Below are 121,896 nucleotides of genomic sequence, written 5' to 3'. Positions count from 1 at the left end.
CACCCTTTGTTATGCATTTGTTTATCACTAATTAGAGAAGGGAAATGAACATCCACTCATCTTAAAGCTCCTCACCTCTTCAAAAACATACCTGGAGTTGTGCTTTGTTTCATTTCACACGAGTAATCCTCGTTTATTAGTCTGTCCACATTTCCACACCTTAAAATGCCCTGTTCCACTTTGTGATGTGCAGTGGCAGTATTCACGTTAATAGCTACCTTTTACCTGTCGTTCAATTAAGATTGGCAATTCCAGGGCTGAAATGATCCAAATCATTCTAGTGAAGGTGTATGGAGTTTAAAAACACAGCTGAGGACTTCCTGTATTACCACATGACATCACAAGGTGGAACAGAGTGTTTTCTGTGAATGAAACAAAACACAACTCTGGGTATGTTTATGATAAGGAAACAGCATTCAGGAAAAAAAAAATCTGAAAATAGCGTAATCTTAGCCCTTTAAGAGCTGTTTTCGATTCTGAATACCACCAAAGTATAACTGCACCAGAATATAGTTACTGAAAATAATTAGTTACTTCCCAACACTGGGTGTACACATACTAAATAGTGTTGTATGTACACTCCTTAGACGAGGAAAACAGTCGGTTGTGCAGTAAACATTTCTCTAACAACTTTTGGCTGGTAGCTGCTCTGGTAAATCATCTGCTAACAGAGGCATGTGGCTCTCAGATCTTGTTTACTTCATAATTTTAGCATGTAAACAACCAACATGCAGTCTTTTGGGTGCGTCCAGATTGTTCAGTGTGCTGAGACCCAAATATTGAGAGTGGAGAGATCTTGCAGCAGACAGCATGTACCAGCGCCATTCATTCTCCCGCTGTTATCTAGAGCATCTTAAGTGCATCCATTTGTATTGACGCTCCCAGTGGGAAATTAGGCCCTAACGCTGCAATGCTGCTCTCCTCCATTACTGCTTTACAGGGCAACAAAATGTTTTCCACCTATTGAAATGAGAGACGATGGATGGAAAACCTGAACCGCCCACTTCAAAAACGCTTGTGTTATAAAGGTAATAACACTTTAGAATATATTTATTATCATTTTGAATATCATTTCAGTTGGTAAGACATTTTGGATGTTTTTGTCGTTTTAAGTGGCTGGGGGTGGTTTATGTAAAAAAAAAAGTGTGTTATGAAACAAGCTCAATCACCTAAAACTATGCATAATCACATCTGAATTTGAATGGAAATCAGGGACATTGTTCTAAACAGAGGCAGCATATGCTCATTGTACGCATTATTATTTTTCAGAAGAATTAAATAATCATTTGGTTTAATACACTGTGTTTCAAGCTAAATGGGTAATCAGGAGATCAACCAGAGAACTTTATAAGATAACAAAGACCTAGAAAGATGAAGGCAACTGGAACATGCAAAGCAAAAAAAAGGTGAAAACATATAGCAAGTTATAGTTGCATTATATGATCAGAATATCCATCTATTTTCTTCCGCTTATCCGGGGTCGGGTCGCGGGGGCAGCAGTCTAAGCATGACTCCCAGACTTCACTCTCCCCGGACACGTTCTCCAGCTCCTCTGGTGGGACCCCAAGGCGTTCCCAGGCCAGCCGAGAGACATAGTCCCTCCAGCGTGTCCTGGGTCTTCCCCAGCGCCTCCTCCCGGTGGGACATGCCCGGAACACTTCCCTAGGGAGGCGTCCAGGAGGCATGCTGAACAGATGCCCGAGCCACCTCATCTGGTTCCTCTCAACGTGTAGGAGCAGCATCTCTACTCTGAGCTCCTCTCATGGGTTTGATCAGAATACTGTGACATTAATTGGTGTACTATGTAATTTACAAAGGGCTTTACATCAAGGAACCACACACCCATTCATACACACATGCGAGGTGTGTTAAGTGTCTTGCCCAGGACACAATGACAGTATTCATTATTTATGTTTTTATTTGTGTGATTTTAATGTCCTTCTTATTCTGTAAAGCACTTTGAATTACTTTGTGTACGAATTGTGCTATACAAATAAACTTGCCTTCCCTTGCCTTCATTTGCAGGAGCTGGAATTACATTGCCAACCTGTGGGTCAGTGATTCTCTCTATTAATGAAGTTTATGATGTTTGAACTGCCAACCTTCAGATCAGTGGGCAGACACCCTTACAACTGAGCTGCTGTCGCCCCTGCAAAGTTTCACAGAATGCCATTAAACTTTGAATCTTGTATTTATTCAATTATTACTCAAAAATACCTTAAAACATGCATTTTTGTTGTGAGCGTGATCACCTCTCAACAGATCTTACCAGTAACTTGGCCTGGTGGCATTACCTGTTTATCTCCATGGAGATGGATAAATGTAGTGCCATACAGTGGAACATTCAACATAGTAACCCATGGCCCATGCACTTTAAACTTCTTCATAAAACAATTTGAGTGACCACATTTTTTTCCTTTCAGCAAACTTTTTTTGTACAAGTCTTTGTTGCCAGACTGATGCTTTTGTTCCCAGTTTCTCTCCTAACTGGAAGCCCCCCTTGCATCCTTCTCATCCAAGTTTGAGCCAACTGCCGGAGGGCACAATCACCCCAGCTGAAAGCCAATCAAGCAGCTTATTAAACATGACACTGTGAGCGCACTCGATACAGGCGAAGGACGCGGGCTCCGGGGCCATGTGCCAATTAGGAAAATCCGATCCATCATCTCTGCGGACGTGATCAAGCTCTCATTTATGTCTTTTGCACAAATCTTCTCTTCAGCGCCGGAAATTGTAAGGGCCCAAACAAATGGACCAAAGACCCAATTGACTTTTCTAAAGGTTATATTGGTTACACATGATTGGGTAGAATGACATTACATGATTATGGTCTGCTAAAAACCTGCAAATATCTCCTCTTTTCAGTCAGTGCAGGTTGTTTTCTTGCTCCTCAGAAATGTTTTCATGTTATACCTCTAGTTTAGTTTTGCATTGAATATATTAATATAGCATTAATATTATCCAGCTTTTGTGGCTTTTCTTCCCTTATGTGAAGTCACTTAGTTGGCATTAAGTAGTCTCTCAGCGATATTGCATACAGTCAGTATGTCCTTGGGCACTTGTATATAGTAATTTCCCTGTTTGATGAGTGGTGATCAGAAGGCCATAAACAGAATCACCGTTGAGGAGTGAATGAATAATGCACCAAATTGTAAAAAGCATCAAGAAGAGTGCTAGAGTGCTTTAAGTGGACATATGAGCTTTTATGAGCTTTGAACCATGTTATACTGGTGTCTCTCGTCAGCAGCTTACTCCAAGTTATATTTCAATTGATTCATGCGCATTTGCGTAACCTGCATTGTTCTGCATTTGAGGTTTGAGTGCTCAGACAATTTCTGTTTTCACCTAGTCTCTATCTCCGCCCACCAATCTGTACTTAGTTACAATTGTTCAAAAGATTCAGACGATAATGTAATGTGATAATGATCTATTTATGTTGTACATTGCCGATTTATGGCATTAAACTAATGTCTCCAATCTCCATGGAAACAAGCAGGTGATGCCACTAAGCCAGCTTACAGGTTAGATCTTTGAAGAAGCAACCCTGCTTATAGTAAGAATGAATGTTTGTAAAGAGCCAGGCAAAGCTATAACATTTCAGTGTAAGTGGAGTACTGTCTGAAAAGTTACATGGTGCATCTTCAATACTGAATATCTGGAGGGGAAACACCAAGACTGATTAGGTTAAAAGCCACTCATTATATTCCAATGTATTTATTCAGTCACTGACCATTTATCCAAATTTTCCCATTCACTAACAGCTCACAGTGACACTATGCAGCAGATCATAGGATATATAGGGGATACATTGTCACTGGTTCAAAGCTGTGCAGTTCATTTCTGTATATCAGCTTTGCACATTATAGGTCTCTCTGCCTCTTCAACAATAATCTTTGGCATCTCGTCCCGCCGGCCACAGTTGGTCACACGGAGCTGTTTCAAAAATAAACAGAAGCCAGACAGTTTACACACTGAGAGCCCACTCCAGTCAGCTATTCATCACAATTTAGCCCCAGCATTAGGCGCTAAGGGACAATCACAGCCTCTCCAAAACAGACACTGCAGACGCTTCTCCTCCCATGGCACTCATCTCATCCTCCATTTGTCAACACACTCTCCAGCTACTTTTAATTTGAGCCTATATCTTCACAGCATCAAATTTGGTCCTTCAAATTAAGCTATAACTTCTACTTAAAAATACTCTGACACTGAAGTGTTTCTAAAGATTCAGAATTATGGAATAATGTTTTTATGAAAAAGTTTTTTTATATATTTTGACGTGATCCAGTTACTCATTTCAATTTATATTAATATCTAGAGGTGCTATTAAATAATATGTTAAAGCTGCCATTTCTAAAAACTCCCACCTGAAGCAATGTCAACAATTTAATGTGGAGTAAAGATGTGGACAGTGTCACAGACCTGTAGCACCACCTACTGACAGCATCTATACTTTATTTTTGTAAACCTATTTCACAATATTTAGTTGCCATAGTAACAGATAAACTATAGTAATAATCAACCTGCTAATATTAAATATGAAAGGCTTGTGAATGAAAACTTATTGAAATAAACTGATATTTTAAATGTTACACTGTTTGTTTCCTCTGCTGCAGTGACTGTCAATAGAACATACACAAGGTGAAATGAACCCCACAATTTTGGTCTATAACCGTATCATTATAATTTACAGAACACTATTAAACTCCAAAATATTATAGGATACCCATGGATCATTTTGATACTCTTCTGAAAGACCTAGAAAAGCAAACACTGACCTGCCCACTCTTTTTGTCAGTTTTAAATGTTTTATCACAGCACTGAAGGAGTTGAATCATACTATATGTAACCAGGCATGTCAACCAGCAGAGGGCGCCAGCACGATACCTTTATAAATAGGCCTACTGAAATAAACTAAAATGTGCTGTTCACAGTTTAAGATGGCTTTGTAACACTGTTATAGCTGATCAGATCTTAGATTCACAATCCACTCAAATTATTAGGAAGTATTGATGCACAAAAATATATGCTTAGTCTACCAAATGTAAAAAATAATTTATTGACCACAGAGCTACAAAATACAAATTAGGTCTACTGGACAATTAGACACATTTGAGGGCTCCAAATGTAGTGATTTTTGTGAATGTAAAGTTAAAGTCCATATAGAGAGTCACAGCCTTCACGATCTGGAAATGTGCTGATTTCTTCCAGTGTATCAAGCAGAACCAGTCCAGTCCACCAGCAGCCAATGGAAAATCTGAAAGAACATAACAATGATGAAATAGAGCAGGGAAATGACACACATCTTGTCTACAATGTAGGTAGGTAGCCTGTACAGGCAAGTATAAGTAAACCACATACCACATAGTCTTACTCTTGGCCTCGACATGTAGCCATGTGTTACATAAACACACAGTACAGGCCATTACCCTTCAGGACAGGTCGATTTTCTTCTGCGTCTCGGACAGTTTGTCTTGTAGTCGCTTTTTCCTCCAGTCTAGAAACCTCCTCCTCATCCTGTTGGCCTGCCAGCCCGCCACGAAGCCCACAGCAAAGGAGACAACCACCGCCACTTGGAGTGTCCTCTCCGAGACTTCTGCCATGTTCACCTCTGTCTGACAGATGCACGCATTTCTGTATAAACTTCACGCACTGATCAGACGGTCCTCAAACAGGAAGTGTTTGTTCACGCGAGAAGGAACGCGATTCTCGTGAGACTTTCTTTGCCAAACCAAGGGTGTTTTAAAATCTACAAACCCTACATAATCTAGCAGCAGGAAATAGATCTACACATCATGAATATGATACATGTTGCCTCCTGGGCGTGTTTACCTAATAAAACAAAAGGATATTCATCTTAATTTCCGAATTCATGAAAAAAGAACAAAACAATATCAAAACTACTACCAAAGCAAATATTCCTACTTGATGCATTCCTAATGAGTACAATAACGTTTTAAGTAGGATACATTGTAAGTAAATAAGCTAATATAATACACTAAAAAATTATAATGTTTGATACATCACATATTTTAATGGCTCAAATCATACAAAAACATGTATCATGTATCTGTAGCACGTGGCGCCAGAATGCACAGGCCTATGTAATAACAATATTTTGTATATATTTGATTGACATTGTGCTGGTTTGAATGATTTTTTTAAATGTATTTATTTTTTTGCACTCGTTTTGACAAAAAACTAATTCAGAAAAAATCTAAATGCTTATTCTGTTGCAATAGTCTTGAGCTGTCTTCCTGCCAGAATGCACAGCTGTGAGAAGGTCTAAGCAGTGGTTTGTGGTGATTCATTTTGACAATGACAAAGCAATCACAAAAACAGGCTAGATTATTCAGTACATTTTAATGCTATTGTGTGTCCTTAATGTAGTTTTATATATTGAGTGGTGACAAAATCACTTCAGCTGCAAATCCAAAAGATGTAAAAGAGTTCAAAAACATTATAACATTATAATAGAAAAGTATTAAAACAACTGAAAAAAGTATTTACAACACCTAAAATTGACAAATATGACAATAACTTAAAGCACCATTTTGTTTTTCTTGATATTGTTGCTCTGAGGTATTGATATGTTGTCTGTTGGTAGCACAGATTTGTTCAACGTAGCTCAAATATCGGACCTCTCCATTCATAGCTGTATGATATGTTGAAGACAATGCTATAGACACACTTTGACACATTTTTTTTTACTGTACGCATAAGTTCCATTTGTTGCCAGATAAAAGAGCTTTGCACCCTGTAAAGTCTATATCTGGCACCAGCTACAGTTGCAGGTCTGACCTCTCCCATAAATCAGGAACGATTCTGTTTGAGTTTATCGATGTGGTAGCAGAGCTTAAGAGCCGGCCCCAGCTTCAGCCCAAGGTACTTCATCATCATTTCACTTTTGAGTAGGAGTAGAGCATCTCCATCGATTTCCTAAAACAAAAACCTTTTATTAGAAATCAATTCAAATACAGGCTTTACACTGTATTTCACGCTGTGGTGATTTGTTGTGAGTTATATGTAGGCATAAGGTGACCAAGAAGAGGGACATATTGTGGTGAGACATAATTTTAAGCTCAGAGATAATAACGCTATATGTTTATTTTATTTGAAAAGATTTAGTTTGGAGATACTGGAATAGCAATAATAAGTACACTGACATATTACAACCCTGAATGCTAGTATGTCTCAAAAGTCTTAGAGTCTAACTTAGAGTCTATGGTTCTTTGTGAAACAAAAATATCATGCATATGAATCTCACTTTTTATCATCTAAAATGAAATGAAAAAGCGAGGACATTCTATAAAAAGTGGGAAGAAGGACAGAGGAACCTAAACAGCTGTGCAGGACAACAAAAAGAGGGACAGGTGGTCACCCAAACAGCATGTTATAGGGACTTATCCTTACATGTTTCCTGAAGGTCTCTGCATGAGGGCCCAGTGCTTGTGGATCTGCGTCTTGGATGAACCACACCACCTCCTCTACCCCCCAGCTCGAAGGATCCTTATCAGATGGCCTCTTACTCTCTCCAGCTTCTTGCACTGAGCTGTACCCTGAGAGGGATCATAAAACAGAATATGGTCAGTAATGTAGATGTTAAGAATATATCAGAATATTCAAACTAAAACACTGACTAATTCACAGAGAAGGAAAAAATGTGGGTGAACAGAACAAGTACTACATAAAAAAAAAGCGTATTCTGCCCCACCCACTACTCACTACTTCCTGTATTGACCTGTATTTCTGTCGTGGTTGTCAGCTCTACAATCCCATTCATTCAACATGTCAACAAAACTCTGGGTGACTTGAATACAGCTTTATAATCTCTATATTTAAAAATTGGAAGCCCTATACAGCTGTAATGATAGGAGGTTGACAATAGGAGATGCATTGTAGAGAAGGCCATTTAAGAGCTTTTATGATATTGTCTCGTATAGGTGTATGGACTTTGAGCTGTCAAAAGGAAGATTTAGCCTAAACCAGTGGTTCTTAAATACCACTTAAAACATATTCAGCTCTCTTAGGATCACCATAATAGGATTACAGCATGATGTTTTAAACTAGGGCCCATCAAAGAAAGAAAAAAAAATTGAAACAAAACCCTCACCATTCCTGTTGTTTTCCTGAAAACATCTTGGACTTGAGGCCTGTCTGCACACGGGGACAGGAGTGGGACAGCTGCTGCTACGGAAACCAAAGGTGCGTTTGAGGTGGTACTGAGGCGACATGCGGGTAAAGGCGGAGTCACTGGGGTCATGGGCGTAGCGCTTAGGCTCGACTGGGTCACACAGATACTCATCTGGAGTAGTTGTCTCTGCTACAAAAAATTTGAAAAGCAGGCCTCAGTTCATAGTTAAATAATGCAATGTGTGAATCTATTCATAAGTCATCATTTTAACTAGATGAACAAATGTAGTCAAATCTATCAGTCATCCTTCTCACTACGGTCCATGGTCGTCTTATTTAAAGGTGCACTATGTAACTTTTCTAGCAGCCACCTTTGTTTGTCCCCCATGGTTGTAATCGATTTGACTGGAATGTTCCACAGAATAACTTTATTAATCTCCATCTGTGGAGGAGTGACCCAGCCAATAATAAGAACGCATCTTTTTCAAAGTACTTCTAGCTATAATTGAATGAATACACAATGGATTAGTTTAATTCTATATTGTGGAACAAGCCAGGCAAAGCAATAACATCTCTCAACTTAGACAAGTAGGTGGCAGACCCTGCACTAAGAACTTTACATAGAAGAGTTTTTCCAATGCCTCCTGGTCATGCAGTTATAGATTTGCATGAAGACAGATTTATTGGATGCAAAAATTAAAAAAATTATGAATCTATAATTCTTAGCATAAAATCCTGCAGATATATATTGCACATGATATGAAGCTGTTTATTGACTTAAATATCTATGGTACAATTTGGCACAATTTGACATAAACATCAGGGGAGAAGCTTATATGCCAACATTTTAACATCAAACGCCCATTTTTGCCCATAATAAAAGCACACGCTGTGGTCCTTGACATGTCAAATTGCCTATTCCATCTCAAATATTCTTAAGGCTATCTTAAATATTTGCTTATTCATATCAGGGCAGACTGCAGTGAGAGGAGACATGAAGAATGACTGAATATATTTTAGATAAGAATAGAAAGCTGGATTTTCCTTGGAGTTTCAATGGGTAATACATCATAAAGGAAAATTCTGATATAATTTATTGAAAGCATGCATTCTATTCAAAGCCCCCATTGGCAGTTATTGTTTTGATCCAACAAAGAGCAGGCGATATCTAAGAGAGCATTCCCAACATGTCACTAGTGTATACAATGAACAAAGAAAGAACAACAGTGACATATGTACAAACAGAGTACGTCGAGTAGAATATAGGCCACAGTGCAGATCAGCAAGGGAGCTGTCAACAAAACACTAAAGAGCATTTGTAGACACTGGGAGTGTGTATAGGTGTAAGCAATATCCCCTGGTTCTATATGCCCAAAGCAGCGAACCATGGATAGAAACTTCAATATTCATTTTAGTTTGCTTTCTGAAATGGGTAATATTTTTGTAAATTTCAAGCAAATATTCAAGTGAGTAGTTGGCCATACACCACTGTATCCATCCATCTCCATATAAGGACTCCACAATGGGGGTCAGAGCTCTGTCTGGACCTACCTCTACATAAACAACACAACTGAGTCTTACTGCAGATTGATTAATGTATTGAGACTATCGATACTATATTAATTTACCTTTGCAACAGTCAATCTAGCCCACCATAGCAATTGTGGGAGCTGAACTCACAGGGGGAGGAATGCTGGCAATATATTGTGTACAAGTTAATATATAAATAGTTGTTTTGAAAGGTTGTAAAAAAAAAAAAAAAAAAGAAAAAGAAAAAAAAACAAAACCAAAATTTGAAAAAAAAAGTCTGCTGTTTAATGATTGAATAGTTATGGTTCATTGTTCAATATCAACCTACAAATTTACAGACACTTTTTAGCATACTACTACTGCAATAGCATCCTCTACGGTACACCATCCAAAACCCTCAACAGACTACAGTACATTCAGAACTCCACTGCCCGGCTCCTCCTCACCCACACCCGCTCACGTGAACACATCACCCCTGTCCTCCACAAGCTCCATTGGCTTCCCATCCCTCAGCGCATCCACTTCAAAATCCTTCTCATCACATTCAAAGCACTCCATAACCTGGCCCCTCCTTACCTCACAGACCTGCTGCACCTCCACACTCCATCTCGCTCCCTCCGCTCCTCCAGCTCCAACCTCCTGTCCCTGCCCTGTAGGACCAAGCTCCGAACCTGGGGGGACAGAGCCTTTTCCATCGCTGCCCCCACCCTCTGGAACTCACTGCCCAAACCCCTCCGTGACTGCTCAGACCTCCCCACCTTCAAAAAAGAACTCAAAACTCATCTGTTCAAAATTGCTTTTAATGTTTGATTTTATGTTGAAACTTTTGTGATATTTTATTCTTTTATGTATTGTGAAGCGACTTTGAGTGTCTTGAAAAGCGCTATATAAATAAAATGTATTATTATTATTATTATTATTATTATTATTATTATTATTATTATTATTATTACTTCTGATGGTCTGCCAAAATATGAAAGGATTATTGTAACTGAAAGAATAAAAAGTAGACATGATCCATTTTTGTCATTATGGCCCACCCTTCTGTATCACCAGCAAACACAATATTCTTTTCTAGCACCATTAAACACTGTATGGCAATAATACTACTGCGCTTTCTGAAAACGCGTGCTGTTTTATACACTAATGGCTGTGTTGTTCACCTGTGAGGACCTGTGGAGTGGCTGAGTGTGGCACCAGCGCAGCATCTTGTGGGAGGGAGCCTATCTCCGGCTCGGGGGTGCTGTTCGGAGGAGAGTTAGCCAGTGGGGACAGCAACATCCTGGGCTTCAGCTGCACACACACACACACACACACACACAGGAGACACACATGAATGCATCTATGACATCAGATAAGAAGGCATCACTGTCATACCACTGCTTATTGAGCTTCTCACACACAAAGCAACAGGAATGCATAAATATTTTAGTATTAAAAAGAGGAACTCAACCATGGTTTTGTAAAAGAAAAACACCCAGTATATAACTCATTAAATATGTATCTAAGCTTTGAGGCTATTTTCAAAGAGTCTTTTGTGCAAAACAGACAAAACAGTAATTGACAGATTCCTAGACGTATTATGAAAAATATATGTGTCTCTTTGCTACTAGTAAAACAGAATCAGAAAATGTTTTATTGCCATTTTCAGTGAAGAAAATCATAAACTAGGAACTTGCTTTGGCTGTGTTACAACATAAAACAATAAATAATAATAGAATATATACACATCGTAAACGCATGCACAACAAGGTACAGCTCATAAAGATTTCAAGTAAATATACCTATAAATAGTTTAAATACATTTGTACAATATGTTTTGATGAAGCAATAAGATTCACAAGAGCATGCATGTCCAGAAAAATTGTAAGATGTTGCATCAGTCAGAGGGCATCTGAGGTAAAAGCTATTCCAAATCAATATGCAAATCACTGCACACAGGGAGGCAGCCATGAGCTTTGGTGGGAAACAGAAAGGTCAAAAGGAGGAAAGATGTGAGCTAAAATCATTCATATATAAAGCTAGTATCTTGTGTCTGGAAATATTTTAAGATTATACTTACACATTTGGTACTTTGTCATGATATAAATGTATACAATAATTACAGTTTCTTTTCGCGGAATGATCACACACACAGTTTTTGATTTCATTATATTTTGAATTATTAAAAGCGGATATAAATTGGTTTCTAATTTAATTTTCCAGAACAAGATAGACTTTTAATCATTGTCGTTTAACATTAAAAAAAAGTCAAATATTTACATCCAAAGTGTGAATTCTGCTCCAAACCACATGCTTGTACTAACTGTGGATTTCCTTTAGACCTCTCTAGATTTCAATTTCATTAATTGCACAGCTATAAAGTTTATATAAGAAAATACCGACCTTAAAGCCTGGTTTCCTGCCTCTCTTCTTGGGAATCTTGATGGGGGTCAATGTCTCCACATAGCAGCTCTCAAAGTCCAGTTTGCGGATGGGCGGTCGTCCTCTCTTCCTGCCCGGGACCTTACCCTGAGTGCTAGAGATGAACTGTGGGCTTAAAGCAGGGGTCTGCATATCCGTGCCGACTGCAACCAAATTCATCTGACCTTCAGCAGTGACAAGACACAGAGATGCAATTTCAATGAGCAGGAAGTGGAGAGCTGACACAATCTTTATCTGGAACGGAAAAGAGTCAAGTGAAACTTAGAGGGAAATAGTGCGAGACAAAGCCACATAAAGCCCTGAAAACCCCTCCCCCATCCGCAGCTGCAAAGATTGTAATAAATATCATTACTGCAGAGAGACAAAGCAGGGAGACCCACTACTCCTACACAATCTAACAATCAATCAACCCTCTCTCCTCTCTCCTCTCTCTCTCACATGCCCGCCTGGTTACGCTGCAGAGGAGTTTGACGTGACAGATTTCAGATCAATCATGGAATACTTAAACTGTCCACAGAATGACTGCACCACACACGTCCATGCTTACAAAGCTCTTTAGTTACAGTTACAATTTGCTCTGAGCACAGTTTTTGTAAGTAAAACATCGATATTTCAGCATATTTACAAGCTTGAGTCCACTATATGCTGTTAGTAAATACAAGTTTTTTTGGTCCTCTGGTATATATATATATATATATATATATATATATATATATATATATATATATATATATATATATATATATATATATATATATATATATATATATATATATATATATATATATATATATATAAACAGAAGACCAATAGAACCTCATAGGACTATTAGAATAAACACTTACAAAGCCTCTTTTTTTTTTTTTTTATGAAATTTTGTATTGCAATTTCTACTTAAATTTTAATAAAATGTTACAAACCCAAGAACAACAGTGATTTTCATACAACTATATGTAACAAATTAGGCTTTCTTTTCCATGCATCATATCTACAAGTTGCAAATGTTACTGTCTTTTGCTCCAAAAAGCTATAGAGGCTGGAGTCCCTAGTTTAAACTGCTAACATTTTTCAAGCTTCGCGGTTAAGCTTTCCACTAATTTCCACTGCCAATGTAACTTCAACTATAAATGAATAGCTACAAACACACATCTTGGTTATACGTTGCCCATATTAATGAATCAATGTTGTGCTTACCACCTTGCTCTCTCAGTCTGCTATCCTCAGTTATCCCCCTGACGTTTGGAGTCTCCCTGTGTGTCGCTACTATTCCTCTGCCTCTGCACACCTCTCTCTCTTCCTCTTGTCAAGACGCCGGTAACTCTGCCACCTCCCTCCTCACCAAAACCAGCCCAAACCCCCCTGTCCCCTCTGTGTCGCCATGGCAACACGCCTCTAACATCCCGCAGCAGCCAGCCAACGTGCTGTGCTCAAAGCAATATTTGTTTGTGTGTGCACGTGTGTGTGTGTGCGGAGGGCTTTAATGTAATTACAGTTGCCGCAGCTCAAGATTTCAGTTTTTGGTCTAGAAAAAATGAAAAGCCGAAGCGGGTGACAAGGGATTCATGCTGGGCTGTGTTTTGTGTTACAAGCTTTGAAATTATACTCTGTAATCTTCATTGTAAACATTGACAACGGGGATTAAAATTGGGATGCAAAATATGCAGCACATGGTATGATACGTGTAATAATCCCACAAAGCTGTACAGCATCAATGTTATTTTGACCTTGGTGTGCAGTCTTCATTTTATAGTCACTTTAACATTCATCATTCACACACTGAAGGTAAATGCAAATAGGCCTACAATGCCCAGAATGCACCAGTTTAAATGTAGCCTATATATTTAACAGTATTTTGAACATATTTTGACACTATTTGTTCTAAAAACTAAAACCTCTTGTTTGCACTACGTCACTTTTCCGTCATCAGGTTGTCTCCATGAAGATTTATTTATACACAGTGCAGCATAAAACTTCTATCTGCTGCCATCTCCTAGACAAAAGTTACAGGCCAGATCTGTGAAGAGGCAGGCCCACTCATAGTAAAACTGCATGTTCTTAAATTCTACCAAAAAGTTTAAAATTGCACCTTTAAAGTGAAATTCTTGGTAAAAGAAAGAAGTGGATCAAACACTGAAGTATAGATAAAGAATAGGGATTAACTCAAACCAATAAACAATTCAAGCGAGACTGTGATTTTTAAAGTTTGAGAAACCCTGCCTTTTGAACATGTGGATCTCAAATGGTGGAGTAATTTTAGATTTTCTCAAAAAGGTCAAAGAATTGATTTCCCTGAAACATCAAAGGTCTGGTATTGCCCTGCAGGACTGCTCTTCTATTTTCTAGTTTGTGATAAAAGATCAAAAATAATGTCAGTGCTTCTTTTTATTTTGGATGTTTTTATGCCTTGTGTCAGCTGAAGTGTGCAGGTGAGCCAAGCTCACTCAAAAGGGCCACAGGAGAGGTAGCTATTCTAGATGATGATGTTGCCAATATTAAAAAAACATATCCAGCCAACAGATGTAAACTTCATGCATTCCTTCACTGCTACTCATTGATTTGTTTTGCTCAGGTTTATGGTGTAAAAGGGAAGCCTGTGCTGGTTTGGCTTGCTAAGGTTTCCATACTCAATGAAAATGAGTTTAAACTTTGAGGGGAATCAAGCAGGTGCTTGAGGTCTTGTCGAGGGAGGCCTAATGACACCAGCAAGGACCGGCCGTCATCTACCTGCTAACAAACTATTGCTTGCTGTGGCATTGCTTTGTATTTTGTGTCAAAATATCTCCGTACTGCTAGCTTATGTTCGCAAGGCACTTATTGATCTAAAGCGATCTCATGAGTGGTTTCTTAATCACAATTTTGAATATCAAGCATCCAGATTCCCTCGTCACTTGGGATCAGTCCCTGCTTTCTCACCTGTCTTCTCACAGAGGAAGCGGTCCAGAGAGCACAGAAAATGCGGAGGCGTTTTAGTAAGAGTAAAGGCTGTTTGGAGAGCCAGTTCTGGATTTATTCCTGTCTTTACCACTTCTGAAGACACAGCACTTCTGGCATAAAACTTTTTAAACTTAACTGAGTCGTTTAACTTAACCCAGTCGGTGTCAGGCTCAACTCATGAGAAGGGACACACCCTGGATTCGAGTTGTCCTTTGGTCTTGATGTAAATCTGATGGAGATTTTTGTTTTCCTCCTCTATAGCACATAGACACTCTGAGAGGAAGTGGAAAAAGATCGTCTACAGGTTTCCCTGCAAATATCAAGAGACAGTCTTGTCGAATATCAGAGCATAGTTAAAGCTGCCAAGTGTAGTTTTATATCAGCCCTGGTGTCAACAAACTTCTTTTTTAGTACTTTGAAGTCTCTTCATTCATGTAACACAAATGCCGTTGCTGTTGTCATGCTGTGAAAATGTCTTATCATTCTTTAGGGTTAAAGTCTCTGCTCTGTGACTGTCACTGCCCTCTGTTGTGGACCTTGTAACTCCAACAGTCTATAATTCAGCCTTTGAGTGTTTTAAGCAGGTGTCTCTCTCAACAGCTAAAGCCTTCCTTGTGTCCACTAGATATTATTATTATTCAGTCTCATCTTGACCCTAATATTCTTTCTAACTTTAGACCAATCTCAAAGTTGCCCATTTTGTCTAAGGGTTTAGAGAATATATGACCAACTGCAGTCTTACCTCAATCTGAACAAAATTGGTGAAAAATCCCAACACAGTACTGAAACAGATCTTTTAAAAGTTTCTCATGATCTGATTTAAGTGTTGATTCTTTTCATGGCTGATAAGGTACAGAATTTAAAAAATCCAGAGCAGTCAATTGTCGATATCTGACTATTTTGAAGCCGTAATGTAGAGACACTTTTTGATAATTTTTCACAAAATTATAAGAATCACATAAAATGAATTTAAAACTATGTTATTGTCTACAGTGCATATACTGTAGACTTGTTATAAAATATAACACCATTCTATAGCAATAATTTTACTACCACACTAAATTACTTTTACTGCTCAAATAAAGCTTCATGTATTTCCCCTTAGCCACCTCTGTTGGAGCTTTATGGTCAATAGCTGATGTGTATGATCTGAAATATAGTGTATACTTAGATAGTAGTTTGTAGAGATCTACACGTAAGCAACAGACCCCCACAACCACCCCCACCTGTAAGACCTTGTAAGTGTTTATTTGGCCTGGATGTGGGAGTAGGAACTGTTATGGTCAATAGGTGTGTGTTGAAATTATCTTAAAAATTATATATCTTATATAGCTATGTTTTGTCATAACACAACCCATCAAGTAAAAAATATGTCCAATCTTCTAGCTATTGTGATACTTCATTATACTTAACACTTTAACACATTTTATTTTAAATAAAAAAGTAAAATAGACTAAAGAAACAGTCACTAAATGATGTGTGACAAATCGTTACTAAAGAGCCCTGGTTTAATTTGAGCCGACTGTGAACACAACTGTGTGTCTTTAAAAGAGCCATAAATCACAAAAAGTAATTATGAATCCAGATTAATTCAGATCTTCCGCCTAAATCAGTGCCGCCACATCACGCAGCAGCACAGATAATCATCTTTAACTTAAAAAGGGAGAGGATATGAGAAGCAAAGTCCATTAACAACTGCCTAACAACGCTATTTTTCAGTACGCAAATCAAAACTAGAATGTACCCCACTGTGCCGCTGCACCCAAACACAATCCATGTGGGACTGCAGTCTAATTTGTTTATGGTTAATTAACCAATTAGGCACTCACTGAACCCCTGTGCTCAATTTCACGCCACACAATGCTAACAGATATCAGCCTGACTTTGTAAATGATTTGAAGTCAGTAGGAGGCTGCAGTAATGGCCACAGTAATACAACAATGATCAGTAGCGATTAGCATAAGTTTATTAATGTCTTTCAGGAGTGGAGATTTGTATCCATTTTTACTTTTGAGCAGGGGGAGTGTATAGGAATGAGTTACGCTAATAGGATGCAGAACGCAAGAAAAACAAAGCGACTGTTTTGCAGATGGAGAAATAATTGCATTTTAAACCAGAAACTTCAAAGTATAGGCCTACCCCCCACTCGGAAGCAGAGCACACTGAAGTCGATGGAAAAGCATATTTGTTGTTTTCTCTCTAATCAATGTTGCCGTGTAACAAACCGCCTGAATTTATTTACAGCTAAGGCAGGGGTCGCCATGGTAACAGACGGTGAAATCGGATCCTGCGCCAAAGTCGTGCAGTAAGGTGGGAATAAATAAACACATAAGCAGCAGCGGAGTGAGTATTAAATGGGCCTCTTCAGATTCACACACATGCACATACACATGCACACGCACACAGACTGCCCCTCCTCACATCTCCTCTGAGGCCCCTCTTAACACAGCTCTGCATAAGAAAGCCAAGGTGAAGTGCTCTGCTCTCTTTAACAGCGGAGGGTCAGAGAAACAATGAGAATATTTCATAAATCACATCAATATGCAAGACACACCACGGAAAGGCTTTTAATATATAAAGAGTTATGGGATCCTCAGCTGTCTTAGGGACCTTCTAGACTACAGGGCGCTACAGGCCCACTATACAACACAGATATAAGATGGCTTTTTAGGGACATTCATAAAGGACATACATATGTTTGTTGTTGTTGGCATATAGAAGACCTATTCTACTCTTAAATTTTCTCTTGAACATTTTTTCTCTTAAATTTTTTGCTGGAGTATCTGCCTTTTTTTTTGTATCCCAAAGTATATTATAAAAAGCTTTATACTTTGTGTCAAAACCTGACTGTTGCATACTGTCTTCATCTAATTAAAAAAGTCTATAATTGATCGCAAACCCAGAAGAATGAGTCAGATATGTTGCTAAAATGTATGACATTTTGGAATGAGAGAGGATAGGTTCAACTGAGGTCAACTCTTCTTTGCTTTTCTGTTTGAAAACACAGTTCTAAAGCTGTGGAAATGCAAGACAAAAATCATGCACATGAATACAGAAACAAAGGCTTTGTTATAGGAAGAAATTAGTGGCAAACCAGCAAAAAATCAGATACCCCATCTTTAAAATGCAAAAATATACACTAGCCTACAACTTGTTAAGTTATTATGAAAAGGCCAAATCCATTAAAAGTCTGTCGTATTCACTCACATTTTGACCACTGCCAGTAAACTCACCTGGAGAACATGTGACAGGACCCTGGCTTCTTAGTCTCCGTCCAGTCGGCCTCATCTCTGCATCTAGATCCACCAGGTGCCAACAGTCCCGCCCTTTGTTTCCATGACGACCGAGCCGCAGCCGCAGCCGTACCCCTTTAGTAAGGACGCCTGGCAGCCAGGACACTGGAGGAGGGTCATGGGCTAATGAGGGCGATGAAACACGGTGTAAGTCCCGCCCTCCACGCAGTCTCATGCCCACTTCATTGGTTGGTCAAATATATCTCTCTGCATGTGGAAAAAGAATGAAAGAAGTTACTCTTTGAGGTTTAAATAAAGTGAAAGAGTAATCAACATTATTCAGTTTATAATCACATTGTACACATCAGCTACACATTCAAACAAGTTGAATAGTGGGAAAGAAAATGAGAAAGCTAGCAAAGACCTGGCGGTGGAGCTTGTTTAACAATATCAGTGCATTTGAAGGTCAAAGGACAAAACTGGAGAGGGATAGGGCTATGTTAATGATAAAAGTATCATTGTGTTGTACACTGAATGCAGTTAGCCTCGCGGGGCTGGATTTAATGGTTAATGGAGCTAAAGAAGCTTTTAGCCTCATCTGCAGCAGTGAACAAAGCCAAAGAGAGGTGAGATGATGGAAATGATCTTTTTGTCTCTTTGTCTTTGTCATTATAGCTATAGAAGTGAGTTTTGTCACCTTGATGATATATATATATATATATATATATATATATATATATATATATATATATATATATATATATATATATATATATATATATATATATATATATATATATATATATATATTGGGGTTTTTTTCTGGGTCAGCTGTCAATAGAATCAGGGATCACGCCCTACTTAATAGCTGTGCAACATTATGAAATATCTATATCATGTCTGCAGCACTACTCTCACTAAACTCAATCCAGTTTGATGAAATCATGTGCAACCTGCAGCCTCCCTCAGTCGCAGGTTGGGACTCTCTTCATCTGAAAGCTCTAGGTCCCAGGGGAGATTAAAAAGCTCTATCTGGCACTTTACAAAAACACTAGTGTCCGGAGCACTGTCAGCAGAGCTGCTGCTTGATGGGTTACATTGACATTGAACAATTATCAATTCAATAATCTCGTGTTTGTACATAGGCCTGTTTGATGTAGGATAAGCACAGTGTTGAGATGGAAAGTAAGACATTTAGTAGACTAGATCTACTCAAAAAACAAGTTTCTTCTTTCTTGTAACAAATTTGGTTAAGGTGGGTCAACTCTGGTTAGGTATAGTCTATAAGACTTAAAATACCTTGATGAATAAGTAGGTCTAGGCCTACTTATGGGCCTGTGATCCTGTCTCTACTCACTCGCTCACTATCTGCTGGGATGTCTTTAAAACATTAGAGCCTACAAGAGTTGACACAACTGAAAAATGTATTTCACAATATTTATTTGAGGATGATTATAGGCTAACCATGTCCTGCTGTTATCATGGATTAGCCTAAATGGATGCCAAGACACTGTGTAGGCCTAACAGAGTCCCTGAGTCAACTTCAAGTCATGCGATTAAAGTCCACAAAAATGCTAACATATAGGCTAGTCTAGTAAAGAGAAGAGTCTGTACGGTAGTGTAACCTAATGCTATGACTATGTGGCCACTGAGTTAGCCTTCAGCGCAGTGTGATCCTGTTTGCAGATGGAGCAGCCTTTACCTGTGCGCACGGGAGAAAGCCTCAGCCGCGGGAGCCCATGTTTCCACTGCGGTCGATGGAGGCGCGCTGTACCGGGATGGACCGGGATGTACCGGGATGTAGAGCTGACTGAAGCCACGCCACAGGACGCGACTGCCTTCTTCACAAAGCTGCGGATGAGGCAAGGACGAGAGCGCATTCACCGAATAAACCGTCCATAAAGTCCGCAGACTGACAAACACCGGGCCGTCCCGAACCGCACAACGCACAGGATTTTTGTCATCAGATTTGGAGCAGTAAGTCAATATTGTAAGTTTGAGCTGACAGACTATTTTCATATCAGTGATAGCTTTTCATAGGCTAAAAAAAGTAAAAATAAAACTGTAATTTTGGATCTTTATCAGCAGATTCTACCGCAGTTTAACCAGCTCCACCTTAAAGAGCTTTTTTTTTTTTATCACATCACATTAAGATAAATTATGACAATATTGTATTTGAAACACAACTCAATATTTTAAAAGTTTGGTTTTTTTTTATTTATTTGAAATGCTTTTAAATACAAATAATATATTTTTCATTTACAATGACTGTTCCTTTGTAAACAAAAGTGGGAAATATTTGTTGGGGTTTTTGTCCAGTCTGGACATAGAGGCGTGTTGGGTTCTGGTGGCATCATACTGTAATAATCTCACTGCAGTTTTTCCACACAGCGCAGTCACTGATGCTACATTCTACTGCAGAGCGCTAAATACTTAGAGTAAAATGTTACCTGTCCTGACCGTCATCACTGTATCTGTAATGTAGAGAAGCATTTTCCCTTTCTATAGACCTCTCCACACAGGCAGAGGAGGGCTATATCACACGATTAACCTATGTTGAGTGAAAAATCAAACCTAACAATGAACTGTCAAATGTGCCATATGCAGCGATGGCTTTACAGAACAATGCACAGAAGCTCTGAATAGGTGAAAACCAAGTTGGTAAGATAACAAAACATGTATTATGTTATAACAATCTCCAAAAATAAATTAACAAAATGCAGTATTGATGTGTCAGTTGACATACTAGTTGCACATTCTCCGTGAAGTAGTGCTGACTGTTCCCATAGTTTGAATTTCTGTGATAAAAGCTCCCTTATTCACTTATTGGTTGTGACTGACTAATGATATGTATCTTGAAATGTTTTTGAAACTAAAATAAAGTACTGTTGAACCATTTTATGTACTAAACATGTGTCATATTTATAAGGCCTTTTCGGACAGTATAATTGGAATGTGCTACAGTTGAATTATGTTTGTACCTTTATAGTATACATGTTATGCATCAGTATCTAAAACCATTATAAGAAAAATCTGACAACCAACCCTGACACATTTTTATGACCAGTGTAGGGAAAATCACCATTATTAAAATGAAAAAACAAACATACATAAGGGCATGAATGAAATGGGGTGAAAATGTCTGACTGGAAGCTTGCTTGTGTCTGTTACGTCTTGGTAGTGAAGTCAGTGGTAGAAAAGTGATTGGTTGGCGACACAACAAAAATATATATTAAAAAAGCAAACCTCAAATGTCAGTTGTGATCCCTGACAAACAAGGCTAAAGCTGGACTTCTGCCGTTCCATTTACAGTAAGCATCATTGGTGTGGAAAACATTGGTGCAGAGATTTCAATTTCAGAGCCAGATAAATTTTACACATAGAGGTGGTGGGTCTTTGTTATTTTTTGCAATCACAATTAACTGTAATACATCCCCCTCTTCCCTCTATAGAGAAGAGCAGTAATAATAGGTCCTCCAGTCCACAGTGTGTCACTCTTTCATACAAATACAAGTTCACTAACACACACACTCAAAATCACTCATACAAGGGCCTGGTAGTATTCACAGAATTATTTTCCACCAGCGACAGACTGGGAGTGAAAAAGTCATTGTAGAAAAGGGATGTGGGAACAGTTCATATTTCTGTAAAATGATGGAGGAAGAGTGCTCTGTGTGACTGTCCCAGGACGCTCTGATGAGACTCAGTCATTGTCCTCCTCCTCTTCCTCACTATCCTCGATGCCGTCACTCTCTTCAGGCTCCTCGTCTTCGTCTTCTGTGTCTGGGATGTCCCACTGGGGGTGATCTAGGATTGCCCTGGCCTCATGTACTTCCAGCTGTGGAAACAACTACATTAATCACAAAGAAACTGCCATTCTATTCAGTGCAATGCAATGTCTTAATTAGTATGTAACCATGTGGCACAGTGACACAATAAGAAGTCTTTGCTCTCATCAGCCCAAAACAAAACCTGGTCACCCACTGCCCCAGACAGGTTCCCGATATGGCACAGGCAGCAGACTGTCAAATTCAAAATGACAGCTTTCCCTACACATACAATGAAGTCAACAAATACAAAAAGATTTCCGCTCACCTTCAGTGGTTTGATCAGATCCAGGCCCATGTAGGAATCAGACCGCAGGATGACAGAATATTGGTAGTTGCCTGTTTTGGATGGGGCTGGAAACTTTAGCTCCACCTGAGGAAAAAGAAGATAATAAATAATATAATAATACAATCTGTAGTTATCTTTATTATGTTATAGTAAACTGCAATTGACATTTAAACACTGAGAGGTGGGCAAGTAATGTGGAGTAAAGTGTCATGGTGAGGAGGGGGTCTATATGTAAATATTAGTTTATAAAGCCCAGCCTGTGATTACCATGTTCACTTTCATATGGCAAGCAGCTAATTGCCAGCAGCAAGGTTAATAATACAGTGTGTGAGCATAAAAAGAACTGAAAACTGCTGCAAAGAGGGCTTTCTACCTGCTCCACATAACATATCTGTCAAACCTGACACACATCACCAGTTACACAAACACAAATAACAAACGTTATGCACCGAGGGGTCACCTCTGGTGTTTGAGAGTGGAAACAGGCCACATGAGTCTCATTAAGCATATTTATAACTGTCAAACCTCATATTTACAATGTTCCTCCAAAACAAGAGGTGTGATTATGACAAAGGGTTGCCTAGCAACAGCTCCTGTGTCAAATTACTGTACTCAGGAAACTAGAACTAACTCCTCTCCTGCAGATTACAGTATCAATATCACAACAAAGGATGAAATGGAATGCATCGCCCTCACGCTCAGTTGCTCAGGCTCAAAAAACTCCATAGATGCATTTACATGAGACAATCACAAGCATATAACCTGCACCATCGAAGCAGAGCCAGCAGTACTCACTTCTTCTGTGTCCTTTAATGTGCACACATGGAAGGGCATGGACACCAGGGTCTGGTCTTTGCGGTCTGCGATGTAGAGCCACCACCACTCCTGCTTCTCCTCTGGGAAGTACAGGCTGTAAACTGGGTGAGTCACCTTTGACTTAGTCTCCAGCAGAGCGCGCTCTCGCCGCTGGATGCTCTGTTGTAGTGCCTCCCACTCCTGGCATGGATTTACACAGAAATGATCAGTACTGACCTGATAACTGACTAAATTCCTTTTGTTGTGTATTCAACATTTATATTCTGACCTCTTCATCATCTCCTGCCATCTCATCTGCCTCTGTGTCGCTCTGTTTGTCACTGTCTTCCTCTCTTTCACTGGGGGAGTCTTTATTGGCTTCACCTTCATCAGACTCACTGCCTCTGTCTGAAGCCTCATCCTCCTCTTCCTTCGCTGCTGCTGCTGCTGAGGCCCCTGCTGCCACTTCCTGTAGATATTTATGAGCAAATGGATTGACAACAAACCCTGACTTATAAAAACAATGTGATGATATGTGACTCACGTTCCCTGCGACGTTGCCATTGGCCTGTTTTGTTTTGGATGCGGCTGGAGTGGCTTTCTTCTTGGTTAATTTCTTCTTCTTGGACTTAGCCATCTTTTTAGCCCCTTTATTCTTGTTTTGCCAGACTTTTGTTTTGACTTTATTTGCATCTCCCTGCTGCACATAGATGATTACACACATGTAGTTAACTCTGTATAAAAGTGAAATGGCATCAAAAATGTATTTTCCTCACCGCTTCCTCTGTATTGGCTGTCTCTTCTCCTGGACATGGTGTGGACTCCTGCTCCTTTTCAAATACCTCCTACACAAAGAACAGTTCATTTAACATAGTAGTCTAGCACTCTCTAGTGGTTGTTCATGAAAGTGAATATTGGTGACAACACAAATATATGAAATCATTTATGTAAAAATGTTGTATAATATAAATACAAAGGTTTTAGTTACTCACCACCATCCGTTTTCTTGTCAGTGTCACTGTAACTGTGACAATGGAGCCTGCTGTGATGTTATTACTGTCCTCATCATCAAGAACTAAAAATGAAAAAGATCAAGTGTATTATTTTTGGCACTGCGAGACAGAGAGACTTCATAAGGGCATGTGGAATTATGATGGCCGTGTAGACACTGTAAAAGACTTACCCTGCAGTTTAGTGTCCATGGTGATGTGAGGGAAGCTACCGAGCACTGCCATCACCTCATCGTACTTCTCCTCCCCTAAAAAGCGCAGCATATTGCGCCTGTCAGAATCCTTAAGGCTCACCAGGTCCTGGAGAGTTCTCACTTTATACTATAAACACATCCACATGTTACTGAAATCATCACTTAAACCACACACTATTCAGGTACAGTTCAGGTGAAGTACCTTCTTTGAGATGCAGAAGCGTAGATGCTCCTCCTCAAAGTGGGGCAACTGCAGCAGAGGAGACTTGGACTCCTGCAGACCTTGCACTATCATCTGGGTCAGCTTCATACAATTCTCTATGGTCACCAGCCGGGGAGCATGAAAACCTACAAACACCAAAAGTATTACTGCAAGAGTACTTGCATAGAAAGATGTATTTATTTTAATATGAATACCTCCTCTGCTGTTAGCCATCATAGTAAGTTGACAACCCACATTGATCATCTCCTGAAGAAGAGCAGGGCTCTTCCTCGTCACAAACCTCTGATCTGAAATGTCACACAACAGTTATATGTATTTGTATTAACATAACATAATTTAAGACAAGTGTTCCACCCTCACCTTCCTCTAGCTCTTCAGAAACATCCATTCGTGCTAAATGAGCCAGAACTAAGACCCTGGCCTTCAAACTGTAAGGATAGCAGAAAGGAGGCTCCTTCTTCTTCACATTGATATTTCCTAATTCACGGATGAGCTGCAAAGCATATAACACATTTAAATTAAGGCATGTTTAATTCTTTTTTAGTGATTCAGATAAACTTGTTCCACTTTTTACCTGTGGCACTACAATGTTGTCTGTTGGTCGTATGGTAGCTTCTTTATTGCTCCGGGGGTCATACTCAAGTGCAGCCGTTAACACCATGATTAAACCTGCAGGTAAGAACATAAATGTCAAAAGTATTAAAAGAACAATATTTTTACCAAAGGCTACAACAGGATGGGCACTTACGTTTCATGTTCATGTTGGGTGTTTTGTACATAAAATGCATAAAAAGCTGGGTAGTGTTGATAAGAATCTGGTCTCCACTGTAGCGTATGGAACGGTACCACCATGTCCCCTATGAAAAAGTTATTAATCAATTAAAGACAAAAGAATGAAACTTTGCTATTGCAATTGGTTCTGATAAAACCTACCACAACAACAGGAAGGATGACCATAAAAGCCAATCCATACACTAAAAGGACCTAAAACAGAAAGACAACAGAGTAATCAACCACAAAGTCAAATATAATCAGATGTAAAACAACTATACAACTCAATGGACATAGTTAATTATACCAGCATTGAGTTTTTCTGGTCTACAATCCAGGCTGGCAGTGCAATACCAAAGCTGGTTGCTAAAAGGAAATTAAAAAGGAGTGTTAATTAGATCCATAACATGAACAAGGTAATAATCTTTTGTAGCCTTTTCAAGAATAACTCTATAAATCTGTTTATGAACTCACCTACTGGACCATCTGGATTACCAAAGTTTATCCAGTTTAGACGTGATTGTTCATTGGTTAAACTGGTAAAAACAGTGAATGAACCATTAGTCAAAATGGATGATGATGTGAAAATGTCTGAAGGTAAATAGCACTTACGCAGCATAAGCTTTGGCAATCCTCATGAACGTCGTCCCATCACCTCCTCTGTCAGGGTGGTATTTGAGAGACAATACACGGTATTGTTTCTTGATTTCTGACAAAGAGGCTTCCTAATGGAAAACAAAACAATCTGTACAGTGGTATATATAATATATCATATTCAGCAGAACTTGTGCTTTGACTGTTCTTACCGGATCCAAGTTAAGGACTTCATAAGGATTATACTCCTGGTATTCTCGGTCCAGCTTGGATACCTTATAAGCTAGTAGTAAGAACACCACCCATCCAAATAACAAGGCAGCTTTCCTACAGACAATTTTTTTTTTTAATGAAAATGTATTGCTTATACACAATAAGTATTCTGTATATAATATTTACTTTCATTTAGCAAACACATAAAAATACAGGAAGAAAGTTGCTATTTTATTAAAACTAATTCCATATCCAGGTCATTACTAAAAGTCAGTTACACAGTATCTGTTGCCAGGACGATTACTACATAAGCAGAGTTGTTTGAGAATTTCAACCAGAAAAATGAATTATGGATTGCAGTAATAAACAGGAGAAGACAGTGAAGAGGAGCAGAGTGAGGAAGAGCAGACAAATTCTGTAATTTGAGAGGAGACTGGGGCTCTCAAACCCACCAGAGCAGGGGAACATTTCACTGTGGCATCTCAGTATTACACCAGTGGCTGATGGAAGTGTGAAAGTTAAAGAAAGAACAAAGAAATAACACTTTCATAAAAATAACAAACTCATGGGGGACTAATGCTTACAAATGGTCAACTACCAAAATGTAAAAAAAACAGACTGAACTGATTGGCTTTGCTAAATTCACTACAATGGAATAGCACTATAATGGTCAATAGACAATGACCGTATGTCTAATGACTATGGCCATGACCATAAGTACCAGCTTCTATAAACAAAACTAGTTATGGAACAAATGTTTTAACTTTCTTTCAAAATGCACCAGCAAAGCAAACAGAAGCTAACCAAACATACTACTTAATGTTTCATATGAATAAACCATAAAACAGTAGAGGTCAAGTTTCAGATTAGACATTATCAGATATCAAAGTATGGTTTCTTTGTAAGAAAGATTGTCACAAGTGGAAGGTGTGTGTCCATATTATCACCAAGAAAAATACAAGACAATGAAACTTACTTTAATGTTGGAATAATACTTTGCTGGGACTTCATAAGCCTCAGCCGATACCACAAACACCTGCCATGGACCCTCCGCAGGCTTTTGAGGCGAAGTTGTTCTGGGAAGGAATAATGAAAAGCAATATAAATGTATCACAAACAGCACGTCATAGTATTTAGTCTACCATCAGTGGCCACACACACACACACAAGCTTCACTCTACATGCTTAGGAGCTGCTCTGCAAAGCTACGTATGCACTTTGTTGACCAGCAGCTGTGCAAAGATCAGTGTGAGGAAGGAACTAAATAAATGCACCGAAAATATGTATTCTGAATAGTAATACTGAGTAACTGTATTTTGTTACACGTTTTCATTTGGTGGTATTCAGAATACAGCTATTTTCTTAAAATCTAAGGAATACATGGCAGTACTTTATAATGCAATTTTGGCTTTGAACTGCATGATATTAATTAGAGAAAAAGAAAACACCGCTCTAGCAGTGTTTGTCCATGCATTTTTTGCCTTTTCCAATTAGACATACATTAATTCATAACATTATATCACTATAATTTAATGCAACTCGGTGTAAAAGTATTCAGTACACTGTACTCTGATTGGGCCATGTATTGGAATACATTACAAACATAGATTTTATTGCAGGTCTTCAGTATTCTGCAACTATATACATTTTCAAAGTATTCTTCCCAACATTGGCAAAGACAGACTGTAATTGGAGGGTACAATAAAAGTACATGTTAATTCATTGCTCTTTGAGTCACTCTTATCATTGCAATGAGTGAAGAAGGAAGGCCAATAGGAAAAGATAAAAGAAATTGCTTTGGGGAACATGGGTAGATTAATTTAAGGTGCAGTGTCAACACGTAGAAATCTTTAGCATAAACGCTACATTGTTAGTGCTAAACGTAGTCCTGTATCAAACCTCAAATGGTCCATCAGAACACTGACCAGATAATAAACAGGACGCAAATAACCAGTCTTTGGTCTTGGAAAATCAGAGACTGTGGTCACTTTGTTAGCCAAGTTATTGGGCAGCCAGACAGCAGCACCAGCAGGGCCTTACCAGCATTCTGATCCCGGGGCCAGAGGTAGTATGTGGCGGGGATCACAATAAGTCCAACAAACGACGTGAGGAAATAGAAAAATGTATTGCCGCTGTCATCGTACTGAAACTGTTGACCGGCCATTTCGTAGCGGCGCTTGAGTCGCCCTTCTTCTCCGCCGCTACGCTCGCCCCTTCAAACCCAGTGTGAGCAAGTTGACAGAGCGTTAGCCACTAGCATCTATGCTAGCAGCAGCCTGATCATCGGTGTACGTGGTGTACGCATGCGTAATGCAACTGCTCTTCTTCTGCGGGACTGGCCTCACACCACCACTCACGAGCCGAGGCTAGTGACACCCTTAGGTAACAAGGTAAAACTACATTTTGTCGCAACTACTACATTTTCCATATAATGCCCTCAATGTTTAGCGTTCTGGACATAAAAGATGTCATCATTTCAGATGGGATGCAGGGCTTTCATTCTAAAATGATACTCTAAATCTTAATAGTGTTCTGTTTTTTTAAAGAAATGTCCAAAAGAAAAATCTGCAAATGTTGAATGATATTATTTGTTAGGCATTAGCCCCGTAAACTTGCCATGCTAATTTTAGGGCCTGAAATCCTTATATCTAACAATCACATCTTTGTGGTTGAATAAAGACATAAGACATAATATCACTTTTGTTTATTTATGCAAACAGGGAAGTGTCATGAGGAAAGGACCAGAAATATAGATTTATCTATAAATCTAAACAAGGCAGATTAGTACTGGTTAGTACTTGGATGGGAGATTGCTGGCAATATCAAGAGCCACAATGGGGCACCAGTAGCAAAACTGTTGTTGTGTCCTTATGTAAGACACTTCACTCACATTGCCTATGAATATAGTATTTGTGTGAGTGTTGTTGGTCGGTGGGGCCAGTGGCAGAGATTGTCACTCTACCTCAGGGCAGTCGTGGCTACAGCTGTAGCTTACTACCACCGAGTATGGAGTGAATGAATACTGCCCACAATTGTAAAGCAACTTTGAGTGTTTGGAAAAGTGCTATATAAGACAACTTATCAACATTATAAATCAGGTAAACAAATCTGCATCACAGAATTATGACCAGCCCAGTCATGTGAGAACCTATTAAGTCATTGTTACAAATGAGATATACAGTTAAGCATCTCCATACAGTATGGTCTGGACATGCAGAAGAAAAGAAAGTAAATGTGTCATACATTACTGCATAAAGGTAAACGCAAGATAAATCTAAATATGCACTCTTATATCATCTAAATGTTTGCGTTTCAGATCAGGCACAGTGGCATCTGACGCGGGGTATCCCACTGGAAGAAGCATCAACAGTTTCTCATTGGCCGGCCGTTTGAGGAGCAGCCGGAGCTGGGGACCACAGTTCAGAGGGGTTGATGTAACTGTCACTAGTCCCACATTCTGAAGGACCGTACAGAAAAGAAACATGTAAGATGGATATATAGAGTCTATCATATACATAAGCCATGATGTGATTACCTGTAGAGCAGCCAGTAGTATCCCACAAGATATGCAAACACTGATTTCATTATAGTAGTGTGTTTTTTTCTTTTCATTTGGCAGAATTCCATAAGTTTGTTTGAAGATGAGAACCAGATATGGAGCCACATCCAAATACTCCTTAATCCAGTTTGTCCTGCATAATACAAATATGATTGTTGTATTAATACAAGTTTAAAACATTAACTGACACTGGCTACATCTGTACAAATTACAATATCTTTTGTAAATCTTTGTGACTAATATTACGTGACGTAAGCTACAGAATTACTATGACAATTATTACTCTTACAAATTGTAACCCGGGTGAAAAATGCAGATTCCTACTATATCAGTTCCCTCTCTCTCTCCCTCTCTGTAAATTATTTAGATTTTTGCAGTTGCTATAGATTTTTACTGAAATTCAGATCGTGTACACATTGAACTGTATTGACTGAGGCCATGGTTGTTCACACAGGCCAGGTTCTCGTTCCCAGATGGCGAGCTACAGACTAACCCTTGAACCTAAATCAGGAGACTTGTGCTACCAATACACCTGCTCTGGTCGGGCCGGTAGGAGGCTTATCATAGCCAGTCCTTTTTGCCTCACAACTCCACTCCACTCTGCCCCTAATCTACCTCTCATTGTCAGGTCAAATAGACCCAGCCACAATCTACCTCCAACCTACTTATAAACAGAATGTTTGAACTTCTCTGCTGCTCACAGCGTATGACTGAACTCAGGGGGGTTGTGGGGCGTTGAACTACCACTAGATTAATTTTATCACTGAATTTCTCAGTGATCAATTTGTTATTTGTGTATGGTCATTGTCTGTCTATTGTGTTTATATTTTTTTCAATATATGGTACCAAACTGCAGCATACTGTCTGTCACTCTCTCCCTGAGCCGATTTCCTAGTCTTCTGATCCTAGCCCAAGGTACTAGCACTATTACTCGGGTCTCTACCCCATATACCTGTTACAAAATTCTAACGGACAGATCAGCAGATCAGTAGGAGTTTTATTTCAGTTGAGGTGACTAATGCCATGAGGATTAAACCACCAAATGAAAGATTAGTCAGCAATTGGTGACCAAAGACTGAAATAATTTCTTTATGTAAGTTACTCACTTTAAACGGGCCAAATCGTTCACCCACTTGTCGCCCATCCTCTGCCTGTAGTTGACCTCCTCCTCTTCCTCCACGATGAGCCTGATCTGGTGCTTGGTCTCTGGGTCGGACACCACCACAAATGTCCAAGGCTCTGTGTGGGCTCCACTTGGGGCTGTGCCTATGTCAGAAGCATGTTAGTTTCTCTCTGTGCATTTATTTACCTTTTTATCTTGGCATAGTTAAAAAGTTGAAAAGTGTTATTTTTATGCCTGCTGTGTGGATGACATTATCAATGACTTCTCTTGGCACAGGCTCAGGGCTGATGAAGCGCACAGTCCTTCGCTGGTTCATGAGAGAGTAAAAGTCCTGGGACCTCTTCACCATGGCCTCAACAGGGTACCGCGGGGGTGAGTATGGCACATGTGCTAGATCTTTTTCCTCATTGTAGTCCTCCACATCATCATCGTCTGTTGAAACAATAATATTTTAATGCAATCATGAGAGTAATACAGTACTATTAGAGCAGTAGTACAGTCAATACTTGTATGTTTAATCTAAAATTATAAGAGGAAAAACATAGCATTATTTTTGAAACACAATGTTATCACAGAGACTATCAGCCAGTGTTCCAGCATTAGGAAATATTCCAATCCAAAATGCAAATGTTCCCCCAAATAGATACGCTACGAGCATATCTGAATACAAGAATGTGACCTTGTTATCCATGCTTTGTCCTCGTTTATGTTTAGTTGTTCTTCCTTTTCTCAAAAGTCCTCATTTAGTTGCACTTTGAGTCCAAACCCAATTCCCCAATCTTTGTCAGGGCTCCAGTTTGTTGGCAGGCATATAAATTCTGACTAGAGCAAGCTGTACCTGCAATGCCACAATATACATTTTCCTTGTTAAAATCTAAAAACAATCCAAGTTTACGTACCTCTTTCAATAACATCCGTATTATCTTGTAAGTCCTGATCCACCCATGGTCGAAAGTCTTTGGGCTTTTCTTGGGCTTTCACTTCTGAGCTTTTTGATTTCACAAACATGAGGCCTATCACCAGACAAAGGACTGCGACCAGCACAGGGGTGAGAGCTGAGAGGAGAGCCATGACTGCTCATCTGGATCTGAGAGAACTCTAAAACATGTGTTGTGTAACACTGCTGCATCTGAGGAATGTTTCAGGGACTACCCACCCTTTCTACAGTGAGGCAATGATGCAACAGTTTAAGTCCGAGAGTTCAACTTAATCTTCAACTGCATTAGGTCAAAGTTATGTTATACAGTCTTAGCAACTGTCTTCCAGAAAAAAATTAATACATTCTCAGCAAATTAGTTTACAAAATGACCTGTAGACAATATGCACGTGTTGTTTTTTTGTTTTTTATCATTGAGCGATATTGATTATTCTAATAAACGTTTGGTTAAAGTAGATACTCAAAACGAACACAGGGCGGCAGTAGAGCATTGACATTCACTTTCGGCATCATTTGCATTCTTATTGCACCTAGGATTTTAGACTATCATTGATGGAATTAGACACTGTAAAAAAATATCCCGCCTATTATAAATGCAGATTTAGGCCTGCAAACCTAAGGCTACTGGCTATATACGCTGCAACTATGCGCAATTTAATAGTCTACTTACTACTAAAAGACATAGGCTTATTGGGATAAAAATTCAGAGGAGCCAAATTGGGTTGATCATTACAGCCTAACTTTCTAGTCCAGTTCTTGCGGGCATTTTCTTTCGCTTAAACGCACCGTGGATGTTCACCTCTCATGATGAAGCGCTCATCAATTGATCTGAACAGACACTGGTCATTTTTACAGTGTAACTCCGCCCACCCGGCTGTCTCCTGCGCTGCGCTTTAAATAGCAGCTGTTAAAAGCTCCTCGCACTCTCCTGTCTGCCGTTCAGCCTCATTCATTCTCTCCTCTCGTCACCTCACAGACCCTCACTCATTTTCCACATAACACTTCACGTACTACAGGTGCCCTACGTCCACAGCTATGTCGGCCGCAAGCACCGAGACAAGCGCCCCGCTCTCCACCGCAGGTAGCCGGGTGTTCTTCCAATCTGCGCCCGGCGTGGGGTGCGTGAGCTCGGGGCCCATCACCACAGACGACCCGGTGCAGAAGAAACAAGGAAAAGTGACGGTGAAGTACGACAGGAAAGAGCTGAGGAAGAGACTGGTGCTGGAGGAGTGGATCATCGAACAGCTCAGCGAGTTGTACGACTGTGAGGTAAGCGTAAAGCGCGCACAATGCCTAATTAGTTCTTTATTGACCCAGGTTTTATGGTGCATTGGGGGCTCTAGTGGCGCCTTGGAGTGACGTTAATTCTTTATACGAGAATCAGCGCGTTGCTTTGTAAGGCAGTGAATTTGGCACACGCTTCAACCTGCCTTTGTGCTTTTCTTGCTGACTTTACAGCGCATTGTACACTGCGACTTGGGGACTTCTTGTGGACCCAATGGCCCATAACACTGATAATTCAAGTCTGATCTTGTGATTTGACTCTTCGCCCTTGACATTGATCTGATCCAATCCCCCTTATGTTGTAACTGTTCATTTATGACCCCAAAGCCCATTCAAAGCACCTTCCCCTTAGCGGAAGGACGTTTGGTCACTGTCCAGACAATATTGACAACCCAATTATTTTGCACCTTCACATTCACAAGTGGCGTTCTTGAACACTTGTAGGGGGGAGGGGTACTGTTGTAGAGGCTCGTGTCCATGCAGAAACGGCAGAAAGCGAGATTGTGGTGGGGGGTGCAGGGAAAAATATGTTTGGTGGCTGCCAGTACCACAGTCACGGTATACCCGCAGCAGAGCCAGTCTGACCAAGCAGGGGGAGGGGCACCAAGAGAAAGAAGGGCACTGGGTTAAGGATGTGCTGATACTCGGCTCCCATCAGCAGCCAATCACCTTCTGTAGATTTGGCCTTCTTCCACTGAGCAGAGGGCTGCAGTGAGGCATGCGTATGGAGGCACGCACAGGAGGGTCTGCCATAGCACACAGCCAATCACAGGCAACATGGTAGTGCCACATGCAGTCTCACATGTCACCAAAGATGTGTGGGGCTTCTCTTTCATATCAACAACTAGTGCTGCATGAATGGATAATACTATGGCACAGGCACCATTCAGATAAGGATGTATATATATTTTTATCCCAAAACATATTTTCTTACTATTTTTGGCGTCATTACACAGTGGGTATTTTTTGCCACGAAGTTGTTTAATTCCCAATAGATGTCTTTTGCGTGGAGTCAGCATTATGCCATTATAACTATCCCAGGATTTGATTTAGCATTTGATTTGTACTCCTCTTCTTGGTGAATAGCCATCAACATCTCACCAATTACTAATAAATAACTTGCCTAAAGGCCACAATGGCCTGACTCCACTCACCTCACCTGAGCTTGTGTTGTTCTCATGCGCCCTCTTAACAATCAAAAAGAAATACTTTGTCTGTCAATACATGCTAAAACAACCACTAAACATAGGGCGGCTGATCAAATTTGAACCCTTAACATTAACATATGTAATTGTTATTAATATATTTGGTGTTTTTAATCAACAGCTCCAAAGCCAATACTTTGGAGCTGAGTTCAGACTTGGAGGAAGAAATGTGACTATTTAATTTTTTGTTTTGTTTTAAATGGCAATGATTAAAAGTATGTCTTATTTTTATTCTCGAAATTAACCTTGAAACTACATGAGCAGTATGCTTCTTGTCATCTTTAAATTTCTTAATCTAGTCATGTGGCATTACAAAAACAGTCTTTTTTGGGATTTATTGTACCTACCTTTGTTCTTTCTCCTGTTTTAAAAGCTGTGTTTTGTCTGGATGGTTTACATTTCAAAACACCTCGTGTCTGTCTGTCTTCAGCAGGTGGTCACGCTCTCTATGCTCCCCACCCTCCCCACCTTCCTGTTTGATGTATTTTAGCTGTTACTGCATTGTTTCAGCTGTTGCAGGCTTTCATTGTTAGTTACATCACCTTTTTTACATTAGAAGGCAAACGCCAGATAGTAGAACTAGGCTTACTATTGTCTGCTATCACTGCTTTTACGACGGCTTCTAACCCTACTGCCTTGAGCGCACTTCCCGCTGTAGGCATGTTATTCAGTCTCCAATGGCCCCCATGCACAAAAGTACAATTCTAGATTTCATATCGGTTGCAGCAGATACATTTTATTAAAAAACTGATACTGAATAATAGATTTTACCCTCCTACCTTTCTACTTTAGTAACAAAATTAAGGTTTTGCAGACTTCCCATTCAAGTTTTGTTATGTAGAAAATCTCAGACCCCCAAGGCTATCATAACATATTATCTAAAAAAAAAAAAAACACAATAAAATGCCCATCAATCGTTTTAACTGCCATAACACTATTGTAGTCTCTGTTAATAATCAGAGCAATAAAACGTGTTGACAGATTGTGTTTCTGGAAATTCTCTGGCAGTTATCCAGGCTTTGTAAAGGGCAGCAGTAATAATAAGCCCAGCCATTAATATTTTGGCACAGTGTAACCAAGTGTTTTTATCCATGCACTCTCCCTTTGACAATGAAAAGATGAGGGGAGAGATAGAGAAATGTTTGAACAGGTGTGTGGTGTCAGGTCATGTGACTGTAAACAGGAAGTGACACCGTTATGATAGCTGTTAACACCTGAATGCCTGTATCACATTCACCATATATGTGTTTATGGAAATGAGTGACAGTTAAATGACCTCCCTTGGTCTGTCTTAAAGGTCAAGTCCTGTATCTGTTTCATGGAAAATACTTAATAATAAATAATATCTCATTACCTGAATGTATTTCAGTCAGAGGACAAGACGACATATCGCATAACAAAAAAATGTAGACGTGTTCTTGGCACCATACCGCTTATCCAACTGTAACAATATAAGGATTAGAGGGAAGTAGCCAGTATTTGTTAAGTCTGCTGTATATAAATATGGACTAGACCAGAGAAATCCACCCAGATGGAGCTTTCCTTGGATAAAGGGTGACATCGGGAAGGGCATCAAGGCTAAAACTTGAATTACTGAACACGGAGGCAGATAATTTGCTATGGCTCAGATAGCTGTTGATAGAAAACATCATGGAGCATTCATTGTCACAATAGTCCATGTATCTTCTTGATCTTGTACTTTTTTGGTCCCATAAATAAATTTGACTCATTCTTCAAATGCCACAGTGACGTTCCCAGGGACCCATTTGCAGATGTAAAGCTAGGCTTGGTCTGAACAACCTTAGCTGGTTATTTGTACCTATAGTGCCTGCTTGGGTATAGTATATTTCTTCTGATCCATTGTTATATGTTTCACATTCCTGCTTCTTTTCTCCTCAGCCTCTCCATTTGTGGCTTTAGGATAACAGAAGGTGAGCTGTGTCAGAGATAGATTCCCCAGTGCTCCTCTGGGAGATGTTGCCTGGATTCATTTGACTGTTCAAAGGACAGAGAGGAGAGCAGGAGGAGGAGGGGTGATGGTTTGGTATAGAGCAGCTCTTTACATTTTACTTGGTACAAGTGATTTTTAGTCTTTGATCATCTTTGATCATAGTATAGACATGTACACCGCTGGTGTGCTACTCATATTTTTTTCATAGCTCAAGAAGTGATTGACCTCCACTGTTAGTTGCTGCCGTAATCTCTTCTAGGTGGTGCATCATGTAACTTTTCTCGTGAGGATCCACCTGCTTGTCTCCATAAAAGTGTGTCTGATGCTTCCCACTGTATACAAACCCCATCTTTAAACACAAGTGCATCAGTGCTGGTTTCACAATTATGCTTTTTCAGTTTTTATTTTGTGTTATAGATTTGATATAGGCCCTGTTTCAAAAAACAGATTTAGTCCAAACTTAGGATTTATTGACCCTGAAAATAACTCAACTCAGTTTTCAGTTTCACAGAGAGAGTTAACCTAAACCCTGAGTCAGTCACCATGGTAACTCACTCTGTGAAGCTAACCTGGTCCAGAGCAGGTTTTTTATTCCACTGACCAGATTCTGTTTGTCACTTTAACAAGAGTCTGCCCCTGAAGGAGAGCTCTGATTGGACAGTTCACTTCTGCATTACAGAAGTAATAGGAACAGTTTAAATAAGGTATAATGATGAGGATTTAACTTAGAATTTCATTTCTTCTTTTGCACATTTTGTTTCAGTTTCTCATATGTAATGGAACACAACTCACTGCTCATGATGAGCTGCTCTGCTTCATATCACACAAATACATCTGTTAATTTAGTTAACTGTAGTTAATATGTATAATAGTTAAATGTATTTGATGTCACATATAAAAGTACAGTTTATGTTACTGAACTCAATACTCACATATATGTCAGAACTGTTAGTGCAACATGTGCAAAATGGTGTGTGAAATGTAAGTTTTAAAATGGTATTTAATAAGCTTACATAAGTACAAAATGGGGTCATTGTCTATATTGTGATTCTCTGAAAAAGGATCATGTTGTTGCTGACACGAGATCTGCAATTTATTTTGGCTTAGGACTTGCAGAAAGATGGCCTATATATTATGATCTTTTGTAATTGATTAAAGGCCAGTTTGTGTCAGTACCATAATGATAATACATTGCAAAGATGCTGTTGAGGAAAAATGGCACATCAGCTTAAGTTGTTTTATATGTCAGGAAATAATAGGGCAAGCATAATTGATTTTCAAATATGTTGGTGCACTCCACACTGCAGTGTTGCTTTGTCGGGGTGCACGCTACGACGAGAGATGCCCTAGTTTCCCATAGTCGATAAATAAGCACTCAGTGGTGCTTATTCATGTGTGGGAAGCCTGGCAAAGATACTGGCGGCTACTGTGCCCTCTGGCTTTGTATGTCCAAGGATGTGTGCTATTGAACATACAGTATACAGCTTTTTAGGGTCGGATACATTGAAGCGCTCTGCTGCCGATATAGGTTGTCTCACTCAGGGGTAGATGAATGGTTGGGCATGTGGGCTACGTTTTAAGATTACAGCACATATTTAAAGTAAGTAGAGTAAGGGAAAGGTGACAGTAATGGAGGTATGAAGTAGGGCTGCACAATATACTGCAAATCTCAACAAAATTCAGTTTGAGTTGGCACAATTATCTAGATAATTATTTAGATAATAGAATGTCCTCTACTAGAATAAATTATTCTGTCTTTTTAACAGAATAATATTGTACCTGTAGTTTAGATGTGTAAAACATGTTCTGAAAAGCATATGATATGACCTTGTACTAGTTTATCAGTTCATATTTCAAATTTCTCAAATGTCAATGCTCCTAGAGTTGTTTACAATGTGCACTCTGAACAGAATCGTAACAAACCTAACAATCACAAATCTAATCATGATCGCAATAGGAAAACAAAAAAATATCAGTTAGATTTATTGCCAAAGTCGTATAGCCCTAGTATGAAGAATAAGGGCAGCTGGTTATGAGTTCGTCTTGTGGCATGGCTTGTTTAAATCGGGAATCTTCTCAAGGCAGAAAAAACTGCACTATTTCTTTCCACAGTTGTCTCTTGTGACCTTTGTCAATAACGCCTTACCCCTTGCTCTTGTTTCATGTGTTTTTCTGTGCTGGGAATCAAGAGCGGCAGTGTATCATGTGAACCTCACAGGGCAGCGCCGGAGCAGGAGGAGGAGTGCAATTCAAGACAAGTCATTAGCCACCGCTCAATAGGTTTAGGAATAGTACAATGCAGCTATGGACAACAGTCACGGACAGTTTCCATCAAGGTTGGGTTGCAAAATAAATGCTACTCCAATGCACTGTAGTTGGCCCCAACACTTTCAAGCCCTAGCAATTTTTAATTATTGTTTTTTGGGTTTTTATTCTTTGTAACAAGTCTGAAAGTGAGGTTGCCAATCAATAAAGGTTGTACAGATAGGCTGCAGTATGGGAAAAAACAAATGTGTCATGGGTAGGATCAGTTTGGGTTTAACTGTTTGCAGGCGTAAATACCATTAATGCATTCACCCTATAATGAATTATATGCTGTAAAAGCAGATGCTATGAGTCCCAACACTGTACCTTTTGAATCTGACGAAAATAAGCTTAACCAAATACAGGACCTAAACTGGTATAAGAACTGAACCAAACCCGTTTTAACCAATGCAAAACCGTAACTTAATAAAGGCCAATTTGGGGTCTAAACCTGGGCTAAATGTCATTATTGTATCAGCTGTGCATTTTAGATTCTGACAGTTGACCGATGGGCTTTTTACCTAAACACTCAATGGAAGATGTCTGACTTTGATTGATGACAGGATACCTAATTGCCTCATTATTTTGAAATCTGTTACAACTTTGACTGTGTTTTAAAAGACCAGAGCTGAGCCTGAATAATTGCAGTCAATTGAATTATAGATGAAAGATGCAGCAGTCCAATGGGGCTGTTTATCTCGACTACAGAATGATTGTTTAAATGAGTTTATGGATCCAATGAGGAAGGTCACCGCTGTGCTATCTCCGTACAGTGAACACGGGCCAATCAAAACCTCACCTTCCCAAAATAGAACTAGAGTGTCCGCACATGGTGACACATTTCACATAGCACCTGGACACAAGCGACTATCTACAACTAAACAAATCAGACATGATGACAGCCACGCCTTAAGTGAGCACCTCTGAGCTTGTTGTGAAGGCCTCTAAATACAGACCAAACAAACTACTGGCAGAGTCTATCACCTGCCTTTTCTATGGAGAAGTTTAGTGCTTTGCCTCAAATGTCCTACAGTATGGTGACTCCACAGGGCCAAGTTACAGGTCAGATCTGTGGAGAGCTGACCCTGTTCACAGAATGTTTTTTTCAAAGTATTTCCGAACAATAAAAACAAGCTTTTCAAGTACTTGACTCATGCTGAACCCTAACCAAAAACAAATGCCAAACAAAAAAAACCCTTATAACAAGACTAAATAATGACTAAACCTCGTAAATCATATAAATCCAACTCACACTGGACTAAAATATAACTAATATTGTGTTTTTAATTGAAATAAATGGGCAAAATCACAGCCTTACAGCCAACTTCAGAACCACTTATTTAGATGGTTTCCAAAATATTAGGATAAATGTTAGGAGAATAATAGAGAATGGTGTCAAAGTAATTAAAAGTCACGCAAATAGATCAAAACAAGGTAAACATCATAAAAGTGTGTCAGATGTTTTATTGGGGGTAATATGGACATTAGCTGGAACGTAGCCCAGGAAGTAAAATACTTTTATTATATGGCTTGCAAGAAGTGTAATGATGGCTTTAGTTTGTCATCAGGATAATAATTTAGTTTATTGTATTTTGTTTATTGTAAAAGTTCTCATAAAGCATTTTCCTTTTTCCATTTGGTCTTTTGTGTTATTTTTATGACAAATACAATATTGAGTGTAATTAGCTCGCTATTTAAATTGTTTTATTTTTGCTGTCTGCCTGATGAGTTGCTGCTCCCCCTGTGCAAAAGTCAAAGTCTGTATTATAACCATGGATGTGTGACCCATGTGTGATATTTCCTCAGTAAATCCTTCATGTTTTTCGAATCCACCAGTTAACCGCTGTGTTAAGTGTTTCAAAGGGAGATAGCAGCTGCATAAATAGAAAAGCTATTTACTTGTTGTTTCACACTCTCACACTGGATTGCTCTGTCCAGCTAATCACTGGCTTTATTGTCTGTGGAGCGACACATAAACTAGCTGTGTTTGAGAGCTGGCCGAGGGTTGGTAGTGCTGCCAAAAAGGCCCAAATCCTTGTAGGGAAGATGGAATGACTAAGTCGATACTTGTTTAGACTTGTACATTCTTTTTGGTGTGTTATGGGTGTCAGTTTACAGGTAATAAAAAGATTTAATCTGAGTTCAATTTTCCACTTAGGTTTTAAGTTAGGTCTGCTAAATTCACTAAAGCCAGTTGATGTAGACAAAGGCAGAGCACTGACCTTGTTGTTATTGATGTTGGATGCAGTTTGGCTGTAAGCATTGCCCCACATGAGGGCAATAGAGGTGCAAATGGACCTCAACTGTCAATACATTAGCCTAAGGGAAGGGCAACTCTCCTGGTTCAACATTACTGTGAACTACTGTTCCAATAATAAGGGACACGTTTGAGGCTTTTGCACACTTGAAACTACCATCATTTTTATATCCTTTCAAAATGTGGATGTGACCTTTGTTTTGTTGATCAAAAGCAAATATTGTAGGTTTCATGACAATCTATTTAAAATTTCTATGTTAATTTTACATAAAACATTAAAATGAAAAAAGCGCATTTTGTCTTTGTTAGTTCATTTGTTAGAAGAAATAGTGGTACCTGCAGTATACACAAGACTTGCATATATCTTACTTATCCTCCTATATATCTCGTCCTTCTTTGATGTTAAAAGCACATTCAATAACCTGTCAAAGTTTCTCAGAGCACTGTGACTGCATTGCAATAATGGGACTGGATCTTGACAATACCTTTTTATATGTGTGAAGAGACATATGTGTTTTGAGTCTATAGCTTCTATATTCAGCTGGTTTAGTGAAGTCTTAGACATGCGATTCCTGAAGCAAAAAGAGGAAAAAAATGAAGCTGCAGCCTATTAGTTTGCCTGTCAGATGCAAGGGCCAGGCAGATGAAAAATGAATATTGTGGAAAGAAAAGGTGACCCATGCGTGAAGGCACCCTGACGACAGATAACCTATTGCAGATGGAACCATTTCCTGGGAAATGCAAGAATGACATTTTGTGCCTGCATCATCATAGGCAATGGAGACATAAAGCAGACATGTCCAAGAAATGCTTTTGTAGTTACATAATTTCAGCACCCAGGTTTAGTACTGTTTTCCTGTCACCAACAGTCAGCATAAGCAGTACTTTAAATACAGTATCGTGACTAGATTTGAATAAGAATAAGGCTTCATGCAGTAGCTTCAGTGTTATATCTCCTCTCCACTGTGAATTCGTCCTTTCAAAGCCCACTTTCCCTCCTGTGATCTACACCACTGTGTCCTCTGAGTACAGCTGATTCAGCGTGGGAACAAGCTTTTGCTGCAGCAGCTAACTTTATCCAAGTCTCATCATCCGTGCTGCTCTCCAGGCCCACAAATTGCAGCACCAGGAAAGTAGGAAAGTGTAGAAAATGTTTAAATCCAAAAACATTTTTGATCAAGATGGTGTCGGACATTCCGCTATTTCTCAAACTGTCACGACAGCCCTAATCCCACAGAGTGTGGTTATATATCCTCAAATGAGAAACACAAGTATAAAAACTCAGAGCAAAAGGTGGAGGCATTTTTTTCTCACCTGATACCATCTCTTAACTTTCCTATTTTGATGTGACACAGTGTGGCACTGCAGCGATGAAGAAAGCTGAGTTGTAATGTTGAGTGTGGTGCACACTCCTCCTCTACCTCACCATCACAGTGACCCACTTATCTCCTCTGCTGCTCTGTCTTTATTTTAGTGTCTATATTGATTCTAAATGCAGCTTTCAGATAAACTGCATTTTTCCTCATCTGTTTTGTACCATTACATTTGTCTTTGCAGGGCTGTCATGTCACCTTATATCACCTATTGATCATAATTTCCTGTTTTGTTTTCTGTGTAGTCATGAGTCATTCATGATTTTTATTTATTTATTTATTTAATTTTTTTTGGAACACTTCACCTTTTATCTTTTGTGTTCATCTGTTTTGCATTTTCATTATAAAGTTAAATTTGCCCTTGGGGTGTAATTAAAAACGTTGCTGCTGTATTCCTTATGTTATTCATAATTTATTTATTCTCTGTTTGGTTGGTTTGTCAATGGGTTTGTTGGGCATATAATGTAGTTGTTATAAAGATACTCAGTCATGCAGTTTAGTGCACTCTCACCGTTGAACACACATCTCAATGTCATAGTCCCTCTTTGTTCCCAACACAAACTCCTGACCTAAAAATAAATGACATCTGTGTCGCAGTGAAGCCTCCATTTTGCTCAACCTGACAGCTGCCATGGCCCTCTCTTCTGAAGATTTTTAATGGATTTATTTGGCAGCAAAATGTTACACTTGAATCCATTGCTTTAAGGGTGCATCATGCAATTTTTCTAGTGGAGGGTGCACTACCCACTCAATGCAGAGGTTTTTGCTTTGCCTGGAATGTTCCACAGTATGACATTAAACTTATCCATCTCTATAGAAACGAGCTGATGGTGCCACCAGGCTTACTGGTCAGGTATGTGGAGAGGTGTTTTTCAGTGCAATAAAAATGCCTGTAATCAGATTAATGCCATACCACGGAAAATTCCAGGCAAAACTAATCTCCACAGAGACGTCAAGTCAGAGGACCATTCACTAGAAAAGTTACATAGTTAACCTTTAACCACAATAATTAAGAGGGAATTCAATCAGTGGGTTTCTTCAAGGCTATTACGATTACAACTCGCACCACGTCCAACTGTTTTTTCTTGTAGGGCTGTGTGGCTATTGTTTCCCATGAGTTCCACCAAATAACTTAAATGTGAGAGTTTATGTTGGGTCTGGGAATCCAAAGAACTAGAGTACTTGATTTAACCATTCCACGTATAATCATGTAACCGGAGTTGGTGCTACTCTCACAGTGGTACAGAGGCCTTAAGTCATGCATGCTGTGTTCAAATGCCAAAACAAATCACATGACTCATTAAGGACAAATGAATCCTATGTATTCAATGCTATTCAGAGTGCAATATATGGGTTAGAAGTGCAGGCTATTTTCTCTATTATTCAGAGGTGGTCGCTCAATGTGAAATCTCAGAACTTTGGGACATTGATCTGGCTGGTATGAAAGAAAAATATGATGACTGGGGATCTGCTTTGTTGGTTTCATTCAACTAAGTAACTCTGCTAACGAGAATGATGTTTCTGCTCATATGCCCTGTCTAATCTTGCAATAATCAGAATCAGAATCACTTTTATTGATCCCCGAAGGGAAATTCTCTTAGTTAACAGATGCCACAACCACAGGATAGAATTAAGAATAAAAATAAAAGTCATTTAAATAAGAATAACATACAGAACTTAATTACTGCATTAAGACAGCTTGCTAGTGGATGAACTAATGTGTACAACAGGCCTTGTGTGCCATTGCCACATTATTATAAACCACTTTAATTAAGCCTTCTTTATTTTGCACCATAACAATACAGCAGTTAGGTGTTGTTCAACTTATCCTGCGTTCAGCTTCTGTTTGGTCTACTTAGTGATGAATAATAGTGAGTCATTTCTTTAACTGATTGAGTCAACAGGTGATAGGTAGTTGAGCTTTTTGTTTCTATGGAACATTTGAGAACGTCTGAATAAGGTGAGCAGTGAGTCACAGGGCTGGCCTGTTGCTCTTTATAACTAATTCTTTGAAAACAAGTCTTGGCTGTTGCTATATAAGTTCACTTCAGAAAACACCTCGAAATGTTTATTTTTAGATTTTACTAATGAGTGCTACTAGCAATAGTTCACTTTACTTCCTGTATGCCAAGCAGTTTTCCAAGTACTCTTTTGATTAGTAACAACATAAGGACCAAAATGCCAGTATAAAGCAAAGTAGCCTATTCATGGGTTTCCTCTCCCTGTTTATAGGTGCCATTTTGAGTACTTTTCAGCATTTAAAAGATGGAACATTTTCTCTTGAATTGTTCATTTCTATGGCATCTTTGATATAGGGCTATTAGTTTAAAGTGTTTAGATTCACAAAATTTTAATTCAATGTAACTATTTCCTATATTTTCAAAAGTGTGTTCTCAAAATGTGAATGAACACACTCATCATGTTAAAGTATATAGCCTGTATAAAGCCTGCATTGATTACTGTATAAATTACTAAAATATATCTGATTAAATCAATATATAGGTCTGTATGTATTGATTATACCATAGTATAATAGTAGTCATTATATAGGTATTTGATATGCTTGTCTCTCCTGGACTACAATAGACCAACTCCAATCGACCATAACTTGATTTGAATGTGTTTGTTTACGGTCGCTGTGCACGTGCCTTTTCTATCTGCTGCTTTCACTCCAGTGAAATGGAACATGATTTTTCCCTGAGGTTAGAGGTGTGACTATTCTACAGCCCAATCAGCCCAGTATAGGTCAGACAACAACAGCTGATCTGTGCTAAGTGTTTTTCCATTGCAGTCATTACATGTGAATGGTACACACAAGCGGTTGACTCAGTGCTTAGCTATGCACTACTTTTCTACAGATTGATGGTAGAAAACAAAGTGTGGGGTCTATATGTTTAAATGGTCACGCTGTTAGCATAACCATCTGACTTTGCTGAACCCTCTTGCCCAAGTCGTCAAACAGATCTGATGGAGAGCCTGCTGACAGCCTGACCTGCTGCAGACAGACTGATAAATGGAAGGCTTTTACTTCACTTAACTCAATGCAATTCATCCAAGCGGCTATTACTTACATGTTAAGAGCTTTTGTGTTTTTCCTATAGCATTTCTATGACTTCACAGGTGGCTTTTGTGAAGACGCTAAGATGTTGACATTTAAAACGAGTGCATTGTTGGTTTGATTTTGATAATTACTTCCCAATTAGTGAAAATGCACTTCTGTTGATTAAAGAAAAAAAATCTAGTTGACTCGGGATGCATTTGGCTGCCACTTAGGACACAAACAAGTTTGTTTTGTCTGTCAACTATAACAAGTCAAATTAAACTGCTGATTCTCATGTCTGGTTGCATAATTGGCATAAGAACCTAAATAAATAAATAAACCTAAACTTTTTTTTTTTTCCAACAAAATTGTGATTAGTAAAATCCATTTACATTTATCCCAAGTAAATGTGTTAAAAGTATATCAATAGGTCAAGATCCTTACATACTTGGTTACAACCCCCTTTTGTGAATCTTGGTCTTCTTTGGTCTAAGCATGTGCACGAAAAGGCCTATTGACTATGAGAAAATTGTTATGTACAGGCCTCTATTATTTTTTTTCTTGCCTTGACAGTTTCGGTTGCACTCTGCTGCTGTGACATGTCTCGTTGGCTGATTTAAACTAATTTTGGCGCTGTCTTCCTACTTGGAATGTGGCAGTACAGGGAGTACAGCTGAAACTGTCACGGTATGAAACTAATAGAAGTCTGTTAATAAGAATCTAAAGCATAATCATAACAGAAGAATGAACTAAATCGGACAAAGTTGGATACAATTGGACATGTAAAGTATGTTTTTATATATCCACTCTTTATAAAACTGTAGAGGCTGCCTTGTGAGAAAAGGGTTAAATGGAGAACTTATGCATCTTTTCTGTAGAGCTAATAATCGCGAAGTGCATAAATGGCTCCTAATGTAAAAGAAAGTAGTAAAATGCCATAGATAAGGAGACAATGGTTCTATAAGATGTGCAAGAGGGTGTAATGGTCTTAATGCCTCTACTCTAGTTTTGAAAGTCTTATTGTAAGCTAATATATCCCTGTGCACATCGTCTGCCCACGCTAATGTGCTTTCACAATCACTGAGTTTAAACGCTGACGGCAAAATTCATATTATCCATCCTGTGCTTCTGTTTGAATACCAGCGCTAGCTTTGGGCTAACAGACACACAAGTCCCAAACACTGCCCACCTCACAGACTGACACCAACTTATTCTTAGCATCAGAGGAAACGGGATGATTTTGCACCAGAACAGTGGCATAATTCAGATGGAAGTGATCTTTTGATGCTGGAAAACAAGCGCGCAGAGACCACATCCAAGGCACTGGTCTTCTATTGCGACAGAACAAAAAGGTCAACACGTTTTATAGTCCAAGGCATTGAAACACATAACACATCTACTCATCATGAATTATTTTTTGTAAGAATGATAACAAATCCTTTAAAATCCCTGAAACATTTATGGCAAACGTGTGCACTCTGCAGCCCATTAGTCAACCCTGTAGTCTAATATATTCTGGGTTTTAATTTCCTGGAAAGTCTGGAAAAACGTAATGTGGTAGCTGTGATGGAAATGGTTGATCCTCCCTAAATGTTTCCTCTTCACAAGGCTCGTGGTGAAATAAAAAGCACTGATGTAGCCCGGAGCTTTTGAAGTGAAGTAGAGCCGAACAGCCTCTAACCACTGAGCCTCTCAAACCAAAGCCTAGCCCTTTGCAAAATGACATTTCCATACAGACTGGTCCCTCCCAGCAAATCTGAATGCGTAGTAGCCCTAAGACAGGGACACATTTTGAATACAGGGTACATGCATATACACAATGGATGTCCAGAAATTAGAATGTTGTTTTGATTGAACATATGTACTGTTTTACGGTTTAAAACTTTGATAGACTTAAACCTTAACCAAGAATCTTTTAGCACATTTCTGTTTTGATTTCGTTTTTTGTCCCGATTGGCATGGTTTCATGTGTTCTCAGTAAGCTTTTTGACAAGTAATTTTGAGTGCTCATTGGGAGAAGTATTAACGCTAATAAATGCAATGCCTGTGCTTTCCAGGAGGAGGAGATGCCAGAGGTCGAGATAGACATCGATGACTTGTTGGAAGTGACCAGCGATGATGAAAGGGCCATTAAACTCCAGGTACGAACTAGTCCTCATACAAAACACAACCGGCATATTGAGCTGAATATGCATGGCCAGAAGTACGTTGTATAAGGCCTTAACTTGTGCATCAGTATCTGACACTATAGCTAATCTTTAACAGAAAAACTATAATCATCTTAAAGCAAGCCTTTTACAGTAATGCCTTTTTTCTTTTGTTTTTTCAGGAATCATTAATAGACTGCTATAAACCAACAGAGGTAAGTTACAACTTGATGTACGCCATGTTTTTTGTTTCATATATACAGTAATTGAGATTTCTTTTGACAATGCAGTTAGTTCATTCACAGGGCCTATATCTGCTTTACATATTAGTGGATTCACCATAAGAAGTGACCCATGAGCTATTGGGCATCATTGATCACAGCTGTAGTTTGATTTGCCCTATAGATGACCATGCATACTCAATATAGGTCAAAGGGTCCATATTGCGCTATTTTGTGGTCTATGTTATAATGTTGTTTGCTCATCACAAACATGTTTTCACTTGTTCCATTCACACATGTTTAACACACAAATCCTGCGTATTCAGGTTGACTTCTTTTCTCAAACAGAAAACACCTTGTGATGTCATGTGGTAATCCAGGAAGAGCTCCACTGTGTTTTAAACTTTATACAACTTCACTAGAATCATTTGGATAATTTCAGCCCTGGAATTAACAATCTCTGTGGAACAAAAGGTAAAAGGTAGCTGCTAACTTGAAAACTACCTCTCCATGACCTCACAAGGTGGAACAGAGCATTGCATTTGAGCTTTGAGTAATCCTTATTACTCTGTCTACATCTCCAAACATGTGTGAATGAAATAAATGGGGGTAACAACATTCCACCATTGCTTAAAGCTCCCAAGAGTCAATTTTGCGTAATATATGACCTTTAATGAATCAGCCATGACGCACTTCCTGCCTGAATGAAACCTGGAGCTTAAAGATGTGTTTGCTGTTTAGGTTTAGTGAAATGCAAGAGGTTAAGCCTTTTGGTGATTACCGTCAATCACATTAGTTGTGCATACGGGGGCCTGAGCCACCGAAAGCACCCATCTGTCAGACCACCACACAAGGTCATTGAAGTAGACTGTCCAAGCAAGTTTACCAGTACCTGTCCATGCCACACAAAACGCGCTGTAATCCCACTACAGGGAGCCACAGATGTCATTTTCAGATCAATCCCACAAAGAAGGCATCAGCAAGGGATTAGCAGTGAAAATGGGGAAAAGGGGATATGTGAGGATGGGTGAAGGCATTTGAGGGAGAACAATATGACAATATGAAGAGGAAGGAGGCTGTTTAACACTGATGGTAATTAGGTCATAACTCTAATCCTTCTCATTATATTCACAGTGACTCCAAACAGTGTATATGACTTTACATTGACCTCTACCTACCATCTTGAAACATAAGGGGTTTCATAGTCATGCTATACAACTATAATTATCTTGTATACTACTTAAATATTGAACACTTTAAAGAGGGGAAGTCATTAGTCATTATTGGAATATCAACTTTCCAATCTATGTCCTATTCTTGGCTGAAATGTCCAATGTCATTTGTGGCACTGAATAACATCCAGCATACACTGAAAATGACAAACAGGCTTTAGTGGACTAAATACACATTTAGATTAATTATAAAACACAGATTATTTTAAGGATATTTGTAAATGGTTTCAGTTGATTTGAATATCCTAAATTTGTGCTTCTTGTGTCTGCAGGACTTTGTCCGGGAGTTGCTGTGCAAGATCAGGGGGATGAGGAAACTCAGTGCACCGACAAAGAAGGGCCTATAATAGCTCTATGTGAGCTGTCCATCAGCCATCATCTCAGTTGTATTTACCCACTTCAATGGACTGTCATCATAACATCATTACTGCAACTCTGCTACCTGCAAACACACACATTAAAATCCATGCACAATGCACTAGACATCCAGTTCTCTGCACTGTTAGATTTGGCTGTTTCCTGGTACCCTTTGCAATGGTACATTTAGTGTAAACGAGGATTATACCACCTTACTCCACAACTCCGAGCCATATGTAAACTTTTAAAGACAACGCTGTACTATCTACAAAACTCAAATACACTGAAAAAGCTTCTCCAATAGGGAGGTGGTAAGAACTGTTATTACTGAAGTGGGTGTATAAATAATAACTGTGGCACTACGCAGACACAGTGCTTGAGAATATTTCATTTTATACTGAGGTGTTTTACTGTTACTACTTTAAATCTGTACTGTATGTTGCCATTTATTGTTCATGTGATTGAAATGTGGTCTGAGACAGTTTTGTTATTATCCTATTATATACTGAGGTCAGCCTCCTTCTCATGTCTCTGTCAGTGCTTGCTCAAGTTAGTGAGAGCCTTAGGAGATGGGCTGTTTATAGTTTGAAATGCCCATTCTAGAACACTGTACTACTGCAAGGCATGATGGGGGTTGCAGTTCTCTGCGTGAGACTACAAAACCTGTATGATTAGCAGCCTTACACTTCTCATGCTGTGTGGTGCTGTATGTTGCTCTTTTTTCAGCTTCATTCAAACACATATCAGTTTAGTAGTTTAGGTTGTGAAAGCCCAAACACTGGCTTACGTACAAATGATGCCTTCAAGGACATTCAGGATAATTATGTTTTAATCTGCATTGAACCACAAGCACCGACACCCTTAAAGTAAGTAGAAGTCATCTTTGTAAGGGAAAGTGTGCCAAAACAGAAATGCGTTCAATATTATGACATAGATTTAAATTGCATAATTGTTGTAAATTGCTTATTCCCAACTACAGAAGGTAGCTTTATTATTAGTGCCGCACCAACTTAAAACTAGTAAGTTCTGGTACACAACTCTACCCTCTGCTGCCAAAGACATTAGCAGGGCAATGTTGTTTAGCTCACATGCCACTCGCACTCATGCATGCTAAAAGAGTAAACACTGAGTAGAGATGTAACCAAGCAAAAAAGATCTTTTCTATTAGTTTCCATGTATGACTTTGTAGATTTTTTTGGTTTGTTTTAAGAGAATCCAGGAAATTTTTAATAACGGTGCTGTATTTTGATGTTCTTCCCGAGTTTTTTGCTTCTTCGGATTTTCGACTGTTGCCAGAGAAACGTGTCCATGAGAGATGTTGTGTGTCTTTATTGAGGGGTGTACACAGCATGCTAATATGGTGTCCTCCTGTTTTGCATTTTCCACCAAAGCATGTGCTCATTTGCTTGTGCACTGATTTGTAAATGCAAAAGGAAGAGGCTATTTTGGTCTGCCGTGGTCCTCCCAAGAATCATGTCTGAGGTACTTTAGACTTTTCACTGTAAAGGAAACCGTTCAGGGGCAATAGGCTGATATTTTATAATTTATGGGATATCTGTGTGGAGCGTATGTTGAAAATGTTGAAACTATTAGAAAGCTTTGCATGTATTTTTAAAGTAGCACGTCAAGGTAAACATTTTGTTAGCCCAGAATGTTTTATTTTCACAGAATAAACACTTTTCCTTTTTATACCTTTTAATATTATAAGCTCCTTTTTCAGCTGATTTGGTTTGAGTTACATCCACAAAAAGCATTATTGTTTCAAAATGTAATGTGGTGTGTGATTGTTTTTGCTTATAATAAAATGAAGAAAGACTGTTGAACAATGCGGGTTTATTTTGTCTAGTGTCTATGTAATGTTTTTACTACCAACTACTAACATTTGAATGATCATTTTGTTAAAGTCCTAGTCAATGGTCATCTCAAATATTTGGAGTGATTTTTTTTTATTTTTTCAAAGACAAAAATAATACTTAAGAAACTCATTTAATTAGTGGCCCTATAGACAATAGAGCAGTTCATCTCAAACTTTTACATATAATTTAAAAAAATATATATATGGCCTTCTGAGAACCATCAGGCCAAAACCAGGACTAATCAAGGTCTAGTCTAGGGCTATTATTACAAAATTGCTATACTGGATGGCAAAAATGTGAATTAATCTGACTCTAAATTACAACAGGGAAGAGATCGAAAAGTGCTTTTTGGCAAAGCGCTGGTCGGGCGCTTTTGGGAAAAGCCAGTCCATTTGATGGCCCTATATCGCAGCACAAGATAATCTACTTGGTGATAAATAAATATATAATTCAGAATACATAAACTTAAAAAAAAAAAAAAAACATGAATAAAAATAAACATGGTGCAACTAAATATTACTTATTTAAGGTTTATTAAACAGATGTAGTTTAGAGTGAACATGAATCTCAACAGAGTTCTCAACTAAAAACACATTCAGATTGATTGTTAAAACCTCCCAAAATCTTTGCTTTTCTCATTTAATATTGTGCATCAAAAGAATTCTTCTCCAACCTGATAATATATAATGATATAGAAGAGTCATAATTATACAATACCTTTTAGAAGAAGCTATTAGAAGAACCCTGGTGACCCCCTGAAAATGTCTGAAAGCCCATATTTTGGTCTAGAACTGTAGTAGAGCGTCTTCAGATTCCAGTCTGGCACTATGTGAGTTAGGACCAATGCCTTGGCAAGGGTCTACATATTCAGTGTAGATAGGTAAACCCTTCTACTGTGGCCTACATTTCTTCATACCAGTACACATAGTAGTAGTACTGGTGCATCCCCTGGCAGTGTGTTTTCTTAGTGAAGCTGGAGTTTACTAGGACAGTCCTGTGCGCTGTCTGATCATGTAAAGCACTCATGGCTGGATGACATTATTGCTTAAATCACGCATGAGTAGCTTTCCTCTGCGGCGTGTCTAGCCCCATATGTATTAACCTACTGGCCCACTGAAGATGGTTGCTAGGAAGAAAATCTCTATTGATTTTTGAGAGATGTTAAAGATGATTTTCACCTTTGATAAAGAAATGGTCCACAGTTTAGACTGGGTGAATCATTGATGTGTGGGGGAAGAAATCATCCTCTGAGCTTATATAAACAGTAGATATATTTATTTCAAGGGGTCCATTTATCAGTTCATTTGGAAGAATATAGGACAACTATAGGAGAAGAAACAAGAGAGAGAGGGCTGATGTGTTGCTTTTCCAGAGCAAACATGATAAAAGTCTGATTCACTGACACACATTCTTAAACAGCCCTGTGGATGATACTGCAGGGATACATTCATGCACTAGCCCCGTGTAGCTCGTGTTGCGGGGAGCAGTGGCAGTGCGCCTTTAAATTCTGTGACCCACTTTTCACAGCTGGGGCGGCTGACTGGCTGGCAGGGAGCTCTCCACACGCTGCCTTGAATAATTGGGACTGCAAGGTGAATGTGAGGAGAATGGTTAAAGACAGGAGCCCCCCACTGTCCATAGCGCTCTTGCTGTAGCTGAACCGCATGTCATGTCCGGTCAGCTGGTCAAAATCCACACCATGCTATCCACACTGTTGAGCTTCTTAAACAGGGATATTGATGTTCGCTGAAATTCGAGACAAAATCAAAACACAACAATGATATATACATTCTGCACTAAAATACCTAGTCACTGCACCGTCTCCCTCTCAATTTCTCCATGCAAACCAATCCATAGGTCTCAGTTTTCACATTCAAAAGATAAAATATTTTCATAGCTTTCTCTCTACCCCCAATCTCAACCACAAGGAAAACCTTCAGCCGAGTGATCCATCTTACAAAAGCAGAGAATATAAAAACAGGCAGAGACAAGGAGGGTAGTAAAGGGGAGATGAGAGATAGCGTGACACCAGCCCTCAGTCTGTCCCCTTCAGATTGGAGATAGAGCCCTCTCTCCACTGCTGTGTTGTGGTAACGGATTGGAGCCAATGCTGGAGATATGTCACGCTGCTATGGCCTGCTCATTCATTCATGTGACAGGCAATCCAGGCACACAAAACTCCTATTAAGAGACACAGGGACACTGTATGGTTCAACAGTGTAAAAGACACTATGTGGACAGGGTTAGGGACACTAAAATAGCATCTATAGATTTTGAATCGTATGTAAACAAATATTGCACCACCATTGCACCACCATTGCCCCATTCTGACTGCCTTATTTCCACCGACCATGTAGGTACTCATACATTATTTGGTGAATTTAAATCCCTTTGAATGCCTGTGTGTCACTACATGGGCATAATGCAGGAAGCACCACATACCACAAGCTCAAAGTAGCAGCTGAAAGTATAAAAGATTAAACATTTGTAAATTAAAAATGTTTTATTGATCAAAATAGTGTTGAGCAACAATGTGTGTCTGTCTTACTGTTCTGGAATGTTCCACAGTATGCCATTAAACGTATCTATCTCCACAGCGAAAAGGAGTGATGCCACCAAACCACATTACAGGTCAGATCTGTGAAGAGGTAACTCCGCTTGCAGTAGTAATACCTATATGTTTTAAAAGGTATTTTGAGAAAAAGAAATGAATAGGTTTAAAACTATATCGTGGAATAGTTGAGGCAAGGCAATAACATCTCAGAGAAAAGCAGGTGGTGGAAACCCCCTCCAGAAAAAAACTTAGTGCAGTTTTAAAAAGATGAAAAATTAAATGGAGTTATATCAAATGAAGTTATTTCCACAAAGTTTAACTATTTCAGATACTCAGTAAATGTTTAATTATCCAAAGTGCAGCTCAGTCTCAGGAAGGAGCCATTTTCTCATCTTTATAAATACTATATTACACTGAAGCATGTGCTCTAGTTTCACAGCCTGCATTCGAAAAAGTGTGTATGCATCTGCACAGCATTGTGGGAAATCTCTTTCATGTCAAAACACTGGCCACAAGTCCATTCATTTTTCAGTACTTCAACATAAATGTTACAACTCGACTTAAGAGTGTAGGTGCAGTAAGAATCACACAAACTGTTTGAAATTGACAGTAATTATGGCCATTTATATTACTGCTATTTACTACAACTTCTACTACAACTATGGATGTTCACTAAGCCTTTTTCACTTGACTGGGCACAGCTTGAGAAGGAACTACATATCGCTATAAAAAAAAAAACAGTAACACACAAACAGAAAACTAATTGTATGTATTTATTTGGTGGTTTTCAAGATATACTTACTTTCCTGAAATCAAAGAAATACACTGAGGTACTGATCATACAATTTAGGCTTTGAACTGCAATATAAAATTACTTAATTGTCCTGAAAGTCTAGACATAGACTACAGACCTAGAGGACTGGTCTATATACACACTGCAGGTTGATGTATATACAAATACATATGCAAATCCCTACTCTAGACACTGAACGGTAGACAATATGATGACATGGGATTAATTGCAAGGATTTAGAATTAATAGCTCTATTTACTTGGGTCACACTACCATATGTCTGCTGGTGTGTTTGTGCATGCCTGTTTTCCTGGCTGTGATTGGCTGAGGGATGCAGTGGTGGGCTCAGATTGGCTGGCTCTTGTACCTAGAAACAGCGCTCCTTCTCTCCCCGACTGTGTGTGTGTGTGAATATGTGTGTGCTGGAGGCGTGTGTGTTTGGATAACAGGAAGGGACTTTCTGGTGGGAGGTCGTCTGTTTAACCACGGGGGGCAGAAGCAGATCATTCACATTAATGCCATCTGTCACTGATATATTATAATAAGACTGACACTTAAAAGGCTATTAACATTCTGGGACTACAAAAATAAAATGCCTAATCCATGTTTGCAAGCACAGTTTCAACACAGTCAATTTCTGATAGTAAACTGTTCACACAATTTGTTTTTAGTGACCCCTTGTGAATGGAGTCATAATTCCACCACCTTGATACTGAATACAAATCAATCTATTATGTAAAAAATATTGTGTCCAGATGGTGTGTAATATCCAGTCCAATTGTTTATTTCTTGTCCCAATACTGTGATTAAAAATAGAATACAAAAATGACTATTGATGTCAGCCAATGGTTAAAGGTTCAGTTGAATGGTTAAAGGTGCTCTATGTAAATGTTCTGTTTTAGCTGGCTCACCTCTCCACAGATCTGAAGTGTAATTAGTGGCATGACTGCATTTTCTCCCTGGGCATAGATACATTTAATGCCATACTGAGGGCCACTCATGCAAAACGACTTCTCCATGGAGACAAGAAAAGTGATGGACCCTCCAAACAAATGTAATGTACTATACTCAAATGAAAATTGTAAATTATCTGTTCTTTACTTAAGCAAATTTTAAAGTGCATGTGTTTTACTTTTACTTCACTACATTTCTATCTGTACTTTCTACTCCACTTTTTTTTTCTTTAACAAGACTCCAAAGTATAAGTATTTTTCATTATTGTCTGAGACCTGCTGAAAAATGTGAGGGGTTTATTTTTAACACGTCCATAATCTGAGTAAATAAAAATATACATATAAAAAATAGCTATGAAAAACAATTAATTCAATTGTTTGTATTGAACAAAATCCTGCATGAATCTGTATCAAAATCACTACATTTGAAGCTTTATAAAATCTCAAAACATGCCTGAAATACTTTCTACTCTTCACGTACATTTTTAAACGGGTACTTTAATACTTTCACTTAAGTCGATTTTTTTTCATGTGATGTTTTTATTTTTAATTGAGTATTTTTTGCTCCAGTATCTGTACTTTTACTTGAGTAACAAAATTGAGTACTTCTTCCACCACTGCCTCCAACAGAGCAGTTACACAGTGCACCTTTAGCAATTAATGTGTCTTTTGGATTACAATTACTGCCCCTAAATATGCAGTGATAACATTTTTCACAAACTATTTCTTCCAGATGCCCTTCCTAGTGAAGCCATCCGAATTCAAACATTCGACTCAACACAAAAGCCCTGTGCTGTGCTTGAGCTGGCATAATTTTTTTTTTTAAACATATTTTCCCACAGTGACCTGAACTGACTTGAAAAGACCTAAGATAACCCATGCACTGCTGTTAAACAAAACCTAAAACATTTCTTCTGGCATTGTTATATCATTGTTTAAGAAATGAGGATTAATCTCCCTATGGCTAAAAAACTAAGGTCATCTGTCATATTAGAAGCACTGGCAAGCGACTAGTTGTTTTTTGCTTTATTCTGCTGCATAGGAGGTAATATAAGGATAGAGGGGGCTGGCTAGACACAAACGCAGCCGAGAAATATGAGCGGAAAGGAAACAACTAGAATTAGTTTACAAAACATATGGAGATTACGATCTATACTTTTATCACTGTTGTTTTTTTCATACCACCTGGATTTGTGTTAATTATTATAGGCTTAATGACTGTGAAATTCATAGGTAAGCTGTGAAGAGACAGCTCTGTCACCTCATATGCTCCGACATGTTTATACTTCAGTAAATGAGATTGTTGACAGGGCTGTTACACGCAGCAGAGCATGGATCTTGAGTTGGGATGGAATGAAATTGTGCCGCCTATATGCACTGTTAACCTAATTATCTTCTGGATTCTCCTACACGTTCTACATCACATACAACTGTGTGGGGCATGTTTTAATTGCTGTCAGAAATAATGCAATTAGAGAGGCAGCGTGTATCACAATGGTATAAAATCATATAGAGATTTCAATAAGACATAAGTATTAGTTCTACCAGTCTTTGCTGTAAACTGATTTTGAAGATGAAAACAGTAACGGGGAAGGAAAAGTAATATGGATAGGGATTTACAGTGAGGCAAATAAGTATTTGAACACCCTGTGATTTTGCAAGTTCTCCCACTTAGAAATCATAGAGGGGTCTGAAATGTTCATCTTAGGCGCATGTCCACTGTGAGAGACATAATCTAAAAAAATATATATATATATGGAAATCACATTGTAGGATTTTTCAAATAATTTATTTGTATGTTACTGCTGCAAATAAGTATTTGAACACCTGTCTATCAGGTAGAATTCTGACCCTCAAAGACCTGTTAGTCTACTTTTAAAAAGTCCACCTCCACGTCACTTATTATTCTAAATTAGAAGCACCTGTTTGAGGTTGTTAGCTGCATAAAGACACCTGTCCACCCCATACAATCAGTAAGACTCCAACTACTAACATGGCCAAGAACTGTCAAAATGCACAAGAGACAAAATTGTAGACCTCCACAAGGCTGGAAAGGGCTACGGGGCAATTGCAGCTTGGTGAAAAAAGATCCACTGTTAGAGCAATTATTAGAAAATGGAAGAAGCTAAACATGACTGTCAGTCTCCCTCGGACTGGGGTTCCATGCGAGATCTCACCTTGTGGGGTCTCAATGATCCTAAGAAAGGTGAGGAATCAACCCAGAACTACACAGGAGGAGCTGGTCATTGACCTGAAAAGAGCTGGGACCACCGTTTCCAAGGTTACTGTTAGTAATACACTAAGACGTCATGGTTTAAAATCATGCATGGCACGGAAGGTTCCCCTGCTTAAACCAGTCCAGGCCTGTCTTGAGTTTGCCAGTGACCATTTGGATGATCCAGAGGAGTCATGGGAGAAAGTCATGTGGTCAGATGAGACCAAAATAGAACTTTTTGGTCTTAATTCCACTCGCCGTGTTTGGAGGAAGAAGAATGATGAGTACCATCTAAAGAACATCATCCCTACTGTGAAGCATGGGGGCGGTAGCGTCATGCTTTGGGGGTGTTTTTCTGCACATGGGACAGGACGACTGCACTGTATTAAGGAGAGGATGACCGGGGCCATGTATTGCAAGATTTTGGGGAACAACCTCCTTCCCTCAGTTAGAGCATTGAATATGGGTCATGGCTGGGTCTTCCAACATGACAATGACCCATCTGATACTGAAAACCTATCCACGGGATTTATTTATCTTTATTTATACTTGGAGAGCCCAATAAGAGCACTCTCCTTTTCATGGGCACCCTGTTCAAATACAGAAAAATACAAACAAAAAACTATCAAAACAAATGAGTACATAGTAGGTGCAGTTGTGAGTATAAATGTTTGTCACTGGATTATTAAATTGGATTTGTGGCACCAAAGTATCCAGTTTTGCATGCCCTAGAAATATATTCCCTTTATATTTTTTGTCCTGTTACGAGCAACATTTTAAAATATACTGTATATAATTGGTGTTGTTGTGTTGTTTGTTTTGGCAATGGTACTAATTTTTCAACATTTGAAACCCACAGACATGCCAAATTAACACCCTCATCAACAGAAGAATTTCATCTGATGTTGCAACTCTACAGGTAAAAAGTGAATATAGGAGTATATTGGAGTTGCTAATTGTAAAGATATAGCGCTTTCACTGTAGACAACAGGCAACAGTAAAAAAAAAACAAGAAATCAATATTATTTGAGAAAAAAACATTATATATATATATATATATAGTGAAAATGCATCTTAAATGAATTTTCATTGCAGTGAAAGGGAAGTTTTTTTTCATTACAGCATTGACAAACATCAGTGTTTGTTGTGGTCCACTGCTCTGTCCCCTTTCCTATCACGGACAATAATGCCTGATCTTGCTCTTTATACACCATGTCCCTAGATGACTGATCCTACTTGGTAAACCCAGGCTTGTTTAATCTCTCTGCCCTCCTCCCTGATGTTGACTGCCTCTTGCACATTCACAAACACTTACCATTTAATCCAAATGAGTCACAGAGGACGCTTATCCTTAAAATGTACTATTTCCTTGACCTGTGTACTTCTCCAGTACCCACCCACACTCTTCATTTACCAAAGTCATCAGCCACAAATCAACAAGCTCAATTGGAAATGTCTGACTCCCATTCTTTGAAGTCCCAGACAATACCCTACCTTCCTTCATTCATGCACTTAAACTTAACATATTTGTTTTGTTCGTATAGATTTATTGGACAATCTATAGGCTCTACTTCTACTCAGGGTGAATCTTAAGAGTACAATCTCCCATGGGAACCAATTACAGACAGTTTGGAGAGGCTTTTATCATGAACAGTGGGCAGATTCTGACCCTTATCTCCACCCCTGCTCTTCATGGCTTAGCCCCTCAGTTTCAAAGGAAAAACAACCCAGAGGAAGACCATAACAAATTCTTAATGCTGTGAATTGGACCAGCAGCAGCTAGTGTCTAAAGAAACATAAAGAAGCATGGGTATGGATACAGACAAATGCACCATGCAGCTATACAGCAAAGTAATGAACATCAACTATCACCACACATTTTGCTCTAATCTAATTTAAAAGAAGAACCTAAAACAAATATGAATCAGTTCGATCTAGTCAAAAGCAACACTACACCAGGGCTAAACCGGGCTAAATTTAAAAATATACTAGGTCTTATGATTCCACACAGAGAACCGCTGGTCGACAGTATACTAACCCAAGCTTTGAACTGAGAGCACATAGCTACAGGCTAATATCTCCTCCTCTCTCCTCCTCCTCCATCAGCAGAACATCCAAACAGCTGGTTACCATGGCAGCTGTTCTCCCACCAGCCAGTCCCGGGCTGTTTTATTGGTGGTCCACAAGCAGGGGTGAAGGAGAGCAGTCTGGGGAAATGGGAATGATAGGGAGGGAGATTAGCATACATTTAGCCGGGAACAGTAAATCCTTAATCAAATAACAGTGGGCGGGTTAAGGCACTGAGCCAATCAGTAAAATAAGAAATATGATTGGCCTATGTTTTTGTATTTTAATGCCACACAGTTTGACTGGGTTTTTTCAGGTGTTGTAAAAACAGATAAAACAAAACGCTTGCTAAATCCCATTATATTACAAACATGGAAATATTCTGTGGTGCTTGGCGCCAATATCATTATAAATATTACATAGGCCGAGTATCACTGTGGCATCGAATTATAATGACCTTACTAGACATAAAATTAAAATGCTCAGATGAACCAGTTAAAAGACGACGATAGCTCCCTCTGCTGGTAATCTGGTAAAAGCACACATCTGGGTTTATGGGTTTATGATGAGTGCAACTACAGGACTATGGCTTTGATCAGCATTGTCGGTATAGACTGTTAGTATTTTGGCTTCTTTGATGAAATGCAGACATGCTGTTTTCTGTTAAGTTAATGTTATTATTAGAGCGACAATGGCAACATCCAGGCCTAACTTTAAAAATACCTTTAACACCGAAAGGCAACTTTAACAACATTTCTACTGGTGTAGCCAGCCAAGTCTTATCCATTAAACAATTAGACTTTCAAGTTCACGACATCTTTACGCACAGTGAGCCCGTGGCCAGCAGATGGCACCCACACGCTTTGAGAGGGTAAAGTACAAGTTCGGTATTTTGTCGTTTAATGAATAAAAATGTACCTTTAGGGGGGTTATGCATGAATGAACACTGATTGTGAGCAGCACATTATTGGTTCAGCCGACCAAGACATAGCCTAGATTTGTTACATTTGATTATTATTATTATTAATAATATTATTATATCTATTCTGTCTGCGCCCATATTTGTTAAGTGAGTACCGCCCCCACCCACCTGCCCACACAGGGTGTCCCGTCAGCAGCAGGTCACACGGCAGGTCCTTTGGGTCCAGCGCTGATCCCTCTCAGCTGACGTCAGAGAAATGGCGGACCTGGATGGCAGCGACGCATCTCCCGAGTCCCAAGGTGAGTGAACCGAAACCAAACTCAACTCTGACAAACTTTCAGATATAGGAAACTTTGTGAAAATTTCTTTGCACAGTTAGGCATTTTGTTTTCTTTTTGCTTGGGCTGAGTTGACACGTGAGGCTCATTGAAAGAGGACTCAAGTTGGATCCGCGGGTCACGGGAGAAGGATTAAAGCTACCGACTCACCAAACCGGTTACTTTACGGCTATTAAGCGCGACATTTCACATTTTGTTATTTATGACCCTGTCTATAAACTATTAGGCATTTTAATGACTGTCTGGAGCTGCTTTTAAGCCGCCAGACACCTGTTGCTGACATTTTGAGAAAAAGCATTTGACGGTGACAGGTGAGTTTACGCACAGCGCCGCGCCAGGTGTAGGTGTAGGTATATGTGGTTAGCTATTGGTCCAGCTTGACAATTTAGCTTCAAAAACACAACATCCAGGTTTGTTGAAGATTTTCAGATGTGAGTGAAAACCTGCGGGCTAATTCTGACATAACAAAAGATTTGTGATCCTGCTTAATTTGTTCATAGACCACAGCCTAACAAAAATATTGTCTTCAACTCAACAATTGAATCCTTATTATTTAATGTTCATAAAGTCACAAGTAGCTATTCAGAAGTGTGTAGAACACACTCTGCTGCTGACAGGCAGTTTGTTGGCTGGTCTAAAGCATATTTGGGATTTGAGAAGCTCTCGTGTGACTGAACATTTCCATTTGATTAGTCTAATCAGGAGAGCTTCAGCTACACTCTTTTGATTAAGCTAAACACATAACTGGCATCACCTGTTACCTGATAATCAAGCCATTCTAGTGTCCATTCGAATAGCTCTGAAATTGCCAATTTCCAATATCAGAAAACATTAAAAATTTGCTGATTATGACATTCACTGTTTCTATATCAAGTTACAGTTTGGCAGGTTTTATCAGCTGATTAGTGCATTGCCAGAGGAATGATAAACAGGGGTTGAAATAGCTGCTCTATATTGCTGTTGCACGAGAATAGGAGTCAAAAATCTGTTGGAAAAGTTAGGTCATTTTCTTTCACTTATTCAACCAAGCACAGGTTTTTGATTGCTACAGTGCCTCTTTGGATATATCAGACTAATCTGGTGCCACCCTTATTTGGTCTATAATTGTCTGCATTATACTCAAGCTACTTTTGCACCGACTTGAGCTCTTTTGTTGGTAGATTTCCCTTCATGAATCAGTAGACATCCCCTTAAACCTGTGTCGCTCACACACTCATTGAGAAGGTGTGAGAAGGGTGTGTATTAGGAGCCGTATCTGGTTAAAGTCTCGAGTGTAGGATTACAGCATTACACTATCCTGCAGGGACAAAGATCAGATTGCCCTTTCATGAATGTGTGCATTTGTACAATATGTGCTCCCTTGGGCTATGCAACAATTAGACATTGCAAATTCCTTTATATCCCATTTATTCATTCAGTATGAAAACTGGAAACCTACCCACAGTGCAGAATTTCTAGTACGCCTAACCTAAAGTTATATATAGTCTACATGTTGCACTATATTAGAAGCATAAGAGGACTCACAAGGCTGGTTATTTATTCTTTTTTAGTTCTAGCATACAACTTGTTTGTTAAAATTTGAAGATACTTGTCTGTATCTTAGCATAACATCATTCTGTTATGGTTATGTCATCATTGCTCTGGCATGTAAGGTACCTAGGTAAAAGTCTGGATTGGATGTATGGATTCAGTCTCCAAAGTTTTTTCCCAACCAGTCTGCCAGTCATAGATCACTGTAAACAATTATGATGAACGCATTGTCTGGCAGAAATAATCATCCACACATCCATTTCTTGAGACATGTGAAGGAGAAGAGGCCCAATGTTTCTCTTACTGCTAAATGTATAATTAAAACAAAAATTCAGAGATAATTCAGTTTTAAGACTCAAGAGTCATTACATGCATCCCTATCTGATACTGATCTAATCCTTTTCTTTGGTTGATTTGTGCATGAATACAACTTCAAAATGATACACTAAATAGATCTGACCGTTGCCATCATGAGGTTTCCCCATTTCCCTTTGATAAACTCTTGGCACTTTAAAACTAAAATGGGTGGGGCTTAGTACCATGTGCTCCCTGGCCACACCCCCTCTCAGTGCTGCAATGTTTGATCTGGTGTGTACTCAGGCTCATCCCATTGATAAGTATGTTACATCAAAGTTATCCGTTCATCCCTTCTGCATGAGTGGTCCATGTGCTGCTTTCGTCAGGGAAACCACCTCCGGTTCCGGCTCTTTCCTCTCTGAATGAATATTTTAACAGCTCTTTCCTTAATCTTTATGTAGTGTGCAAGTGTAGTGCAAGTGTGACAGGACAGTGGAGAGGGGGGAGCAGGATGCAGCAGTAGCAGCAGCAGCAGCCTTACAGAAGGAGTGAGGCTAAAGACGAGGAGAGAAATCCGTGCTTTCATGGAGCCAGTCTTGTGGATTAAGTGTGTGTTTGTAAGCCACAGCACAGCAGCTCATCCGGGGTGAGACTGCAGCATCCTCGTCCTCTTCATCAGTGTACATGCCACTCCTGCCGTATCACCATGGGGCTTGGGACAGACTGCCTTTGAACATTGTTTTGGAGCTCTTTGTTTTTTGCTGACTCGAGTCAGCTGGGATGTACTGCAGTAACTGTAACTGAAATGCTTTAGGAGTGACCCATCCACCTCCTTCAGTGTTTTGCCCTGAGCATCTTAAACTCACCCCTCTGTGGTGCTGCGGCAGGTGGGATGGCCAGGGGTCGGGCAAGGTAGCCAGTTGCTTCAGAGTTAAAAAAAAAGTTAAGAGTTGGTGATGCCTGAAAATAAAAAACGAAAAGCAAAAGGAGGAAGATCGGGCACAAATGTGCAAGGCAAGTGGAGCCTGAGTAAGGGCAGCAGCCGCTCAGCCATCCCAGCACTCTTCACCATCACTGAGGAAGAGGAGGGACACAGACGCAAGGACGCCAGCAGCAGGAGGAAGAGAGGTACAGGGGAGATGCGGGCTGTGACGAATCCAAGTCATACATGTGGTTTGTACATGACTTGTTTCTGGGCAGAATTGGGAAGTATTCTCTCTCGAGACAAAACGTGAAACATGTTAAAGGTCAACATGCTGTAAAACAGATAACATCTACATTGAAAAATATGGACATTTGGAAAGAAGAAAATGGGAGTGATGCATGTGGTATGGATAAACGACAGCAAAACCAGTTTAAACTAAATATGAGCAAATGTTGTCTTTACTCTACGGGATGTTATTGTTTACTTTGGGCTGATGTTTTCCTCCAGGTCTGAGCCAGGTTTTTGTCATGGCTTGTGCAGTGGAGAAGTCCTGATGGAGTTGCAGGTTTGATGAGGAGGCAATGTCAGGGTTTGGGCCTGTCCCACTGATGAGGCAGGACAGAGGCTGAGGGGCAGAGGGACTGTCTAAATGCTTCAATAAGCACAGCAGTCAGTCAGGAGCACTGCACAGCCTCTGTACAAGTAACACCTGAAACAAACTCAAAATCAATAGTCCAGCTTGCACTTGAAGTACTCTATAATGCCTGTAGAACATGTCAGAGCAGAATAAACAGAAGTAGTAATTTGACTGCATTCTACATTTTGTATACATACTGAAGACGTCAAATAATATGAAGTAAGATGTATGCAATTATGTAAAAAAAAAAAGAAATTGACAAAGCAAAAGGTCTTTGAGAATTTGACTACATTTTATACATTTTTTGTACTTATTTACCTTTTTTCTGCATAATTCTATATACCTTCATATGTTTGATGTCTTCCGTAAGTATCTAAAATGTAGAAAGTAATAAAAAAGAAAAAAAAACATTGAATGAGATGATGTGTCTAAACTTTTGACTGGTAGTGTAAATATTTGTTTTTAGTTAGTCATTTGGCATAGTCAGGAAAAATTTTAAATTTTAACAATCACATTGTTTACTCTGTAGAATGAAAGGGTTTAGGTTGAAGTTTAACACTTATTTTGCCTAACCCTGTTTAAATTGTATAAATTGTATGCAAGATGGCACTAAATCTCTGGAAACAAATCTGTTCTAACTGGAGAATAGGTGTTTAATTCTCGCTGCAGGCAAGCCTTTGGAACGCTTTACATAAATACCATCACCGGACTGAATAAACTGAATAAGTTCTGGCTTTTGCAACAGCACCAATCTCACCATCTGTGAACTGTGTGTAAAGAGAAAGTATGGAGAGCAGGGGGATGAGAGGGGGTTGAGAAAGTGTGAAATGAGAGTGTGTGAGTTTGTAAGTGTCATTTTTTGATATTTGATTTTCTTGACACATTTAGTTTACTTATTGCTTTTCCTACAAATAATCACATTGCTTTTTATTAAAATTTTAACAATTTTAAAAGCCCTTCTGGGGACTGGTGTTGTGAATTAGCCTAGACTGTAAACACTGTGATACCCACATCAGATTACTGAATTGTTAATCTATGTTTGCTGTAGCTGTCCCTATTCAAATAAACAATAAAATAAATAAATAAAAGACACTTGACCCCCAATGCAAATTACACAAAATTGGGCAATTATAGTCATTACAGTCAGTGATGAATCATGAAGAATTGTTTACTGGCTCACTATAAATAATAGACGAGACAGAAGACAGAGCAAAATGAAGAGCCACTTGGGAGCTGTGTGAACCACATGACTTCCTCAGATAGACTACCTAAGTGATGTTTTTTATTGTAGATTTCTTTTGTATTTTAGTCTTTCTTGTTGTGGCATGATGCTGTGTGCACCTGTTCAGCCCTGGAGCACTCCCCTGCAGATATAAAAACAAAGACTTCACTCCTGCCTCTTTGCTTCTATGCTGACTCAAGCTCAGCATTTAGCTTAGCATTAGCAGCGGCTAATCCTCTCAAGCTTCATGGAGGAGGCCGGAGTGAACAGTTTGCTCTGCAACCCACCGGCTTGTCCCGTGCGGCATTAATCGCTAACTCTGACCATTTAATCTGAAAGCTAGTGAATGTGGAGAGATGGGGGGATGGGGGGAGCAGAAACATAGAGACAGTGGCTTAGAAAGGGAGGGGCAGATTAAACACTCTCCCAATGTTTTACACACAAATACACGCACACACAAAGCAACCTGTCCCACAACATCACACTGACATGATTCATCGCCAACACCTCGGTCACATCTCTGCTGACCCTCCACTGGAACCCTTAGTCCCCTGAATCCTGTTTCACTTTCTTTTGGCTCTTTCGTCTCCAAACCATGGACTTTGGATTATAGCTTATCTTTGGTGGTATAGGATGTTACCAGGAAGTAGATGTGTTAATTCTGGCCCTCCAGTCTGACAAGCCAAAGCCAGACATGAGCCAGAAATTGACTGTCCGATTTTGGGATGATACTCCTGGAACTATGGAGAAAATTTCAGGTAAAACTTCTCCATTTCACTTAACCTATTGATGTGTCCATATTTGACTCTTTGTTGTCTTGGCTATGTGCAAGATGGACACAAATTGAAATAATAATGTCTCAAATTATAGTATTAACTTATTACTTGTATTCTTCCATAGTTTGAAAAATGCAACTGCAAAAATGGTAACTTTTTGTTATTTCTGTAGTCTCCAAGATGAAACTGGTGCTTTATGAAATTAGTGTTTCATTGGTGCATATGGCAGTACACTGTACCCAAGTGTGTGTTTGCAAACGTTGTTAAACAGCTGTTATATGCGAGAGAGTAAATATGTTGAGTTTGCCAACCACGATTGAAGGCGATCTTTTTAAAATCCAGCATCCAACCTCTCCAACCTTAAAGTCTGGCTTAGTGTGGAAAGTGTCTCATCTTGTGTGCAGCGGAGCATTCCCAGCTCCTTTCAGTGAATTGGCCCAGTTTAGGCTGAGAGAAAGTTCCTCTCTGACACCTCAGGCTTATTTACTGTGTTTAGCTGAATCTAAAGGTCAGAGGATCTTCTTTACAGAATCTAATACACATGCTGAAAAGTCTTTGTCAAGTTGCTGAAAAGTAATTTATGACATTTTAACAGATGTAATTGTGTTTTTAATTTTATTTGTGCACCTTTTTATTTTGGAGAGAACGGCAGAATAAATGCCAGTACTGGATTTTTATCTCTATAGATCTTATCTGCAACTTGACCTGGTGCCTTTACCTTATGAGGTTGTGTTAGCTGCTCAGTGTATGTAGATATATGTTAAATGCCATACCATTGAATATTCTGGTCAAAGTAATAACATATCCATGGTGACAAGCAGGTGATGGATTCCCCACCAAGTTGTATAGTGCTTCTTTAAAAAGATGGTCTGTTTGTTGTTTTGCAGCAGACATGATATCATAGAACCCTTTAAGATTTTGAGATTTTCTTCATATTGTAATTTTGTGTAGTTATTCTTGCATCCCTTTAGCAGCACCATCCAACCCATGCCTATTTGTTATAATAGCCACTAAGCCTGAGTGCCAGAGTCTGTCATGTATGCATGTGGACATCCCATTGCTCAACCTGCTCTGTACCATGACGTCTTGGTAAATATTTCCTCCTATGTACATATTAGATACACGTCTTGCACTTTGTTCTCATCTTGTGTCAACAGTATTAATGTCCTGATTAAACTAAAGCCCGCACCACACTACAGGATCTTTCAGTCTTTAATGTTTTTTAAATGTGCAACAAAATGCACAGACAAGGAGAAATTTTGAGTTATGAAAACTATAGCGCACCTCACATCACCTGTTCCCTGTCAAGAGTAAAACAACTTGCTCTGAGACTCTAAAATGTTCCGAAGATCAGAGCATTGCACTTTTATTTTAGATGCAAGTCAAAACTGTTTTGTGAAATGTGGCGCAATCGTTATATAAATAAATGCTTTTTTAATGCACAGAAACTTCCAATAAATTGCTATTGCCAATCTGCAGCAGTTTCACCCTCAGAAGTATAATAAGATATTATAGATATAATAAGTTCCGGCTTCAACCTGACCATCACTGTGTGGATGTAAACAGACACATGTGAGGATTTACTCTCGACTCTTTACTTTTGAAGAGCTCTTCAAACTAGACTAATAGCACTGTTTTGTGGACTGGGTGTCATTATTTGTGAAGGACAAATTCAAATGGATAATATGCATCAGAATTCTGCAGTTTAACTTTACAATTTTGTGTATGTCACACCATCGGCCCCTGACACTCTTTTATTGGCTGGTGCAGTAGTGGTGATGTTTTGTGATTACGATATGAAAGAGCAGCCTTGAAGTTGGAGAGAAGCAAATCAAAGCTTAAATCGAGCTAATTATCCTGTAGTGTGTGGCGGGCAGTGGTGGAAGATACTGAAGTACAAGAAGTCAAATAATGTACTTCAGTAGATTTTTTTTAGGCATCTGAGTGGATACTTTTTACTTCACTACATTTGAGAGCTGATATCTTTTACTTTCCAATCCAGTTCAAAACTGTTGTGGAGTAGAAGGTACAAAGTACTTTTCATATGATTTGAGAGGTTACTTTTTACCATGTTTGTAGTAATATCTTGACAAAAATTTTTGAGTTCAAGCTTTGGATTTGAGTAAACAAAAATAAATACATAAACTTCATAAGAAAAATAAATGGATTTGTACTGCTATGATTGACCAAAATATGTATCATTTGTATCACTACATTTAACACTTTAACACATTAACATTGCTTGAGAAATTATTTTACGTTTTGCTATTAAAGTACATTTTTAAATGGGTACTTGAACACTTTTACTCAAGTAGCTTTTTACCTTTATTTCTCTATTTTTACATTAGCAACAAAATTGAGTGCTTCATCCACCACTGGTGGAAGGATTTACATCTCCATTTACTTAAAATATAAAGAAAAGCTGGCAATTAGAGGATGATATACAGAGGAGGTGTGAAACTCGGCAGTAGTACAATGTTTGTTGAATACACCTTTTTGTGTTCTTTTTAGAACGCTGCTAAGTTTGGAGCTCTGCTAAGTTTAGCTCATTCTGAAGGACTTGGCCAAAGTGCTGAGTCACGCTGAGCCCTATGGTGTCATTAATCAATAGGTTTTCTCTGAACGGTGAAAACAGTGCACAGGACTTGGGACAATGCAGAACAGGAGCACAGCTGGTCTAATGTGATTTGGGGCCTAAGTCAGCTTGTACTGCAGCAGAAAGGTGTTGCATGGGATTGGCCTGGTTCCAGAGTCCCCCCTCTCCTTCTATCTGCTTATTTTGTTTCAAGCTTTTTAGCATTCTGCACTGTACACAATCCCTTTGTATACAGTATTTATTCTCTATATTGTAACCACTCCAACATAGCTAAACAATGAGAACGAGTTTGTCTTCCATATTGTGAACATTTATATTATGTCATTTTATGGTGATTGCTTAAACACAACTTGATACGCAAAGCTATGTTTAAAGGTGAGTGTGGGTAGGTCTGTCATCTGCTCTGCATTCATGGAGACAAGCAGGTCAGATCTGTGGAGAGGTCTGTCCACTTTCAGCAAGAATGCATGTTTTCCACTGTATATTTTATCATTTAATGCCATTCTGTTGCATCTCTAAGTAGACAAGCAGATCCCCATTAGAAAAAAATATGCAGTGCACCTTTATTTTATATGACCTTTTTTCTATGTGGTGAAGAAACGTAAAGATTAATGAAGTCATATGAACTAAACATGCATGAATACATTGCAGACGTTACCAGCTTTATCATAAAATATAATGTTGTCCCTGTCTCTGTTCTTGAAATATTTAGCTCATATCTATGTATTTTGCAGCCTCTTACAGTCAGTATAAATCGGAGGATGACAGAGCATCTTCAGCTGCCCGGCCTGACTCCTCTGGCTCCGGACAAACCTACTCCCCCACCCTGACCCCAACCCCCACTCCGACCCCCGCCATCACTACCAGCAACAGCCCGTGCAACAATGCTGCCACCAAAACAGGTACAAGTGGACATTTTGATTTCTCTCTCCAATCATGTTTATTGTAAATACAGTTGCTTAGAATATTCTGTCAATGTGCTGCAGACTCTCTGCTCTTCAACAAGATTGATGAGAGACTGAGGTTGGCCCGAGAGCGCAGAGAGGAGCGTGAGAAGCAGAATGGTATGTATTTTAACACAAAAAAGGAAATTCTGCCCTTTAAGTGCACTGAAGAGCTGAATAAAATATCTAATTGTGATTCGATTTGAGAATTTTCTTCAACTAAAACAGTCCAGGGACAACAGCATTTGAGAGAACATAGAATTAGCCTAAGACTTATACAAGAATAATCATAGAACATTGCATATTTGCAGAGTTCTAATGTAGAGAATTTGGTTTAATACAGTTCAATAAATTAAAATTCTATGGATTTTTGTTCTTTTGCCATTTATCTTGCTGCCCTAGCATCCATAGTTTCTCCTGTCCTATAGTATGTTGCAGTTCGTTGGCTATAGTGGGGAGCCTGTTGCTTCACTTGCGAAAAGTCAAGCTTGAGCCTGGTACTGCTGTTACCATGGTGCTGTTACATAATGATTCAGGACATGGGACAGGTTTATGAGAGGTTGTGTGAATGTAGCTATTCGAAAAATAGTTTAGTCTGTAAATCTATTGTTGAGGTACTTTTTGATATTTGCTAACCCCACAGTCTAGTTTAGACCTCTACAAACACATTCTTACATACATGGATATAACTTAAACAGGCCATATTTGCCTCTTGTCACAAATGTTCATACTCCTGGAATAAAATGTGCATTCTTGAATCTTGATTTTAAGAAGTAATTGTAAAGTCTAATCTCAAGCATCAAAACTGAATGCTTTTCCAGAATGATTGGGCCCAAGTCTAATCCCAAATTATACAGCTCCTACTGTTATTGCTCCAGTAGAACCACATCCAATGATCAGTTTCTAAGTCATTTTGTTGTGATGGTTAAATACGACCATCACTGTTCATCAGAGGACGTTTTGTTTTGATTTAAGCCGAGTCACATGATCAGGACTGACCACTGCTCTCCTGTCCTAAGCCTGGTGTGTGCAGTGTGTTTGTGCTTATGACTATATACAAATCCAGTGTGAGCATGTGGCCCCCTCTACACGTGACTGTTTTTGTGCCTGTCCTAGCGGTGAAGGAAGCCACATGGCAGGCGCGGGAGGAGCGGGCCCGGCAGCACTACGAGAGGCACCTGGAGGAGAAGAGGAAGAAACTTGAGGAGCAGAGGCTGAAGGAGGAGAAGAGACGTGTCGCTGTGGAAGAGAAACGAAGACAAAAGATGGAGGAGGACAAGGTTCAAAGTCAAACATAAACATGACAAATTATTTCACTGTATCATAATGGAAAGATTCACTGGTTTTGTTCACATGCACACCAAAATCTGATTATAATCTGATTTGTGGACCTTTAGGATTATTTATGTGATTTAAGTATTAATATGGATGGTGATTTATTCTTTTGTTCTGTTTACATGCCATTTTAATCTTACAACTCTAGAAATCTGATAAGGAGCAGATTTGGAGTGCGCATGTAACCATAGGCACTGTTGTTTCTGATCTGTCATATCTGGCAATTCATTTACTGAAAATCATATGATGAATTTAATACAACAGTAGTAAATATTTCACTAGAGCCAATAAAGTCACATTACGTCAGTTATTACTTTATAGTGAAAGAAAAACAAAAACAAACTTAATTTATAATGAAATGATAATGAAAAAGGGTCGTCCTTTAATCATGAATTAATAAATGTGTCTTTGTCAAATACCTTTTTTATTAGATGATTATTAGAATCATTACAAAGGATTTGTATTGTAAAAAGGGCAATGCATAGTGAGCTGGAGCTTTGGGAGTGACTGGACAGTTTAATCTGCCTTTTCACTTATGAAGATGCTGTTTACTAGTATTTCTCTTTGTATCCATAGAACATTTTGCACAAGATCCTTATGATTTTGATAGCTTTTAGTTAATTGGCTCATGGATGCACAGTGCCTGTGTAGTCAACCAAAGAATTTTAGTCGATTACAACCATAAGAAGCACTAGGAGCTTCAAATGTACTGATGGACATTCTTCAGGAAAGTGGTTCTACTACGGGACATTGGAGAAGACTAGTGTGGTCACCTATGTGATTGGCAATTGAGTATAATGTAGTAAATAACCATATATTTCTCTGAATAGAAATTTATGTGAAAATCCTGCAGAAGAAATTTCTATTTTGTCAAATTATTATAAGTTATTTTTGTAAGTCGGTTTTGTAGTTACAGTTGTGTTAATGGACTCAAACCATCTTATCTGATATCTATGTTTAGCCTTTTATTTACCTGCTGAATCATATTGAGCTTGCCCTCATTTAGTAGAGATATAAAGGTGACTCAATCTTCAGCAGCCTGTGTTTTTGTGAATCAAAACTTCTGTTGCAAAACATTTCAGGAATTTTTCAGTTGGTTGAACCCCAGTGGACCAGAATAATTTTTGCCCCAGACTAGAAAATGACTATCTTTGCTTATTTATTGCTTATTTTATCTTTGATTATTTTATGAAAGCAGCAGGTGACGGTTGCTTAGTTTAGCTACATAATAAAACATCATAATTCTAAATTTCCTATCAACTATTGCTAAAATGTGTACTATGTATTAACTGTACACTTTTTGGTTTCTCCACAGGCTCGTCACGAAGCAGTGTTGCGACGGACTTTGGAAAGGAGTCAAAAAGCACGACCAAAGGCCAACCGCTGGTCATGGGGAGGGGCCCTGAACACAAACACACCCAGCACAGCACCTGGTACGCACACATTTCCCTTTGCCTCCGTTTGAATGCCTTATACTTCCTAACCCTTGATGTCTGGAGCTCTTGAGTAAATATGTACCTGTCTGTGCGTGTCACTATTGTTTAGATTATATTTGAACTTTTTTCATATTACTTTTGATTCTGCTGACTCATACCCTCCTCTCTGTCTCTCCATTTAACCCTTCGGTCCCTGGTGCAGGTTCTGTCGAGTCAGCTTTTCTATGTCCGCTCGACCTTGCTGGACTGGAGCACATGCATGGTGCTTACAGTCTCCACAGATATGGGATGACCTCTAAATGTGAATATAATAGTAAAAGTTAGCCTGCCAGCACTAGCTAGCTGGCATTAGCTCTGTAACTGGTGTTAGGAATGTAGGGCATGGCTAGTGCTTATAATATAGACTTTTAGAGATGTGTTACGTTCTTACTATACTAACACTTTTTTCTCCCTTTTAGCTGTAACTGTTTTTTTAATCATACAATAACTTAGTTTGTTAAATGTCCAAATTATGTTAATCATCAGTCTAGCCTTTTAATTGGCATTTGCATTCTTGGAAGTCTTCAAATGAGATCCTGTGTATGGGCTTTTGTTTTTTTGTTTTTTTTTACCATATTCATAATGAAGCTTGTAAACCTCCGCATCTTTGGTACCTCCTGAGATGTTATTATGGCTATGCTTCAGACTCAACACTTTTGAGAGTGAGAAAATTGGTTTGCGCAACAAATTTTGATAGTTTGCATGTAATAGAGCCAAAGTTCAAGAGACTTCCAGGAATGCTGAGTTGTTGAAAAATCCTAACTACAAGAATTGAAGCATTTTTCTTATTTCTGTTTGGGTACAAGCCATATAGTGTGTGATCCACATTGAGCGTGTTTTGTTTTTGTAGATACTGACAGAAGATCAGTGTCGACTATGAATTTATCCAAACACACTGACCCTGTCATCACTAAGCGCCTCTCATCATCCTCTGCCACACTTCTACACTCACCAGACAGAGGTACTTCACAAAAACTTAACATTTTTGTTCTGTCTGCATCTGAGTGTTATAGATGTTGTGTGTTGTGTTTCTGCTTTGATTTTGTGTTTTTGTGTGTAATATTATGTGTGTAACTGTGTATTAGCAAATTAAGCCATCATGAACATCATATACAACTTTTCTTGTGGAGGGTTATAGTGATAGATGTTATTTCTTTGCCTGGAAAATTTCCACCCTATAGTATTGAAGTTGTCTTTATGGAGATAAGTAGGTCAAGTTGCTTGATAAATCTGTGGAGTGGCAATCCCACTTACAGTAAGACTGCAGGTTTTATTAAATGGTTCTTTTTAGCAATAACACCTGGAAATGCAAAATTGATAAGTTTAATGCAGTGGAACATTCTAGGTCTCCATGGAGATGCATACAGCATACAGCAAACCCCCCACTAGAAAAGTTAAACAGTGCACCTTTATGTCACAAAAGCTCACACATTCCTTGACAGGTTTACAGATGAGAACTGCCTCCACTCCTGCCATTAGCAAAGCTCAGTCCAAACTACGCCTCAGCCAAGGAAAGGTCCCTCAGCACAAAAGTAAAGGTCTTTTATGACGATATAGTGCAAAACATGCTCGACCTGTGCTTGTATGCAAACAGATATTGAGCTGGAAACTGCCGCATTCTAAACCCCACTCTGTTATTTGAGTGGCTCTTTTGCCTCTGCAGACTTCACTGTTACAGTATCATGTGTTAGCACTAGTATTTCATGGGAAGGATCAGAATCTCCCCCTGTAGCGTGACCCCTTTCTCTAATCCTTGGGGGATAATCTCTTTGTTTTTGTGGGGGCTCCCATTCCTCATGAAATGCCCACAATGAAATAATTTGAGATATTTTACATTTAAGTACAGTCACTATTGTGCTCTGACAAAGTGAATAGTCTGGAAAATCATGGATGTTCTGAATGCAGCAGAAACCGATTTAGTTAGAGTTTCCAGCGGACAGTATCTATATTTTTGCTTAGCACCTGTAATCTAATACTCTGCCCCGAAGTGAGCAACGCTGCATGAGATGGCCTCATGAAATAATCATAATGCATCCAACCTGTTATGTTATTATACATATTTTTGAGATTAATAAGATGCTATAAGTACAACCAATTAGGGCAGATCTTGCATGTCACTTTGTAGAAATTACCGAAATGATTATTGATGTAAATATTTAATATTTTGTTTGTGTTTTCTTTCCTTTTTTGCATGATCTATTTATGAATATGTTCACAACTTCAACAACCCTTTTGCATGGCCTGAGAACTTTTGTTGCATGAGATGTCTAAAAATATTGTTAAACTATTGTACAATTGTATAAGATGAAGGCATCAGTGGCTATTTTTACATGCACACAACCAATCTGATTTCTGAATTTACCAGATTATTCAAATATTCTTGGATTATTGTAATATATACAGTTACATCTGATGGGGGTAATGTGATTACTCACATCTGTGCACCTTTTGACAAGGACATTTATGCAAAAATTAAAGACTAAAATTGAAGTTTGAAGAAGTTGTAGTGTTTTAAAAATGCATTGTGCTGTGCATTACAAATATAACAATAATCCACTAATTAACTCAGACATGTCATCAGATTTCTCTTGTGCATGTAAACACACATCAAAAATTTGATCTAATTATTGGGTTGTCTGATTATTCTAGCTACCAGATTTTCTGGGCATGTAAATGTAACCATCATTGCATGTATGTTTAGGTATGCGTCGTCTTCCACTTACTCCATGGGAAAGTAACATGGTGAATCGCCTGCAGCAGCCCACACACTCGTACTTGGCCCGTAGTCGCAGTGCCATGAGCCTGTCCGGAGAGCAGACAGGTAACTTAACCACATAACAACACTGTATAATGGACAGGGATATATGCAACTGTTTATTGCTGGTGACAGTTAGTGTTGGGGTTCATAATCAGATTTAGTCAGATTTAAGGCATTACAGTGTCTGAAAATATATTCAACCAGACAGTATCAGGCACTTAAAGCTCACTCATGCACAATTACATGTACACTTTTCACTAAGCTGTATGGGAAGTTGTTCAGCTTCACAGAGACAGACAGTTAGGTTTTTACTATAACTCCTCAATGAAAAAGTACTTTTTAGTCTTGCTAGTTTAACATTCCCATCCGTGCACTACTTGTGCTGTTTTTTCCTTCGCTATTATACTAACATGTCCATGGAAGACTTGCAAAATTCAGCTTGCTTTGTTCTAAGGTTTATTCTACAACTTTCAATGTTCAATAACTAAATGTCTTTCTTTTCTTCTTTTTATTCATCCATCCATCCAACTTTATAATTAACCATTCCTTACTCAACCATATGACATTCCTATTCCTTCCCTGTGTTGTGCTTCATACTGTTATTGCTTTTATCCCGTGCACAAATCCATGTATTGCTTGTACCAAACCTCTCCACACCCCATCGTACATGACAGTAGCCCTGCCTGTGTGTCCCCGCTCAGTGTCTTGCCACCCCATGGGCTCAGTGTCCTTTAAGTCCATCCAGTCCCAGCCCCTTCCCCACTGCCGCAACCAGGACCGCAGCCTCAGCCGGGACAGTGCTCCCTCATCTGCTCTACGGAGGAAAACCACTGGAACCCCACACATACAGGTATACTGTTGTGCTGGTCTTAGATATTGATGGAGATCAATCACTTTTTATGGGATACAGTGTACATTTTATTCAAAGCCCAAAAAAGACAACAAAAAAAATGGGTGACGAGCAGGTGGAGGCCTCATTTGGGCCTTGTTTGAATCAGGTTTGTGGTGTGGTTCCCTCTCACAATAAGGATGCATGTTTTAGAAGGTTTTTGTACAATAAAAACACAAACACTAAGGTTACGTGGTGGGGGCCTTTAATTGTAGAATATTTAAAGTGGGTTTAATTGTCCTGTGTTCACGAGGTTAATGACATTAGAAGGTTGCCCTTAGTTTTGGCATCACTTTGGTCTGTTCTTTTGCTTAGAGTCAGGTCAGGTCTGAGTCTAATCCCATTACTGACCAACATTCTGCTGTCTGTAAGGCACTGTGTCTATTTCACCTGATATAATGTGTGCTGCATTTAGGTTTTATTTATAGAATAAATTCTAATTTATCTATAAAGATGCAAATACAAATTATTAATTCATGTTTTTATGTGTCTTTTCTATCAGCAAAAGGGCCATGATGGTGTGCGGAAGTCCTGGACAAACCTGTCACTCCCTCTGGCACCTGTTCTCTCTCTACCTCCCAAAAAATACCCCTCAACTCCAGGAAAGAACAGTAAAATTACAGCACCCTCTCCTGGCAGGTGGGAGAACTGCAGCAATAGTTTTAACATAAAAAACACTGCATTACTTTCCTGAGCTTTTCTATCATTTTAGACATCCTCAAAAGTCACCAGGACGGCCCCCGACCCCAAAGCAGCTCAAGTCTCCAGCAGCGGACGACCCTGGAAACATGCGTCCAGTCAAAGTCTCACCAGACACACAACCCCTGTCCTCTCCTCCGACTGGAGCTCAGGAGGAGGAGCAAGAGGTCCTCAGTCCCTCACAGCCCAGACCACAGCCACTGGGTCAAAACAAGGCCAGCAACGAGCCTACAGAGAACACACAAACCGGTTAGTCAAGTGTACAAACACGGTATAACAAACAAACATAGGGCATTCTTCACCTCTGCTTCAAAGTTGGCTATGTTTAGTCCAATTTAAGTGTTGCTTTAATCCTTGTGGTACCTGAAAAGCCAAATATTGTAAAAGATGCCACTTGTAACATAAATTAACCCCTCGTAGCAAGGTCACAGATAGGGTCACTATACTAAATTTGAATGCTGCTGTTATTGCAAGAACAAATGGTATGATTTAATGATATTGGGCGTATGATTTATTGATTATGGACAAACGAATGAAGGTCACTTTCGAATGAAGGTCACAATTTATGAATGAATCCCAAAGCACAGGCAGCTTCTCAGCTTTCCTCAACCACCCAAAAAATCTTTCATTGTATGTTGTTATGATTCAATAGAGGGTGTTGGCAGCCCTCCTCCTCAGAAGACTATGGCAGGCACCACAGATCCTGAAGAGGCCAGCCGCATTTTGTCCGAAAAAAGACGACAGGCACGTGAGCAGAGGGAGCGGGAGGAGGAGGAGCGCAGACGGCAGGAGGAGCAGGGCCGGTGAGTGGAAAAACAATAGGTGGTGTATGAACCCTCCAGGTCTTGGTATAATACTATGTTTTGATGTTGATGCATAGATTGGCCAAAGAGGAGATGGCCCGTCGAAAGGCAGAGGAGAGAGCTCGCAGAGAAGAGGAGGCACAGCGTCAGGCAGAGGAGAAAAGAAAGAGAGAAGAAGAGGAGAGGAAGGAGGAAGAAGAGCGATTAAAGAGAGAGAGGGAAGAGGCGGAGAAGATACAGAAACAAGTCAGTAATTTGCCGTGTATGTTTAACAGGTTGTGTTACTGAATGACTATGAATATATAATATTTATTTGAGTCAGAAAGAAGAGGAGGAGTTTCGACAAAGAGAGGAGGCTGAGCGACTTTGGAAGGAACGCTTTCAGAAGGAAGAAGCTGAGCGACTGGAGAGGAAGAAGGTATAAGTTTCACTCACACTGGGACATTACAGTCTGTGTACCATGGTACTGAATAGTTTATTTTAACAGCGCCTAGAGGAGATCATGAAGAGAACAAGACGCTCTGAAACACCAGACAAGGTAAAGAGTAGTAAAAGCATTGTAATAAAATGGCTATCAAGTCCAGAATGTCAAGTAAATGTGTTGTTTTTTTTACTTTTTTTTCTCAGAAAGTCCTTCCTAACAGGAATGGTGACGGAGCAGGTTTGTTCAGTTAGTGCCTGATTTTACTTCAGTTACTCAGTACTCAACAGGTTATATTTTTTTGTTTTATCTCATCAGTAGCTCCACCTTCTCCAAGTGGATCTGCAGTCACTGTGTCACCTGCTCATCACAGCAATGGCAGCCAACAGTCCGACTCCAACTCAGAACCCACTGCACTGAGCATAGTTGACCAGAGGTGTGTTTTGAAGCTTTGTTACTAGTGAGGCATGTCCTATTAATTTCATGGCTGTATCTTTTCTCAGAGAGAATGGCGAGTTTGAAGAGGTGATTGTGCTGCCACAGCAGTCCCGGCTGTCTCCTACAGAGGGACGCGAGACTGCTCCTGTGACCATGTTCAGGGAGAACGGCCTGCTCAAGCCTCTGACTGGAGTCTCGGAGGACATATCTGCACACCAGGGATCAGGTCCGTAACCTTTTCCTTCATATGAGCATAGTCTCCCATCATATTCTATTTCTACACAATGTTTTATATATTTTTTGCAGATGTTTCTTGATGCTGTCTTAATTCAAGAAGATTGATCATGTAAGACTTCAGTAGAGACACAGGCAGAGAAACATGACGCTGTTGGATTGAATCAAAAGGCCTTCAGGTCCTTCTGGAGGTGTACTTTGTTGCTAACTGCCAGAAGTGCATGGCAGCCATTGTCCAAAGATGGTGTCTCCAAAGATCCTGAATGCTTCTTCAGAAGTTAACAAAACAGAAAAAAACTAACCTGGCCCTCAGCCAATTGAAAGCCCTGAAGTCACAGGGGTGCATTGGACGCCCTTGTTTTGGCTGCAGTGTGTGAATGATACTGATGTAAGGAGTCTGAGTTTGTCAGCAAAACCAAACATAGTTCATATGGCCTATTTATTTTAAAACATTTCTGTTTTGAAATGTGATTTGGCTTTTATCAGCACAAGTGGTATTAAAACCGACTAGTTGTGAAATATTTTTGCTGTGTAAACAGTGTTTAATATTAGGTTATTTCAATGTTAATTATAAGATGGATTAATTAAAAACAATAACTTTCAGATAACTGAAATATGAAAATAATTTATTTTGTTTAGTTTTATTTGAGTAAAAAAAAAAAGGTTATCCTGTCGTTTTTTAGTACATTTCTCAGACTTGTTTACCCTTTCTACTGAACCTAATGTTGTAAAAGTTTATTTGGAATGTGATGAAGGTATCCAAATTCAGATTGTTGTTACGAGCTGAATAATCATTGCTGCTAATCAAAACATTCCTTTGCCTTATAGCTTTTAAACTATAAAGCAGCAGTGCTTACAGTGGATTGCACTCACTTTCACAATACTCATTACAATCAGGTCAAATGATATGAATGTAAGATGACACAGTGATGTATGTTATGTTGTGGGGCATTTGACCATAAATGCTGTTTCAGGATAAATGTGAAACTGTTTCATACCATTCCTACCAGCACCCACCTGTTTTCCCCAACTGCTTTGCACGCCTGCATCTACAATACCACAACAATGACTGTAAAAGGTGGCCGTGCTTTGTTTCAATAGATGGTAAAAAGCAAGTTGATGACATGACTTTGTTTCCCTAAAGCAAATTAACACATTGTACACAATGTAAAAAAATGTATATTTACTAATAGTAATAATGAAGTCCATTTCTCAAGCTGCTCTGTTCAACTATCAGCTATACTGTGGGGTGCAACTGTACTTATGCAGGAAATAAATTTTTGAGTCAATAACCTCCCTTACTGTACTAATTCTGAGCAAAGAACAAGTGAGTGAGGTATGTTTTTTATATAGTCACACAAAATCAGGTGGAAATCATTTAACAGTTGCTGTAAAAGAAAACTAGAAAATATTTACAACAATACAAACGGAAGAAATGACACCTTGTTCCAGTGGTTATTTAAAAGTTAGAATTGTCCATTCCATATTTGCATATTGAGAAATAACTTTTCACCAATAGAAGGTTTTGGTGAGGAAACTGGCAGCAGTATTGAGCCAGCTCCCACTCGAGTCTTCTTTGGCAGTGGTGCGAGAGACTGCGCGGCTCAGGTCCTTCTCCGGGCTGTCCTCATCCTCTGGGAGGTAGTCTGGCAGAGCAGTGTTTTGTTTCACTTCTGCTCCACTCACTTTAAGGGGGACCAAAACCTGCACAACACACAGGTCAATGTATTCAGCTTGTCAGATTTAATGGACATGTGTCTAAAACTCACCTCTTTCCCTTCTTCATTCTTCACCACCTGCTCGGCCGACAGTATCTTTGTAGCAGCAATTGCTGCTGCTAGACTCTTGACAAGAACATTTAGGATTAATATGTCATTAACCATAATCACTTAATATCAGCTTATCTGTTCCAAACCTACCTCAGTGGGAAGATCAGAGCGAATACGAACAGTGCATCTCTTTGAAGCCATCTGGAAAGTGAAACTGATGACTCCTTTCACCTTTAGAAGAGCCTCTTCACAAAGACTGCGCTGTTCCTTATATTATAACAACACTTTAGTTAGGAACTTTGATACCATCTCAGTGCTGTATTATGTATTGACTTACAGTACTGTCCAGCCCCTGGATGTGTAGGGTCACAGACTTGGCCTTCTTACTTGAAGAGTTGATAAAAAACTGAGGTTTCTTTCCCCTCGGCCTTTCAGGTGTGGCTGGCCTGGCAGGCATCATGAGAATATCATAGACCTCTCTAGCCAGGGATGTGATATCCACAGACAAACCATTCCTAAAAAATAAGTTACACAACAGTTTTTGCAAAACAAGTAAAGGCATTAGCATTTGTACATCGATCTTTGGATAAATGAAACAAACCTTCCCATAAGATTTTCTAAGCTGACCATCATGCCCAGCTCATTCTTCATAGTGGGAATGTTAGGAGACATTTCAGCCAAGTATCGCAGAGTCTTAGAAATGGAGACGAAGGGGTTAACATTGTTTTAAAGATCGCTGTTGATTGTGGTCCATTTTCTTGACCCACCTGCAGAGTGGCAAACAGCACCTCGGGACTCTGATGGTCCAAGAATAGCACCAGCCCCGGGAGACAGCCCTGGTCCTGGACAATCACCTCGCGGTTCTGTGGCTCTGAGGCAAGGTCACGGAGCTGGGTGACCACCGATAGAGCATCCATCATCTTTGTGGAAAGTTGTTGAACCTGATAAATCATTTAAATTAATAATGTATAAAAGTGTGTGACTAACTGTTAATTAGCTCATGTGAACATCACTAGACACACCATGCACCAAAATATTACTGTTATATGATTTTATGCAGTCAATGATAACAACGAATAGCGCTAGCAAACGACTATCGAGCTACGCTAGCCTAATTTAGCACTAGCTCACGTTGTGTCCATTTTATACACAATCGTTATTGCCTTGCTTTGTTTGTAAAAGTACCTTTGGCCAACATTTTGGATTAGACTCAAAGGCTGCTAATATACGTCTCTGAAACTGATAAAATGTGTTTCGAAATTTCCTTACCCACTCGCCAGTGCGCACAAAAATACAAATTTGGTGCTGAATTTTTTTAGGCAAATACAATTGGTCGAGCAGCCGTTGTGACACATGTCAGTGTCAGACGCTGCTATTGGCTGATTCCGGCACTACTGCATTTTACAGCCAATCACAGACTAGCTACATGGTACAGCTTTATTTGACTTTACAACTTGCGTACGGACAAACTCGAGGAAGTATATTAGTTATTTCATTTATAAGTTATAATATGGTTAGCTGATTGATTAAGTATACCGCTACCCAGCCACATCTTTGGTCAGTCAAGAAAAGTCGGGGTAAGTTTGTGCATATCTGATCGATCTCTGTTGTTTCCTGGCGAAGCATCCAGCGTTACTTTTGATGAGACGTGCAGCTTTAACACTGCAGTACTCTAGTGCATCTAAACTACCCAAGCCACACGAATGAGTTGATATTTACAGATATTAACCGTAAGTTTATGTCTTTGTGTGTTTTGCAAGACCTAACGACATAATGGATTATCTGAACGTGAATTAAGGCTTTGGCAAACCATTGACTTTGAAGGGTCACTGACACCATCAGAATGAATCAAATGATAGATATAAATATAATTTGATTCATCTCTCTTACTTAATCTAAAGTTATTAAAACAGAAGTTTAGCCATGTTTTCTGTCAGATATGAAAACAAATATTCTGTATTATATGTTTAGAAAAGCCTAAACTGCAGTGCTTTCTTACAGCTTTGATTTCTTCCAGTGCTGGCGCATCAACCAAGTCAGCAGAAACTTTGGTGCCTCGCGCTGATCGCTTAAAAAGCTTCCAATGTCTTTGTTGGAGGATATCTTGCATGTACTGCGCATGGTCCTGGAGTATTTTGGAGCTCCTCCAGAAATGGTGAATCTAAAGTATATTCTGTCTAAAGTCATAGATGTAGTGCTGCTTCTATCTGTACTGTCCTACATTCTACATCTGAATATTCTCGTGTCTTGATGTAGTTGGTTCCCGTGTGGGACTGTGAGCTGTGTGGTCAGTATCGCAGCATTGTGAGGATGATCGGGACAAATCTTCCACTGCAGCCACCTCCAAGGGTCCACTTTCAGGTATTTGCTGCTGTGGAAAAATGTCAGAATAAAATTTAGGAACATTTAATATGATTATCTTTTCAGATTCCACTCATCTCCCATAAGCCTCAGGGTTATGTGGATGTCTCCATGGATACCCCCACCATCCCCTCGTTTGCTGACATTTTGTGGGTCTGTGAGGATGAGGGGAACAGCTCTACAAGGACCAGGTGTGTGCTTTTTTCTATGCCTAGTCTACAAAAAATAAATAAAATAAATGTACTATATGGCACAGTCACATGATGTTTTATCCAAATTTTGTTGCAGGAACCATTTGCTATTTAATATGCAAAATACAGTAATAAACAGGAATGTATCTACAGTCCAGAGACTAAAGCTACATCAAAATCAAAGAGATTTCAGTTCGATGAAACCACCTCCTGACCCAGATGCCTTAAAGAAAATCTCTGCGCTGGAGACTGAGCTTCTCAAACTTCGAGCTCAAATCGCCCTGATAGTTACTGCGCCTCTTGCTCCAGGTACATGAATGTATAACGATATTTTACCAAAGGCGTAAAGGTATACAAAGGACCTAATGCTTATGCCGTTGCCACTGTATGATTTTAGCTACATGGACCATAATCATTTAGTCTATTTCAATACAGCCAACATGAACAAACTATTGCTATACATTTCTTTGTGCAAGATCTTTAAAAGTAAAAACATGTCTTTTTTCCCGTTAGATCTTGAATGTGCGCCTGTGATGTCCCCTCCAGCCTTGGCATCCACACCTCTGCGTCCTCCTGCTCCATTGCCCCCACCCCCTCCTCCTCTACCACCCTCCTGTCCCAGCACCAGTGCTCCATTCCAGTCTGTTTCAGAGCTCATCAAAGCTCGCAAACAAAACCATGACAACGATTCACAAAAGGACAGTACAATGATTGAGGGGAGAGGACTTCCTTCTATGTTGGATGTTCTCAAAGACTTGAATCAAGTTAAACTACGCTCAGTGCAGAGGTAAGATTAAGAAGACTTTTCTACTGGCCCAATAACAAAGTACAACACATCTAACTGATAGGAAAAACTGGCTCATTCTCCCCATCTGGGAGTATGACATCACATTCTAGATGGAAGAATGTTGTGTTAGCTAAAGAAAATCCAAACTGGTGTGACATGTAGATAATAGAGATTTTTGGAGAACAGAGCAAGCTGATATTCGAAACAATGGCTCAACCTTATTTTAGCTTTGTTGTCATTTTTTATGCCTAAGCATTAATTAAGCTTTTGGTGGGTTCTTGTGTATTTGTATCCTGTTAGCCTACAAATTCATCAAATGCAATATTTTGACAGAGGTTCTCTTCTTTGCTTAAAGGACTTTAGTTGTCTATGATTCATATCCTACTTTGCCTGGCCATTTCCGACATTCTACAGGCCTAATTAATAACTTGGAACATATACGCTCTTTATCTCAAATCTAATGGTATATGCACTGTTTAAACAAAATAACCAAATTTCTTGCATGATTCAGATGCTCCCATTGACTGCTTACTATGGTAAGCAGCATGAAAAGTAGATACAATATGCATCAACACTCAACAATATTACAGATATTTATGTTCATTATCGAGTTACTTTTATTTCTGAAATACTGAAGCACTTTCTCTTATAGATCACCAGGGGGCACTCCAGTCAGGAAGAGGCGCAGTAAAGGGGGGATAGCTTTGCACAGTGACCCTGCAGCTCTCATAGCTGACGCGTTAAAGAGGAAATTTGCCCACCATCACCATAATAATTCCTCAGATAAAGAAAATTCACGGGAACTATCGCCTTTTAGCAGTCCAGAGACACCCAAGGTTTGCACACATTTCCCAATGTTTGTAAATTTACAAGTTAGTAATATTTTGTAATCATCAGAAAAATAACTCTTTCTACAGTTCATTCACCACCGACGGAGCCAAGGCCGACGTTACATGTAAATTATTTTCAAAAAGCCAATTTCATCCTCAAAGCCAAAACTTGCAGGGTACTCCTCAACTACCGCGTCAGATATTCTTCACACTGGCTTCCACCAACTACTGACAACTTTGTTTCTCTGTTCACTTCTGTAAATGTTTCACATTTCTAATTTAATTGTACTTGTCTTATCATCTGCATGTGTCTCTATGTATGTTTTGTGAGAGATTAGGTTTTGCTATTTTTATATAAATTACAGCTTTACTCTATGTAATTGTTTAAAAGAAGAGAATGCATAATGTATAATTCAAGAGGTGCAGCTTACATTTTTCTTAATATTTCTAATCACAAGAGAGAGGTCATTAGTTTTATCTATGCAACTGCTGTATTCATGTTGCCTTGATTAAAATGCACAGATGTTTACAACATACCAACGTAATGTCACAAATCATTTTTTGACGTATAATCAGTCAGGCATAGTAGTGGTTGCTTCTACTTATGATTTGAAATATGATAGTCTGTCAAAAATGCAGTTCGTGAAACGCTGCATATTCTGATTCGAGTACGACTCTTAATATGTCTATACCTTTCCTGCACCAAGCGCATACGGCGCATCCAAAAGACAAAGCTGTTAACCACCCTGCTTGTCTTTTGAACCACAGGGGTTTATACAGTAATAATATCGTTTCAACAGCGTCATTCAACCCTCTTCGTAAAGGAGATGTCCCATTTATAGTATGTATGTAGTAGCTTGTAGACTACACGTGTGTAACACTGACCCACATTTACAAAAACACAAATTAAAGCTACCGAAAATGTTTTTCGTGTGGCATTATTTTCAAATAAATAGAATCTTAAGATTTCAACTCTCCCATAGCACATTTCCTCTACGGATCTTCCCAAAAATACAACAAATGTCCTCTTATTTTGACCAGATAGAAGAAACATTAAGAGCGCTGCACGATGATTGGTCAAGACCTGAAAAGCTCCGGGCAGTGATTGGTCAACTCTCCTCTAGTCCCGCCCCAGCGGTGCTACAACCAGCCCCTCCCCTCTCCTCACTCTGCGGCTCACAACATCGTACACACGGAACCGTGCGTGGGGACAGCCTGCTCCAAGTTCATGTCGCCTTTTGCACTGCTACTATCAACGACAACAATAAAGACGAACGCATTGACAAAACCAAGGGCACCAAATAGGGTTAAAACAGACCGACATGAAAGCTTCACCTTCTTGCCCTGCTGCAGCGGACACTCTGTGAGAATCTCCTTTGGATATATTCATTTGTTTATATGGGCAGCAGCGATGGTTAAATGTCCTGTTTAATTGTCGAGGTAGGTACACATAATAATCAACATACTCATCTCATTTAGCAGACCAGCTAGTTTTGGTTAGGCCTGGCTTAACCTTTAAAAACAAAATTGATGCCTAATCTAATGTCCTTAACATACTTTCACATAGTTGTAAAATGGATGTAAGCTATGGGATTGTTATATAGTCGTGCTGTCATAGTGTTATTCATATCGTTCTAAGCATCAGTTGTAAGGCGATATCATCACGTTAGTCCATAATATTGCTGCAGTGATATGCTAGGGGTTGTCATTGCAGTGTATTGACAGCTTTACGGCAGTGACCTGCATCATCGGGTTGCACTTTGTGGTGATGTGAGAGCTGGGACATGAGTGATATGAGGGAAGTAATTAAGCCAGCTAAATTCATGTTTTAATGCATTAAACACTATTACATTGCTTTAGCTTTATAATTTTTTTTTGTTTTGCTACACCACAATTTCAAAAGGAGATTATGCATACTTAATAATCATAGTAAAAGGGCCCATGTCTCCTAAACGTCTCTTGTGATTGGTCAGTGATTAATCTAACGTGATGGCCTATTACATTAATTATAAGTAAGACTACTATTGCTGTGTCAATGAAAGTTAACCATAAATGTACAATTGACATATTTTTTAATGACATTGAAATGAGCCTTGATGTACATAGTGGCCTGCCTCCAGATTAGGCCTAGCAGAGGCACACTGCTGCTGCTGGGTTTGTTTCCATCCACCCGCTTCCTTCCCCTCTCTAAACAAAGCACAACATTCAGTGCTTGAAAGTTTGTGGTTAACTTCCTCACAGGGTAAAACAGCAGATTAATTTTATGTGTGTTTGTTTTTTATTTTTTTTAATCATAAAAGAAAAGATGAGGTTCTGTTCATTCAGCACAGTGCACCGACTCACCCCTCTCTATAGCTCACTGTTACACTGATGCGGGGTCATTATAGCCATTACAGGTCATTATAAATACTTGACCTCAATAAGGGGTTGTTTAGCGATATGTCAGTCTGAATCAATTGATCTCCCATGTGGTTATTTGTAGGTAAATGTATGAAAAGCACAAATAGTAAAAGTTGATTAACTGGTATTTTAAAAGGCAAAACAAGACTCTGTATTTTGTGGACTACTTTGTTACACTGCACTGTCTAGAGTAGAATTTAAATCTTAAGTAACACCAAAGTGACTGGCTTGACCTCAAATAAAAATACTTGATATTATAATATAAAAGATTCAGCTATACCAGTGCACTGCTGATGAGTAATACAAAGGCCACTTTAAGTTTGTGTTGCCATATTAATGCAGATAGTGGGTAACGTTGAAACAAGATCACCCTTGAGAGGGCAAACCTCTAAAGGGGCATAAGGACAAGCCATGTGGGTCTCTGTGATTAATATGCAAATCTTAGCTACTTTAGGCCAATGCACTGCCAGTGACCCACTTTTCAAATCTACTGAGGAGACCTACCACTTGCCGATCAGCAGATAATGTTAATTCTAAAAGTCAAAATTCAAAAAGTCACACATAGTTGTTCACAGTTGAACATGTTAAATATATTTTGAAATAAAATTATAGATTTGCATCAAACTTGTCATGCTGGTAAACTGGACTCAAATGCAACACAAAGTGAACCGTCAAATGTCTCAAACTACAACAGAAAGTGTCCTTTAAGCAGGTAATACGGAATATGGTAAATCAGGGACTAAACAACTGAGGAATAAAGTCTTATTTAATGTCAATGAAAATCTCTTCCACACTGGGGATTCAAATGGGGAAACAGGCTGGGCAAATAAACTCAGGAACAGGCAACTCAAATAGATATAAATGCAGGTACAGAATTGCAGAAATGCAAACAACAGAGTATTTCAGAGGAGCTTGAATGTTGCTCTTGACTAGTCAACAACCTAGCAAGAACTGACTGAACAAAAGCAGTATATATAGGCTACTCTGGGCTGATTAACAAAACGAGAGGCAGCTACTGGGAAACCAGGGAGGTAACAAAAGAAGGGCCGGAACAGGCTGAAAAACGAAGTTGAACTGAGGAAAAAAACCATGCAAACAGGTAGAACTATGACAAAACTATTAGTTTAACATTTGATAAGAATGATTCTCAGATATCATACTGACCATGCATGTCATTTGGATAATGCAGCCATATGTTGTTCTACCAGACTTCTCGGTACAGCACTTTTTGATCATAACCTAGTTTCTCAATAGATTAAACCTGGCTGGTCTTTTATATACAAAACAGAGCCGATAAGAAGAAAACATTGTACTATACTTCTATTTTTTGCACATATTACTCATTTTTGAGTGTGCGTTATAAAAATCTATAAAAAGCAGTGCGATATCACTTCATTGTCAAAAGGATGAGTGCATGTGAAGCTGTCCACAGGGTCACTGTGACTTTTAGCGCGGTGTCTTTTTCCCTGCGCACACCACTGATGCTCTTTTGATACAGTCGCGTATTTTTGGAGGTGGTTATATTCATCTGAGCTTCTGGTTTTGTCACAGGGTTGTGGAGCAGTCACGCTGAAACGGACGGAGCAGAATGCCATACAAGTTCGCATGCTGGGTAAGAATGCCTTCTGGCCCTAATAGTTCAATGTGAAAAACCTCTAGAGTTTGTGAAGTGTTCTGGGTTCACACACATTTGTTTCTTTGTAGCTTTAAAGAATTTGTTGTTTTATGGAGTTTGGCAGCCCTTCCCCGTTGTATCTTTTGTGAATGTGGTATGCAGTTTCAAATAGCTTCATTCAATGACCTTCAAGACAAGGCAGAACTCACACACTAAAAGATAAAGTGTGGTAAGTTCCTCGAAGTGTGAATAAAATCCTGCACACTGTATCACTTATACTATAAACTCAGTTAGGCTGGATCTAGGCATAAAATTGCCTGGGTGACCTATATTTCCAGTGCCAAACATGACCAGTGCAGTCCTTGTGCATATGTTCTTACATACTGTTAGAGGACGGTGCTTTCATTTGGCTTTTGGCTCACGTCCAAGTCCCTGTATCCACGCTCTCACTGGCCTTGTCATTTATCTGCCATCATTTTGTGTTCCATTTATGAACATGGAAGCCTTAATGTAATTCTGCAATAGTCTATGTTGTTTACAATTTGAATGGAAAACAAACTACTTACTGCAACAACTAGTGTTAGTAATACAAATCAGATAAATGATAATAGTATTATAAGTTATTATTATTATTATTAGCAGTAGGAGTACTGGTAATAGTAGTAATAGTAGTAGTAGTAGTAGTAAAAACCAAAGTTAAATCTGTCAACTAGACAAAAAGTTGTAGGGGTGAAGAAGCTCATCCAAGTCACTTCTTCAGTTCTGGTCAGATTGCTGGTGGACACTGCCTTACATATATCTGAATGGATTAGCTAACTACACTGAAACTGTATAGACAGCTATTGTTCATTTCAGCCTAAATGAGCCTACATTCATCTATACCTCACTTTCTTCAAAGGAGTGGTTAGTGGCTTTGAGATGGAAATGTACGGTCGGCTGGGGTCCAGAGGAGCTTTCGCGATGGTGTTGGTACATTCTCTTATAGAGTGTCTGTTTAGTTTCTCCAATGTAACGGTCACTGCACTCTTCACTGCACTGAACACAACATAAGTATGCATCGTAGGATACCAGTGATACCATTTGGCGAACGCTTTTCCAACTAAGCCAGGTCATTTGTATGTTACAGTTTATTGTTAATAATAACCAATATGATCACTTTTACAATCAGTACAGCTGGTATTACATTGTTTACACATGCCTATACGTTACAGTCATCAATATCTGGTAATCTATCCTTTTTCTAATATCTTATTCTATGGCATCACTAAGTATCTAAGTATCAGTAGGCCTGTCAGTTAGCAGGTACACTGTGACATGTAGCCTTTTTGTGAATGGCCCTCTTGCTGGCGCCACCACGCTTTCTCACACATAAACTATCCTTTATCTCACACTCTTTGTCTCATGATTCCTTGCCACAGCCTTGTGTGTACGATACGTGACGTTCAAGGCTAAATGCGTGTGTCTGTACTTTTGTCACCATGTGACTATTCTCAAGGGAACATTTTAGTCGGGAGTGAGGAGCAGTTCCTAAACAACATTCCTCTTTTTTGTATTCCACGTTTAAGAAATGCATTTGTGTAGAGTTAATTAGTCTCCTGGTTGTGAGCCTCTGGCGCTTGTGACTTTTAAGGACACTTAGAAGCCTCCCAAACGAATCCTTCACTTCATCTTTTTTTACTAGTGGTCTTTTATTCTTAAAGCAGAGTGATTCACGCAGCTTTCTAGTCATATCCTCATTATGCACCACATTCTAGTAAAATAGCCATATAGACTCATCATTTGATGGTTTTTAACTTTGCTTCCCGGCTTCTTTGAAACACTACCAATACTGCTGAACCTGTAGCATTATACGTCTAACAGTAACATAAGACAAAGATATAGGCAAAATGTAGTGTTTAATAAATCACTACTTTAAAATAGTGATATTATTATCACAATTATGGCAGATACATCATTCATATTCTTAGCATTGTCTGGTCAATTCTCCAAATCAAAATAGCAATAATAATTCATCACACTTTTTTGATATTTTAAATAAGAAGAGAAATAAATCAAGAAAGATACATAACAATAATATAATATAATATAATATAATATAATATTTTGGTTTAAAACTAGTATAGTATATATGTTGTGTGTATTTTTTATTTATTTATTTTTCTCTAAAATAGTGATACTAGTCTATAATCTCGTTTTGATGCTAGTTTTAGTATCAATTAGCATTTTGGTCTCCATTTTTGACAACCCCAGTATCATATTCATTTTAAATCAGACTGGAACAAACGGGCTGTATTTCATAACTCTGCAGTGGTCTGTATAGGTGTTAGATAACACTAATTTAAAGAAGTAATGTAAGTGTATTGATGGCTTTGTGTAAGGTGCTTCTATTTTTCTGAGGTTAGTCCATGGTGGATACATATGTGAAGTCTTAAGCTGTTTTTTCTCATAAATCCCATTGGCCCATCACCGCAGAGAGAGTGCGGTCTAGAAGAGAGAGAGGGCGAGTGAGCGGGCGAGTGAACGGAGAGGAGGGGCTCTGGGCTCCATAACAACACGCTGTGAGTGAGAGCCAGAAGATGAGGAGAGGGAGAATGCGGCAGAAGCCTCAAGAACACTGGCACAGATCACTTCGGGATCCTCTGTATGGGACAAATACTTTGTTGACTTCTTATGTATTTCTTGTACAACTGATCATTTGCTTTCCACTTCTCCAGTTTTTGTAGTTTTCTTTCTCAAACCTTTTTTCATTTGTTACTTATGACAACGTGACAGCTCATCCCGCATCCCTCCATGTTTTAAATTTTTTTGTTTTGTTGCTGTCACCCCACTGCCCAACGCCATGCCGGTCCTGGAGGGTCTATGGAGTGCGGACCTTCGACTGCAAGATTCTGGACTCGGAAGTGTTGTTGATGTCTGTCCTGAAGATGCCCCCGGCTCCCCAATGTGGGATACTCTCAGGACACCCCCGGTCACTTGTGGTGGTGGGCTGTCTTTGGCTTTAGAGCTGCCAGCCCTTATTCGGCAACTCAGGGCTGTGTGGAGGGCCAGGAGAGGGGGTACACAGAGCCCCCTGAAAAGCAGAAGTGAGGACTGGGTAGAACCAGAGGAAGAAGACGGAAAGGAGGTGGATCAGGTACCAGAGAAGAGCAAGCAAAAACAACAAGGTAACACAATCTATCGTATCATTGTAGGAAGCAGAAAGTACTGTAAGTTTACATAAATATTTGATAAGTTATGTTATGGAAGATTTATGTTTGTTTGCAGTACAGCGTAGACTGGGACTCGTGTGGTCGGTGCCTCATAATGCTTACCAGTGCTGTTTATATTTTATTAATTTGTCTTCTTGGTACATGTTTTATGCAAGGAGGTTGGCTTAGTTGTAGCTGATTTGTCAAAGGACCATACACAATGTAAGCCAGAAATTGTTTTTTGTTGTTTTAGTGATTATTTGATGTATATATTGTCTTATGTTGTCTGTTTATAACCTTACTATCAGTTTTACCTGTCGACCACTTTGGTTTAATTGATACTGTTTGCAAGTTCTCTCTAACTAATATCAGTATTTGTTCATATATTTTTGGAGTAGTATTACTATGATACAAAAATTCATGGGAAAAAAAAATACATCAACAGTACAATGACTTGATATTTTGTCATTAAGGAACAGGTTTGATATTCGATAAACATTTCGATACCACAGTGATCATTTTTTTCTTAAAGCTCTTAATTTAGACAATAGACTCATTTTCTACACAAAATAATAGTACTTTCTTTATGTTAAAATGCTGCCCATGTGGTAAGCTAAAGATCAAATAAAACTATTAAGGAATGGTCAGATTTTGTTCTGTTATTATGATTTTTTAGTATCAATACTTGTTCAAATAAGTATCTCGTTTTGATAGTAGTTTTAGTATTGGTTAGTATGTAATTATTGATACTTTTGACATCCCTATTTTTGAGCGGATTCCAATCAGAGGTGGCTGGAGTCTCTCTCTATGCAGCAAATGTTGTTTGCTTCTTTGTTACAGTAAGAGGGCATACAAGGTGAATGAAAAATAATCTAGCGACTGCCCACATATCTTTTTTAAAATTATGAATTAAACATGTTAAGAAATGAAACACTGTCATTATTTTAGTGTTGACTTTGCCAGTAGCTATGTAGTATGTGGTAGTTTGTTTATATTGAAGTTGTCTCAGTGGGGCGATAAGAGACAGAGCTGTAAGGAGCAGACAAAATAAAGGATGTGTCCAAAGTCAGTTTTCATTAAATAAAGCTGTGTAACCATCTGGTGAGGCGCAGCTGCAGTGGTGACACCAGTGTGACGCCATCCTCTGACCCCACGTCTATCTGGGCCAATGGACATCCACTGACGCAAGAAAGGGAAGTTTGATACAGTTTTAATGACTTGGGTTTTTTTTGTTTTTTTTTTCCTGAATATTTTCCTAAATTAGTCACAACAATTCTTTTTTCATTTTTCTCAAATTTTAGTTGGGGAGATGTTAGCTGAATTTAGTTAACACATTCCATTGTTCAAATATATTTAATTTAATTATTTAATGTTGCTATTAATGTGAATGCTAAAATTTCAATACTAAGGTAAAGGCACAAAATAATAATGGTTACTTTATTATTACAGTTTGGTCTTGTAGTTCTAATGAAGAACATTATTAAATTATCCAGGAAACATCCAGTTTTATCATTTTTTTTCAGTATCAATACCTGCTCAAATGAATATCTTGTTTAGCTATCAATTTATATCTGGATATTGTTTTTTGATCACTGTATAATATTTTATGACGTTACATTGCTTCATAGACCCTCTCCCACATGAACAAAGGGCCTAACATGAATACTAAGTTTGTATGTAGAACCACTCTAAATACGAACTCAATGTCCAAGTAGTGCTCGACTGTGATGTTTCAGGTTTGTGCAGTGAATATCAAGCCTGAATCTTTTATTGAACATGTAATGACTCATGCTGAGGGGATTCACCTGTGCGCTCTGACTCATAAAATGCTACAGCACCTTTGACTTTCCCTTGGCACTTAGTGATGACCTCATTCGATAGACCAGCCTGAGTTAAAGTGCATCAGTGTTTGATATGACTGCCACAAGATGCACAGAGACACAGATTATTGTCACGGAGATAATGAGTCATTTTGACACTGCCTGGGCTTGGTGAGGGCCAGCCAAGTGTTTTAAAGATTGAAAGAGCAATCTGTCTCTAGAATCTGATTAGGTGTTGATATTTCATGATGGATGACTCACTATTTTTGAAAGAAATGTCCAAATTACAAAACCTACAAATGTTGAACCTTAATATTGTTTTTCATGTGGGTTCTCAAACATGTTATACTCATCTTAAAGTACAGTCACAGCTGTGCAAATGAACAAGGCCTTGAAAACCAGATACTAAACTTTACTAAAATGTGTGTGGAAAATGATATTCTGTAGTCTAAAAAATGTGTTTTTTATTATCATTGTGATCAATATTGAGCTAGCCCCAATATTGTGACATCAGTAAAGGCAACCACTCATCAAGATGTTGAATACTGTGTGGAGGTCTTTTTTTCAAGTGAATAGGCACAAACTGCAAATTCTACCATAGAAATCTAATCTGCCCTTTGTATATTGTTTTCTGGAACATAAGCATGTATATTCACCATGTCCCTTATACTCATTCAGAGCATAACAACGGTAGACATTTGCCTCTCCTCATCTACCTCATTACACACAACAGTTCTATAAATTTGAGGTCATTTGAAAGACAGTAATTATTCAGCCATCATCATCATCATCAACTACCAGGGACAATACTATCATTGAAAAAATTCTGTGATTTCCTATTTATTATGAATCTGCAAAGAAAACTAATGGTAGTGTAAAGTACTTTAGATAAGGCAATCACATCTCCCTTTCAAACTGTGTCTGTACAGTGTGTGCCACAGAGTCCCCCAGATGCAGTGCCTTGTGAGGGGAGGAATGGTGATGCTACGTGTTTTGTTGATTCTTCTGCAGATCCTGTTTTGAATCCATAAAGAATTAACCTCATTCACTATAATGGCAGCACGAGTGACGCTCTTTGATACAGAGCCGTATGACAAGGCTTTAACGCCCCCCAGTTCCATCTGATTCATGTTGTTATCCTAAATGACCCAGTTATTATCAGCTGCAAGGATACAATGACCTATTTACCACATTGAGAGTGTCTGAGGCGATGGAGAGGTAAACAAGCGAGTGAGGTGAGGAATGACGGATAGGCTAGCACTTTAAGCATATGTGGGTGAATTGATAAGAAATAAGCCATTCTTATGCTCTAGCGTAACATGGAGGTGTTCTTTTCCAGGTAATGTGTGCCATCTCACGGGATGAACATGCCAAAAGGCTTTCCCTGCACTTTTCTTGTTTAAATTAGGCCACCACAGGACTGCTCTGGTTCTCTGCTGTCCCCGAAGGGTTTTTATTGATATTTGTAGGTTGGATTAAGGGACTGGCTTTGCGTATGGCCAACATGTTTTATGTATAGATTCTCTCGCGCGACAGCATACAGACACTAAAGCTCTCTGCAGTCGGGTAACCTATATTTTGCATTCTGTGTGTGTGTGGTAGAGTAGATGTGACAGCCAACTGAGACAGCGCAGTGCCTAACAGGGCCATTAGCAGGAAGTTTATCTGCTTTTAGCAAATCTTCATCAGGGTCCGTAGAGGTGAGGAGAATCAGCAAGATTAACCAGATGATATACGCCCCAGTTACTCTCATCATATCTGTAAATTATTCAGTTTTCAGGGTTTGGTAGTTCGAGAGTCATTTTCCCCTGTGCACTGTGCCACCGATTTGAGCATTTTTAAACATTATTTTGTTCTGTATAAAAATATCTTGTCTTCAGTATCTACCAGTTAAACGAAAACAGCTATCATGATCTGTTGTACCAGTAATACATTGTCTAGCTTAGTGTCCATTTTAGTGTCCTGAAGTTCAGTGATGCCCAGGTGCAATTTAAGCAGAAAATTGGCCTATACTGTAAAATTGACTATTGTACCACTTCAGCAAATTGGTCAGTCTTAACAAAAAAATAAGTTTTTCATCTACAATTTTAAACCAGGATCCTAGGCTAAGTGCTGAATATAATATAACACCAAGACTTCTCCAAACATATCTTCCATGTCTCATATTCTGTCAGAACACATTAGTTAGAAATACAAATCACTCCTATAATATGTTGACCTATATATCACCAGTGAATGTTCTCATTGAACCTTTCCTGAGCCTAGATGTGTGGGCAGTTTACGTAAAATCTATACAATGCGAGATTATGCAAAGCGTATGCTATGGCAACAACAGAAGGGGAAAGTCAAACATTTAAATAAACTTGTAGGGACATCCCCCAGTAAAGAGTATGGCATCATTGTTAATTAGAACATAATGTGTACTTTTGGATCTATATCTAATGAGTGTTGAGACTCTCTGTTCCAGCTGCAGTGTGCCATGAAATCTATTCTGCTCAGATCAGACAAATACACAACAGATGCTTACAGCGTGGGTGATCCAACTACATCAGAGATTCACTTGTACTCTTCACTTACATACCAAATTCACTTTTATTATTCTGATTATAATTAGAGCTACAGGGGGAACAGTAGCTCTGCCCTGTCATTGTGTCATCCTTTTGTCCAAACCATTTTCCTCTATATTCTGGAAAATGTCACACAAGATGACAGATTGTCACGCTTGACAAGCGTGGCTAGGGCAGAATGTGACTAATAAGAACCCAAATGTTTTCTATTCTGAAACAGGCCTGTCCTCATTCTATTTTCTATGTGTGTGTATGTGTGTGTGCAGCTGATGGCAGAGTGCGCACGAGACACGCGGGTGTGCTGCTGGAGAGAAGAGGCTCCTATCCTTTGATCGACCTGCGTATCAACAGTAAGAGCCCACTTAAGCACCAGGGCAAACAACACATCCATACATGTTCCAGTCTACAGCATTTTGACATTACTCAGTCGCACTACAGATTAGAAAGACCATTTTGAAACATAAATTGTTCAAAGCCTCCAAGATTCTGACTTACTTATCCATTTGGTCATTTCATTGTTGATTATTAATGTTTACGTAGTTCCTTAAATCTAGATACATTAACCTATATCTTATAGACATAAGTCTTACTAGTAATAAACAATGTTGCTGTACCCATGTTTTTCATCTGCGTGTCAACTGTTTTTCAGCCAGCGCCCAGCAGGGGGAAGTAGAGCTGTGTAACAGGAGAAAGGTGAAGCGCCTGCTGAGTTTCCAGAGGTACTGCCACGCATCCCGCCTGCTCCGGGGCCTGGTGCCTCACAGCCCCGGCTCCATGCACCTGCTGGATGACGACTATCTAGGACAAGCTGGGGTGAGGAGGACATATACAAACTCATTACCACACACTACAACACTGTTGTCTGATGTATACATCAACAGCTACATCTGTTGTGTTACAGCACATGCTCTCTAAAGTCAGCACATGGAACTTTGATATTTTCCTCTTTGATCGCCTCACTAATGGTAATATTCCTAACATATATTTATACAAAATAAGCCTTTTATTGGGTTTAATTCATATTTTCTTTGACAGGAAACAGCCTGGTGACCCTTATGTGCCATCTATTTAATGTTTACGACCTTGTTCACCACTTTCAGTTGGATATGGTCAAACTACACAGGTTTTTAGGTATGTCTGATCATGTACATACACACATCATTCGTCTGATATACATACGCTTTGTTAAGGGCAATTTATTCTGTTTCCAGTGATGATTACTATTATTATCAATAAAGTAATGTGAATTCAGGACATCCCTAAGCATGTTGCAAATAAGGGTCAAAATTAACAACTGGAACACATTTGTTATTTTTGTAGTTTTGTAGATTTTTTTTAAAAAGATATCCTTGCATACTTGAGTAGACAGTACTGAAGTTTCAATAGAGTGTGTCAATTACTGTGTTTAAACTTTAAGTTGTGTCTTTAGATAGTGATGTAGTTGATAATATAGCAGTACTTACATTTAATTTCAATTCAGATCACATATTTTCACACATACATTGGAGAGTGTTGTCATAGAAACAACATGTGGCTTGTCTTTAATCTCCCAGAAACCTGTCCCGGTCGTGTACTTAAATTATCATTTTATTTTTCCAGGTATGGTGCAGGAGGACTACCACTCCCAGAATCCTTACCACAATGCTGTCCATGCTGCTGATGTCACACAAGCCATGTACTGTTACCTGAAGGAGACCAAGGTGATACACAACGCACACACACGCATACACACACACATGCATACACTTTCCCAGACCTGGACCCCCCCCGGGATTGTTGCTCCTCATTTAAGATTGACAACACATCCATCCACTGCTGCACAATCTCCTCTGACCAGATTAAGTGGCTCTGCCTCTCATACTCTTCTGTAATTGGCTTTCTGATGCAGCTATTCTCTTAAAAGCACTCAAATAAATGCTATGCTAACCATTTTATCATCAAGGTTATACTATTAAATTTAATTACAATTTAAATTATTGCGACTTGACTTTTCATTATTGTTGAGTTGAATTAAAAAAAGAAAACAATTTAATAGGCATTCCCTTGCTATTGCTGTTTACTTTTGTCTTGTGCAAAGCTTGATGTGTAGATTAATGTATAAGACTTTAATTGCTGCTGCCACCTAGTTCAAGTAAATTGATGTGTCACTGAATGTCTGTATGTAAAACCTTTATTTTGATCCCAGAGGTGTATTTAGATTACAGTGAGGGTCTCTTGTGTATCTTGTAGCTAGCAGAGCAGCTGAGCCCTCTAGACATATTCCTGGGGCTAATGGCCGCAGCTGCCCACGATGTGGACCACCCCGGGGTCAACCAACCTTTTCTCATCAAGACGCGCCACCACCTGGCCTCACTCTACCAGGTACTAGAGGGAGGAGTGGAGCTGTGTGACATATACAAACACACTACCACAGTAGTAAATTCAACTAAATGTTGTCCCTGTGCTGCAGAACACATCTGTGCTGGAGAGTCACCACTGGAGGTCCACTGTGGGCATGTTGCGAGAGTCCGGCCTGCTGTCTCACTTGCCTCCAGACATGTCGTAAGGCCATACTCTTTATTTTCTCCATCAAGTTTCACAGTTATACTATGTGTTAATGTAGTTGTTTTAGTAGTATCTAACTCAAATCTAACTGATTAACCTTCATGTGGAAATTTTTCACAATTTACTTGGTCTCAGATGCACTCCTTTGGACAATGACCAGTCTGGAATGTTCCAAAGTATGGCATTAAATGTGAGGTATATTTTTGTAGACACAAGCAGGTGATGCCACTAGGCCAAGTAAAATCTGTGGAGAGGTGACCACTCGCAATAAGAATGTAGAATTTTCAAGATATTTTGTAGCAATAAAATTGATTAAATGCAAAGTAAATATATGCCATACTGTAGAACATTCCACTACACCAGAAAAGTTACATAGTGCAGTTTTAAACTCTGGCTCTGGTGTTATGTATGTGACAGGCAGGACATAGAGCAGCAGTTAGGCTCTCTGATCCTCGCCACAGACATCAGCCGACAGAATGAGTTCCTCCTGAGCTTCAGAGAGCACCTGGACCTGCAGGACCTAGACCTGCAGCTGGCCTCACACAGGCACTTCATACTGCAGGTACAGAAAGACTACAGCATTTGTGTTTAGACTTTACATTGGTCATCTCTATCCCAAGAACTAAATTACCTAGCATTTTCTGTGGCTTCTAAGTTATAAAACCAATTGCCACTAAACATTAGAACTGCAGTCTTTTGACAGTTGTAAATTGTTATTAATGACCTATTTTTTGCACTGGCCTTTCATAACTATGGAGCTGAGATGAACTTTTTTTTTTTCCAAAATTCAATTACTAGTTCTAATGCTGGCTGTTGTAAATGTGCTGTACATATAGAATTGTGCTTTTCTTTTATTAGGATATACACAGCTTTTCCTCCTGTTTTTAGATCGCTCTGAAATGCGCAGACGTGTGTAACCCATGCCGTGTTTGGGAGCTGAGCCATCAGTGGAGTGAGAGGGTCTGTGAGGAGTTTTACAGGCAGGGTGAGTTCCTTTTACGTTGGAGAAAATACATGTCATCACCATAACAGAAACAAATGGCCATGACTTTGTGTGTCCTTGTGTCTTGTGAAAAGTGCTTGCAAGAGAGAAATGCAGTACGGTTATGAATTATTGATATGAACTGTCCCTAGTGTGATGTTATTCACATTCCTCTAAACAAGCCTTCACTGAGGTCATCGTTTTAAAATAAATATGAGCACATATAATGATTAAAAGTCATTATGTAGTTTATTTTTAATTTAGCAATTTTTTATTATTTCATTGTATTTTCTTTAAATATTCTGGTTTATTCTGAGATGCATGTTTTGAGTTTGGGATATTACTGTAATAATCTATTTTTGATTTGTGAATAAATGAATTTGTAAATTGACAGGTGATCTGGAGAGGAAGTTTGAGTTGGAAATTAGTCCCCTGTGTGATCAACAGACGGACTCGGTCCCAGCCATTCAAATAGGTAAGTACTAGGTAGGTACTGGTAAAACTTGGTCTCAGAATCCATCCATCCACTGTCTTCCTCTTTATCTGGGGCTGGGTCATGGAAACAGCAGTCTAAGCAGGGATGCCCAGACTTCCTTCTTCATGCACACTTCCAACTCTTCCGGGGGGATCCCAAGGCATCCCCAGGCCAGCCGAGACACAGTCCCACCAGTGTGTCCTGGGTCTTCCCTGGGGCCTCCTCCAGGCATATAAAAAAATATTATTTGGTTAAGGTTTGAGCTAGTATATTTTGCATGTAACAACGGCCACAATGGAGTATAAATATTGTGGAAGTAATTTATTAGTGGGTTTCATCATGATATGCAAAAAAACATTTAAAAAGAGATGGATCATCTCAAAGGGCTACTTAAAAATTGTTAAATACATATTTTTGTGAGATATTACTTTTCTAGGTAACATTAATATTAGCCCAATCATTATAAACTGTGGACCAGGGGGGTAATTAACAAGTTAGACACATCTCCTGAGCTACAGCTAAATTTGTTACTTTGTAGATGGAAACTAGCTTTAGCTAAATGTGGTGTAAAACATCTCTTCTTTTATGAAATTAACATGTTTGCACATGGTTCCTGTTAAAATAAACCAATAAACTAAACTCAAGTGAACAAATTCACCCAAAAATGTTGACCTGAAAACCTTTTCTATCTTGGGTCTAATACTTTTTCCTTATGTTTCCCACAGGCTTTATTTCATACATTGTGGAGCCTCTGTTTGAGGAGTGGCACCGCTTCACAGAGGCCAGTCCACTGAGCCAAACTATGATGGGTCACCTGCACAAGAACAAAGCTCGTTGGACCCGCCTTCGATACGCACAGGGCCAATCAGACACACAAGATGAAGAGACGGAGCTAGAGGGCAGAAGGGACGGCGACATACCCTAACCATGCTTTTTGGCGTCAATGGTTGATTTTATCCCGTTCCAAATGGAGGAGAGGAGATCTGTTGACCTCCTTGAATTTTCTCCAGAATGGTGTCTCCCATGGGTGGCTTGTCACAGGTCCCTTCTTGGACCTTGAGTGGGAGTTCAACCCCAAATCTGCAATGAATGTCTCCCCCTGCTGGAGAGGAGCTGCATAGCACTGCGGAATAACATTAATGAACCAAAAGATGATTGTGGGAAATCTTAGTAAATAAATGCCAAATTGACGTTTGAACTTGTGACGTCATAATGAATAGAGGGATCACTGAAGATAAATATATATGGGACAATGCTGCTATTACAATAAAGAAGCCAAAATAATCAGCTGGACTATGTTGGAAATGATGTTAACATGAAGAGAGAGTTAAAGAGATATGCCCCGTATCTCTCTTATCTACTATGCTTTTTTCAACACATATTAAGCTATTACCACTTTTTTCTTACTTTGTACAGCCTGCACTTATATTGGATGCTATTTCATACGTGTTGTCTTTTCTCACTCAAGTGCGTTTTTACCTCGTACTGTAAATTTGTCTCGATGGTTTAATATTTAAAATGAAGTGGGATGCAAACTAAGTCACCAATGCAAACAAGAGCCATTAAGTGTTTATGTGATATACTGTATTATTACATGTACATACAACCTCAGCAATTCACATGCCAAACTCTTAGCAATGTAACTTTTAAAAGAAATTATAGATGAGTACACATTTTGGGTGTGTCTATTTCTCTGACAACCTCACAATACAAAACAATGTCAAGCAAAAGCCTTAACAGCACTTGGGTCAAACCATGGGACATTTTGTACACTGGACAAGCACACACAGCCTTCACAAACACTGTACTGATTGAGAGTTTGAATTAACATGCCAATTTACGCAACTAAGTTTCATTTTGACATTTGCACTGTATATTGGACAGACAAGGGCCAATTTATATCTCAAAATGTCACCAATTACTAATATATTTAATATAAACTATTTTAAAGGCACATTGTGTTTGGTTATTACTGTATAATCCAACTCCAGTATATTAAAATGAGTGTTGATTCATCTATTTAACTATTGAATAATACCTTTCCATGTTTGTCCGATGTGTCCTTTAAAAGCAGAGTTAGCTTGTTTTTAACTGTAGACACGGTTTTCACTAGAGACCAATTTACCACGTCTTCCAATCCACAGAACTAGACCAAGATTTATAATATAACAACTTATAATAAATGTAAAAATAGATCACTTGTTTAATAATGGGATTATGTCTTGTAAGTATTGTGAAATTTTGCATTTTTATCACTGAACTGCAGTGCAATAAGATGAGACCACTGTTGACATTAAATAAAGTGGCCATATTTTCTATGTAATGTATGTACTCTGTAAGTTGATATTAGCTTTGCTCAAGTCTTGTTCATGGTTTTTGATACTGCTGCCGCAACATCTAATCTCATTTCATTCATTTGAAGATGACTTTTGTTATGATGTCAATCTTTTGTCAAACCAGCGTCTTTTGAACTGTAACCTTGTTTGTCTATGCTACCTAAATGTATTTGACTCTTTGTACAGACCAAGTCCAGACAGCAGGCTGCCTTGTAATCTTATACCTCTGAGATTCCCGATACAGGGTCATTGAGCCATAACCTGGTTTCACAACTACTACTACTACTGCTTCTACAAATACATGTCTTTAAATACTACTTTTTCTATGTTACATATGTTAAATAATGCCCTAAAATACAACATGTACATTTATACTGTGATTGTCACTGATGAGATTACTTTAAACATGGGCAGGATTTGACCCAAAGAATGGCAGGGGTTGGTCTGCAGTTGACCTAATGTTTATTATCTAATCTATAGTACATAAATTATATAACAGAAGTTGCATTGCTTGTTATCCTGATTGCCAGAGGTGCTGACACTGGATATTCGTAGTCACTTGTCTTGGGTTAACTCTACAAATGAAGTAATACAAAATCAGTGTGAGATTATAAAGTTTGTTTCAGGATACTTGAATACTGTGAAAACAAAAGAAAACAATTGGCTTAGTAATAATATAATTCAATAACATTTTTATATGTAGCTAACACTATCTGATGTGGATTGATGTCTGCAGTATTAACTCTATTCTAATAATTTAATGTTTGTTTATAAATAAGGGGTACTGAAATTGAAATCTTGACGGTACCTGTGTGTTATGACAACCAACCTCTGAGCACTGTGAACAAAAATAAAATGTTTTTAGTTAAAATGACTTTTTGTGTTTTTCTTTCTATGAGCTTTGCTTTAGGGTTAGGTCTAGAATTAGGCTAGAAGTTATTTCATTTTTTCAGTTCACCAAGTAATCGCTAGATGGAGACAGACTCACGCCAGTCACCTTTGAGGTTATTATGACTCCTTTTTGTTTACACTGTCAACATAGAGACGTGAGCCCCGGGGGCGCTGGTGCATAAAAAAGAAACCTAAGACCGGGTTAAACGCAGTAAAAGTGAATTTAGAAGAATAATAGTCAATAGTTCAATAAGTCATTCAGGCCGTCTTATATAAAATATATATATATAAATATATAAAAAAATGGCTACTCATTCATTCTTATATATATATATATATATATATATATATATATATATATATATATATATATATATATATGAATGAATGAGTAGCATTTTTTTTTTCCAGCAAATGTGGTCAAACTTGTATTTTTAATATTCCATGAAAGAAAATTATTTAACTTTGTTCTAAATCTTTGGGAGGGGCACTTAATAGCCTATTTGTTTTACTATAGGCTATTAGGATCCAATGTATTGGATACAAAAGCCTATTTGAGGGAGCCTAACTGCAGTGCACATAGTACTTGATGTAGTTCTATTTTACAAGGTGCTGGAGAAAATTTGACACAGAGACTGCAGGGCATAAACAGCAGGACCCACTGTCCCTGATTTGCATATGACTCATTTTCATTGCAAATGAGGCCGGTACAGATTATGCCCCTCTCTCTTCTGATTGGTCACCTATTACTTTATTTTACAGGGCACTTGTTGGTTTGAATTTCCAAGATAAAGTTTGTTCTTCAGTTGGAGAGATTATAGCAAAGGCAGTGATCATTGTCAGTCCACCATTCATCCTCATCAGACAAAATTCATCTGTAAATATTATATGTCAGTGTAAATATTGACAGTGCAAATATAGCCCCCTCTCTCACCCCCTTTTTAAATGGTTGTCACGATACCACTCCTTTTAAAAAAATACCACTAGACCGTACAGTTCAAGATAACCATCAACCTCCAAAGCCCAAACTGGAAAAGCAGTTTTTTTAACAGTTACATGTATAAAGATGACATTTTCTCTCTTAAAAAATGTATTATAAATAAAATAAAAAAGTCAACTCTCTGTGAGATTACTGTCTCAAGATTAGAGGCTGGTGTTTTGACATCAGAAAGTGAAAAATGAAACTTCTAAAGCAACATCTGTCACATTGTCTGGGTTGTTTTTGGCACTCAAATGGTTAATGCAGTACTCAGTTCTCTGGACATAACCACATAGCAAAGTTCCACTCTATAGAGATAAATAGGTGCTTTCCGATGAATCTCTAAAAGTTGTGAAATGACTGAATGCTCTCAGAGGGGAAACAAAGGGTTAATTTTAATATGTACAGTATCACGTACACATACATAAACCTAAGTCTATATCTGATCTTACTGTATCCACCTACAACAAATGTACCTTCACTTCTGAGTACCGATGTTATATGGCCTCTCAATGGTAATGCATGCACAGATTTATTATATCTTACGGTAATTTTTAGAAATAGGTCTGAAATAGTGTAAGGGAAACAGTAGATAAAATAAAGTGAATAGAATTATGTAGATCTGATGTACAAACAATCAAAGTAACAAGTCTTTCTATAGATCAATGTTTTGTTTTTTTTATGATCCTTACAGTGTAAAGGACAGCAGACTTTGTGGCGTTGTCTTTAAAAGTCATTAACCCTTGACCTTTTAAGTGCTTATTTGCTCTATGTATTGCCTCTTTATATTTATCAAAATAGCAAATGTAATAAAAAAAATGCACCATGTAACATTTAAAGTGGGCTCAAATGTTCCGCAGTATGGTATTAAACTTATCTTGCATTTACAGCTGTTTTTAATGCTAACCAAAACCTTAAAACCCTTAAAAAAAAAACCTTAAAAACAGGCATTGTTATTGTGAGCTTCCCTCACAATAAATCTTTCCTGTCATTTGGTCTGGTTATTCCTTACAATGCAACCCATTAATACAACTATGATGATATGGTGAGTTGTAACGTATTTCACTTACTGGAGTAAGTTGGTAAAACAAGGATTTAATAAAGAGCTTTTTTTTCTGTCATACGATGGCAGAGTTTTACTGTTCAGTGCTCTTGTGTCACATACTGTCACTGTAGTAGGCAATTTGGATGAAGTGTCTTGACCACGGCCCCGGCGTCAGCATTTGAATTGTTGACCTCACAGTTGGTGTGAAAACATGTAGAGACAATAACATGACCTTTGACCTTTCAGTCTTCCTTTTATGATGGGCCATTTCTCAGTATGCATGCAATTACTGCAAATACCACTGCCACATCTTCTGGGTCTACTACTAGTAATACTACAGCTGCTGATTAACTTTGTTCATTATGATCACCACTCTGCAACAATGAAACATATACCCTGATCTGACAAATGTAAAAGTAGCATTGCATGTCTATTTGTCTATCCAACTTGAATAAATGTATCTAATGACTTCCAGTCTTAATCCAATCCTGTCCACAAATACACCTGTTGTCCTATTCCCTCAGGCCCCGATGCAGGTGAAGACAAGATGTTTCCTGTAAGTTCCTTCTTTTTCTTCTTTTCTGAGTTTGTTTTTACAGGCAGTGTCCGACCTGCCCAACCTGCTCCACCAGTTTGCATTATTAACCAAATCATATTACCATCCTAGTAACATTAATATGGGCTTGGTAATATTGTTGCAGCTGTAAACAAGGTGTGTAGATGACTATCCAGCCATGTTTATTTTGTCAGGATTTTGGGGTTATGAGTAATGTTTGTTGTGGTTTAGGATGCTCAAGGTGCAAATTATTACTGGTAAGGCCTGTATGCATCGCCTGTACAGGATTAGGGCTGAGACAGACAAGAGACAGGTACAAAGTGACTCCTCTGAAGTCTGAATCACCCAAAACAGTGAAAACAACGTCTACAGATTTTAACCTGAAGTCTTAGCCCAGGTTATGCTACTATTTGCATATAGTCAAATGAAGATTTAAACAATTTTTAATAGTGTAAATTTTATTTGCTCACCACCTATCCCACAGTTTTGTTTTTTTTTTTTTTTACTACAGTAGTTATGACATCTTATATCACTGATTTTGCTTTTGACCACTTTAAAAGTGCAGCGAATAATTTTCTGGAAGTGGCACATCATCTGCATGATTCCACAGAATTAAAAAGTAAAAAAAAACAACACATAACTTCGAGAAGTTTTATGCCATACTATGGAAGATTATAGCCAAAGAAACAACATTTCCATGGAAACAAGCTGGCTGAGTATGAGTCAGGTTTGTGAATATTCAAACTAGCTGACAGTAAGAACGTATTTTCTGTGCAGTAAACAAAAAATGAAATAAAGCATGTTTTTATTTTTTACATAATGTCGATAACTTTTTAGTTTCAATATGAATAAAAAAAATCTGAATTTACAACAAGTATAAAAGTATGTTTTGAAATAGTAATAATTGTAGTAATCCCATGTATGAATGTATTGCAGCCCAATCAAATTTGCCCAGATTTGCATTCATTCATTTTATCCACTTTTCTTCATCAGCTAGGGTTCAACAAGTGGTCTATTTGCCTCTAAAAAAACATGCCATAGTTTATTAATAAATTAATTACTTAATTCTAAAAGATACAAGTTTATATGTTTTCTTCAAACTTATCCCCAGGTCCAAATGGCCTTGAGGGAGAACAGTCCATTTACATGTAGTCAAATATGGATTCAGGGAAGGCTTTCATAAAAACAAAATGGTAACCTTTGTTTGGAATCTTTAATCTTAACTGTATGACAAGTGGTGTGCATTGTGCTAATCTTCTGCAGTTAGCATAGCAGGTTGTTGATGAGTGACCTCTGACATTGGACTACAAATGTTTGATGTTTTTATTGTATGACTTATGTAAATAGAACCTCAATGCTCCAGTGGATTCAATGTATTATTTCCATTGTAAAAACAAATAAATCAAACTTTTTGTCTCAATTTCATAAGTGTAAACAAAATGCATTCCACACAAAAAAAGATCAAATTTAGTCCTTCACTGACAGAGCAATGCATGTAGACCTGTTGATTTAAAAACAAGAATATCATTGACAATATCAGTGTTATTTCAATCAAAATGTTGTCAACAGCCCTCTTTGATACTAAATGTACCCACAGCTAACTTCAAAGAGTATTGCAGTCCTAACCTTCTAGTCCAAAAACAGCACCTTGCATGTTTATTGGGGAATCTACATCCACATTTGAAAACTATTATTATTTTAATTCTTCGCGTGCTCTCAGCTTGTTCCCCGTCCTTTACTCTAACTGCCTACTAAGCACTTGATTATCCTAAACCCATGTAAAATGAGTGGTAAACAAACTTAATGAGAGAAATTCCACATTGAAAACAAAAGGCCACATCAACAGAAGCCCTCCCTTTGGCTCTTATCCTTCACTTTGTTGAGTCCATGTAAAAAAAAAATCTGATAAAAACGTAAAATTTGGGAAGGGGGGGGGGGGGGGGGGGGGGGGGGGGGGGGGGGGGGGGGGGGGGGGGGGGGGGGGGGGGGGGGGGGGGGGGGGGGGGGGGGGGGGGGGGGGGGGGGGGGGGGGGGGGGGGGGGGGGGGGGGGGGGGGGGGGGGGGGGGGCGGGCGGGGAGGGAGGGGAGGGGGCCGGGGGGGGGGGGGGGGGGGGGGGGGGGGTGGGGGGCGGGTGGGGGGGGGGGGGCGGGGGGGGGGGGGGGGGGGGCGGGGGGGGGGGGGGGGGGGGGCTGGGGGGGGGCGGGGGGGCATTGCTTTCATGTCCATGATATGTGTTCTAGGTTGAAATCAGTTGACTGGCAAATGAGATATGCAAATGAGGAGGCAGGTAGCTGTATACCTGCATCATCCTGCCTCCCCTTCACTTAGGGATCGAATCCATCCCGGGCAGTACATGGGAATTTTGCATATACAAGAAAATTTGGATTAGCTATGTGGTCAGTGACTTATCCAAATTGCATCACAAAAGAGTGGGTCTTCCGCTTTCTAGTTGCAAAACAGCTCCTCCTTTCTCTCCTTCTCCGGACACACATCTTTCTTCATTCATAGGCCTGTGCGCCTGCGGAGGAAGTTGTCACAAACAGGGGAAGTGTGTAGTAAAAAATATGTCAAGATATGTCAAGTATTGTTCACCTCATTGAGAGAGTTTCCGCTTTTTCTGTGGTGTGTGTTGCATTGTCCATCTAAAACAGAGCAGATACACCACTGAGCTGGTTTAATTATGTTAGTCACGTTCTTCCTCCTGCCGCCAAAATACTTCCTTCAAAATAAAATATCTGATTCCTCTTTTACCAAACTTCTCTTTGTCTAAGTAATTAAATACAATTACATTATGTAACACTGAATTTGACCGACGTTTAGGAGTACATTGTGTACACAGTGTGTAACAGACAGTAACAGTTAGAAGCAAGTTGTTTTTCTTTGTACAAAAACAATGTATTAGTTTCACTTTGCTCATAATGTTGTGGCTATGCAATTGCAAACAGAACTGTGTGTTCTCTCTGCAATTGCATAGCCACATTATTTTACAATAAAATTAAAAATTACATCACAAAAGTAATATATTTATCACTTTATTATTAAGGCCTTTGATCAATGTAGTTTTTAAATTGGTGAATGGACAAGAATTTTGCAAAACTTTTTAAAAGTGACCATTTAAAATTTGGCTTAATTCCTTGTGAGGTTTATGTATAAAAGGGAAGAAATTTTTACCAAATAAGTGTGTACTAAAAACATGCTCCAAAAATAAAAATGTATAGAAAAATATAATGAAGTATGAGTTATTAAGAAAGACATAGCACTCTTTCCACCTCTCTACTGCATTGTGAGGATTATGACATTGTAAAAGGGCTAACACTGAATTTGTTTTTGTAGATGAGACATGCGCAGTGTCCATCAGTGACTGGACATCTAGAGACGCTCCACTTCCTGCTCATGTCACAGGATCATCTCCAAGTCATCTCGCTGTAAGTTTGCCTCCAAATTATTCTTATATTCTCAAACACCAATCTATAAACAGCAGTTACATATGTGTGAATTTGATCTTTTTACCAAATAGTTTTATCTGTTAAAGCAGTTTGCTTCCAGCCAAGTACATCTGTGTTGGTGAATATGAAGAGTGTAGCTATCGTAAACACCATATAAAGTAATACTGTATTAACGTCGACAGGTTTTATTTTCCTGACACGATCAAAGATTTGGATCCATCGTGAAGTGAATGTCATATATGTTAGATATTTCATAATGACTAAAGCAGTTGCACGTGTATGTACATGTTGTAAACAGTGGAGTTTACATAGACTTTCTGTACCATACTATAATACTACCGTATATTGAGTGTACAGTATATTATAATATAGTATATGTGACTAATAGTTATGATGATCTCACAAGAATGCTTTCTCTTTCTCTTCTGGGAAACATGGAGAGGGAAGAGGGAATGAGGAAGTTAATAAAGCCAAACTGACAACTAAATGTAAACCTGATATTGCAGTTTTAACTGGATTTTACCAGTCAGAAATACTATTTTACAAATCAGCTCCCAGCATTTAGCCTTTGTTTCATGCATTTGAAAAAATAAGTTTGAAAACTGACAATTTTTGTCTAAGTTCAACCCAATGTTATTGTGCAAATGCTAACTTACTGCATGAGGAAACAAAAAAAGTATTTTGGTAAAGTTCACATTTTAGTAAAAAATAAACCATCCATTGTTAAGCAGGAGTTAATATGACTTTTTCCAAAGTGTATCTGTGTTGCTAACCAGTTAGTTTAATTTACTGGTTTATTTTAACAGGGACCATGTGCACACATTCATTTAATAAAAGAAGAGATGCTTTACATCAGATTCAGCTAAAACTATAGTTTCAATCCAGATTTCAACTTTAGTTTCTAAGGAACTGAGGTATGGCGATTGCTTGTATTAATCTTTTTGGTCAAATTCTTTAATGGAATTTATTTTGAATATGTCTTTTTGTCTTTTTGTCTTAAAGGTGCAATACATACATTTTATGGTGGAGGGTTCGCCACCTGCTTGTCTTCTTGGAGATGTTATTGCTTTGTCAAGAATGTTCTGCAGTATGGTATATCTCCATATGTCCATGGGGACAAGCAGGTGATGTCAGCATTTCAGAATAACAGAAATACCTATAATGAAATCATTGCTATAGACTAATTCATGCCATGCAGTGGAACATTCCAGTCCAAGCAAAAGCATCTCCATGGAGACAAGCATGAAGTGAACCCCTTAATAAAAATGTTACATAGTGAACCTTTAATTCCATCTCTCTTCATTTTCACACCCTGTATTTAGAATGACGTCTGAAAGCCCATTGAAAGCAAAGGGACATAATGGCATAATGACCTTGCGCTTGACTCATGTGTGGGATTATGAAAGTGAATGGCTGAACACTGCCCACACTTCGCGGAAGTCCCACAGAGCAGCGGAGGCCTGGCTGTAGGTGCGGTGCACAGCCCTGGATCAGGCCAGGCCAGATCCTAGAGAATGTTTCCTAACTCCGCTGCGAGTCCAGACACGATGCACCGTGACACCGAGAACGGGATGGGGCCCGGAAAAACGGGATTCCACTCTCACTAGTCGCCTACAGAGCAGCATACCAGCGCCAGAGTTTCCCACGAGAAAACCTGCGGCGTTTTTCGGTCCTGGTTGGAAGCACGCAGGGGAGCGGACAGGAGCAGACAGGAGCAGGTGGAGGTAGTTCAGGTGCAGCACAGGTGTAGGGTTTGACTGGATGAGACTTAAGGATGCAGGCAGACAATATTTTTGGGATTTGGAGAAATCTCCATGAGAAAACAGAGATAGGAATCAGGTGGGCTACTCAGGACCACGATGCATGACTTACTTCTGTTTATTCTAAAAGGTTTGATCAAGATTTCAGTAGATTATAGCAGCATTCAATCCCATGACACACAGCCCGTGACTAACAATGCTTCACTGATAATTATAGCTGAAAGATGTGAGTGTGGACATTTAATGAGGCAGGTTGTCTAGTCCGATTTTTTTTTTCCATTAAGAAGAGTCAAATATGGGTGTTTTTCTGGTTACAATACAATACGGCTCCTAAGCTTTATGAAAAAAAACAGACACTTTTATAGTGATATAACATCACAGAGAACTTTTAATTTTTATTTAAACTCCTCTAAAAAGTCCCTGTAAAAACTTTGCTCTAGACAATCTGTGCTCAAGACAATCTGTGACAAATTGCGATTTCATTACACTTTTTCTACCAAACACAAGAAAGAATCAGATTTTTTTTTTTTTTTTTTAAATTAGGATTCAAAACTGATTTATTTTTATTTGGTCAAAATGTTATATGATGCCTTATGATGCCTTACAAAAGATATCAGTACGCTCATAATATTATGTATTCATTTGAGGACAAACCTCACTATAAAAACATAGGCTAAATAATGTTGTTTTTGTCGTAATGATGGCACTAGGTGTGGTTGTGCAGTGCCCTTGTGTCTAGTGTGACCTACTTGTAGATTTGTACCTGATGTCCCGCTCATTCATAGCTCTGCTCTGCTCCCTCTGCCCCCCTCCTCCCTCCAGAACGCAATGTTTTTGGAGATGGAGCCGGAGCTGTCAGACCAGTCAGACCACAGCGCTCATCAGCTGCATCTGGAGGGATTTCTGCTCTCACCGCCTCGTCTTGGATCTGTGAAGAAGAAACATAGGAAAGAATAAGAGCAAATCCCTCCCATAAAGCCCGATAATAACTCCACTTTTGGATGCATCTTTGGGGCTTTTGTGGTTACATTTTAAAGAGGGGCTAAGCTAGCTTAACAACTGTGTCAACTTTGAACTTTGACCTCAAGTGGTAGAAGGAATCACCTACCACTTGATGTAAACATTGCAAAATGTTTTCCCTTATAGAAATTGTAAATGTGTAACTATGAAAGGCCATTGTTGCTCATTATAAAATATTATATGATGGTTATGGTAGGCTATATTTTTTCACTAGTTAACATCACTGAAGTGGCTTATATCGGGCAAGGGTCAACAGCAGAGCCAATTCAGATATTTCAGAAAGAAAATTAAGTGCTGTACCATTGTATTACCAGTATACAATTGGAAGGGGGGGAAAGGGGAAAAAAATCTATGTGTAATTATGAAAACAATGTAAATGTAAATAATACATCTTATAGTTGCCATAGCAAAAAATAAATAAATAAATGCATTGGTCTACACAACAAGACAGATTTATTGAGGCGTATTTGACACTCACCCTTGGAAAAATATGTCTTGCAGCCAAGAAGAAATTTTCCATTGGCCTGACTCATTTTTTGCATCTACTTTGCATAGGTTTTGCATCCGGCTGCGTTGGCCTGCCAACTCGCCCATTCAGCAGGATATGTCTTTATTACGAGTGTACACCCCAAAGGATTAGCAAAAGGTGAATTCCAACCTGAGATTTGGATTTGTATTTTGGTGGGTGGGACTGGTGATTGACAGGTGCACATGTGCCGGGACCAGGGGCTTATAGTAAGAGACCTGTGCTTCAGCTCTAGAGCAAATACAAGCTAAAGAAACGGCATCCTGTTCACAGAGCCCCCTTCACAAACAAAGCACACTGCAGCAATAGATATAATTATAAAGCAAATATTTACTGCCGTATTAGACTACCATGGATGTGGAATAGAACCAATACTTCTAGTGTAACTAGCACTACGCACTCTCTTAAGATAAACTGCCTTTCTTGCCTCAATTGAAAAATTGTAAAGTAGCAATGACTCCTGAATCAGGTAAATATTATTAGCAGTAGTAGCAGTAAACAGGTTAGTAGCAACACTGACAGAAATAGCTGCTGCACATTTTTTTGTGTACTAGTAAGTACTTTTTTAGTTTAAAGATGCACTATGTAACATTTCGGTAGATGGTCCACCACCTGCTTGTCTTCATGGAGATGACATTGCTTTACCTAAAACCTTAGTTTGGTATTAAAGTTATCTAGAGAAAATCTGGTGACACCACCAGGTCAGCTCTGTGGAGAGGTGAACCGCTCACTGTATGAATGCATGTTTATAGAGTTACTTTTGAGCACTAAAAATATGAGTAATTATAAGTTTAATGCCATACTGTGGAACATTCCAGGCAAAGCAAAAATATCTCCATGGAGACAAGCTGATAGCGGACCCACCACCACAAAAGTTACATAATGCACCTTTAAAGTCAAACATTTGTTGGTTTTAATTCCAGCTCTAAATTACTTTGTATTTGTCATAGTTTTCATGAAACTCTGATGAAACTTAGAGGTAGGAGGGGCATGTTGGAGGGCTTCCAAAGGGAAGAGAAAAGAACGGGAAAACCTGGATACGTGTGTCACTTGTAAAAGGCTTTTTTGACTGCAGGGCCTTGGACTGGGGCCAGCTCCTGAGGCCTCCAGAACGCTCTGCTATTGTTTATGCTCTCTGTATTAAAGGACCTCAAAGCAAATGTAATTACAGACATCTAAGAGAAATTCAAAAGTTATATGTCTTTTGTCTACTTTATATTATGTGGTGCTCTATTTGGAAAGTGATGAAAGAAAATGTGTACTTGTTTTAAACACCATAACATTTATGTGTTTTTTGAGTTACTCAAAAAAAATAAAATGTATTTATTAAATGTAATGTTGTATCTTTTGTTGCGAATTCATAACATCTGATAAAACACTTTCTCACCCAGAGAAGATATTAAGTAGCTCAATCTGGTAGATATCCTCTCTTGAGACTAATTGCATTGTGCATGACCCTTAAACAAAAGTTTTATATATATATATATTAGTTCAGTTAATCACACTCATATTTATTGTATTCATTTAAGGCCTGTTCTCTGCCTCTTCCTTTCTTTTTGATGTAGCTGAGTGGGTTACTGTTTTAGCATGTGGAATTTTGATTCTTTGTGTATACATGCCTGTATGGGCTATTGTAAACCATTACTTAAAGGACTATGCAATTACAGGTTATGCACCCCACTTTATAAACTCCTAGGTATTGACATAAGAGCACCACTAAAAAGTAGTTCTTATCCCATTGTCCTCCTGGTGAATGCAACAATAATTCCTTGATGGTGACAGACCTAGCGTTCGTGATCCATGGCTGCTGTGTGCCGTCTGACCGGTCGGACACGAACATCTAAAATCCTGTTCCAGTCACCCCCATCCGCAGCCTGTTCAGACACGTCCTAGCCTCAGAGCCCAGTGTTTGTGTATTATCACTCATTATGAACAACATGAGTGCGCAGGTGAGTGCTGGGAGGTAATCGTCCATCTCTGTGTGCACCTACTCCAGTTTCTGTTCCCATCTCCTCTGGTATTCATCGTTCTGAACAAAGCATTTTTCATAATAATACACAGGGTACATGTACAGTGATACTTTTGTTTGCCCTGTCCTTACTGAGGTGAGGTGAAGGCCCCTATCCATCTGAAACACTCACATGTATTATCTGTGTTACTTCACCTCATTACTAAATACTTTGGGCCACAGTTGTGTATCAGTAGAAATGTACCAGTGTTATCAGGGCCTTGTGTTTCCTGTTTTGCAATCCCCATGCTCCCCCAAAAACGTCTGCCGAGGGCCTATTGACAACCTTACTCAAAATGTATGTGTCTTATCCACCTGCTGTCTCCATGGATATGTTATTGTATTGCCTTGAATGTTCCACTGTATGTTTTTATTGCTGAAAAATCCATTGAAAACATAAATAATGACTCAAATAATGTTAACATGATGAAGTGTTATGATTACATAAATTAACTGCATTTGTAATTTGGCACTGTGTTTATCTACAACTTACCAAATCATGATTTTAAGACATTCATTCACTCCCTTCATTACGTCTGTAGTCACAACTCCTAGTGTAAGTTTTGCTTCCAACCTGCTCATAGACTACCACTAGGCCTGTCAAAATATACTGTAATATAATACCTTTTGAAGTGCGATATATCGCTGAGTAAACTATAGATGATAAACAATAATATTGAAACTAATTTATGCCATTGACACAGCAACCCTAACGCAAGGTTATCCCCTAAAAACTATTCTAAATGTAAAATATGGTTAACAACTCTAACTGCAATAAGTAAAAAGCAGAATGGAACTCTTTAGTAGTTAGTTTTGTATCTATAATGAGTAATAGAAGTTTTTATTCAACCCTCTACAGCACAAATCTCATCGCAGTACAGAAAAATAACAAAAAGTTCCCCATTAGTGCAAAAAAAGAACCCTCAGTAAATATTGACCCCCTAAAAATTGTTCCATCAAACATATATTGAATGATAAGTTGATATATTAATTATTGTGAAAGGCCTAACTACCACACACAAAATGTTCATGCAGATACAAAATAGTGTGTTGAAGTTGGCTCTCAATCCTAAACGTATTTGCTACTTTTACTGCAACTATAGATGAACTATGTAACCTCCAAAGCATTTACGCTTTTGGCCTTTAGCTTCTTAGTTGTGCATCTCATTAGCCCCTAAAGTGGAACCAGAAAAACCTCTTTTCATATATACATATGGGCTTTTTATTATTCACTTCCTTTAATCAGGCCTTTCATCACGCTAGCCAAACTTATTCATTCATTTTACTATGTTTGATTGTTGGATAATTGTGTAGTCTCTTTATGACTCATGATGACTAATCATCTCTACAAAGAGTATAGCTAAAAGAGAGTTTATGATTATCATGTGTACAAATATGTCCCTTGTGTTTGCACAGAGCCCACTCCTCACATTTGCACTGAAGAGGATATGACTCACATTAGATGCCCACTCTCCAAATAGCTCCCGTTTTAAAACTTCAAATGAATAATGGATTTATGTCAGGTGGTTTCCCGTAGCGACAGGTGTAAGTGTATGCGTTTGCATATAAGTGACTGCAGCTGGGAGTTCCCCCGAGCATTGCACCACTTTCACTTATCAATACATGGAGCAGTGACTAGACAAGGTTCATAATGCACAGTCAGATCAAGTCAGCGGGAATCCTGCTGAAGGCAACCACAACCTGTTACATGATACCCTATTGACATGCAGAGAAACATCAGGGGCATTATCAACACTATAAATGGTAGCACATAAAGGTTTTTTTTTATGAAACAGAAAATATATAGCTCATAGGGCTGCACAATACATCACAACGAAATGAAAATTTGAGTTGGTGCAATTATCAAACTGCAAAAGCTGCAATTATTTAGATAAAATAATCCTCAGCAAAGAACTAAATACCTGTTTATTGAAAAATCTTGTACCTGTAGATTAGACATTAGAGATGTTCTGAATTGCACGGGATTCTTATGTAAGTTAATTATATTTCAATCTTCTCTCAAATGTTAATGCTCCTGGAGTTAAGTGCATTTACTTATAACAGAATCCTATGTCTCTCCTCACTCCTTACCCCTATTTAATACAAGCATACATTCTGTCCAGTATTGCCAATGCACAAAAAAATTACATAAACACATTGAAGCACACCTGAGCCCCAGTAATTATGACTCTGTGCGAGTTCAAGAGAAAAGAAACTAAAGATGTATCTGTTTGTCTTCTAGTCAGTTCAAATGATAGAGGATGTTCAAAATAAAAAGCTTGAAAATCACGTAAGTAATAATAATCACAGTTTTAACACATGTGGGACTAGACGAGGCGTGGGTTGGAGTGTTTGGGTGCTTTGTTGACACGGGGACCCTCTGCAGTCAGATACAGAGCACACGCAGGGTGAGGGTGTGTGTGTGGTTTGTGCTCAGGATGGGTGGAGCTGGGTGGGCACGCGGCTCCTATCACACCCCAAAGAATGAAGAATTTGTACAGACATTAAAAGATAAAGGAGGGTTTGACAAGACCTGCAAAAGTCTTATTTACAATGTTATATTTTTGTATGCACCAGTGTTTTATAAATGCATATCAGATTAACTACAAAGTTTCTATGTAACTGATATGGAACAATTCTGTAATATGCAACCTCAGTTATTTACCTTAAGGAGATGTTTATCTCTTAACTAATGTCATGGTGCAAAAAGGTTAAACAATACTGATTCTGACACCACAAACACAATTTTTGAAACAATAAAATGTATGTATTCTAAAACAGCAGGTTTTAGTTTTATTATTACTATGTGGATTTTTACCCAATATGTAGAAGATATAGATCAAGACCATTCTAAAAAGACTATTCCCCATTTATGTGATTTTTCTGAATATATTATATTATATTATATTTAAAACTGTAAACTGTAAGGAAGAAAAACAACATGATCTATCAGAAAGTGTGTGTACTTTGTAGTTCGGATCAGTCAGTTATCAGAGCGTGTTGTTGTGGTGCAGGGTGATCCCTCAGTGAACAGCTGTCAGGGCTGCTGCTCTACTGTTGTTGTTTTCTTCAGGGGTACTTTCCCTTTAACTTCCCCCACAGCCGGGTACTTTGTTTATGTGTCTGCAGCTAATACTATGGCAAAGACAAACTATGTAAAGTATTGTAGTAACAATATTTGTAATATTTTAAAATAAATTTGACACAATACGTTTTGTTCAATATAAACAAATATGTTCTCAATCTACTTGTATATATATATATATATAATTCCATGCAATACAGATTATAGTCAATACTGCAATATTGATATTTTTGCAATATATTGTGCATCCCCTGCAAACACTGCAGGAGCACATAGTATTTCCTCATTTGTACTAAGTTGATAATCATCAGCAGAGTAAGTTTTGAGTAAAAAACAGCATTTCTCAATATGTTTTCTTAGTTAGTGACGTGTTTACAGTTGGGCTTCTTTTTTCTTGCTCACTTTCCATTGTAAGTCCAGCCTTATGAGAAATAGATGCCCACTGACCATTGGTGACACAGTTCTGCTTTGTCAGCAACACCGTATTGCTGGTGAGAATGGTGTGAAATCCTGACTTTGCTTTTTTGTGTGTGTTGGCTTGACCACATGACAGGTGTTAGACTCTGCCAATGCCCACTAGAGCCACAACACGCATGCGCTATACCTGGGAGGCCATTTCTCATTTGGATATCTGGGCTAATAGAGCCGCGGTAGCATTCAGGTTGTGGGCTGTGTAGTAGCAGTGTCTTATGCGTGCCTGCTTACAATGACCTTTTAAGCAAGTTAACTGGACTTCACTACATCCTAATTTGCAGGAATAGGAATCCAGGAAAGGGGAGTGGGAATCCCCATGTAAACGGCTGCCTTGATAAAAGTAAGGTAGCAGCCAGCAGATGGTACGTGGTGAGTGGATAAGAGCTAGAAACGGCAGATGTACATTATTACCCAACAAAAGAGGCTTTACTGTGTATTACATATGATTTCATACTAATTACGCATTGTGTAAGTGTTCAAGCAGTTTGAATCTAGTGCAACAGAATCAGGCTAATGTCTGCTAATTCAACAAACGACAAGCTAAAGCAAAATTCCTTTCTTAGCCATCGTAAAAGAACATTTCTTAACTATTTTAAAAACTTACTTCCTTTTTGTGTTTTTTTCCCCTCAGAAAAAAATATTTTTACTTCTCAACAAAATGTACAATTGTTGTTATTATTTCCTTTCATAAAATTGTATTAAGTTGCTAATGCTTAACCATCAATATTAGTTAAAATACATAGTACTCCTTCAAATAAATACATAGAAATAGAAAATGTTTTTTTTTTTATTCGTTCAGAATTGGCTAAATAAAATGCAAAAAGTATGAGAAGCTAGTTAGCATGTTATAGGCCTAGATTAAAAAAACAAAACAAAAAAAAAACATTCAGATTCAGACTATCTGTAAACGTTATTGTCCATTATAAGACATGGTGTCATTATTATCTATGTGAATGTGAATACTTCAGTTATAATGGCGAGCTTCCTCAAATGTGACCTCTCTTAGCCTAAGTGTTGTGGTCCAAACATCCATCTGTTTCTCAGCTCTCTGCTCTCTCTGGCTTGAACAATCCCACAGCCTCTTATCAGTGCGCACGGATGTGTCAGACCCCACCACTGTGCCCTTGAGCAGGCGTCTGCGCTCGCTCACATTACCCCCCATGGTGCATCCTGATAACCCCAGTGTGAAGCCTGTGGTTTCTCTACCTCACATGTACAGACGGATACTCAAGCAATAAAAAACTGAACAATTTCAACTTTGTATGGTAAAGCAGATGGAAAACTACCAAATAGGGCAGTGCAATATGTCACTATTGAATAGACATCACAATTTGAAGTGTTGAAACTTCTCAAAAGTAGCACATAGTTAATTAATAGAACGTTCTATGTAAACCACAAATCTCAAAGCTTTGTCTGAGTGTAGTTTAGACTTCAACAAATTCAGAAGTTTAGCAGTTCATATTTCAGTCTCTCAATTTAAAATGTGCACAGTGAATTGAATCCTGATTTGAAAATGTAAATCGAAAGTCTAATCACAATTGCATCACTTTTTAAAAAAATATGCGAAAACCTTTCAAAATTGAGCAGTGCTACTATATGCATTATACTACAATCTCTCCAAAAACACAACCATGAACAAGAACAACATATGAACTACATATTACTACTGCTACCACATGTACTAAATTACCTGATAAGGTATAAGACATAGTAATAAAAAAGAATGATCAAGTGCACTCCTTACGCTGGGACCAGTCCACGTACAGGGATGAGACTGTGTCTGGAGGAAATTGGTCAAGCACCTGTTCTGAAATGTGAGGGACTTCAACACATCGAACAGAAGCCTGCACTCTTTGGCCTGGTGTTTCAGTGTCAGCACTAACAGCTAAAAATGATACACAAATAGCTGACGCCTATACTTTATTTCACAAGAGATAAATGCATGTGGTGTATAGTAGAACAACACAATTTTGGGAAAAAAGTATTCAAATTGCAATTGGATTTGAAATATATGTTGAAGAAGTAGGAATCTGTTCCGAGTGCACATTGTAAATAATTTCAGGAGCATTACATTTGAAAGAAGATTTAAATATGAACTGATAAACTAATGCAAGAATCTCATGTATTTCAGAGCATGTTTGTAGAGGTCTAGAAGAGTCTGGCAAATCTACGGCTCATGCAAGGGGGTTTTTTGAAGTAAAAAAAAAAAGTCGGGAACCACTGGTCTAGAATACGTGTATAAGATATAAGATTTTTCAATTAATTTGGTTTTTCTATTGCAATATATTGTGCAGTCATTAAGTGTATAGGGTCTAGAGACATTTCTCCGTCTGTCTTTGGTCTTATCATTGGAGGGACAGGTGTCCCTAAGTCCCCTGGATACTATCACTCACATTTACACACTCTGCTGTTTGCTCTGTTTCCCGCCTTTGATAACATCATTCCACCGGGACAGCCCACTCACTGGACACATTTATGGGTCTGAAAATACAGAGGAACTGTCAACTAAATAACAGTAAACGATTTTATTAGTTTGGAAGAAACAAATGTGATTGTCGCCGATTCACTTGGATGGTCCTGAAGATATAACATTCAGAGTCTGTCTTTCTATAATGGAAATGAGTTTTTATAATTCACAGTAGAGGTTATTGCTTTGCCTGGAATGTTCCACAGTTGGCATTAAACCTATCTATGTTCACGGAGATAAACAAGTCGCACCACCAGGCCAAATTACACATCAGATCAAACAATTGAATAGTTAAGATTTAAGTCATCATGTAAAACACTCCAGGCCAAGAAATTCACCTCCAGAAAAGCAGATGGTGAATCTACTACCAGAAAAATTACATAGTGCACCTTTAAACAGAGAAACGTTGAATCATATGTTGATATCAAGGAAGCAACATCATTACAGGTATCATTTCATTTTTTTAATGTCATCCCCAGCGTTAATTTACTGACAACTGATATTTTAAGGATTTTTTTTTCCAACTTTGTCAGAGTTCTTTGAAAATAAACACAGTGCTGCATACATGGTAGACCACATACGGATACGTTTAAGTCTATTGAAGCTCTCATTCATGTTGTAGATGTACTTAAGTCCCCACTCCTTTGTTCATCTAAGTGTCTAAACAAAGCAGTTAGCCCAGAGGCTGTTTAAAGACTTCAGCACTGATGGAAAACCTCTTCACAACTTGAGGATACTTACACTGCAGTACAAACAGGCCTCTCTGTTTACTGTGTCAGCAATTGGCCTTCCTTCTGTCAATTTCCACAGAAGGAGGAACTAATATCACTATTGGTGTATGCGTCAAAGACAAATGACTCTGTTTGATTTACTTTTCTAAGAATCTAAATTATTGCTGTATAAACGATGATTATTTAGGATCAGGAAAATAAATGC

The 121,896-nt window shown here is 38.8% G+C and overlaps 9 protein-coding genes across 17 annotated transcripts; 4 read left to right on the top strand and 5 right to left on the bottom strand.

Annotated features, from left to right (window-relative positions):
- Window positions 1-5,065: 5,065 nt before the first annotated feature.
- Window positions 5,066-5,661, bottom strand: LOC129457406 (mitoregulin-like). Of its 2 annotated transcripts, none has more exons than XR_008649241.1 (2): window positions 5,362-5,661; window positions 5,066-5,257 (listed from the first exon to the last, which is right to left on the bottom strand). XR_008649241.1 is itself a non-coding variant. In XM_055232345.1 (2 exons), exon 1 carries the CDS (start codon window positions 5,601-5,603, stop codon window positions 5,433-5,435), a length of 171 nt encoding a protein of 56 aa, XP_055088320.1. In that variant the 5' UTR covers window positions 5,604-5,661; the 3' UTR covers window positions 5,066-5,257; window positions 5,430-5,432. The 2 variants fall into 2 exon arrangements, 1 of the variants encoding a protein (XP_055088320.1); XM_055232345.1 differs by having other exon boundaries at window positions 5,430-5,661.
- A 357-nt stretch (window positions 5,662-6,018) lies between these two features.
- Window positions 6,019-20,197, bottom strand: scml4 (Scm polycomb group protein like 4). Of its 3 annotated transcripts, XM_055232343.1 has the most exons (7): window positions 19,957-20,197; window positions 18,255-18,521; window positions 12,049-12,251; window positions 10,827-10,956; window positions 8,114-8,323; window positions 7,414-7,559; window positions 6,019-6,939 (listed from the first exon to the last, which is right to left on the bottom strand). In XM_055232343.1, the coding sequence occupies exons 2-7, from the start codon at window positions 18,487-18,489 to the stop codon at window positions 6,814-6,816; spliced, it is 1,050 nt and encodes a 349-aa protein (XP_055088318.1). In that variant the 5' UTR covers window positions 18,490-18,521; window positions 19,957-20,197; the 3' UTR covers window positions 6,019-6,813. The 3 variants fall into 3 exon arrangements, with proteins under 3 accessions (XP_055088318.1, XP_055088319.1, XP_033846678.1); XM_055232344.1 differs by lacking the exons at window positions 18,255-18,521; window positions 19,957-20,197 and adding an exon at window positions 13,282-13,349; XM_033990787.2 differs by lacking the exons at window positions 18,255-18,521; window positions 19,957-20,197 and adding an exon at window positions 13,285-13,349 and having other exon boundaries at window positions 6,272-6,939.
- A 363-nt stretch (window positions 20,198-20,560) lies between these two features.
- On the bottom strand, window positions 20,561-28,499 carry sec63 (SEC63 homolog, protein translocation regulator). 2 transcript variants are annotated; one of them, XM_033990766.2, is made up of 20 exons: window positions 28,211-28,499; window positions 27,147-27,246; window positions 26,170-26,284; window positions 25,976-26,088; window positions 25,838-25,899; window positions 25,671-25,729; window positions 25,526-25,576; window positions 25,341-25,449; window positions 25,167-25,261; window positions 24,953-25,085; window positions 24,787-24,879; window positions 24,572-24,717; window positions 24,349-24,496; window positions 24,158-24,240; window positions 23,942-24,010; window positions 23,710-23,865; window positions 23,455-23,634; window positions 23,166-23,366; window positions 22,350-22,454; window positions 20,561-22,092 (listed from the first exon to the last, which is right to left on the bottom strand). In XM_033990766.2, exons 1-20 carry the CDS (start codon window positions 28,332-28,334, stop codon window positions 21,958-21,960), a joined length of 2,277 nt encoding a protein of 758 aa, XP_033846657.1. In that variant the 5' UTR covers window positions 28,335-28,499; the 3' UTR covers window positions 20,561-21,957. The 2 variants fall into 2 exon arrangements, with proteins under 2 accessions (XP_033846657.1, XP_033846659.1); XM_033990768.2 differs by having other exon boundaries at window positions 23,710-23,862; window positions 28,211-28,474.
- Window positions 28,500-28,901: 402 nt separating this feature from the next.
- iyd (iodotyrosine deiodinase) lies at window positions 28,902-31,938 on the bottom strand. The gene is made up of 5 exons (XM_033990786.2): window positions 31,752-31,938; window positions 31,087-31,284; window positions 30,836-30,995; window positions 29,706-29,862; window positions 28,902-29,627 (listed from the first exon to the last, which is right to left on the bottom strand). Exons 1-5 carry the CDS (start codon window positions 31,921-31,923, stop codon window positions 29,445-29,447), a joined length of 870 nt encoding a protein of 289 aa, XP_033846677.1. The 5' UTR covers window positions 31,924-31,938; the 3' UTR covers window positions 28,902-29,444.
- Window positions 31,939-32,682: 744 nt separating this feature from the next.
- ppp1r14c (protein phosphatase 1, regulatory (inhibitor) subunit 14C) lies at window positions 32,683-50,986 on the top strand. The gene is made up of 4 exons (XM_033991026.2): window positions 32,683-33,058; window positions 47,261-47,344; window positions 47,533-47,565; window positions 49,076-50,986. The coding sequence occupies exons 1-4, from the start codon at window positions 32,825-32,827 to the stop codon at window positions 49,148-49,150; spliced, it is 426 nt and encodes a 141-aa protein (XP_033846917.1). The 5' UTR covers window positions 32,683-32,824; the 3' UTR covers window positions 49,151-50,986.
- Window positions 50,987-60,692: 9,706 nt separating this feature from the next.
- map7b (microtubule-associated protein 7b) lies at window positions 60,693-80,105 on the top strand. Of its 4 annotated transcripts, none has more exons than XM_055232338.1 (19): window positions 60,729-60,819; window positions 69,576-69,743; window positions 69,828-69,905; window positions 70,902-71,065; window positions 72,436-72,553; window positions 73,446-73,556; window positions 74,038-74,127; window positions 75,297-75,416; window positions 76,028-76,203; window positions 76,745-76,881; window positions 76,955-77,190; window positions 77,594-77,744; window positions 77,822-77,990; window positions 78,067-78,162; window positions 78,232-78,282; window positions 78,372-78,405; window positions 78,484-78,601; window positions 78,669-78,829; window positions 78,910-79,440. In XM_055232338.1, exons 1-19 carry the CDS (start codon window positions 60,777-60,779, stop codon window positions 78,918-78,920), a joined length of 2,232 nt encoding a protein of 743 aa, XP_055088313.1. In that variant the 5' UTR covers window positions 60,729-60,776; the 3' UTR covers window positions 78,921-79,440. The 4 variants fall into 4 exon arrangements, with proteins under 4 accessions (XP_055088315.1, XP_055088313.1, XP_033846801.1 ...); XM_033990910.2 differs by having other exon boundaries at window positions 76,055-76,203; window positions 78,910-79,439; XM_055232340.1 differs by lacking the exon at window positions 74,038-74,127 and having other exon boundaries at window positions 60,693-60,819; window positions 76,055-76,203; window positions 78,910-80,105.
- Window positions 80,106-80,326: 221 nt separating this feature from the next.
- armc1l (armadillo repeat containing 1, like) lies at window positions 80,327-81,935 on the bottom strand. Its single transcript, XM_033990911.2, has 7 exons — window positions 81,876-81,935; window positions 81,374-81,547; window positions 81,208-81,299; window positions 80,944-81,121; window positions 80,757-80,873; window positions 80,607-80,681; window positions 80,327-80,541 (listed from the first exon to the last, which is right to left on the bottom strand). Exons 2-7 carry the CDS (start codon window positions 81,524-81,526, stop codon window positions 80,347-80,349), a joined length of 810 nt encoding a protein of 269 aa, XP_033846802.1. The 5' UTR covers window positions 81,527-81,547; window positions 81,876-81,935; the 3' UTR covers window positions 80,327-80,346.
- Window positions 81,936-82,029: 94 nt separating this feature from the next.
- Window positions 82,030-85,310, top strand: mtfr2 (mitochondrial fission regulator 2). The gene is made up of 8 exons (XM_033991038.2): window positions 82,030-82,183; window positions 82,608-82,761; window positions 82,863-82,967; window positions 83,034-83,158; window positions 83,256-83,467; window positions 83,672-83,945; window positions 84,598-84,781; window positions 84,863-85,310. Exons 2-8 carry the CDS (start codon window positions 82,690-82,692, stop codon window positions 84,902-84,904), a joined length of 1,014 nt encoding a protein of 337 aa, XP_033846929.1. The 5' UTR covers window positions 82,030-82,183; window positions 82,608-82,689; the 3' UTR covers window positions 84,905-85,310.
- A 650-nt stretch (window positions 85,311-85,960) lies between these two features.
- Window positions 85,961-103,132, top strand: LOC117393084 (cAMP-specific 3',5'-cyclic phosphodiesterase 7B-like). 2 transcript variants are annotated; one of them, XM_033991262.2, is made up of 13 exons: window positions 85,961-86,215; window positions 88,727-88,787; window positions 96,632-96,715; window positions 97,015-97,178; window positions 97,267-97,330; window positions 97,401-97,496; window positions 97,965-98,065; window positions 98,595-98,726; window positions 98,815-98,906; window positions 99,327-99,471; window positions 99,798-99,894; window positions 100,286-100,366; window positions 101,092-103,132. In XM_033991262.2, the coding sequence occupies exons 1-13, from the start codon at window positions 86,195-86,197 to the stop codon at window positions 101,289-101,291; spliced, it is 1,338 nt and encodes a 445-aa protein (XP_033847153.1). In that variant the 5' UTR covers window positions 85,961-86,194; the 3' UTR covers window positions 101,292-103,132. The 2 variants fall into 2 exon arrangements, with proteins under 2 accessions (XP_033847153.1, XP_055088317.1); XM_055232342.1 differs by lacking the exons at window positions 85,961-86,215; window positions 88,727-88,787 and adding an exon at window positions 91,328-91,954.
- Window positions 103,133-121,896: the final 18,764 nt, after the last annotated feature.

Source organism: Periophthalmus magnuspinnatus, chromosome 24, assembly GCF_009829125.3.
Source record: "Periophthalmus magnuspinnatus isolate fPerMag1 chromosome 24, fPerMag1.2.pri, whole genome shotgun sequence".
Taxonomy (NCBI): domain Eukaryota; kingdom Metazoa; phylum Chordata; class Actinopteri; order Gobiiformes; family Gobiidae; genus Periophthalmus; species Periophthalmus magnuspinnatus.
Note: the sequence above shows the minus strand (reverse complement) of the source record. Positions and strands in the feature narration are given on the sequence as shown.

Bases quoted from the DNA above. Each gene is read 5' to 3' on its own strand.
- LOC129457406 (XM_055232345.1), bottom strand. From the start codon at position 5,603: ATGGCAGAAGTCTCGGAGAGGACACTCCAAGTGGCGGTGGTTGTCTCC.
- scml4 (XM_055232343.1), bottom strand. From the start codon at position 18,489: ATGAGACTGCGTGGAGGGCGGGACTTACACCGTGTTTCATCGCCCTCA. The intron at 12,252-18,254 runs GTGAGTTTACTG...TCACTGCTGAAG, and splicing joins TCCTGTCACATGTTCTCCAG to GTCAGATGAATTTGGTTGCA. The intron at 10,957-12,048 runs GTCGGTATTTTC...GTGTGTGTGCAG, and splicing joins GCAGGAAACCAGGCTTTAAG to CTGAAGCCCAGGATGTTGCT.
- sec63 (XM_033990766.2), bottom strand. From the start codon at position 28,334: ATGGCCGGTCAACAGTTTCAGTACGATGACAGCGGCAATACATTTTTC. The intron at 24,718-24,786 runs GTATTCATATTA...TGGTGTTTGTAG, and splicing joins GATGGCTAACAGCAGAGGAG to GTTTTCATGCTCCCCGGCTG. The intron at 23,866-23,941 runs GTGAGGAAAATA...ATCTATGTGCAG, and splicing joins CAGCCAATACAGAGGAAGCG to CAGGGAGATGCAAATAAAGT.
- iyd (XM_033990786.2), bottom strand. From the start codon at position 31,923: ATGGCTCTCCTCTCAGCTCTCACCCCTGTGCTGGTCGCAGTCCTTTGT. The intron at 30,996-31,086 runs GCATAAAAATAA...CTTCTGACATAG, and splicing joins TAATGTCATCCACACAGCAG to GCACAGCCCCAAGTGGAGCC. The intron at 29,863-30,835 runs GTGAGTAACTTA...TGTATTATGCAG, and splicing joins AACGATTTGGCCCGTTTAAA to GACAAACTGGATTAAGGAGT.
- ppp1r14c (XM_033991026.2), top strand. From the start codon at position 32,825: ATGTCGGCCGCAAGCACCGAGACAAGCGCCCCGCTCTCCACCGCAGGT. The intron at 47,345-47,532 runs GTACGAACTAGT...TTGTTTTTTCAG, and splicing joins AAAGGGCCATTAAACTCCAG to GAATCATTAATAGACTGCTA. The intron at 47,566-49,075 runs GTAAGTTACAAC...TTGTGTCTGCAG, and splicing joins ACTGCTATAAACCAACAGAG to GACTTTGTCCGGGAGTTGCT.
- map7b (XM_055232338.1), top strand. From the start codon at position 60,777: ATGGCGGACCTGGATGGCAGCGACGCATCTCCCGAGTCCCAAG. The intron at 72,554-73,445 runs GTACGCACACAT...TTGTTTTTGTAG, and splicing joins CACACCCAGCACAGCACCTG to ATACTGACAGAAGATCAGTG. The intron at 77,745-77,821 runs GTGAGTGGAAAA...GTTGATGCATAG, and splicing joins CGGCAGGAGGAGCAGGGCCG to ATTGGCCAAAGAGGAGATGG.
- armc1l (XM_033990911.2), bottom strand. From the start codon at position 81,526: ATGATGGATGCTCTATCGGTGGTCACCCAGCTCCGTGACCTTGCCTCA. The intron at 81,122-81,207 runs GTTTGTTTCATT...CTTATTTTTTAG, and splicing joins TTAGAAAATCTTATGGGAAG to GAATGGTTTGTCTGTGGATA. The intron at 80,542-80,606 runs GTGAGTTTTAGA...TGTGTTGTGCAG, and splicing joins AGAATGAAGAAGGGAAAGAG to GTTTTGGTCCCCCTTAAAGT.
- mtfr2 (XM_033991038.2), top strand. From the start codon at position 82,690: ATGTCTTTGTTGGAGGATATCTTGCATGTACTGCGCATGGTCCTGGAG. The intron at 83,946-84,597 runs GTAAGATTAAGA...TTTCTCTTATAG, and splicing joins AAACTACGCTCAGTGCAGAG to ATCACCAGGGGGCACTCCAG. The intron at 84,782-84,862 runs GTTTGCACACAT...CTCTTTCTACAG, and splicing joins GCAGTCCAGAGACACCCAAG to TTCATTCACCACCGACGGAG.
- LOC117393084 (XM_055232342.1), top strand. From the start codon at position 91,630: ATGCCGGTCCTGGAGGGTCTATGGAGTGCGGACCTTCGACTGCAAGAT. The intron at 97,331-97,400 runs GTAATATTCCTA...TTTCTTTGACAG, and splicing joins CTTTGATCGCCTCACTAATG to GAAACAGCCTGGTGACCCTT. The intron at 97,497-97,964 runs GTATGTCTGATC...TTATTTTTCCAG, and splicing joins CAAACTACACAGGTTTTTAG to GTATGGTGCAGGAGGACTAC.